At 39.1% G+C, this 144,179-nt stretch overlaps 5 protein-coding genes across 7 annotated transcripts; 2 read left to right on the top strand and 3 right to left on the bottom strand.

Moving 5' to 3' along the window:
* Positions 1-36,556: 36,556 nt before the first annotated feature.
* Positions 36,557-50,803, top strand: rgs17 (regulator of G protein signaling 17). Its single transcript, XM_053333038.1, has 6 exons — positions 36,557-36,610; positions 39,577-39,982; positions 45,140-45,270; positions 49,545-49,616; positions 49,734-49,965; positions 50,315-50,803. The coding sequence occupies exons 2-6, from the start codon at positions 39,980-39,982 to the stop codon at positions 50,501-50,503; spliced, it is 627 nt and encodes a 208-aa protein (XP_053189013.1). The 5' UTR covers positions 36,557-36,610; positions 39,577-39,979; the 3' UTR covers positions 50,504-50,803.
* Positions 50,804-59,807: 9,004 nt separating this feature from the next.
* pcnx2 (pecanex 2) lies at positions 59,808-87,664 on the bottom strand. Of its 2 annotated transcripts, none has more exons than XM_053332786.1 (40): positions 87,512-87,664; positions 85,549-85,751; positions 84,593-84,710; positions 84,474-84,510; positions 82,355-82,881; positions 81,975-82,169; positions 80,705-81,187; positions 80,426-80,603; positions 79,583-79,733; positions 79,299-79,441; positions 78,745-78,823; positions 78,370-78,505; positions 77,971-78,113; positions 77,345-77,498; positions 76,887-76,919; positions 76,173-76,344; positions 75,897-76,007; positions 75,468-75,559; positions 75,001-75,110; positions 74,217-74,325; positions 73,502-73,594; positions 73,209-73,359; positions 72,150-72,291; positions 71,891-72,068; positions 70,990-71,098; positions 70,766-70,895; positions 69,138-69,196; positions 68,709-68,924; positions 68,364-68,617; positions 67,538-67,771; positions 66,851-66,954; positions 66,113-66,257; positions 65,676-65,906; positions 64,540-64,697; positions 64,280-64,396; positions 62,559-62,737; positions 61,202-61,368; positions 61,020-61,094; positions 60,232-60,408; positions 59,808-59,981 (listed from the first exon to the last, which is right to left on the bottom strand). In XM_053332786.1, the coding sequence occupies exons 1-40, from the start codon at positions 87,662-87,664 to the stop codon at positions 59,808-59,810; spliced, it is 6,420 nt and encodes a 2,139-aa protein (XP_053188761.1). The 2 variants fall into 2 exon arrangements, with proteins under 2 accessions (XP_053188761.1, XP_053188762.1); XM_053332787.1 differs by having other exon boundaries at positions 80,705-81,178; positions 81,975-82,163; positions 82,361-82,881.
* Positions 87,665-89,613: 1,949 nt separating this feature from the next.
* On the top strand, positions 89,614-116,919 carry map3k21 (mitogen-activated protein kinase kinase kinase 21). Its single transcript, XM_053332876.1, has 10 exons — positions 89,614-91,313; positions 104,601-104,781; positions 104,895-105,043; positions 108,745-108,920; positions 110,389-110,629; positions 111,054-111,176; positions 113,025-113,175; positions 113,619-113,713; positions 114,062-114,892; positions 114,989-116,919. Exons 1-10 carry the CDS (start codon positions 90,512-90,514, stop codon positions 115,357-115,359), a joined length of 3,120 nt encoding a protein of 1,039 aa, XP_053188851.1. The 5' UTR covers positions 89,614-90,511; the 3' UTR covers positions 115,360-116,919.
* Positions 116,920-119,829: 2,910 nt separating this feature from the next.
* Positions 119,830-124,775, bottom strand: il22ra2 (interleukin 22 receptor, alpha 2). Its single transcript, XM_053333247.1, has 5 exons — positions 124,712-124,775; positions 122,414-122,543; positions 121,729-121,910; positions 121,210-121,349; positions 119,830-119,979 (listed from the first exon to the last, which is right to left on the bottom strand). Exons 1-5 carry the CDS (start codon positions 124,773-124,775, stop codon positions 119,830-119,832), a joined length of 666 nt encoding a protein of 221 aa, XP_053189222.1.
* A 2,533-nt stretch (positions 124,776-127,308) lies between these two features.
* On the bottom strand, positions 127,309-139,370 carry ifngr1l (interferon gamma receptor 1-like). 2 transcript variants are annotated; one of them, XM_053333307.1, is made up of 7 exons: positions 139,119-139,370; positions 132,808-132,937; positions 131,902-132,068; positions 131,631-131,806; positions 131,300-131,480; positions 130,064-130,200; positions 127,309-129,922 (listed from the first exon to the last, which is right to left on the bottom strand). In XM_053333307.1, the coding sequence occupies exons 1-7, from the start codon at positions 139,180-139,182 to the stop codon at positions 129,560-129,562; spliced, it is 1,218 nt and encodes a 405-aa protein (XP_053189282.1). In that variant the 5' UTR covers positions 139,183-139,370; the 3' UTR covers positions 127,309-129,559. The 2 variants fall into 2 exon arrangements, with proteins under 2 accessions (XP_053189282.1, XP_053189283.1); XM_053333308.1 differs by having other exon boundaries at positions 131,327-131,480.
* Between the last annotated feature and the right edge of the window lie 4,809 nt (positions 139,371-144,179).

Genomic DNA, 144,179 nt, shown 5'->3' with positions numbered 1-144,179 from the left:
TTGTCACTTAAGCATACATTTACAGTATGTCATTCAGGGGTATTTGCTGAAATTACTGATGCTGTCTTTGTTACGTCAATATTTTGCATCTTTCCTTTCAGTTTAGCTCAAGGTCATATCCCACAGGATCCTTCCTCTCTCAGAACAAATGGAGACACAAGATTGTAACACAGAAGTGGTGAAATGCAAAGTCTGTGTTTAGACATCAGAATGTAATTTAGAGCTTCCTCTAAATTACACTCTGTAAAATATTATACGGATAAGTGGTCACCTTGAAGTCACTTGTAGTGAGTTATGGTTTTCCTTTTCATTAAGCTGCACATACTGTATGTGTCATTGTGCTGCTCCTCTCTCTATTGGAAGTAATGGGCCTCTTGATGAAGCCTATTTTCTTGATATATGTATATTGAATTTCATCCCGTGGAAATGGCTACAACCTCTAGTGTTATATATATAGTGTTATTAGCAGTAGTGTGAGTGTGTGTGTGGGGGGGGGGGGGGGTCAAAGAGGGAGAGCAGAGAATGTGTTTGTTTAATCAAATCGCACAGCTGCTGTTGTAAATATGAAGGCTCATTGAGCAGTTTCTTTTATTCCACTGCAAAAATATGAACATGAGTGGTGGAGACATTGTTTCCTTTGACATTTACAATAACATGACTACATGGATCAGCAGACAGCAAAATGAAATGTTCCATTTGTTTATATAAAGGACACCACACTTTAACCAACAATTCTGTAAATGTACCAGTGTTAGCCAGCTGCCTTATTTTCAACTGCAGTCCTTTGGTTAGCTGTTAAGATGTTTTGAAACCTATAAATTGATCACATGTAGGCTACAGAATGAAGAAAAGCATGTAAGGCAACAGGAAACAGCAGAACATCAACACAGCAACAACAAACATTATTTCAGAATATCTACTGCAAGCAACACACAACAACAAAACAGCCAAATGTGACCAAATTAGAAACATATTAATATTTTGTCTGTCCAGGTTTGTTTTACACTTCAAGCCAGTAGGAGACAGCAGACCTGTTAGTGAAAAAGTGAACAGATGTAATAGATAAAAACAGAGATTTGAACAAAGTGACACAGCTATTCCTGTGATGTTTTTTGTATGAGGCACATGATGGATGCATACGAGTGTACACACAATTTTATCCCACAAGTGTGTACTTTGTTGCAAAAGAGGCTGTCCAAAGCATTTTTACCAGCAAGTTAGCCTGAAGGTAAACAACATGATGATGGGATCAGAATGATTCATCTTCTGATTCCCCTTGGCAGTGAAATTGCAGGTACTTCATGACCCTGTGTCATTATTACAGGAACATGTCATATTTAAGAAAGGTCTATCTGGTTTTAAAGCTTTACATAAGACAGAGGTGGTCTTTCATATAACTGGTGACAATTTTGACAGTGGCCACGGGGTATTGCTTACTTACAAGATCAGACTTCAAGTTAAGCAGTGAATGAGCATCGTCAGCCCTGCTTTTGGCTAGTGTCCCACATCTGTCACATCTTTCCAATTAATCTTTCTTTCTGCAACAATGAACAACCCAACAATCAATCTTTGGTTCAGTTCTTTTCTAACTGCACATGCTCCCTTGTGCCCACAAAAAAGGAAAAAAGGCAAAATCATCCCATTGCTGCACAACACAACAGGAAAAAGCTTGGTTTAGGATGCAAATGTTATCCTATGTATAAAGAGATGTAAGAGTATAAATATTAAAAATACTTGGATGGACACATCAAGTAATTAAGACCCAACCATGTCTTCTAAGTAGGTGAAAAAATACAAGTACGAAAGCAAAGGTTCACAATGTTTCAAGTCTGTCTGAAAACAAGTCAGCCTAATGAACACTGAAGCAGGTTTTGCTCTCTGTAATCATTCCTACTGTTCATACCGACTCATTAAAAGATCCACAATGTACAGTAAGTGATGAAGGACACATCTGCAGTCCTTGTGTTGAGCAAGAATGTATTTAAAAAGACTATCTGAAGAAAATGTGTGACGTCTGAGTCAGGATGAGTTTGGCACTGAAAAGATGTACTTGCATATCATCCTGAGTGATCTTGCTGTTATGATACTTTCATTGTTTCATTGCAAACTGTCTGTTTCTTGTTCTGCTTTGTTTGAATTTCATGTTGAGTTTTGTGTTATAGGGACAGGCTTTGCAAACTAGCCCAGACTATAAATGTTGTGGTATGTGGCATTAGTTCTCGCTATATACTTGTGCCTATACAAATAAAAATTAAATAAATAAATAAAGCATGACATATTGAATGAAACATTTTTAGTTATGTTCAGGCAATTCAGTTAAAATTGTCCAGTAAAAGAATGTCATACTAACATTTCCAATGAATGTGCAAATGGGAACAGCTGTCAAACCAAATATGTAGTAATTAGTAGTATATACATGTTTTATAGAAGATAAAAAAAAACTAAATGCCTTTTTGGTTTTATGTCTTTAAGATGTATTTAGCCATTGTTCTTAATAAGGAGTGGGGGTTTTTTATACCACAGTTTTTGTTTCTATCCCTGTTTGGAGGGGGTTCACGGTTCAATAAGAACAAACAGTGTCACATCAGAGATTGTTAATCACATCAGTTTGCATGCGGAGGATGTCCCAAATGATTGAGAAAGGTCACACCTGAGAGCCAGCAATAGACAGAGATATGAATGTGAGAGACAGATAGAGCTAGAGGGCAGTAGCTGCCATAGAGAGAGAATCAAGAGGGACTCATCACTGTTACACATTTATACCTCCCTCCATACATCTCTCTGCTTTGCATCATCACTTTCATCTTGTATTATTTAATGTACCACAGCCATGCATATTCATGTCATCACTGTATTGAGTACTCTTGTACTTTTCAGTATTCTCTCTGTCACTTCATACAGTGAAGGCAAAAGGGGTAAAAGGGACGTTGTGTAATATCTCCATTTACAGACAAAAGGCTCTCAAAAAGGCAAATGTGAGTGCACTTCACTCATGGTCCACTGGTAAGAAGACCCAGTCTGCCTCTGCAGATGTAGGACATTGTGTTACACATTCACACTATCTTTTAGATTGGAGTCTGCTTCTCTCTTTTTTGAAACCATCATAAAACTTCTCTCACAAAAAATGGCTGAGGGCAGTCCCCACTTCAAGATAAAGTTTACAAAAATAACTAATATCTAAAATTGGGCTTGTTTGACTGTCTTAGAGCTACAGTGTGTTTAATCAAAATATGAAGAAAAGTCTGAAAATTAAATACTATCATTAAAACAGAACATCATCGTTCATTTTTAAACCTCGTGTACTGTAGTTATTAGATTAAAATGAGAGATGTGAGGTAGTTTGGAAACTTCAATAGTAGAGCTTTATAGATGAATAACATAAGATAGTTATTTCTTCATGACTGTAACAAAGTCCAAACAATCCTGTGATACTGCTGAAGTGTTAATGGGGCAGCATGACAGCACAGTACTTGACTGCACAATAGTTTAATGGATGGAAGAAGACAGACATCCTTTAATTTTATTCAAGAAGCTGATTTTTAATTTCTGAGTCAAATGTTTTTATATGAGTCAACAATATGTAATATGAGTGCCATTAGAAGTTTTAATGGAAAGGTAGTCAGAGTCACTGCTGGAGGTGGAGAATATCATATAGTTGGTCTTTTCTGCATATAAAAGCGGTCTGTGATTAAGGAGTGATAATTGGAAAGCATCAAAGGTAGACTGTCAGGGCCTGTCCTGGAGTGGAAATCGGGGCATCTAAAATTGTATTATCTGCAAAAAAAAGGACATTGAAGTATTTAGAAGAACTATGTTATAATGTAAATAGCAATGGACCAATGATAGCTCCCTGTGGCACTCCATTTCTGATGGCAAAAGGGATTGACTGAGTACAATCAGCAAGAGCAGTCTTCAGAGAGCAAGAGCAGAGTTCAGTATACTATGAATCAAAATGAAAGCAACCATATTGCATGAGCAGGAGGGAAAGATGTGCTTTTTTCAATGAAAACCAAAAGAAAGGCAGCAGATCATTGAATTCAGATGCAAGGACAAAATCAACAACCGACATAATAAAATAAAATAAAAATAAATGCTTATTTTAAAGAGCATTTACCATTTCTGTGAATTTATTACACAAACTTGAAGATAAACGTATCTGTCTTGACTCTGGACTTCATGGCCATTACTAGACACTTTACTTGCAACCAGAAAAGCAATCACTAATATGGGTATTTTCTTTGGTCATGGTCCAACTCATTCAATGATTGCCTTGCACCAACCCATCTGTCACTTTTCTTCACCTTCTTCCTATCATTTGACCCATGTATTCTCATGTCTTCCTGGAGGCCACAAACTGTCAAATCTCACGTCCTCTCAAGCATTCATCATCTCCAATCTGACCTTCATCCCTTTCCATTCTCCACTCATTCTCTCAGTTTCTGTCATTACTTGTTACAGATTTTCATGTTACTTCTACAATGTCAGCCTGTCATCCTCTCGTGGCAATGATTTTGATGAAAAAGCTTGAAATAATACACAATATACAGACACACACACACATTTAGACCTTCATCCAGTGTCTGTATTTTATTTGTCTCCAGACAGATATGCTGTTATTATCATCTGTAATCTCTTTTTTTTAATCTTCAAAATGGAAAATATCTGTGTAACATCAGAGATACTACATGTGGCATCCGTCCGTATTTTGTCTCACATATAACTTGACAGTTCTTACTTTACATATCCTCTCTGAATCTTTACCTTCCCTAACTCACACACCCTCATACACTCTGGACTCCCCATGCATCCTGTAGCTCATCAGTTTCTACAGTTTAATGCCACTTAATGAGTTTTAATTAATAACCTTTAAAAGAGTTTGTGTCTTCCTCCCAGACGTGACGCTCACTGTCCACAGAGCAGGAAGGACACTGTTAATTAATATCAGCTTATAATGAGCTCGTCATTTCATTAGCGTTCATTATATAGCTCAGTCTAATGCTTAGGTTGTCATCAGACATTGGAGGACAATGACCACACATCTCACAGACCCCAGAGGGATAGCAGAGTGGTATGTCTGGACCAAACAGGCTTACACTTGAAAAATGCTTTTTTAAATGGTTTTGGAAATTTGTAAACTTCAATGCGCCTTTTAGCCAAGGTCTGGTCTAGTCAGTTTATTTATGTTCTGTTTATCCAGCAGCTTTCCCAAAGTAATTCTCAGCAAACAATTGTCTTGCAGAACTGAAAAAAATGGTATTAAATACTTTGAAACTGCAAAAACAGTCACTTAAATTCTACAGCTTAAGGAGGCACTAAAGAAAAGAAAAACACAGACAAGAGATAGTAATAATAATAACAATCTTTATTTATAGAGCACTTTTCTAAACCCGAGTTACTTAGTCCTTCACACAAGGCAACAACTTCAAAACAAGCAGATAAAATAATTAATAGATCATAAAATCAAAATAAAACAAATAAAACCAATTATAGTGTCATTATGCAAAAAGGCAGTCAATTAAAAAAATACAAAAACAATCAAAGCTCTCTGAGAAAAGTATGTCTTAAGAAAAGATTACGGAAGAGATAAAAGACCTCACCTTAAGGATCTCAGGCTACATACTGGTGTGTATGTAAAAAGTCAACAGTAAAATCATTTCAACAACATACTGGGAGCCCGTGCAAGGAGGCTAAAACAGGTGCAATATGGTATTTTCATAGATCTTGTTAAATGTCTAGCAGCTGAGTTCTGTACAAATTTGAGCCAATTAATAGATTTTTGGTTGAGGTTGTGCTTCATGATTTTTTGTCGAAGCATGAGTAGATGAAGGCCTGTAAATTGGTGTCATTTTGTGGCAATTTGCCATTGGCCAACTGGCATATCCATCTGGACCAATAAGATAATGCAAGTGAATCGCAGGAAAAAGCAGCCTGGCAGCTGTTTCCGCACACTGAGTAATCAGATTATTATCCACAACAACAATCAGGTGTCTGGTGGTGATTTTTAAATAGGTCGTCATAATGAAGTCTAACCAGAAGGCTTTCAATACCAGCACATGTGACATTTTGTTTCTTGTGTTTTTTACCCAAAGTGTAGCTGACCATATGATGTCATGCTTTTACAGCTGCTTTTGGGGGTTTGATATAAATACTGTAGCTAAGGTGCACAGGTGGTCAAGTGGTTAGAGAGCATGCCATATATGCAGCTGACCCTGGTTCGAATCCCAATCGGGATTGGTCCTTTGCTGCATGTCCCACCCCACCCCCCCACCCCCCGATCTCATGTTTCCTGTTGGTCTAAATAAAGGTGTCTATGAAAACAAAGTCTTAAAAAAAAAAAAAAAAAAAAAAATACTGCAGATAGCCAACCCTATTACTAGACAAGAATCCTGAATCACTCTCAGTAACAAACTTTTTAATTACTAATAAAAAGTTCTTTCTGTAATATCTGCACATGTCAATGACAGTTGGTCTAAGGGAATACTTTGATATTTTGGGTATATCCTATATATAGATAGATAATTGCTCTCTTGCTGAGAGTTAGATGACATTATCAATACCACTGTCATGTCTGTCAGCTAAATATGAAGCTACAGCAAGAAGACTCTTTGTGTCACAATGAGGTTGCCATGCAACCAGCAGAGACTCCAGGAAATCACTGGCCAGGCTATGAAACAGTGCAGCACATAACCTCTTGTAAGGAGATATAACATGTTACATAGTGATCTTTAGAGGTGTTGGTGGGCAGACTTAGTTATCTTTGGTTAGAGCTAGACTGGCTGTTTCCACCTGTTTCTAGCATTTATTGCTAAACTCAGCTAACCATCTCCTGCAGTAGCTTCAAATTTAAGAGAAAGAAATGAGCAAAAAAAGAGAATAAACATATTTCTGAAAATGCTGATCTATGCCTTACAGCATAGATGTATAATAAGTTCCCTCTAATGTAACTTCATGGCAACAGTTTCAACATGACGATGCTCCGGGCATTACTGTAAACGCCCTATTTATTTATATACATATATATAATATAAAATCACATACAGTATGGACGTGATATTTAGATGTCACGGGTGATGGGTTAGGGTTAGGGTTAGGTTATATTCTGAATGAATACAGAGTACAGTACATCAATATTTTATTTGTACTATAATTGCCACTTTAGTTTTTCAAAATCCAAAATAAACTAATCTCCCATCTGAAAAAAAACCTGCATCCATTTTTTCAGACCTTTTCCTGATTTTTTCTTTTCTTTTCTGTTATACATTTACTACCTCTATTCCATCTTTCATGGTCTCTTAATGTCCTCTAGTAAACATTCTTTCTCTGCAACTACAAATTCAATTTACCTCTGAATGTCTCCTTTATTTTACCAAGGTTATAGAATGATAATAAGCTACCCTTCCTCTTTATAAATGTCTCCTCCAAAGCACCAATGTTGATTCATTTGTGTTAAATTAAATCACAATCTCTTTGCTCACAGAAATTTGAAAAGCACCTTTGTTGATCTGAAACACACAACCTTTACCGGTGAATGACTGAGTGGAGGTGATAAGAAGAAATTTATTATCCTGTGTCATACAAAATCATCTTAGATAATGTGGTTAAATGTCTGACCTTGTAATTCTCCTGCATGTCACCCATAAAATGAGAGAATTATGTTAAACGATCCTGTGATTGAAAAAGAGCGATGCCCTCAAACAAAATTTAAAGTTTAATTCAAATGAACAATGTTTCAATCCAAGTCCGATCTTCATTAGGACAAAATGTTTAAAAAATCAATCCCACACCCATATCCACACATACACCCATAGGATGGTAGGCTCTATGGTGGAACATGTTGTTAATTATTCTACCTGCCTTATTAAAAAACGTACAAAAGGACCTTAAAGGAAACATATCATGCACATTTACAGGTCAATTTATATATCTTTGCATGATTTATCATTTTTAAAACTTTTTATTTATCTTATTCTGGCCCTTAATTCTGCCTTGCAGTTGAAAGCTCTGTTTGAAACAGACTGTTTTAGCTCCCATCTCTTTGAGGCAGGACCACCCTCCTGATGAGCCTGCTCTGTTTTAAGACTTTGCTCCAGAGGCGGTAAACCAACAGCTGTGATAATCTTTTTCTTGTTCTTTACCAGAAATGGAACTTTCACAATCACAAATACAAAGATACAATACATATATGAGCCTGAATCTGAACAGAAATATAAGAGTGGATAGAGCACACAACAAGCGTTAAGAAATCTGGTAACAACCTAAGTCACAAAGGCTACCAAGGGAAGGCCATTTGTGGGCATGTGCAAACATCTTGTCATTATGGAGGAAGTAATTAGTTAGAAGTTAGTTTTGCAAACAAAGCATTCGGATCAGACTGAAGCCAACCCAAAATAATCAAAAAGTTGTGCTGCTTAAGCTTTAAACTTTGTTTTGTGGTGTGAAAGTGGCTATCAATACCTCACAGAGTGCTGAGCTGTTGGTCCAATCTGAAAACCATTCAGCATATAGCACTATTCATCACTCAAGGAAACCCCCATCTCTCACCTCTCTTCACACTGATTGAAATCACAGCGGTGGCCAGTGGATTGTCACTGGAAAGAGCGCTGAGTGATGAGTCACTGTATGGGTAGGTTAAATTGACTTTACTGCATTTTCACTACAAGCAGGATATGATATATACTGTCTACTGTTAAATGCATTCTGATGTAACATCTATATTGTTGTAATGTATTTGACCAAGAGGGGTTTACGTCGTCTGAAAAGATTCAATTTGTATTGACTTGTTGTGATACCGTGTTTTCGCTTTTACATGAAGGAACAGGTTAATTAATTTCTGTTGACCTTTCAGTATGTACACATATTTTCACCAGCATGGAGAGTTGCAATCTGGTTGGTCAGTGTACTTCAAACTTAATTTGCAGCTCTCCGGAGAGGTAGTAATGAGAGGCATCTGCTTTTTTCTTTCACTTAACAACCATGTATTGTCACCAATTACACTGGGATAAGTCAGACTGAATTACTCTTGTGAATTTCTTTCTTCTTACTGGAGCAGGCTAGCTTCAGTCGCTACAGTAAGCCGACAGATGTACAGCATTGTGTGTGCTCCATACATATCAATCATTTGGATTAGAAAGACAAATGCCAGACAGTGAAGGCAGAGATAAAACAGCATATGCAAGTTTGAGATGTGAGCGAAGGTTGAATAGATGACAGAGAGAAGCTTCAATTATTCAGCAAACACACAAAATGTGTTTCTGTTTGCATATTTGTACTTGTATTACTCACAATGTGGGGACAAAAATCAATCATGGCAACAATTTGAGAACAAAAAGCCGATCAGATTTAACGTTAGAGGTTAAGGTTACACCCAACTGATTAGACTGATTAGAATTCAGTTAATGTTAAAGTTAGGTGGAGCTACACTGGGGATCGTGAACTTGAAAAGACACGTTGTTTAGTCTGAACTCTACTCTAAGTACTACTCTACTGAAGTCTGAATGTGTGTCAGCATAATGGACCTATGGCTAAGTCCCGCCCTCAAACGCGATGAGCCAATCACAGTGCGTATAGCCATTCCCATACACTCGGACATTCTCTGCCTGCGAGTCCATTGAAATGCATTGCAGAAAGTTTCCGTTTGGTTTTCTGAGGTTTTAAGTTTAAAAATGGTCAAACGGTGTTCATGGGGTACATGCAACTCTGACACAAGGTATCCTGAGAGGCTGGTCGACGGGCTGTATTCTCTATCTTTTATTAAGCCACATCTCAACCGAAAAAAGTGTCTTCTTTGGATAAAGTTGTGCGGAGGCCACAACATCAACTCAACATGAATAAAATTAACAAGGATGTCTACATCTATTCTAAGGTAAGTCAACATCGTATTTGAGGCAACATATTGTTACTTTGCTAGAAAGAAATATAAAGTTATCTTTAACATCCCTTAAGTTAGCCTAACATTAGCTCCTAGCTGCGTTGTTCATCAGGTCACTTTGTTTGCTGGGAGTTCATTGGCCTTTTTTGTTCTAGTTTTTGTACTTTGGTGATTGTACATCAGTGTTAGCTGTTGTCCAAAGGGCTCTAGTTAAACTAACGTTAGCTTCTGGAGCTTAGCTTCATTAACTTATCTGTAGCTGAGATAACAAAGGATGGCAAACGTTATGCTGAATGATTCAATGTAAATACTGTAGCACCAAACTAACGGAGAGACACTCTTGGTAAAGATGGTAAAAAGGCTGTTATATTGTTCTCATATTCTGAGCCAAAAACCTTAACTTCAGTGGCACTTTGATGTTAACAATGTTGTCTGAGATAGTGCAACAAATGCGGTTTATCACGTTTGCACTGGGACCTGTACATTTTGGCTTGTAACTGAACCTTTTAATCGACTTTCTCAACAATAAAATGAATAATATATCCCTCTAATGCGTAGTTTAAACCCTTTTGGTGACTTCTTAATGATATCTGATCTTTCTGTCTCCAAAAATCATCAATGACCTCCTGCTGTGACACCTGAATGTTGATTGTTTGTCCGAGTGATTGGAGGGGGGCGGGGCTTAGCCATAGGTCAATTCTGGGCTTGGGCCGTGAGACAGTGCAGCTTGCTTTTGCCTACTTCTGGGTCCCTTTTTCAGGTCCTTCCTGCTTGGCCTCTCACACCTAATTAGAAGAATCAACCTCACTTTGTTGGGAGTCTATAGGTGCATCTCAATTCCCTTATTCCTCGCTCCTCGCTTTGCCTGACAATCATTCCAGTCAACCATCTTAAAGGCTGTCCTAAAGTTTTTATTTCTGTGGAAACAGAAGAGAGAGTGGAGACAGATTAAAGATTAAACTCATGTTTTCTGAAAATTTGAACTTTCTTCATTTATTAGAATGATTTTTCTTTTCATGATCTGTTATTTGCCCTGTTAACTTTTATTATGGATACAATTAAGGCCAGTGAGAGTCTGTCTGGAAGAAACACATTTTAAACACATTAATATTTTACATCACTTATTATCATTACCATTCAGTCACATGTGAAAATGAGAGTTGGGTTTGACATGAGTTATATAATTTTAATTTACCCTGAAACATGTGGCCAAATAAGTAATTTCCACTGTTCCCAAGTCACCCTGGTCATATTCTGAGTTATTAAATCATTAAATCACAATCAGAATATTAATAAATATGGATGCAAATAATGAATAAATAATATAAACTCATTCTGCCAGTACTAATGGCTCCTGTGCCTCTGAGTAGGACACGGTACACAGTGAAAATAAAGAATGCAGGTTTTTATTCATGTGCAGGTGTTTGTTAAACAGATGCTGCTCTTGAAGTGATAATTGTGCACCTTCATTAATATTTGCTCCGTGGGATGTCTCATTTCTCTAAAAACATTTGCTTGTTTCCTCTTTCCTGGTTACCATGGTTTCCTAGAGTCTCATCTCATACATTGTCATTGCTAGGGACTATGAAAGGATACAAGTAAGCAAAACCTTTCTGCAATTTATGAAAGTCCCAAGGAAACCAAGCAAGGAGAGGGACAGTACCCCTTGTTTCATCTCTCCTGTATCTTTTCCTTGCATTTGTAGTGGGAGGGACTAAGACGCAAGGAAAAAATGCGATTGAGCAAAACGTGCAGTGGATAGCATTTTGTCAAATCTAATGAAACCAAATTGGCAGAAATGATATATAGTTTTCATAGATATGTTTTAAATAGGGTATTATCATCTGAAAATAACACTTGCTGTGTTTTCATTATCTTGGAATGAGCTCTTTCTATCTACATAGGGAATGGGTCCTGTTGCATCGGCATGTTTCTACTGTAGCCTAGAATGGACAAATCAAAGACTGGCTCTAAAGAGGCGTTTTCACCAGTTTCACTCCTCATAGATTCTCCTACACGCTTGGGAGGGGAGGGATTGCAATCTGGAACCTCACTGCAAGATGCCACTAAATTTTACGCACTGGTTCTTTAAGGGAATTGGTTCACCTTTTATAAGCCTTGTGGCTCCCAAGATGTCTCTCTCTCTCTGTCTGTCTCTCTCTCTCTCTCTCTCTCTCTCTCTCTCTCTCTCTCTCTCTCTCTCTCTCTCTCTCTCTCTCTCTCTCTCTCTCTCCCTCTCTCTCTCTCTCTCTCTCTCTCTCTCTCTCTCTCTCTCTCTCTCTCTACCCCCCCCCCTTCCTCCCCGGTTTTGTTTTGTTTGATTGTGTGTTTTATCCTTTGTTATTACGATTTACATTTTTCATAGCATTCAACACCTACACCCAACCACTGATCACTGATTATAAATGTATGTTTGGCTTATTTTTAATTATCTTTAATAGACTAGTTCTTTATTTAATCATTACTATGTAGACCTCCCTCACATGTTATGGCCTGAATGTGCTGGGCATAGCAATGTATATCTTGTTTTATGCAGTAAACTAATTCTCGTTAGAAAAGTGGCATGTTTGAGAGAGCATATGTTTTTGTCTGTGTCAATGTTGACATGTGTCATCTTGTTTTCAGATTGCACTGTATATCTGTAAATGTACAAGTCAGTAATGTTGTTCTTTTACGTCTTGTTTCTAAATTTGAAATGAATGAAAGTTTAAAATCATCTATATCCATAGAGATAAAGTATGTGCATTCAGAGACAGAAACAGAGATTAGATTTAGATTGTACTCTGCTGTTTGCTTCAGTGTGGCCGGTTAAACTACTACTCCTGTGATAGACTTGAAAGCTGATTCCAGCCCCCTCTGATGGTCATTATATGTAAATAGAAAGGAACAAAGGAGGTTAATAAGGCACTGACTCTGTGTTGAACACAGGTGCAGCTGATGATTGTAATTTCAACCTGTGGAGTGCAAATTGATTTCTCAGTGTGAAATCACAAGACATACAGTATGTCACACTTTTAGTGTGTGAAGCAGGGTTTTAAAATATGAAATAAGTGTTTATTGAAGTGTATTTAAGTCCAGTTGCGTCTGTGCCGGTCTTCAAAAGCTGATTAGAGTAAGAGCAGATGCAGGAAGAGGTTGTAATAACAAAGTGGGTGAGTTTCAAACAAGAACTTCTTACTTCAGTGTGATATTTAATAAATGCTTCCTGTGCAGCAAAATACAAATGTAGTCCTGAAATGTGTGAAGCACATAAACAGATATTTCCACATTAAATTCAGAGAACAAAGAGAAAGGCAGACTGGACAGTGTTTTCCCTCTCTCAGAGGATTTATATACTTTTCTTTGTGCACCGTCAAAGCAGCCACTCACATTTAGGTCACACTATTCTGGCTATTCTGAATTAGTGTTTTTTGTGATTACTAGTAAAGAAATAGATTTTTACTTTTAGGCAGCATAACAATCTGTAAACACAACACTGACATACTGTCACCTCATAAATATGGTGAGTGTGCAGCAAATAATTACCTGTCTATACACATCCAGCAAATACAAAGCTTGCATTTATTTGAATCATTTGACACTCCTCCAACTCTTGAGGGAAATATCTGATTTATTCATTCATTGATTTTTTTCCAGACACAGAAGGTTGAAACTGAAGAAAAAAAAGTTACATGCTATAAAACAAAAACAAAAACCTAAAAGGTGCTACAAAGCTCCTGACGGGAGCTGCAGTTTTGCGAAAACTCAGTGGGTTCATCATAATGTGCCAACCTCTTCACATTACATCTGGTCATCTGAGCCACTGTTAATATAAAACTACTCATTAAAGCAGCTTTAAGTGAGGTATCTGAATACTTATTCCACCGGTGGCAGAGGATTAGACTGTTTTGAAACAGTTGCTTCTACTTTCTGGTTTAATCCACAAGTCTACATGTGGTAAATTAGGCTGCAGGAACACACTGTGCATCTGTGCTCCCTGGACCAAAACAGCACTAAATGTAGTTATGACATCAAATCTGATCACATGCATGACACGTTTATCTGCAGACTGTAAACTGTGCAAAATCTTCCACTCATATATTTAGAATAGCACAAATATATTTCAAGTCATTTTAGTAGAGTCATCAGAGACAATAAGATGAATTTAATTGGCTGGCTTGACTCCATTTAGTTTGTCTGGAGTCCCAGAGATATAGTCCTCTCCTCTCATCTGTCACCAAAGACGTATTCTGTTTGAAGAGTTTATGTAATTCAGCAATCTAAGCACTATTGTTCCTGGCTGTGGCTCAATATTCCTTTTTGATGTCTAATCATAATACTGTTTACTTCTCTGTGAAACCTTCCCGAAAATGAGACATACCGACATGGGTCATCTGCTCCAACAACATCCCTTCGAATTCTGTTTGAGTATCCACGGAAACAACACTCTGCAATCTCCTAAGATATTATTTTCCTCTTTTGTCAATATGGGGCAGATTTTTTGACCAGCTGTATGATGAGTGTACATGCATGTCATGGGGTGCATGGCTCTGTGAACAGGTGTCTTGGCATGTTCCCAGACAGTGTTTTTCTCCAACGCTGAAAGGAAGAGCTGCCGACACCTCACCATCTCATTTTGACAGATCTGTCAACATGTCAGTCTGTCCTGTGGCTGATATGAGCTGACACTGAGGAGAGATAGAAAGTCTGATAGGAAGAAAACCTGGTTATATTTCCACCAGGTAGAAAAGTCTATATCCATTTTTTATCGGTCTGTTACTCTTTCTTTTTCTTTTATTCGTTTTTCTCGCTGCAAAGAGACAGACTCATCTTCCAGATGGAAATTTGTGTGAACAGGAAATCAGGACGAATGGGAGTTTCAGTAAGTGGCTGCCAGTAGTTTGGTTGAGTTTTAAATGGTTTGATCTCAGCCTTCACCCCCATCGTTTTTGCTATACCTGGACAATTTGTCAAGAGTATTGAGGGCCTTTAATGGTGAATAAAATGTGAGCTACTCATGAACTGTGTGGGAATTCCCAATGTTCTGTTAATTGAACATGTGATATGTGTAGGTGTTAGATGATCATCTATTCTTTGCGCTATAGCAGAGTCTGTGGTTATATTTCATGGAGAGAAGTCATTTTCAACTTCTCACAGTTCTTTATCTATGTTATTACTCTGTCACTTTCTCGTTCCTTTTTCTTTCAGTTTTTCTTTCTGCATGGAGATAAAACATACAAACTCAGTTGCATCCAGAGGGATTAAACTTAATGCAGAGCGGGAATAAAATGTCACTGACCCAGATTGCTTTTGAGTGACACATCTGTCAGGCACAAGGCTGTTATCAGAGTAAAATGACTTCTTTAAACCTATTCAATACAGAAAAAGAAAGGTTGACTGTGGAAACTGTACATTTAGACTGTCTCCTTAACAGTGTACTTACATGGCTGACATGGGTCTGTGAATCATCTGCTGCCTGAAAGACGTAAATCAAATGAAAGACAATCTCATTCTCACAAATTTCAAAGAGATAGCACACTTTAGGAGACTATAAGTATAAGGTGACAAATGTCCATATTTGGAAGTGGCAGGTTGGATGGGTGGATAGATAGAACTTGCAACTTGAATTTACTGGACTTTGCTGCAGGAGACCGCTTTTCAAGTGATAATTTTAACCCAAACCATCTTTTCGTAATCCTAACAAAGTGGTTTTGTGCATCTAACCAGAGCTTAACCACAGCGTTGTCAAACCATGAGACATCATCATTTTTAACAGTGATTTAAACATGGTGCAGGCACAAAAAATACTTCCAACTAAAAGGCATTAGTTTGAAAGCCGTGCCGAGTGTTACGAAAAAATAAATGAATGGAAAAATGTGTGTCCATGTAAAAAGAATCCTTACAGAAAATGTTGTGGCTATGTCATGAATTGCAATTACTTGGTTATCTCTACAGTCGTTCCATCCCAGGCTAAGCACAGCTCAGCCTTAAAATGCCACCAGCGACAGTAATGGCACTCTGGAGCAACAGTCTGAGCTCCCTGACAACAACACCATGCTGCAGTGGCTTCCCTCCAACTCTGTGGATCTGTCGGCGCCGTATGCGCCATTGATGCCCTCAATGGATCTGTAGCTCAAGCTCTGAGCCAAGGCCGGGCTTTGGGTTATTTCCACCCCTGGCATTGATTAGCAGTGAAACAGTGGCCATAGTGAAGAGTGGTAAAACGTCACTATAATACCAAATATGCACATTTTAAACAAAACTTTCCCAAAAACATGGAGATAGCAATTACAAAAATGAACTAGTTGAAGTCGTCATATCAAATCTTCAATGGAATGATTTTAAAATTAAGGGTTTTTCTTTCATTAATACAGAAATGCTGTTCATGTGCTTACTTCTGGAGTTTTAGTACTGAAATATTATGTACTGGACTCTTGATGCCTAAGAACTTTGGTAAATGGACCTCTGGAGAGGCATTATTATGGATACAACTGCTTTTCTTTACAAGATCACTTTGTTTTTGTTCAATAAAAATATCTTTGGCAATGTTTGGCAAAAAAATAATGATCAAATTATAATTATCAAAATCATACCACAAAGGAGTAATACCACATTACAAAGGCACTTTCTACTTTCAGGGGAGCTTGTTTGCAGTACTTAATATGACGAATGGTTCCTTTCACATGCTCTGTTATTGTTGTTATCATTTATATGGTTGTAGCTGTAGCTTTAGGCTACTGCTGTTATTGAACTCTTTGTTTGAGATCCCCCCATGCAGTCAAAGATATTACCATGAAACTAAAAAACATCAAGTACAGAAAAAAAGATTGCTGCTATATCTTTACACAAATGAACATTACTTAAAAATAAAAAGGTATAAAGATTTGAATCCATCGTATCCCTTTATAACACACTGCACAAGTCATTTCATACTAATACATTTGCTTTCTGAACATACTGTATGATCACAGCTTCTTTAACAGCACAGCATGAAAATAGACTGAATCCAGCAAAACGTTGGACTTCATTAAACACCTTTTCGTTCGTGTGTTGAGTCATTCCTTCTGAATAAAACACTACCTGCTTCTCTTCTGTTCTGGTATTCAGATGTGTGAAACTGTAGAAGGATTGCAATGTCAAATGTGCCTATTCTCATTTAAACTATATTAGTTCCATCTTGACATTTAATGAAATATAAAATGTCATAAATTGAACGTACTCAGGTCAGATTGTGCTTAAGTATAGCACTTGGCCAGCACTTGGCTACCTTTGGCCACAAAGATGCCTGAATTTGCTCAACTTTACCTTCACAAAGTAATTACTTTTATTTTGAGCACATTTTAAGAAATTTGTTTTACATTAGTGACCTTATAGTCAACAAGCAAATTACCCTCATTCATTTTAAGGAGAAACTTAGTAAAACACAGAATAAATGCTCTTACTGTATTTCTACAGACACAAGGGCACACTGACTCCTCATTTGCATATATTGATGAATTTTATGACTGCATCTGTGCAAAGTTTTACGATCGTGGCTTTTTTCCAGCCACCAGTCATATGGAAGGCTCACTAATTCATTTTGTTTAATTCCTCTTCCAATGTTTTGAATCCATTAATGGTGATTGATTGATGATGATGATGAAATATTTGCATTGCTGACACTAAGATCGTGTGTTTATGAGTGTTGTGATGTTTGTCAAAGATATTGCAGTGAATCAAACATATTGTGCTTGTCATAGACTCTGTGTTTTTGGACTTTTGGTTTTTTGGCATTTCTGATTTTTTTTAACTTTCATTTTGTTTTCGTTTGTTGCAGATGGGGGAGGTTGAAGTGTTGTGAATTTGGTGTGTGCTCTACTAAGGTTGTGTGTGGGTCAGTTTACTGGAAACTATTGTCCATTAGGGTTTTGGTTTTCTGTTTTTCCCCTGTTGTCCTTGTTTTGCTCCTTTTTCCTGTTTTGTTCAGTCTTGTTTTGCTTTGCCAGCTACATAAGGGATATATATTTTTTAGAATGAAGAGTTAAAAATAAAAATAATGAAAAAAATAACAGAAAAAGAAGAAAAAAAATTACTACAGATACAGTACCAGTCAAAAGTTTGGACACACTTTCCCATTCAGGTGATTAATGGTGTCCAAACTCTTGACTGGTACTTTATATACATGTAGCATTTATAATGTAGCCCCTTCTCTGTGATCTTTTCATGATTCAGTCCTGCTGTTGCTGCTGCTGTTGCAATCTTCTGCCTGTGTCGGCCGTTCACGATGCCGCATTTGTGGGGAGTGGCAGAGCCTTTTCACTACTGTGGTATTTGCTTCAGATAAGAGGCTGAAGCCAGCAGCTACAGTTGTCAGGGGCACAATCATTTAGTATAAAACAAGCATTACATGGTGTCTGAGGAACGAATGAGGAGAGGAACAAAAAAAATAGGCGAGAGGGTGTTTGAGAATATATAATGAAAGACAGGCTAGAGAGAGAGACGTTTCGGTTAGTACTGAGAGAGTTTTCTTGGCATGTACAACTATACTGAGCCTATATGGACAAACAGCAACCCTTCACACCCCCCCTCCCCTCCCACACACACACACACCAACTGGGTTCCAGGAAAACAGCTTCAAGGAGTCTTTCCTAATCACGTACACAGCCAAACGGAGATGAGGGTAATAAAAACCAAAAGGATGCTGACTCATTTTTATTGATGACTGTATACCCAAACACTCACACTCACACTCACACGCAAAATAATCAGTGCTTCTGTCTTTGCCTGTTCGAGGTGTGTATTCAAAATGTTTTTGCCTGCTCATCCGAAGCAGCTCAGTTGAAGGTGTACAGGACATTTTCATCACTCTTCCTGATGAATCACTTCTGAACACACATTAAACATCCAGCAATAAAGCACCATCGTCGCAAAAACAAATGGCAGCAATAACATGCTGGCAATAATGTGCCTTCATCGAGAAAGGTTTGAGATACTCAGGTCAGATTTTCCACTTTAAAATACTTTAAAGGTAGAGTATAATTAATGGTAAGTGACATTTTCCAAACAGCTACGATCAAACCTTGTTGAATTTAAAAAATGTCTTTATACATTTGCCTAAAATGTAGGTTCACAATTTTTTAAGTGTCTTAAAAGTCTGGATCCCAAACGATTATTGTTTATTATACATGTTTTCATGCTGTAATCAATCTTCCTGTTCATACCGGCAATTAGAAGATCCCTTCCTAATGCACTTACAATGTAGGTGATAGGGGAACAAATCCATAATCCTTCCTCTGTGCAAAAATGTGTATTTGAAGCTAATAAGAAGCTTCAGTCAAACAAATTAGACAATCAAGTTAGTATCTTCACTGTATTTTTAAAGCCCTTAATGCCCTCTTTTCTTTAGATCAAACAGACTTCTTTATTAAAAAGACGAACTTTGGAATATATCAAATTTTGACTATTTGACTAGCTCAGACAGCTGAAGCCTCACATTATCATCAGATAAAATTTGAAATACATTTTTGCTGAAAACAGAAAATAGTCAGTATGAGCAGGAGAAATGTACATATATTCAGTGTTCATATTGGCTGTTGCTTTAAGACAGACTTGAACAATAGTAAACCTATCTTTTAAATAACTTATATCGTACAGGTCTTTTACACCATTCTGACACTTATAATCTGTTGATAATGACTGATGTGCACTCAACAATAAGTCTTTACATTGGCTGAGAGCACTGAACAGGAACTAATGAGGGATAAAGCTACCTGACAGTACTACTGACACGGTTTGGTGATTTCTCCGGTCTTTACTGGAAGACGTACCTGTGTGGTTTTTGCATTTAATTAATCAAGGGTATTCAAACCCCTTTTCTGATCTCATTTCATGTGTATTAAGAGTTATCTTAACAACACTGGAAATACAGAACGCATATTATACTGAACTGAAGATTGGCTTTCCCATCTGTGTAATTCCATAATATGACTACTGAATCATATTAAACACATTAAAATGGTCTCAGGAAGTGTTTCTCACTAAATTAAAGCTCCCCTAGATAAAGGAGATTATGTGAGCAAAAAGTCTTTTCACAGCATGATTGTGCATTTATTGGATTTTACCACTCTACTTTGTCTAAATAATATATACTGTAAATGAGATAATACATCTGAGGGCCAAAGGCAAATCTTAGAGGGTGGCCTGAAATATCACTGGCCAGCCTTGTGGCCACTCCAGATCTGACAGGTTGTTGGTCAAGTGCATTAACACAATATGGAGGGTCAAACGCAGGTCAATCAATGATGACAGCTCATCAGTTTTTCATTTCCAAATACTATAGCAATGGTGGGACTGAGGCTGTGAGAGCTGATCTCTGGTCAGCATATGTGCTGACAACTGTAAGGAAGAAAAGTATAATGGGACTGTTATGCTGACACAATAGAGTACAGTAAGTTGTGGACATTGATTTGGGGTCACACACAATGTGAATAAGAATTTACATGTAGGGCTTAGTGATTAGCAAATATATTTTACAGTCTAGTGTGTGTTAATAGATAGTATTAATGGCCAATTTGACACAGTAAAGCCAATGAAATGTTAATTGTATGTACACCCACCAGAGTAGTATGTTCAGTTTTGTTTAATAGCACTTTAATGTGCCATGTAGGTGTTGTTAGGTTTTTGTTTAGAGTATATAACAGAATGTAGCCAAGCTAAAAATGGAAATGAAAAACCTAATGTGCAGGAACAGAAAACTGAAGAAGACTGAGCAAATATGACTTTATCTGAAGCATGTCAACCGCGACAAAAACCATGAACTGAATCTGAAGATCTGCTCTATTATAGCTCAAATAACTCAAAATGGAGGAATTTGCCAGAAAAACATTTTGTTTAACAGCATTTACTGAGCTGTCACACCCAACCAACTCCACTGTCCTGATTTTAAATATATATATATAAGATAGACAAAAACCATCCCATTAATTTCTTCAGTATTGTGCTTTTAGCCCCGGTAATTCCATTTAAATTCTACTTTTTGTCCCATTAGTTATTTCAAATTGTCTTCTACATCTGCATGTGACATTTACAGAGGCTCTCTGCCGGCGCTCAGGAGAATACAAAGACTTTTTTTTCTTGGAGCACAAGATGTCACCGTATGATATTCATTTATCATTTCATTTACCCCCCCCCCCTTTTCTGCAAATAGATGAATTGCCACTGTGCTAATATGTCCTCCAGAGGTGTGATGGGAACTATGGAAGCAGAGAGCTGTTCTGAGATTTTAGTCTTATCATGCTGCCGGGTACTGGACATGAATTCAAGGTGGGTGCTCTCCTCTTTTTTAAGTCTTAAATTAAGCATATTTTAATAAATATTTAATTAATCTACAAGCAACTATAAATATCAAATACATGCATCAGAAATGTTATTTTGCCTAAAGTCACTTCTGAACCCTGGGAATCTGTACTTCACCCTGCAGTGGTTCTAATGTGGAAAGCACCTGACATTAAAGCTAAAATATGAAACTATTCTTAGAATGTCTTAAAACAAGTACACCTATGTTATATATTTAGCTCCCAGTAAAAACATGCTGGACAATGAACACTGAAAGAATCCTAACCAGGATAAGCCTGCTGTTTGACAAAGAAGACAACAACTATCCCGTGCTACACAATGTCATCAAACTCAATTTTTTGTTATTATTTTGTTTGGGACACCCCTAGCAACAGAAATGACGAATTGTGCATTTAAGCTTTCCTTCTTCATCCAGTTACAAAACAGATCTTCCTTGGACTATAATTCTTCTTCTTTTTCATGCTGCTTTTTTCTCGGTTTTCTCAGTCACAGAACACCAATTGTTTAAAATAATTGCACATTTCTACTATAAAGATGACCTAGTCTTTAGAAATTTATTTTTATTTCTTATTTACAGTGGTGAAAACACGAGCAAATAAATAAAGCATCTGCACCACCTTCTATTGTGCCCTGGAGACATATTTTGTGTTGTCATTTGTTTTGTATGATTCACATTTCTATATTGGCTGTGTGTGCCTTATTGTGCTGTACAGTATGTGCTGTCAAATTGTTTTATTCATTTGCAGCATGCTTTGTGTCATCTGTAGGCTACATCTTGTCAAAGTGGTAAAAATGTCTTCATCATTTGCTTGTGTATTGTCCGTTTGAACGTGTGCTCTTAGCTCGTAATGGACATCTTGTCACAACAGTGAATCAATGCAAAACACAAAATTTTAACTTGAGCAGCGCCCCATTAATTTCACACAATCTTATATTGACAGAAGATAAACACATTCATCTGTCAGCAATTGTTCGCCACAGTAACTCCCCTGTTTGCTGCTGCTCAATTGTTGTTTTTCTGTCTCCGAATTATACAGTAAGGAGGTTATTCTTATGCTGTTGCTTTCATTCCTTTTTTCTTCTGTCAACAGTTTAACACTGAATGAATGGAAAGCACTCACTTTAAATGTACAAGAAGCTCTGCTTAAGTGAAACTGTCAGTGGGGAGTATTGAGAATTCAGCTGACAGTATAGTTTGGTATCACTTTAAGACTAGCCAGTGTTTTAGTGTGTTGTTACAAATGTTTGCGTGAAGGATAATGGATCTAACTTTCTAATGGGTCATACATTTTCCAGTTACAGTCATTTATGTTGTCATTAATAAAGGACGCAAAATCAGTACAAAGTCATCTTCAGTTATTAGTATGTTTTCATGCACATTTATATCCTGGTTTTAATCAGAGGCTACTCTATAGATAGTTAAAGTTGAGGTAGTGTTGCCGCACAAAATCAGCCTATTATAGAGGATGATTATGTTTTGTTTATAAGTTCTCAATGTGTAAGAAACTGGCTGAAAACATATGTTTCTGTTTAAAGAATAAACCTTTTTTGGTTATTTTTCTACTGTGTTTGTGCTTAAGCAGTTATAGTAACAAGATCCTCAAAGCATGCTATCACCCACTACTTTTATAAGTTACCTGATTATAATAACTGCCCTGTTAGTGCAGTTTAGCTAAAGTAGCTAATATTAACCCAAGTATGCAGCACTCAGTGTTCCCAGTAAGCTAATTCGCCAATGCAGCAGCAGTCAGGACCTTCCAAAATAAGGAGTTCGGACTCCTTAGTTCCAAGCAGAAAAGATGGCGCCGACCATAAGCAGCAAATCTGGGTTTCAAATTGCTGCTTCAGAACATCCATCTTTATATAAAGTCTATAGTTCGGACTCTATGTTTTTGTGTGTTTCTCCTCAGGCTGCTACAGTCCACATAAACATCCACAAGCTACTGCTACATAAGCATCATCCAACATCTTATCATCTATTTTATCATCCCTGCACAGATGTCTACAAGCCAACTCTTGAACTTCTGAGTGCTTTTTCAATGCAACAGAGACCCTGTTCACACCTAGCTATTAACTTGCATCTTAAACGATCCAATCACAAGTGGACAGCTCTAAATACGTATTCTCCAGGTGCGTCCCGAGGACCACTTGTGATCAGATCTCATTTCCCCACTCTATATGCAAATAAAAAAGTACATAATTTCCATTTGTAAAGACCAGACGTGCACCTTAAGTGAGCCTGACTAGGTTAGTTTAACCCATTGACAATAAACTTCGGGGCTAACCCCCTTCACTTTAATTAGCAGGTGGTAAGTAAGACTTGACTTGGGTCTTCCATTTAAGCAGAGGGCATCGGTTTAGTAGGTGGTCCTTCAGTGTGGCCCATACTCAGTAAACAGTACTAAAAGAATGTGGCCATATGCAACTCAGACCACCTCTGCTGTCCATTTGTGATCACACTTGGGATCATCCAAAATGAATATTAATTCCAGGTATGAAAAGAGCCACACTGTTTGAGGTGTACAGGTGTTAACTTATTGGGCCTCTGTGGGTTGCTGTACTGAGGGGCCACAGCTGGCTTCTGAGCATGATTTACTTCCTTTGCAGGAGATGTTTCCGACATGAAGCACCTAATTAGTTTGTTAGCATTTAAAGAGGCTGTTACAGTGAATACAGAAGCAGCCATGATGACAGCTATCGACTCCAACTTGACTCGACTCAGACTCCCAGCGGAACGTCAGTCTGTCACACTGCCGACAGCCTCGACGTTAGAGGTTTCTCACGGCTGCCTCTTCCCTCCTTCTCCCTGCTCTGAGTGGGCCGACAGGACTCAGAGGAAGATCATCCCTCTGGTTTTAATTAGGCTTTTTAATTACGGAGAGGAGATGTTTTTCACGGAGACTTGCACTGAGGTAACAGTTGAGTAGAGGCGATAGCAAAGGGAGGGTAAGCACGTCAAACTATTCGAGATCTGCCAAGCTGAATTCCCACTAAAATAACAGATTGTTTTCTTAAAATGAAAAGGCTTGTGAAGCAATTTCCATTTCATATCACTGAAGTCATTATGGGTTTTTCAATATATTCTAAGATTTTTTGAAAAGGGATAGGGTAAAAAAATCGATGTGTAGAAGTGAATTGAGTTGGGGTTGTTATAGTGTGACAGCAGCGTAAATGGGTTATTGTTTTATATAATAATAACTGCAAAGTCTGTAAGAGAAGAAATAGAAAATGCTTTATTGTCATGTTCTGCATGAAAGTTGTCTTATATAAAAGTCCTAGATCATGTTCCATGTACACCTTCTCTGATCATTATGTCTCCATGTATGATTCACACATGTACAAACAATTTGTCATAGGGACAAGTCATAATTTGGAGCGAGGCAGAAGGATGAAGAACATTGTATAATTGGTGGAAGTGAGCAAGGAGGAACTACCATGGTAAGAGAAAACATATTTGGTCAGTAAAGGATTTTTTTTTTTTCTAAAAGAAAAATTACTTGTGGGTTGGAGTAGTATCATGAATAGGAAGGTGAACACCTCTTTAAATGACACAGAAGCATTTTCTGAATACAAGTGTTGTGGCTAAGGTCAAGGTTTGAGATCTGTTGTCATGGTTACAATGACATGTGGTCATGGTTACCAGAGACGACTAGTATCTGTTGTTTTGGGGGCATTTAGGCTGCGTTCACACTGCAAGCCAAAATCAGATTTTTAGCCAGTCTAGATTGGAACCAGATGGTCATAAATCACATGATGTGTCTGAGTCTGAACAGCTCCAAACACTCAGAGGATTTCTCTCTATGTCTCTACGCTGCGTCACTCTATGCGACACCAGATCCGCGCTTATTCGAGTTGTTGTTGCTAGGTGATATCAATGGAGGCAATGGAGGACATTGAAAACATCAGTCTTTGAGGACGAAACCAAATCCTTAATCTTTGGGGAGATGGCTCCGTTCAAGCGAAGCTCAAGGGTTTGTTGTTGCTGTCGATGTCGCAATTATATGACATCACACAATACACACTAGTTGACGCCTCCGCTCCGACGACGTTGCCACAGCAACCTGTCAGATTGGTCTTCAATGTGGCCCAGTCTGAACAGAGCCAAATCCAAATTGGACACTTGCTAAAAACAGTGTGGACAGTCAGGCCTAAAAATCGTATTTGAGAAGGAATCAGATTTGAATCAGATATGCCTGCAGTCTGAATGCAGCCTTAAAGAAATGACAGACTTTATGGTTTTTCTTTAGAGGACCGTCTCAGAGTGAAATGGAGGAGAAATGGGAGCCAGTACATCCAGATGTTGATTGTTAGTTTCAAAGAGAGGTCCCTGTGAAAGCTACTCCGGGGGATGTTGAAAGAGATGGAGGAGCTGGAGGAGGATAGTGTTGAAAAAAAAGGGCAACATATTTTGTAAGACATTAGAGATGATAGAAGACGACAGTGAAGCGTTTGGTTTAGAGAAAGGCAGAAGTGGCAAAGGAACAACAGCAGACGCCAATTGAAAAGAAGCTCAAACACATTGTAAGCTTTAAATGTGCACACTGCCTAGGCTTTGTGTTACTTGTGCATGTTTTCTTTATACCATTCTTTATGCATGATGATTAAAGGAGGAAACCATAATCTAGGAAAACAAGAAACAATGCTGACAGAAAGTCTGGACTGAAGGTATTACAACCACAACAAAAACAACTCTTGGCATGAAAATCGTTAAACAAGCTCTGCTAATTCAACTTCAAACAATTCAAATGAAGCATGAAGTCACACAGCCAAATGCACAGACAGGGTGATGAGTTAGCTACATAATTTTATTGGCAGGGTGCAAAATCCAACTTTGCATCTCTGGATCTTCTTTTATTCTACCTTTTGTTTACGTTAACCTGCCAAAAATCAATTTCCAACACAAGTTATTAAAGTCAGGGGGTTTTGGGTGAGAATGAGAGGAGAGGATATGAAAAGAAGAAATTGGAGAGGAGCATGTGAGACGAAGTGAAAAAGGTAATGTGCAGGAAGAGAGGAGGTAGAGAAGGGAGATGAGACAATTATTAGTTTATCTATGTGTTGGTGAGTGTAGCCATGGATACGAACTCAGGTATGAGTCATGGGTGGGGGAGTGGTGGGTGGGTAGAGGTTGAATGAGACTCAAATTATTATCAAGGGCAACATAAAAACAAGTCAAAGGGAAATTATCGCAGTTAGAGTCACATACACAGGATTCATTTTCAGAATATTCTGGTCTTTTGATTCAGTTGCCAAATTGCTAACTGTGTCTCTAATTAGGTATATAGTTTGTCATGATTAATGTGTTTCAGAAGTCAGAAGTTTAACTGAGTGAATTCCATATTTATAAATAAAGACATTTTCACGAATTTGATCCCAATAGGTAGAACAGCAGCTCCTCTAATTGGACTTCAACCATGCTGAGTGGGTCAGTTCCAGTTCAAAAGCTGCATACTGGATGGATTTTATTCATTTTAGTGAGGAAAGCTAATCAACAGAAACACCCTGGAGTGGGGGAGTCGGGTTTAATACTCTCATTTGAAATGTCCACTGGGAACAAAACAACCAAAATACAATAATGATTGAACACTAAATTTTCTACTTGGGATGCCGGAGATCCCTGATTAAAAAAAACATACCTATTTATCTCTTTATTTATTTTCCCCTCATGTTTTCACTGTAACTCTTGTTTTTACTTTCTGTGATGATGAAATGTGAATAAGTTATGTGAGTTAAATGTATGTAAGGAGTGGGGAGAGTTAGGGGGTGTTGGGTTTATACACACATCTTTTACCTCTGTAGTATAAATAGCTGTCAGTGTAAAAACACACTCCTCTTTTTCATGGTCAATCTATCTCACTCTGATGCACATGCTTCAAACACTTGACATTTGACAGTGACGATCATGATGTCACTTATCGATTGATGAAGACAAATGACCTCAACTGATTTTTTCTCACTATTCATCACAAGGAATGGCTGCAAGTACACCGTGATAAAACATCGTCATTATTATGATGGGTTCTTGGAACAGCACATCTGTATAGTTGACATTTTACATAACAGACCTACAAGAAATGTTACAGAAACAACAGATTAGCAGCAGTTTGAAACAGGCTAGATGCACATTTCCGTTTTAATTATTTGACACAATAATACTGGTCTTTTTCATTTTCATTCACTGAATATCCTTTAAAAAATGTCTGGAAAACAAGACACATGTTTGTTTCCACCAAGATTCAGAATCTGTTTTGCAAAGACATTGCATGCAATTTTGAATTTTTGCTACAAAAATCGTTCACGTCACCTTGGAAAGAACTGTACTACGAACCGTTCAAAATGCTGAATTCAAAAATACCAATCTGTAAAAGCACTGACCTTTCACAGATATTGCACTTGTTGTTCAATTGTATTACAAAAAGCAAAGCAAAGGCTCCAATATGTTTCAAAGCAGAGATGTGTCCTCTAGCCAAAGGAAAGGTAGATGAGGAGGAGATTGAAAACAAAAAAAGGAAGGACAGCAAACATCAAAATGAAAGACAACCAAGCGGGAAGCTTTTTATGCATCTCTGTTACATAAGTGCAATTATACAGTAATTACCCAAATAATGAATTCAACATGAAGAAAGCGTGTGTGCAAATGATGATGAATGGAAATGGACATGGTTATAATGTGCAAGTGTGTGAACATTACAGCAAAAGTGGAAATTCCATCTTCAAAATCACAATCAATACTAACTGTGCACATGGGAAATGTAGTGTCCATTCATTGGTTGGTGAACATGCAGAAATTGAGTTAGCTGAACAATTATAATAACTCAAATATGACACAAATACTCCAAAGAGGATTTTAATTTCCTGCACTGTTGATGTTCTCCTTTAGTGTATCTGGTTTCCTGCAGGAGAATTTATCCCTGAATATGATATATGGTATGATTTATTCAGGCTGGAGAGCAGCAGCCAGAGCACTAAATGAATGGCCTGCTCAGTATTTTACAATGACACAAAACAAAACAAACATAAATAAAAAATCACTATATAAACTAAAGTGAAAATGTTAAACTTAAGGCAGCTTTATATATCTAGAGAAACAAATATGATCACATTTATATTCCAATCTGAACTTGTGACACCCTCCATCTTTAGACCCTTGATTTAAATAATAGAAACTCTACATAAACTTTTAACAGGCACAAAGTGTAATATTAAGTTGAGGAGTTTCAAAGTGTAAGAATGAAGATAAATAAGAAGATAATGTAAGAAGAATTGTTAAGAATCTACTTCATTAAGAATTTATGCAATTTAATAACTACATATAAACCCAAATATAATGATTGGGCATTTACAAACTAAACTAACTTAACACTCTAACTTTGCACCAGCATCTCTGTGAAATGTCTCAAAACTTATCTGCATATTTCCAGAATAGTAAGAAATGAAATAAATATTTGCAGCAATCTTCCAGTCTCACCAAGCTAAGCTAACTGCCTCCTAGCTGTAACAGTGGTATCCATCCTCTAATCAACAAAAAGTATAATAAGCGTATTTCCAAAATTTCCAAACTGTCAAATTATTACTTTAAATCAGAGTGAAGATCTCAAAGTTTTCAGAGATAGAAACCAAGTAACCAGATGATGCACATAAACTAGATTTGTATTCATCTTTCTATGTTCATTTATCTCTACAGATATTAACAAAGCAATATCTGGGTTATTAAAAAATGTTTCATGAAGGCAAATGTGTTGTGTCTGTGTGTTTATTTAAAAAGTTTAAACGTACCCAGATGAGGATGGAAAAACTCATTTCCTTTACAATGGCAAATTTCCCTCTAAATGACCATATCTGCCGTTTTGCATCTGGAAAGTTTAATCAAGAAAACTGAAATGTTTATCTCAAACGATTATCGCTCAAATTTGACAATCAGCCATGGAAAGCCTCATTGACTTGGAAAACTGATGGTGAATATTTTGTGAGTGTCTCTTGGCAGACTCAATGAATGATGAATTTCACACCACTCAGCTTTGAAGCAATGATGATAAATTATTTAATGTAGTTTTAAGTATGTTTGACAGAAAGCCTCAAAAAATAGAGACAGAGAGAGAGGTCCAAACGGAGGTAGAAAATGTAAATGTGTTTGTGTGTGTGTGTGTGTGTGTGTGTGTGTTTACTTATGCATTATCCAAACACTGCAGCCAACAACATTTTGACATTTCACTGATAAATGATGAGAGTTGACAGCTCGAAAACACGGACTCCTCCTTTTTTATTGAAAAACTGAACTTCAGTACTACAAGAATCCTGCTGTTTTGCCGTGAAACTGTATATTAAAAGCTGGAAGAGTTTAATCTTCAAAATGTCAACTTTTCCAATAAAAAATAAACTAAATGTATCATCTAAGAATGACATTACAATTTGCTGGGGAGCATCTATTTTGGAGAATACATGCACCATTAAAGAGTTTACTCAAATGTCAATAAAATGAAACTTGCAAAATGATATTAGGTGTGTCTAGGTTAATGGTTTTGAAATGTCAATGCCTACACAAGTTAGATGCATTTGGTCCCTCTCTCTCTCTCTGCCCATGTCCCCCCTGAAGACAATGGTTACTATAGCTATGCATGGGAACACAGCTCCAAGTTTTGATAGCTTGCTGTGTTACATATCACAACCTCTTTTTGCCAAATGTCTCCAAGAAATTCAGTACATGTCACCCAGTGCAATGTTGTGGCTCATTTACATGGTTTTAATAGTTTTTGGAATGAAGGAATAAGATATATCAGGCTTTGGATACACACATAGGAACAATTCACTGCTGGTTTGACTCTGCACAGGAGAACAATAAGAAAAACCTAGAAAATCCCCAGTCTTATCCTTTAAGACAGCTATCATACTGCAAGCACTTTTCTGTTCTTACACAATATAATAAAAAATACATGTAGCGTTCCTGACAAAGGTTTAAGTGGTTCAAAGTATAAGGCTGGTGTTATTTCCACATTTTTCTTACTGTCAGCAAATCTTATGAAAGACTGAAACCATCAGTTCCTTAGTCTTTCTCTCAGTATACTTCACCTGTCTGTGGCTCTCAGTTCAGAGTTTACTCATTTCTACTGGAGAAGCAAATCTTAAAAAAAAAAAACAGGTCACAAATATAGTGCATTTTAATTTAATTTAATTTTTTTAGTAGCTCAGGAATTTCCTTAAACAGCTCAGCACTGTCGTTTTCAGAAAACTCTTTGTCAGGGAACTATTTTCTGCTGCAGTTTAATACACATTTGGTAAGTGTTTATGTCATCAGGATGGTGTAAGTGAGATTTACCATAGCTGTGAAGGGATGAAGGAATTTATATCAGTGCAACAGTGTGAAAAAAACAATGTGTTTTTAGTTGTTTTTGGACAACAATGCAGATGAATAAGCTTTATCAGGCTTTAGCTACACAGGAAATACTTGTTAGTGAAATGAACTAATGCAAGTAACTTTATATTACGTGATAGTTTTTTAGATGTTTTTTGTAACTGTTTTGACACGTCCCAAAATAAACATATGATAGGGTGGAGTAAAGACTATACATAATATATTCTGATGATGTGCTGCTTTTTCACATACAGTGTCACACAAACATGAAACTTTACAAATAACTTCCAAAAAATGACACATGTAATATAGTGAAATGTTGAACTTGAACTGAATTCCATTAAATACAGTTATAAAATAATGAACTCTCTTAATGTTTTTTTTATTTCACCAACAGGGTTAGAGTTGTAAGATGTGTGTATTGCTTACCTGGCTGCTAGCATTTCATTTCATTGCTGGCTGGAGGGGCACAATATAGTCTGTTTTAATGGCTGTGTTGACCAAGAGCACAAACCTTTAGAGAGATGTGTCCAATGAAATGAGAAACAGTTTGTACATTCAGACAAAGATGCATTTCTAAACAATCAGAACTTGAACTGTAACTTCACAATGGCTGAGGGCCACACTCACAAAGACTCATTTAAAATTCTAATGGTGTGATATTTTCAGTTCCCTGTGCTGTATTATGCCTCAGCACCTCTCAGTTCTCTCTGGGGTAGACTGTGACCTTGTATCTACTGGTTCCCCACTCCTCCATATTTATTTTATCTTATTATAAATCTACTTTGCTCTTTAGAGACTTGAATAGTATGTGGCATCAAATCAAAACAATAAAATGTGATCTCTCCACTTTTGATTATCAGCCTTTCAAATACTTCCCAGTTAATACTACATGTCCTCGGAATGCTTTGCTAATTATATCAATTAGCCATCTGTTCTCCTGTGTAGTGTGGGCGCCAGAGTATTATGCTTCAGTTTTAGCATCAGAACAATATAATAATGGCTTGTGTTTATCTCTGAAACAAGAGAGAAACCCATACTTTATTTCCACTGGGGTGACTTACATCTCAACCAAGGTAAGGTTTTTCTTCTGCTTTCTTCTCCTGCTGCTTCATGTTTTACACATTCTGCTTTTTGTAAAATAATAATCGGTGGAGGAGGACTGGAGGGTGAGTGTGGAGATGATATGTTATCTGATGTTCAAGACTGTCCTTTTTTATCTCTCCCTGACTGCCTCTTTTTAAGACACATGCTGTAAATAAATGTCAGTAGTATAATATGCACATCCTTCATTGTAGCCACTGAACCAAAGAAGTACAGAACAATACAATCAGAGAATAATGCAGAGACATAGATGTGTCTATCCACTCATACATTCTCTTTGTTGGAGGGCTTCTTCATAGCAGCAATACAGGCCATCCCCTCTCACATATTGTAATAATAACCTTCTCTATAATTGGAGCCCTCTGCATAATTAAGACTGCCATTCTTGCTAATAGAAGAGGATACATTGATGTTGAACATAGGAGCATTTCTAGTCATTCTGAGTTAAATAATGCAGTATATACAACCTCTCAATATGAATGCAAAGATGTAGGACTGAAGTCAGATCGTGGGTTCAGATGCTTGGCAGCAGCAGAGTCACACAGGATGTTTTTACCATCTCATTAACATCAACACTGATATTATACCACATCCACGTGACATCATATGTTGTACCTGTAGCCTGCCGTGCTTCTGGACAAATCAGCTTTGACAGTCATGCCTCAGGACAGCAGCATGCAGAGACGGCGGGGGGCAGTAGTGAAATCCTGTGAAAGGGCAATTTCAGAGCTGTCACTTTGTCTCACTGAGATAAGAGCCCCACCAGGTAATGCAAGAATTTTGAGTTAAATCCAGCCTTGAACCACTGTTGCTTTCACCTGCACTGCTTTCTTTGTGTCCATCTCTAAGAAAGCAGAAATTGGTTGGAAACCATCTTTAAGGAGGGCATTAAATGATTTCCCCACTTCCCTTTTGTCAGTTTTCCTGTAAAGTTGACACTCTGACGTGGTGCCTGTAATTCTAACATGTGATTTAAGATGTCAGTTAAAAATGTAGCAGTCAGGCATAAAAAATACATAAAAACATTGTTCTCAAAAGATGAACAATGATGTTGTGGTGTATTAAATATATGAGTGGAACAAATTCCACTATCAGCATCAAGTGGTAGATTCCATGTGCAGATCAGTCTGTGCAAACGTAAATAGTTTAAAGTGCCTCAAAATGTCTACAAATATGGAAAGCTGCCGTTTTTACAGTTCTGCCATGGACTGATGGAGGAATATTAAGCCTTAAACGATCTACTATATTCATGAAAAAAGTATAAACTCCTCCAACTCGTCTGCACAGGCTTCAAATTCATTACTGTGGAGATGGGCTATAGTGACTACTGAATGCATTACTGAACAGGAGCCCTCGAATGTGACAGATTTAAAAAGAGGCAGCTCTTGCATCTTTAACAGCTAGGCTATCTAATTTCTTTTTCATGAGCTTTTTTTCCCAGAGTAATTAAAAAAGTTAAATTCAGAATTTTATTAGACGGTTTAAACTGCTCATACTGGACATACATAAAGTGGTTTTAAAATGTGTGTACATCTGTTAGAAAAGTTATAGGTCTGTGTAATTTAGTCTTTCTTTCACAAATGTGTTTTTCTTCGTGTTCTCTCGGTTGGATGTTTGAGATCAATGTGCGGAATGATTTATGTGCAGCGTTTTCATATTCATCTGCTGAAGGGGGAACTCAAAATCGGAGTTTAAGTTGTGTACTTACAAGCATGATTTGTGACATCACAACAATTTTGGAGCCAATTGTAGTCCATTATTTAACTTACTTACTTACTTAGTGATGTGGATACTTGCTTCATAGTAAAGAAGGAAACATCTTGTGTACAGCAGTCAAACTTTTAAAATAGAATTGTTTTAATAGATGCTGTATGTTTCAATTAGGGAGAAAGAGGAGATGTCATTTTAAGGATTTAAATGAGATTATTGATCTTTTGTGTGTGTGAAAATAACATACTGTATAATCAGACATATATTATTATTCTAAACTGAGTATTCTTACAACATATCTGGAGGGGATCTTTACATTTTTGTTTAAGTGTTTTACAAAAGACAGAATTACACCACTCTTTCTTTGAATTGCTTAGTTTTTATCTAGATTGGTCTCATTTCTCCTTCAGTTTATATCAGACTATTCCTGGAAAAATCTTTGTTTTTTCCTGGAGTGGGCTGAATGACACACACACACACACACACACACACACACACACACACAGTGGTTTCACACACCTGCTGTTGTTCTGAGCTATTGATCTGCACAACTTGTGATGCCCTTGTAAGTGTGCATTCAGCCCTTGTGATTCCCCTGTGAGACAATCACACAGGTACCCTAAGTACGACTTGCAGGCTCCTTCTTTGATGTGAGTCCCTCTCCGTACATCCATCCATCTTTTCACACCACCCCCTCTCTCTATCTCACTGACCCTTGCACACTATGTACAGCAGTCAAATGAATTAAATCCAAAAAAGCCCCAGAGGGCTGTGTGGGCTCGTCTCGATAAGTCACACAAACACAATGACCACAGGGTGAAAGATAACTCGGCAGACATGTCTTGCAGCAGAGATGGTATTGAGTTGTGCAGGTTAGGGTGTAATTGAAGGGATAGCCATCTTCTTTTTTCACTTCTGTTTCTCTTAAACACACACACACACAACGACACACACACACACACATACACACACTACTACTTTATATGACATGCCCGCACGTTCAGTTTTTCCTTAATCCACAGTCCATTGCGTGTGCAGAATATATGAATTCAGATGTTTTTGTCATTTTGTGGTTCACCAATTCAACACACACACACTCTCTCTGACGCTTCCCTCTCTTGTCTCTGCCAGGAATCTCACTGTTGCATGTTTTAAGAGTGTCGATGAAGCAGGGTAGCGCTTTGTCGTACTTGACCTTTTCAAATGCAAATCAGTGCAATCTTCCTCAGTGCATGAAGAAAACAGGAGTTTATCCAGGTCACTTTAGATCCCTATTAATGAGAGAACAGTGTTGAAGAACATGCACACGTTCCTTCTTGGCTTCTCTCTCATGACCTTTACATCATCATGATCCCTCAAGACAGACCCCGGTCTTCACATCTAAATATTGAGTGTTTCAGATGCATAAAGATGGAGAAACTACCACATTCAGATTCAAAAGCTTCAACACATCCCAACCTGTACAGGCTATATGCTATACGGTCAGAACAGTTTTTTGGCTCAAAAACCACAAAATCAGATGATGGCTGTTTTTTATGCACACTGTTCTGTATTTTTGGGGGAACAAAATGTGTTATTTGTCAACTAAACACATCTAATTGTCACTGCAGCAGTCATAATGTGATTGTCATTTTCTTTCACACCATATTAACGAGTAGATTTACACACATTAGGATTTCTCACTGCTGTGTGGATGTGTGTGTGCGTGCATGTTTGCATGTGTGTGTGTCAGTGAGAGAGATGGAGAGAGAAAGAGAGAGAGCAGAGTTTTGGTGCCCCCTTGTGTTAATGAAGGGAAAATATAATTTAAACAGTCATCATTGCTGATGTTCAGTGGAGAAGATTACTGCTTTATGCTCAGGCTGCAGATGCACGTTGACTGTAACAAAAGATAAAAGACTTATTTGATGTGATTTCAATAGAACAGATGAAGCATGACTGCACAGAGAAGTCAGGAAAAGATGCTTCACTTCATCTTGTGTCTATGGCACAGATGAACAAATGACCGAACAAATGAAGTGAAGAAGAGATATTGCACTTGTCTGTTTTAAATCATAAGAGGAATTATTTATCTTTTACATTTCAGAAGTGGTTGGGCAGATGTCAAGTGCTGATTCAAATGTTCCTTTAATTGTCTCAGTTTCTCGTTAGTCTTTTCCTGCAGGTGTGAAACATCCAACAACCATTTACAAGTCTGCCCTCTTGACCTCTGACAAAATGGATGCCAATTTAAAATAGATAATCTGTCTTTGGTGGCTCGTCATTCCACCCTTTAACATTTTTGACTGCATTAAACAGTCTTAAACTGAGTTGCGCTGACCTCAGCTCTCTGAAGGCTCTTTCTTGTGAAACAGTTTTGTTGAAAAATGACCATCCTGTAGTAGCCTACAGCAGAATTAATGAAAAAGGGAGGAGTGGATTGAATTTAAAATGAGATTTACTTAGAAATGTTTATTAAAGCACATATAGCCTATACTATCATAAAGTATAATACAGTCATCAGCTCACTGAATGGGCACACTAAAACAACATAGTCTATAGCAATAGGCTTTGAATTAGGAAACAAGAACATATTGCAGGATTTGACTTGATATGAAGATATGAGGCCATTCTGAAATCTCACTCTGACATAAGTTATCCCCACACTTACAAGACGCTGTAACAAAAATTAAACTTGTGTGACTATTTCTTACAGAAATTGCTCTACACTAACACTACAGGAGGCTGTGGTGTGAGACAGATAGCAGCGTTTTTATTCTTCATGGGTTTATACCCTCAGGATACAGTTCCTCTTGTATGAATAGTTGCCTTCTGAACTTTATGACCAACTGACTGTGATTCTTTGTTTCCCTTCAGACACTTTATTTTAAGATCTGTACTTATACAACATGGATCTGTTCCTTGTAACTGTTAGATATTGAATGAAATTATTGCTTTAATGCTTTTTTTAAAAAATGAATTGGTTGTGTTGTGGAGCGTGCTAGCTGGGATGTAATGTGATCCTGTGTGCATTATAAACTGCATGTGGAGCCTCAGCAGTGCATCTTCTCACCGACTGCAGCCACAGAGCAGTGGTGGCAGCGCGCCTGCGCAGTGCATCCAGGGGCTCGGCGGTGTTCGGTGCTGAAGTGGGGCGGATGGCAGAAAATCAGCGGCGATGGACATTACACCGCAGGATTCCCGTTTACGATGTCGTTAAATAAACATCTGGACATCGCGTTTTCACACCTGTCACCCTAGGACACTGACAACCCGACACAAAGGGGGTAAGATGAGGATTATTCTGCGCTAATGCTGCACACGGGCTGGCTAGCTGATGTTAGCACGTAGCCTCCTCTCGCAGCGAGAGATAGCGGGTCTCGGGCTAAAAGCTAGCAAGAAGAAAGTGGGTGGTGTTTGATTTTCTGAAGAAAAAAAATGTCGGTGCGACAGTCAGCAGCACTGTGCAGCTTTCTCTCTCTCTCTCTCTCTCTCCCTCTCTCTCTCTTGTAATTGCGTTGTCACTCCGTGGTGTCAACTGGGAGGGGAGCTGCTCTGCCCGGGCTGGTCGGACCTGCAGCGAGCTGGGCTCAGATGGATCAGACAGCTGCAGGAGAAACCATGCAAAACACCCTAAACCAGCAGCTAGCCAGCACAGCTAGTGCACATAGGGAGAGAGAGAGTGATAGAGAGAGAGCAGGGTCCGATGAGCCTGCCTGCTGCTTATCTGTGGAGACATGCACAGGCCTTCAGGCAGATGCAACAGATCCACTCACAAACTGTCCTGTCAACTTTCTCACTTTAAACTTCACATTTTTTGCTTTTCCTTTTCCTTATTACCCCCCCGCCCCCCTTCCCTCCTCCTCCTCCACCTCCCCCACCTCCCCACCCACCCTCTGCTGTCACGCACTGTGTAGAGATCATGCAGTGCACAGCTGAGAGAGCACCCATGGGTGTGTTGAGTCAGAGGAGCCCAGGTTATGTTTCTACTACATCCTGGGAGACTTCCTGATTCATCTCATTCAGCTTTTACCATCCATTCAGAGAGACAGCAGCTGTCAGAGCAGCATGTTTGAGATTTATATCACCTGCTTTCAGGGTTTCGAGATTTTATTTGAAGACTTAAAAAAAGCTATAGCAGCAGGATCTAGAAATGCAGATTCAACCAGAGCTGCAACCATTAATCGATTAATCACCAACTATTTTGATAATCAATTCATTTTTGTTCTCCACTGTCAAAATGTTCTTGTTCCAGCTTCTTAAATGTGAATATTTTCTGATTTCTTTCATTTTCTGTGACAGTAAACTGAGTACCTTTAGGTTGTGGACTGCTGGTTGGGACAAAATGAGACATCTTTGGTTGCATAACATTTTTCACAATGTTCTGATATTTTATCGATAAACACAGCTAATCGATCGAGTAAATAACCAACAGATTAATTGATAATGAAAATAATCGTTCGTTGCAGCTTTAGTTAAAATGATCTCTAAAGACATCGAGTGAGGTGTGAACATGGCTCACACGCACATTTCTTTGATAGTAGTTTTAATCTTCATCATTTGCATGATTTAATAGTCTACAGTCTTTTCTAGTTACAGTAATAAATTGTTGACTCCTTTCTTTACTCATTCCACAACATTGCTAACACTTCGCAGTTCTTCGGCTTTTTAAAAAAAACTCTCTGTGGCCAAATCTTGCAAGTGCAACACAAAGGCTTTATCTTTCTTCATAGACCTTTTAATATACAAGGGAAACGTTTGTTTCCAAACCAGTTTGAACTGGCATGAACAGATATTGATGCTCAGGCTCGTCTCTGGCTAAGGGAACGGGTTGTTCACTGGGAGAGTATTGAGACAGTATGTTATGCTGTATGGGAGAGATAGTTGCAACATGTGAACTCTTAGGTTTGCTTTGTACCTTTGTTTCTCTGAACTGACATTACCAAAACGGAAATAGCTTATCAGACTTAAATATGAGATATGTAACAGAAATGTGCTGCAAGCCACTTATAAATAAGAACGTTCATTAAAGGTTGTGTATTACATAGTTTCACATTTTCCTTCAATGCTTTAATTATCTTTATTGAATGTTTCTGTTGTTCAGTGTTTGTTAGTGTCTAGTTTTCATCACAAAGTAACAGCACTCCCTCATAACATGTAGTCTCCAACGTTGACGTCATCATCATTATGAGTACAGTAAGTTGTTCAAACTGTCTTTTCTGAGTGAAAAAACATGTAGCATGAGAGCAAACTAAGAGGCTCTTTAGCCTTAAGGCTGTGAGTCAGTTTCCCTCAGGGACAAAACACAGCAAATGGCAACTTGATTGTGATTGAGTGTTAGACCGTGGCACCGATGATGATGATGGGCCAGATCCATTTGATGATTAGTGTTTAAATGCGATGATGACAGCATCATCAATCATTTACTGCATTTGGCTTATTTCCTCATTTGGTGTATTTCATTGTGTTTTGACCACAGCCCAGCAGCAAACAGTAATTCTGATTGTACCAGAGCCAATACTTGTATTATATATTAATCAATGATAGTTTATCAGAGGTGAATCGATGTCGGCATTCCTAATGGCTGTTAAGAAATAGAAAGCTAATGTAGACTCAGTTCAGGGCTGCAGTTCAGGACATAGTGAAAAATGTCAGTTATGAAAAATTTTGACCAACAGTCCAAAACTCAATGGTATCCAATTTACTTTATCCAATAGAACAGAAAAGCAACAAATCCTCACATTTTGCAGCAAGCAAGACATGATGGAGAAATGACTTTACAGCAATTCATTAGTCATCAAAATGGTTCACAATTAGGTTTTATTTTGTTGATCCGCGGTTTGATTTAGTGATCAAATTTCCCAAAAACAGCACAGCCATTACATAACTTGTCCACCAGAGAGCACTGACAAGTTTGTTCATCAACTGCAAAATGAATATCTTAGTAAATATCTTGCTCACAATTATTTAAAACACACACAAATGTTTGTTTTTGATTTAAAAATGAGTATTGGGTTACATATTGTTGTTTGATTGTACATTAACCTTAGTGATACAGTATGTAATGCACTCTAACATTTGCTAGTGTGTATTTTTCTCATTATGTAAGCAATACACACACACACGCAGACACATACAGACACACACAGTGTCACCAAAGATAAATTACTGCACCTTTATTTTACCTGGTGAATCCAATGACTCTGTTGTGATGTTGACTCTAAAGCCTGTTGTGGTTTGCTTTGTTTTTCAGATGCTGTACTTTCACTGCTCCCTGTACTCTCAAGTCCATAAATGACCCATTCGCTGAGATCCAAGGAAGCCTAGGAGGCGACGGCGAGAGAAGCAAAAGGAGCAAGTTGAAATTAGGAAACAAAGAGAGGAAGTCGTTACATTTCACCTCCGCTTTTCGTGTCCCTTTCTGTACCAGTCGGTCAGGGATGGTGAAACCAGTAACCTCTCTTCCCTGTGATGAAAAGAACCTCCTCGCCTTGCCCTGCATCCTCAGCAAGCCAAACAGCCAGTCCGTTAGACAAACAGACGCTCAGACAGTCCACAAGTCAGTCACTCCGTCAACCAGCCTGCTATCGTCCAGCAACCTATTACCTCACGCCATGACTGCTCTGTCTGACCTGTTTTTAGGAACTCACTAATTCATGGTAAGTTGGACTTCTGTCCAGTATTATTGTGCTGTTTTCTAATTGGATGTTATTGTCAGTATCCAAATATATCTCCAGAATTACCTCTTATGAATCAGAGAGAGGGACTGTAATTATGTCATTATCACTTGATTATTTACTTAATTTCTTTCATGAAATATCAGCCTGTTATAATTTCAAACAGCACAGTTGGGTTTTATTCAACCAACATTGCAAAACAAAAAGATATTTAGTTTACTGTCATATTATCTAACTATCATAAGAAGCTTATCTGCTTCTCCTATATTGACAAGAAGAAATTGGAGAGAGAAAGAGAAAAATGGGGGCGGTTTCCAACCAATTCCACATATGTACACTATATAAAAAATCCTTTTTCTTTCCATTTTTCTTTTAGCTGTCAAATTGTAACATTAACTTACCCCTTGAACAAAGTCTTCACTCTTCACTTTAATTTAGGCTGCGTGTTTGTATTTTATTATTTTACTGCCTGCTGGAAATGGAAATAATTGTCTCATCAATACATATGCTCATTCTCATCCATGAATATATAACGTTGTATTGAAAATCCATATTGGGCCTTAACCTTTAGTATTTTGGTATATGAGAAGCATGTAGCCCAGGAAGAGCTCCGTAGAGAAGTGTTCACATGTATTTTTCTTTTTTGTGTGTGATAAATTAAAGCTGAAATTGATTTATTTCCATCAGTCTACAGACAATATCCAATCACTACAACTTGAAAACATTTATAAAAATCTTTGCAAAAACATTATAAATAAAATATAGAAATTCCTCACTGTATAAACATATTCCAGACATGTTAAGTTTAGCTTGAACATGTCCTGTTCCTCTGATTATCTTTAGCATAGTGTCTACACAGCCTGTGTATTGAAAGCAGAACTTTAGCAGCAGCATCTTCACACTTCTCAGTATCTGTTCAGGATGCGTTCAGGGGCAGTATTGAGTGTCGGTCACCAAGCACAGACACGAAGCATCTTGTTGGCGAAGCAGAGTGGTTTTTTTACCTGCTACACAGACTCTGTGACAGTTTTGCCAAGCATTAATGCAGTTGGATATGCAGGGTTGGAAGTATAGGCTATATTAGCTAGCACTAAATTAATTAACTAGATTTTTAACTACAGGATCATAGATACACATTGAATTGATAGATATATTTTTATGTGTGCTTAAAAAAAACAAACAAGGTTGCATGATTCGTTGCATTGCCTCGTGTATTATGAGGTATTTATTTTAATAGTTTTTAAACAGTTTATAGTAGTTATTGACACAGTTCTACGTCGTTTTTACTTGTTATAGAGGGATGACACGATCCTTCAAGGTAGGGGTGAGCGAAATGGCAAAAATATCATATCACGATTTTTTTTATAATAAAATCACGATCATGATTTATCACGATTCTTTTTTAGACTCTTTTTTAGATTCTGACAATTTAGGCTGAAGAACCTTTCTTAACTGTGGTTATCTCTTAAAGGCTGTGTAAAGTAAGAATAAATATGTGTTCTGACTGAGTTTGACATACCACATAAAAGTGTGTTGTTAACCACCCTGCCAAATTTGAATGATTAAAAAAATCGCCAAATATATGAAATTAGGCTTCAAAGTTGTGTAAAAATCAGCCTCTTTCTCTGCTTCCAAATGCTGTGGGAGTGCCCGCCAAGTTCGCTGTAAACCCGCCCCCTACCAAGTGTCACCTGTCAATCAAAGTCACCACCTCCTACCAGAAACATGGACGCTACGTCTGAGAGCTTTCTGCTGCTAACTCAATTGTAAGTCACTTAGATGTTTCTCATTCAGCAGACCTGAAGAGAGAGAGAGTGAGGCATTCAACAAAAACATGATGCTACTGAAGCTGAATATCACTATTTAACTGTATAATACTATATAACTTGTAATTACTATAAAATATAGTTCAGAGAATAAGTTAACTATATAAAATAGACTCAATGGCTTAACCTGTGCAATCTAATTTAATCCAATACAGCAGCTCTGCTATGAATTCTACATTTATGAAGTTTATACATTTTTTGACAAGAAAGTGAAAATTCTGCTTTATGTTCATTATTGAGTGATTGTGGTGTATTAGGGTGCATTATATTGAATGGTGTTCCTAATTTTGTCCACTCCATTAACCACCACCACTTAGTACAACCTCAGTAAATGTATGAACTCCAAAAAAGCAGAATTTATAGCAGAGCTGTTGTATTGGATTTAATTATACTGTATTGCAAGTGTTCCCACTCACACATGGCAACATCGCCACCACCTTAACTAACACATTTTCTGCAGGAAACCCTGCATAGCTTTGTAGTTGGGCACCGTTCTCATTGGAGCAGTGCAGTATTTCTAACTGATCCGCGGCAAAAATATCTCCAAATATCTCCAGATCTTGTTGTGTGGACTTGTTTGTTGTTGCAGTAACCTAACGTGACTTGGATACGGCTGAAACATTCAGGAAAATAGTCAAATAAGTTTGGTAATCTAGGAGGGATTTTTGAAAAGCCTCACAAGGTATCTTATTAATACATATTTGAATTCCTAACACAACCTACTCTCAAGGTACAGAAATTTGGCACCAGTTGATCTAATATGAATAGGTACTCTGTGGTACTGACGTGATTTGGTCAGTACCCTTAAAAGTACTGAGTGTGGTACCCAACCCTACGTGGCTTCCATGAGTAAAAGACCAGTTTTGTGACTAGAAGCCAAATGGTGGCACGATACAATGCACTGCCATGATATATAATAAATAATACCATCTGACTTTTAGCCCCTGTGTTACTAAGTTACTCTTTAACAGACTCTCAAAAGTAATTACGGCTCGTCCCATAGCTAGCTTACTATGGTAAAGGAAGGAAGGTGCAGCAGTAAAGAGGTAATTAGATGGATACACTAGTGTGTTTTTGCTCATATGACGTCCTATGATCACCTGAATAACTTTCTAAAACAGACAGTCGTCATTCCCGTATTTTCCACTCCTCTCTCTGTATTTGTATTTCCACTGCGTATTTGCATGTCCTGTCAATCTGGCATCATTTAGAACAAAGATGCACGCCGCTGTCGTTTGCATCTAGCAGTCTGTTTTTGCTGCCTTGTCGCCAAATAACTGATGTCCACTCCAGTGGTCAGACGACAACATTTGCATATCAGACAGATCATTTCAGCCTTACCTGCCATGCATCATCACTATTGTAAATTTCGTGTGCACATGCAGAGCAGAGGAAACAAGACAGAGGACAGAAGGCTCCTCTGCTGGCACTCAGTTTGTTATTTTTATTTGCATTTTCAAGTTTTTAATGAGGAGTTTAATTTGAACAATGACTTTACAGGTAAGCGTTCTGTTTCATTAGTTGTACTTTTGATTCCTTAAGTACAAGACGACAGTTAATTGGTACCTTTTCACGCTACATTCCTTGATGAAATTAAACTTATATCATATATAATATATAACATTTTTCTGGAATGAAAACTCTGGATTACCTGTGACAGATTCAAGTGTCACAATTTTGATAGTGAATCGAAAATTGCTTTAAATTAGTGTTTGAGTTCTCCCTTTATTTATATTTTCTCTCCACCCTGCCTATTAGTTCATGTCCGATGCACATCTGAAAGAAGAAAACATTTCAAAGATGACATAGCATTGCTTACTGTTAGCTTGCTGGATTACTTTTCGAGACACCATTGGAAAATCCTCCTACTTCCCTGAAGTCACATTTGTCCTTCCCCATGAGTTGGCTAAACAACGAAAGTGTCGTTGACTGAAAAACTAAAGTCGTCTTTGGCTGGACAAATAATCTATGTACCGCTGGCTGTGAATCGAGTATGCAGGGGCCACCTAAAAAGCATAACGCCTCTTAAACTGGCAGAAGACTACCAGGATTAATGCCTCGACTTTTCCTCTAGCACCACCATCAGGTCACATTTTCAGTTTGTCCAATACTTTGTTTTATAACAAAATACATTACTTGCCCGTTAGGCCCAGCTGTCTTGACTTGACACTGTGAAAGAGAAGTCTGTTAAACCATGGAAACATTCTTCCGTGCGTCACAACCAGCGAAATGACTAGTTTTACTCTCCGAATTTGTGAGTTTGGCTTGAAGAAGAAATGCACGTTTTGGCAGAAATATGATGTAATCAAGTGACGTCTGAGAACAATGCCTTGCTCTAGGGACGAAATCCTGATGATTTCATCTATGGCCCCCTCTTCCTGTGACTCTTTGCAGTTAACATTGTCAACTGACCACCTAAGATCCACCTCTCCCTTATGAGGTTATCCCTTGATCTTGCCTGTATGTCACTCTGTAAGGTCTGAACGCATCTCCCTTCCTGCCGTTTGTTTCTTTGCTGATCACTGCCTTGGTCTTACTGTATAAAATGTCCCCATTTCATTTGCTCTGGGTCAGTCCACTGTCTCAGACCCACTCTGTGTCAGTGTGCTCAGTCATATCCCGGGATATCAATAAACATCCAACACCACAGCAAACTTTGAACATGGACCTGAATGATTTTTCTTCAACAGGCTAAACCAGAATTAGCCAGCTCGGCCAGCTGAAGTCGCTAGTGCGAGAGCTGTGATGTTTAGTCGATTAGTTGATCAACAGAAAATGAATCGCCAACTGATTTTCAATGTTTTCTTCTTGGATCATGACACACTTCTCTGATTTCATGTTCATAATTTTGAACGTATCTGGTTCCTTTAGTCCTCTGTGACAGTAAACGAAATATCTCTGAGTTATGGACTGTTGTTCAGGACAAAACAAAACATTTGAGGTTGCATTTTGGGCTTTGGGAAATGGTGACCAAGATTAAGCAACTAATCAATTAATCAAGAATATAATTGATGGTGAAATGATGAGAATAATAAATAGTTGCAGACCTACATATGTGTTTATCTGCGTAGGTGATGTGTAGACCTCGTTTCTCTGTGAGTGTGCCCACTAAGATGTGGAGTGTCTTAATGCCAGAAAGCCGCGTTCTGTACAAGGATCGGAATCCTCTCTCTCTCTCTCTCCCTCTCCCTCCCTCTCGCCGAAAGTAAAACATAGATACCAAATATGAAAGTGTACTCTCTGTTACATCATAACTCATTTAAAGATTATTTAAAGTCAGTCGTGTTTATTTTTTGTGTGTATTATTGTGAAGCCCCGGAGTGTGAGCGGAGTGGAGATGAGAAAAAGGCAGGCGGCACACATCGAGGCCCCACCCCAGCCCCCTGGACAGCCCCGACCCAACACCTGCTGCCTCTGCTGGTGCGGCTGCTGCAAGTGTCTCTGGTAAGAAAACACTTTGTTTCTGCAGAGTCAGATACAGGTTTTTCTGTTCATAAGTGAGAATTTGACCATAAACAGTCATCATGCAGAGCTTTAAGTTGAAGTTGTTGTGAGCAACAGTTTTATGTCAGTTATTGTTCATTTTGCAGCACACTATTGACACTTCCCACAGCAAGCGCTTACAGGCTGGAGCAGCCATGCTCTATAATGTCATCTGGTGACTTTTTTGAGCAGCCAGCAGCTTTTTGTAATTAACGAAGAGTTGGGACTCAGACTGACTTGAGTTGCTCTGAAGCTGCCTGTATAAATGTAGGATTACTTTAGAGCTGCGACTGACAATTTTTTTTATTAATCGATTAATCTGTCTATTATTTTCTCAATTAATCGTTGGTCTATAAAACATCAGAAAACAATGACAAATGACATTCACAATATCCTAGAGCACAGACTGACATCATCCAATGTCCAAACTAAAACCACTAAATATTTCATTTTCAGTACTGAAAGAATGAGAAAAGCAGGACATTTTATGTTAAATGTTTGGCAAAAGAAACTCTCTTGTCCAGTTTCTTGCAACAGGAAATCTCACTGGGGCAAACAAACAAGCTTGAACCCTGTGTCTTTGCTTCAAGGAGCGCTGCTGGGCTATTTCTTGGGTGGACCAGTGACTTCTTGGATTCTCCGCTGGTTGCCTGGAAACCTCACGGTGACTATTCAGAGATATCAAGAACTCACTGCCCTTCGCTCTCCTTGTAAAACAAATTAGATGCACTAGATGCAACATGTTTATCAGTCTAATATAGAAGATCTCATAGGTTGAGTTTTATAACTTTGGGCTAAGCCAGGCTAGCTGTTTCCCCCCTGCTTCTAGTCTTTATGCTAAGCTAAAAGCTGTGTTATCAATCTTTTTCTCTGAGTAGGTGTTTTTTCCTGAAATGTTGCGCTATTCACAACCGCACTGAGTGAATATTGTAGGACTCATAGCCCTTTTTAAACAAAGTCTTACCATTTTTAGGACAATGCTACTGGACAGTGATGTGAAACTACTTGCCAAACCAGAATTTTCTTGATTGGTAAAAATGAGTCACATGACCAAAACTCGACTGAGTGAGTGTGTTTCACTTCCAAAGCCTCCAAAACAAGCAATAAATGAAGTTAGCAGAAGCAAAGGTCTGGCAGAGCATCGGCAGGAAGATGATGAACATCTGGTAAAAATGTATGACTCTCATTTCAAAATTTTTGCAACCAAATAATAACTTTTAGATGTTAACACAACAAAATGTGTCTTATTGTATAGCTCAGTACTTTAAGACTGCAGGATAGGTCAGAAACTTGCACAAAGACCTATTGCGTTGCATTGCCCCTGAGCAAGGCACCAAAACCAGTGACTGCTGTGCCGCTCCTACAGCTGCCCTGCTTTGGCTGCACTCTTGCCAGGAGAGAGGAGTGAATGAAACATTGTTTTCAGGCAGTGAATGGTGAATGTGCTGCTTCTTTCACACCACTTGATCTGAAGTGGTTGCAGCTTGTGGACTGGGCCGGTAGTGAGTGCTCTGTGACTCGGCAGTGTGTGTTTTTCAACCAAATACCGGTGTCGGATCTCCAGAATGAGTCTCGAAAATTGTCGTCAGCACCCTCTGTGTTTATTTATTTTAGTGTTAAGGCTCAGAGGGGATAGTCTTTTCAACCTTTTCAGCGCAAGTCTGCGTTGCACAACTGAAACCTTTGTATGAGTTACATGTAAACCACATTTTTTTTACTACCCTGCCGAGTCAAGTGGTTTGAGCTCGGTGCGAGTGTGTGAATCACAGGAGATCTCGTCTGCCACTGTGGTGAAGTTATAGAGACTTGAGGGTGTCTGTGTACGAAAGTCTCAATGGGTCAAAGCATACTGTTCACTTATGTTTTTTTTTTTGTAATTCATCCTCTCTTTTCACTGTTTTTTCTCTTCTATCTAACTTCCCCACTCATACCCTCTAACTCCTCCTCACCCGCTATCATACAATACCCTTATCTGGTTGGGGTGCCTTCTATTTCTATCGACACATCACATGCAAAACAGCTGTGAAGAACAGGCTGTATATTTAGCGGTATTGTGAGGGCGCCCGGGGGCTGTGGCTAGCTTACCCCATTACTGCCGCACAATGGGGACTTTGACAAGAGACGGCAAGAGGAAGGAAAGATCCTCCATGGTGGGACAAAAATAGACAGCTCAGTGTGTGTGGCATTGTGGACTCAGCAAGTGTGACTGAGCTACGATAGACAGAGAGGCTACCGTGTGTGTTGAGAGTGTTTACATGAAGGCTTTAGCTGAGGCTTTATTGTTAATCTACTTTGAATATGAGGCAATGTTTGCTGTTGATTATTTTCATCGGTTGAAGCTCATTTTGTCAATTAGTCTGCCAAATATTACCTGGATTAATCAATTCATAGTTTGGTCTGCAAAATGTCAGAAATAGTAGAAAAATGATCACAATTCCAATATTTTGTGAAATCCAAGGTGATATCTTTAAATTTTTATAGCCCATAATCCAGTCCTCTTAATGGAGAAGCTTGATAATGTCTGTAAATGTTGTTTGGTAGATAACTTTAAACAATTAACAAACAAAGTAGAATCATTTTTTGTCATCCAAATATTCAATTAATCAATTAGTTTAGTTTAGTACATACATCGCTGTGGATTGAGGCCTTTTTGTGGCTTGGACCCCGCCTATGATAGGCTGCATATTCAGTGTGATTAACAGTTTAATGCTGTCATTTTAGGTTGTTTCATTGCCACTAACCTGGAGTCTTAAAGATGACATATTATGCATTTTGTGATTTTGTGTTACGTTTACAGGTTATGATGTTGGATATATATATATATATATATTAAACATGGTCAAAGTTCCAAAACCTGAGGTGAATGTATGTAAAAATGCTGCTTGAAAGTTTAAATCTCTGAATGTTCATTTTTGCAAAGTTTCCTCAACTTTCCCGTCCACCTGACTTTCAGATTATTTGTGCGTGTCCCGAAACAGCCGTTCTTTCCTTAGTCTTCGTTACTAAGGTTGTACCACGACTTGTATTTGTCTGCTGGGAGGCAGCTTTTGGAAGTTAACCAATCAAAACAGCCCTTCAGAGGAGGGCCTTAAAGAGACAGTAGCTAAAACGGCGTGTTTCAGACAGAGGCTAAACTGCGGCGCTGCATTCAGGACCAGTGTAAGATAAATAAGGAGCAGTAGAACCCCATTTCAAAAATATAGACCTGGAGATGTGCATGACACGCCCCATTTAAATAGATTTTAAAGTAATCTTTTTTATTGGGCATCTGCTGATGCTGAGTTCTGAACCCATACTGACATCATGTATTACCCTTGTTTATATTGAGTATATTTAGCTGGATATTGGCTACTAAAACTAATCTAATTTACATAAGATACAGATATATTTGACTGCTGAATAAGAATATGGAAACATGGCTTGCACCAGCTTCCAGTGGCATTTCATATATTGTCCTAGTATTTGTGATGATATCTGTGGAAAACAGAGTTAGGTAGGAAGCTTTAGACAGTGTTTGAAAACCCTCACTTTTTCTGTCGCATGTACAAAAGGTGAAGAGCAGTCTTCAAGCTTTAAAGGTGAGGTGCACTGGCTAAATATCACTGGAATATATAAAGTGTTTATTGACACTGACACTCACTGGTGCATGCTGTCAGTGTGGATATAATTCATTTAAACTGCTGGCTGCCATTTATTTGCTCATGATTCACCTGCTCACAATGCTGTGCATTAGAAAGTGATTCCAGGGTTTATACAGATGCAGCCGGATGTTTTCGATAGCTGGTAAATTAATCCGGTTTTAGAATAGCTGATCAACCTATTGAGTGGGGACTGATTGCTGCATGCTTTCTGGGTCCGTATGTGTGTGATGCCTGTATGTATTCTTCAATCTGTTTAAAAATAAGTTTTTCTTGTTCTTTGTGTGCTTAGTAACCTGTGTTAAAAAAGGTGCTGTATAAATAAAGTTTTACTTAGTTACTTGCTAATTAAAAATGGATCCTCACTGGATCTGGTTAATTGGCCGGGGACATCCCTAAAGAGAAATACAGTTGATTGGATGTAGTGTAGACCTTACCAGGAAGGAAAATACTGATTTGCTCAGGGACGGTTAAAAATATCTGTGAAGTACATATATTTATCTGAATTATCGCAGTGTTGTAGAGAAAAGACCTGTCCCTTTAACCTGTCCAGTCTCTTATTTTGATGAGCATCATTATGTCTTGTCTCCAATCCAGGAATGAAGACAGGATGGACAGGAGTGGACAGACCTGCACCAAGATGGACAGTATTGAAGCTGCAGAAGAACAGTAAGTCCAGCCGTCATTCCTTCAGTCTTCCAGCCCTCCAGTGTTATGACCACATGTGCTTCTGTCAGTGACACTCACACACACATATCTTCATGTTTTGTGTGTCTGACTTTGTAGACACCCCAGCCTAGATGAGGTGCTGTCGTGGTCTCGGAGTTTTGAGATGATGCTGCGCTCGTTGGAGGGCCGGGAGGTCTTCCGTGAGTTCCTGCGCTCAGAGTACAGCGAGGACAACCTGCTTTTCTGGTTGGCCTGTGAAGAGCTGAAAAAGGAGACCAATCCCACAGTGGTAGATGAGAAGGCCAGGATCATATACGAAGACTACGTGTCCATATTATCACCCAAAGAGGTACCAGCTACTTTTGTGTTAATTCAGCAGAAGTGAGACGCCATAGAAATGGAACAAAAAAATATCTTCTGTAAAATAAAAACAAAATCTCCTCGAGTTTGATCCAAAAAGGCAGAAATGTATAAAGCCACTTTAACAGAAGTTACAGTGAAGTAATGACATGGTGTACTGAAGTCAAGTCTTAGGCAATCAGTTTTTAAGAACCTAATTTGTGATTTTCCTGATTGTTGCTAGCTTAAAATGTTAATGTGAAATCTGTGTAATGACTTAATAAAGCCACTAGTAGTCCACAAACCACTTAAAAACCACCCCCATGGTTAATAAATTGAGCTCTTTTTCTTTACTCCAGGTGAGTCTGGACTCGCGGGTCAGAGAAGGTATCAACCAGAGCCTGGCAGAGCCCAGCAACCTGATGTACGAGGAGGCCCAGCTCCAGATCTACACCCTGATGCACCGCGATTCCTTCCCTCGTTTCCTCAACTCCACGGTTTACAGAGACCTCCTGGCCAACAGGAGGCGCACCTGCCTCGACACCTAGACCCCTCCACCCTTCCTCATCGCCATCCTACGCCAACAAGACTACTACTTAAAACTTCAAATACTACTATGGTGCCAGAAGTCGGGTTTGGAAAATCTCTCCCTCTTTCTTGATCGAAAAGACTGAATGACATCCGAAATAGCTGGTTGTGTTTTTTATTTATATTTTTTAAGCAATTTATATCCAGTTCTCCACTGGAGCCAGGTCGGCCTTTGCTGGTTGGTTATTGGTCAATTTAAGGCCATTAATGCTGGCCAGTGATTGTTTTTGCTAGCAATTTATGCTGTTCGTTTCGGTTGACTGGCCGACCCACATGTCAGCTATCGGTTGAAACAGCCAAACTGATGGCCAGCTGTTGGTTAACTGTGGACAAGGACTCCTCAGGCGGTGGGAACAGAAGAGAGAAAGAGAGAGAGAGAGAAGAAAGAGAGAGACTGAGAGAGAGAAAGGACAAGCCAACTGTTCCTGTACTGTAATATTTAGACCTCATGCTCTCTACCCTCACATTAATATTCTCTCTTTCATATGTTTTTTTTGTTTTTCTAATTCTGCCCCATTCCTCAGACGTGATGTTTGATTTTATTTCTGTTTAACTTTTCATATCTTTACTGTCCAAACATGACACCGAGTTGATGGTGGGAGTTGGGGCGTCTTTGCCCCATTTAACCAGTAGAAGCACTGGCTCTGCATGTAACTCTCTCTCTCTACAGTAGCTTGACAATGTAAGCCGCGGACTGCAACCGTTTTTGAAAATTGAGATGTATTAAGGCAGGGGACCTGTCTTTCTGTCTGGCTGTCTATGTTCAGTGAAGGGAAAAAGTACACTTCTGCCAATTTTAAGCTTAACGCAGTTGTTTTATTGAGGAGATTTGATGCTTCTGCAACAAAAGGCAGCAGCAGCATCTGCCCTTCCATCCATCTACCTGTCCATCCATCCGTCCGTCCAAGCACTTTCCTTCTTTAGGATTCTTTAACCGGGAGAAGTAAGGGCTAGAATTGTGGTTGGGCAGCTACATATATTATTATTACTCATGAACTTTAAACAAAAAAATCTCTCCACTGAGAAAATCACAATGCCTTTACATGTAAGGAAAGGCAGCACAAGCGCTGCTGGAGTTTTTCTGGAAAGCAACCACAGTTTGTCCAACAATCCCTACCTCCCATCTTTTCCCTCCCCTTCCTCCACCTCCTTCTCCTTCCTCCTCCTCCTCCTCGTCCCTCCCACTCAGACCATCACAGCCTGACAAGCACAGGTGCCCAATGTGGGGGGAAAAACACTGCTGGAAAAAAAATAATGAAAAGAAACCCACACTGACTCCAAATAGTCATCTACATTTTGAAATTCTTGAGCAGAAAAAGATGGTTTACCTTTTAGTGTTTTAAACTGAATGAGCATTAGCTGAAATCTGCTGGGAGAACATAAGAAGATGCAGCAGACACAGGGTTATAGAGCCCTGGGCTTTGTCTTTAAGGCTTTAGCTTTAGACGTCGTAGGTAACGTGACAGTCGCTTGAGTTGGACGTTCAGTATCACGCTGCGGATACGTAAACCGGGTGCCAAACATGATGTCAAAGATGCTGTGAAGAGATATTAGATATGACTTGTCACCAGGCCGAAGAGTCTCTGTGTGTGTCTGTTTCACCAGCAGATGAAGCTGGGAGAGGGTGTGGTAGTCCTTCAGTTAGCTACTGCCCGTTCAAAGACACTCTTTTTTTTTTTTACCAGAGCTAGTGAAGAGGGTTGGTATAATAATGCTAACATGCTACCGCACCGGGCTAGCGGAGATGTTTACGTAGTCATGCTACATGCTGGCCTTTTTAACGAGGCTAACTAGGTTTCAGCATGCTTTAGGCAAGCAAGTTAGCATGCTTGTGCTAGCCATGCTAATTCACCATCCTACTGCCAGCCCTCACACACTCTGGTTGGTTTTTCTAATCTGACTTTGACAGCATGCGATGATAATGTGTGTGTGTGGTACATTTACACACTTAACAGAATATTTTAGAGAAAAAAAAATTACGGGGGTCTTGCCAAATGTCCCATTAACATTTTTAGTATATAAAAAGGACGTTTTGTTTTATGATGATGTGAACATTTGAACATGAACTGTGTTCCTGGCCTGTGGATGTGCAGAAGAAAGTGCATGAGTGCAGTATATAGTTTTTTTCTTTTTTTAATTAACTGGGCCTCCAGGTATATTCATCATGTGACATGATGGATGGCTGACCTCTTGGTTTGGTGTTTAGTCCAGTCTTAAAGTGTCAATGAAACAGTGCCACTCCTCACTGATTAATTGTAGGCATCCGCGTTGCCACCTCCTCTAACTACCTGAAGTTCACTTTGCCAAGTTTGGTTGAGTTTAAATTTACAAGTATACGGTGCATCATGCCTCGCAGACTCAGAAGTGCAATTGGATGTAGTTAGTGAAAATAGTTTGGAGTCTATTGAAGGCGGTCTCCCTCCATGTTAAATTGGTTTTGGGTTGTCAGGTGATTTTATAAATTACTAAACTAGCCACCTTGCATTATTCTCTTGCATTGTTCAATTGTTAGCATTTGCAAGTTTGACTACAGGAACTAACTAAGGAAACAATCGATTTGATTTATCTTTAAAAAAGAAAAAAAGGAATGCGAAACCAAGGAATTATGGGTTTTTGAGTCTTCCTATAGACTCAGTTTCACTTGCATTCGTAAAAATGCAAACCGGATGAAGCTGCCTGTTCAAAACGAGGTATGACTTCACTGCAAAAACTTTCTATACTGAAGTAATGGTCATAAATAATTCAAATAGAAGATCTCTCTAAACCTATAATCACCCAAGAGTTGTGCAGTGTTCCTTACTAAATATATACTATATTTAACCTTTGGCAATACAGTACTCACATGCAGACTACATTAATCTCCATAAGGGCTTGATTGATATTGCTTAGCTGCTTTAATAAAGAGCTGTGCATGCATGCGCCCAGTTGATCAGACGCAGAGGAAAACAGCGTAATTAACAAATTCTGATACTGAAGATTCAATTTTCACACTTACGTTTTGTTTTCAGGAAACATTTCAGAGCATTTTAGATGTTGAACAAGTTTTTTGACTCAGTAGAAAAATGCTTGTCACTCATGAAGCTCTCTTGCAGACAAATCCCTCCTCTGCACAATACAGCTATGTTTCCTTGTCGCTGAGTCTATACAGTAATTAACACAAGAATGTTTCACCAAGAACCAGATAATGAAAAATCATGGTGCAATTAAACCAAGTTTACATTTATAAATTGTGAGATGTGTGTACCTTATTAAATACTCATATTAGTGGGGAGCTAACTGTCCCTAGTGTGAGCAGAGAAGCCAGTCTCTGCTGACGGACAGTCGTGAGTTTAAAAAAAGTGGGAGTGTTTTACAGCGAGGACAGACGCAGTAGAGACCCTGGTTTTCTGCTTACGTCCTTTCCTCTTAATTTATTGTGACTTTTACACAGTGGGAGAAAAAGTACACGGTTGATTATTTTTAATAACTGCATTTCAAATGTGGACTTTACAAGCAATGATGATGATGATGATGATGTGAAGTGATGTAGTGTCATCGCTGAGTTTAGATTTTTTTGTCTTTAAATTTCCATGGGTTTCCAAGCAAGCAGGCTTTTTTTTCCCGAAACGTGGCTGTGGTTTTATTGACGACAAAAAAAAAAAAAAAAAGAGGTTGAGAGCTGAAGTGTCCCTAAGGGATGGAGGAGGTTTGCGAAGCTTTGGCCTTACTGACACGTTTTATTTTTTTTCCTTTATATATATATATAAAAAAGAAAACAACAAACGTCTCTGTAGGCTTTTCACTACCTCTCATGTTGGTTAATTTATTTCACATCTAGTTGTCAATGTACAAGTTGTTTTTAGATCTACTTGAAGCCTAACACTGTAAACAAAAATGTGCACAGAAAAATGACTATGTATATGACCAGAGGGTTTAAAGAGAGCTTGGCCTAGTCGACTTTTTTTTCTTTTTTTTTTTGTATGTATATTTGTTTTTAATTGTGTTGAGCTGAACTAGATTTTGCATCTCTATAAAGAATTCAGGAATCCACTGTCTAAGGGCTAATCCCATTTTTGCCTATGCAAATCTGTTACTGTGGGTGAGTTGGGAAAGGGCGAGCTACCGCACCTTTCACCTGTTTTAGATGGACCATGGTTTACATTGCCCTTTGCTGATATTCTTCAATCTTATTCAGCAAAAATGTACGCTTATTTTTGTTTCTATATAAATATTATATAAAAAAAGTATATATATAACAAGTATACAGAGAAAATAGTATATGCCTTCGTGATGATAAAAAAGAAACCTTGCTGAAAACAAATAAATGTGTTGTTGTCTGACATTATGTGGCTGTGTGCTGGAGTCTTGGTGAGATGAAATAGACGACTGGAATTCAAATGACAATTTAAGCGACTGACAAACCGACTGAGAAGTTGACCGACAAAACTCTCATTACTCAGGCTACAACACTGGTAGCTGACCCTGTGCAGTATTTCCTAACTGAGGGACAAAAAAAAAAAAAAAACTTTATTTCTTTAAAGAGTAACCACATCATGACATTCTGTGATAAAATATTGTTATCCAGCCCCCAGCCTGTGAGCTTCATAAGGTTTTCAGTCCACTGAGGACTTGTCCTTGTCATTTTTCACTGTAATATTTGGTCTTTTTTTTTTCGTTTTATTGTGGTTTGAAGGGCTGAGTTGGAGCAAAACCTGGAAACAAGCAGAGTTCTGAATGGTTTTTCTGCACTTTCCATCCATAGGTCACATTTCTAAAGAAAAAGAAAAAAAAGAAAAAACATTTAAAACTCCACTCCCAATTTACCATCACCTATTTGCTGTTTGCCAGTGGACGATGCACAGCTGTTTTGGATTTGTAAATGAAATGAGTGCAGCATTGTGTCATCAGCAAACAGCAGCAACTTCATTTTCTATCCTTTGACATTTTCTTGTTCTGTTTGTAGCCACATCTCACTCAGACTATCACTGTGTTAATGCAGTAGCGTTGATGTGGAACACATGGGAAGAAGTGTTTTGTTTGTTTTTTTAATACTCCACAGCTGCAGGATGTACAGTAAAAAAAAAAAAAAGAATAAAAAAGTCAATAACGTGTAACTTAAAAGACCATTCACTCAGCTCTAATGAGCCACTTATAGCTTTGTGGTGAGGTTTGATTTATATCTAATAATCTCTCTTTATTTGTACAGACATTTTAATTTGTGAACTGAAATGAGAATAGGAGGGTTGATGTTTGTATAGATTTTTCTCACAATTCCTCACAGTTCATCGTGGCTAAAGACAGACAGGTTTATCGACTGATTCTGGTTTTGAAATTCAACCTGCTTTAGCGTTTTCCCTCAGTCGGATTCGGTGCCTCTTTATGCTTCACAACAGACCTCAAGATCTCTTTTTCTCTGTCACTGTCTGTCTCACTTTCCTTCTCTCGGGCTCTCACTTCCTCTCTCGGTAAAAAATCACACATGCAACACTGTTGAGCTGTTAGAGCAGAGACGGCCCCCGTTTTTACAGCAGAAATCACACTGATGTTTGTTTCTCCTACACGATTACAGACACACTCGTATTGGTCTCTTTCGTACCTCCTCCTGAGGTTTTTGTGCTACTTTTAAGAAAGAGCTTATGTTTGTGCAGGTACCAGTTGAAGTTGGTTTTCAACTTGTTCGACAGTTTTAGGCAATCACCTTTCTCTTTATTGATTTAGATGCCTAAGCCTCTTGGTTTTTGTCACGCCTTTGTAGATAGATCACACTCATTGAAAGATGATCCACAGGTGAAAATAAAAAAAAAAGATTTTACTGTCACTTAGGCGATGAAAAAAGTGACATCTTTTTCTATTCAGCATGCTTTTTGCTAAATAAATGAAATAATTCAGTTATTTGCTATAAACGATACTGTATGAGTATGTATTCAAGTACTGCAGTATGCAGACAATTAAAAATATCAGAAACTCTTTTAAGAGGTTCATCTTTTTCTTCTAGTATGTTTCACTAATATTGACGGTTATGGGTACTTAATTCTTTTTTTTTTTTTTTTTTTGAGTGTCTCATGAATTGCCAGAATGACTAAATGACCCTCTTTGTATTCAAAAAATAAAGACTATAGTTGGTTATTTCCACATGCATGACTCGCAGAGCAAATCTACCAGGACAGTGCTAGTGCTGCTGAGTTTGGTCAGTTGAGCTCAACGTTTCACTGTTTTTCACTCGTTGATTGACAACTCTGGATGATAAATGAGATCCTGATTGTTTTGATTTACAACAAGATGGGGTCAATGTTATTCTTGTGGTCACTGATGGTCAACAAGGCGGTATGATGTGATATAGACTTTTTTTTCTTGCAGAGCTTCATCTTGCCGCACAAAGCAGATGTGACCTCTAGTTTTTAAAATATAGAGATGGGGAAAGCGACCGTTGACCACAGTTGAAACAGAGCGAGCTTTGCTAGATTGTGCAACTTCCTCGAACGTCTCAGAGCACTGTGTCCCCAACCTCCAGGGTCGTGCTGCCCAAGGATCTGATTGCTTTTTGTGATGACTTTGAATTTTATCAAAGGAGACTTAACTGGTCGTCAGTCCTTGATTGGCACTCGCTGTCTAAAGCGCCCTGAGATGCAGGAAACCCTCAACTGTAGCATTCAAAAGACTTTTCTATCTTATTAACGCAACCTCGACAGGGACTCGTCTCATCTGGCCTTGTCTTACAAGGATTTAAATCCGTACTCCAGAACATTTAATCACATTGGTGTTGGTAATTCTCTGCATGATAGTACGATACAGATGGGACAGTAGTTTTTTTCCAAGGACTGTAGAATGAATGCAGATTTTTTGGGGGGTGGGTGGAGGGGGGACTCAGCTGTGTAAGAATGTGGATTCAATGTGATGATTGTGGAGAATTGTTAAAGGTTTAGTTTGACATTTTGGGAAATGCACTTTGTTTGTTTTCTCGCCGACACACCGAAAAGAAGATTGATACCACTCACATTTGACAGGAGTATCAATCTTCTTGTCTAACTCTAAAAGAAATAATCATATTTTCCAAAATGTCAAACAATTCCTTTAAAAAAAAAAAAAAAAGAGGGGAAAGAAATACAAGGTTGAATTTGCCTGACACAGTGGTCAATGCAACTGTTCCAGAAAGTACGACAATACTCTTTGGTGGATAAAATGTGCCAAAATTATAATCTAGTTTTTGTTTCAATGTAAAGGGGTCAGAGGAATTGTTGGAATAATGAACTCACATGTTCTGTTGGACTCGAAATGTTCCTTTTTTTTTTTTGTTATTTGTATTTTCACATTACTGTTGTGGGTTTGTGTCATCTCTCTGAGTCATCTACATATAATCTACTTCATCGACATTTTAACCAACAAACCTGAAGACTTTGTAAAACAGGCACTGAACATTGTGAAGCGTGACTGATGTGGATTACAAGCTGCCATATCAGATCCAACTGAAATTGTAATTGTGTCACACGCATACACACACACACACACACACACACACACAAAAAAAAGTGTTCACTATTTTTAATTTTTTTTGTACTGTTTTAATTTATTTTAACAGGGGGTTTATTTTAGTCATTGTTTTGTTATTTTTTTTTTATCTCAAAAGACACAAAATTGTTGTTCATCAGCCTTTAACTTCATATGAGTTACGGTCACGTTTTAACAGCGTGTACAGTTGTGGTACATTTTTGATCTACGGTTCAGTCTCTGTCTTTGTTTACACGATGACATCTTGCATTAAGAGAAAACTCCAATCTATGGTAACTGCCCTTGAATATCTGTAATTTAAATAGTGCTGCTAGAGAAAGAAATCTAAATGTAACAACTTACAATAAATACTTAATAGATTTTTGCCAGATGTGACTGTGTCTTTCTTTGACCGGAGGTATGAAAGAAAACCAACAGATTGTGTTTGTGGTTCTGTTGAAGGTTGTACAGCAGATGTGCATCCTAATGACTTTGGTGATCCCTTCACTTTTCTACCAGTGCCACCAGCAGGCTACCCAGTTGTGGCAATTTTTGTCAATTGAAAGCTGCTACACACACATTTCTCCTTAGGATGGATGTAATGACTTTTGTTGATTCCTTAACTTTGACTGAGTGCTATATTTTTAATCAAAAACTTAATTAACAAACACACCTGCACATTTAATGGCATTCCCCTCTGCTATGCATTCCAAAGTGCTAAATAGCAAATGTTAGCATGTCAAAGCACTAAAACACCACCACCAGTTGCTTGCATGGCAGTCTTGTCTGCAAATATTTGAAAAAATGGTGTCAAAAAAGTTAGTTGACTGTGGAAGGCGAGTGATGAACTGTCCAAAGCTGACATGGGTTCATAGCCCTCGCCAAGATTGGTAATGTGTCCCCCAACAGAGCCTTCACCTTCCTCATAAAACCTTGAGTTGAAATCAGGATGTAAATTCAGCCTTTGACCTTCACACACATTTTATTGTCCATGTCCTCTTACTTGTAAATAGTAAAACATATTTTTAGTTAGAAACTTCATGCAGTTTGCTAAAGCTTTAACTCTTTGGGTCTGTATAGTTGATTTGGCTATTTCATCATATTCCTCCATTATATGTGTGTTTTTTTTCTGTCAGTTTCAGTCAACCACAGTGAAAAACTGTTTGTCTGTTTGTCTGTTTGCCTTGGGGATAGGAAGAAGAGGTTGGCTGAGGACTTAAAGGTTAGGGATCACACACTGTCCTCCCTTCCAGGAAAGAGGAAACAAACAGGAAACAGTGCTGTTTGTTACACTGTGACAGACAAAACTTTGTAAGGTTGACTTGTTTATCCCTTGAAAAGATACAGAATGAAATCGAAAACCTACCAAACAAGATAATGACGATGTGTGGTGTTTTTGTATAACAGTTTTGCAGTGCTGTAACAAATCCAAAATAGTCTCAGATTTAAAATGATACGACATCGTCAAGCAAACCTTTTAATTGCAGATGACATGTCATGACTAGAGGTAGAAAGAGGCACCCTCATTTAAAAACGTCTTTATTTCATCAACCGGATCCAAGATCGTGTTTTCAGACTTGTTTACATTCAGACAACAGGGTGAGACCACATGCTGAGGACAAGAGAGGAGGCAGGTTCATGTGCATGGGTGCTCCTTCATACAATCCTCTGTATTCGTGTGTGTGTCTGTGTGTGTGTGTGTGTGTATAACTTTTCATACAGTCCTCTCTGTATATGGGCATGAGTATCTGTGTGTGTGTTTGTGTGTGTATATGTGTGCATGTGTGTCCTCTCTCCCTCTCAAACAGTCTTTTGATCCGTTGCCTCCGGAGCTGTTGAGGCAGATGCAGAGTCTTCCTGGGTCTTGTCTAATCCCTGGCTGTAGCCTCGGTCACCTGACTGCGAGCCGTCTTTTACCGTGACGGCGGCGTTGGAATAGGATGCGTCTATACTTTCATATGGCTCTGATGTCCACTAAGAAAGAGAGAGGAAGCAGAGAAAAGGCATCAGAAAAAATATTCTTTTATAGCATGTACTGAACACCAGTTAATTCATAGGGAGATACACTTAATCACATTTTTTATTGTTTGAGGCTGTTTTCCAACAAGCAAAACAATATGAAAACTCATTTCACATGGACCTCAGTCCTCAGTAAAAGGTCATGTTGTAATGAGAGGAAAATAAGCAGTGACTTTCTTTGTCCACCTGTTGATCTGTTTCCTACCTGTGTGGCTCTGCTGCTCGACCTGTGCGAGGGTCCGATGGCGATGTTGACGCTGGATGAGGACTGCGTGTCAGTGGTGTTGCCCCCCTCGGCGGCGGACAGCCCAGAGATGACTAAGCCACTGGAGAAACTACGCTTCCCAAACAGCAGGCTGAGCGTGGACGAGGACGAGGACACCTGGTGAAATGCACCACAGAGCGAGAATATGACACTCTTGCATATAACACAAATACTCAAATGATACAGAAAGACAAACATACTCATGCACAAACAATTATCAGAGACAGCACCCTGTGTCTAATAATAACTTGTAGTCAATACACTGTAATCACATGCTTTGGCCATCAGCTGTGAAATTGTTTCTTGGATGGTTTTTTTATAATAATGAGAAAGCTGAAACCCTGAACCTGAGTTTAAACTGCTGATAATGACATTAATTCGCTTAACATCTGCACAAACAACATGTTATTCAGTTTCTTTATCATTTAACATGACACTATTTTAACATACTGCAGCTGTGACATTGTGTTGGCAACTTTGGCAATTCCTGTGGTTTCTCTTCATCTTAAGCACTATATGTTCCTCTCACAAGTTTTGACAATTTTCTGACTTGTAAGAATCAGGATTGGACCTGATTAAACCTGAGGCTCACTTTTTATTTAGAGATCTTGTGGTAGGTTTGTGGACAGATTGATCACCACTACACTGTTTTTTATCTGTCGTCTGTCATCATTATTGTATTGAAATGTTTTATGTATGAAGTGAATAGGTGTGTAACAAGGTGCTACCTGGCTGGAGCGCTGCTGATGCTGTGCTGCCTGGAGCTGCGAGCTAATCCCACCAGCCCCTGAGAGGCGGGGGACCTGAGGAGAGAGAGAGATCCTCTTATTGCTTTATTGTCTTAGTATAAGAACATTAAAGCAATTACAACTGAGCATACTTAACAGTTCATGTGTACGTGTGTGTTTACCTGGGAGAAAATAGAGGCTATGGAGGTGTTAAAGGACAGTTGACTGTTGGACAGACGCTGGACGAGCCCATGGTTGGAGCCTGATTCCAGAATGGGCCCCGATTGGCTGGTGACGGGGGGACGCTGACTCTGAGGCTGCACTGACCTGCTGCGATACTCCCTCCTGGCTGGAAAAACACATGATCACACATTGTCATAATATGAAATACGAAATAGTCATAGGGACAAAATTGTTTGTTGTATTTTGTACAAGCAAATCATTTAAAAATAAAATAAGTATGTGAAATATTTCAGTTTTATGACTGAAATATGAAAAAGTGATGAAATTAGGTATGAAAAAAAAAAAGTCAACAAATTCCATAAAAAGATTGAAAACTAAGAATGCATCAGTCCTGTCGTCCATCGTTCTGACTTCTCTGTCCTAGCTGTGGCTCTCAGCCTTGAACCCATTGGTTCCTTCTGAAGTCGTAAATATTTAAGAATGAGTCACTTTTCATGGGATTTGTTGACAATGAGAAAAAACACAGAATAACACTGGACTTGTGCCTTTATAAGATGCAATGATGACCAAACTTAGATCTAGATCTATCTTAGAGCCGCTAACATTGGACAACATAAGCCAGTGGGGTCCAGAGACCTCCAGGGAAATAACTTTTCACTATAATTCCATCCATAGGTAACACAAGTGACTGAATGTGTGACTGTCTGGTCATGGTATTTGTACACTTTCTGTAATAAAACATCTAAGACCAAAAATGTTATCAAATGAGGGTCTGTGGTGACAATTTAGGGGTCCATGATGTGAAAAAGTTTGAGAAATACTGACATAAACTACTCGTCATACCAGACAAATGGTAAATGGACTGTACTTATATAGGGTTTTTATAGTTGCTATGACCACTCAGCGCTTTCACATTACGTGTCTCATTCACCCATTCACACTAATTCATACACTGATGGCAGGGGCTACCACGCAGGGTGCCAACCTGCTCATCAGGAGGAAACTAACCATTCATACACATTCATACACCGTTGGCGCAGCAACGGGAACAATTTGGGGTTAAGTATCTTGCCCAAGGACACATTGACATGTGAACTGGAGGATCCGGGAATTCAACCACCAATCTTCCAATTGGTGGATGACCGCTCTACCTCCAGAGCCACAGCCACAAATAGTTTAATATAAAAAGATCCTGTTTAAATGTGTGGCACAAAACTCCTTTGCACAGGTTTATTCTGAGAATAAAGATTGAGTTAGGAAAACAGTTTGAATGAGGTTCATGTTAAGGTTACAGACTTAGAAATAAGTGTAGTCAATAAAGGTTTACCACAAGGATAGTGGGATGTGTGTATGTACCTGCATTGTGGTGTCTGTGGCTGTGTGTCGTCCTGGCTCTGTGCTGGTAGAGGCTCAGGCTGTTGGAGGTGACGGAGGACGGTCGGTTGTGGCTCAGAGACGACGAACCGCCAGCACCGCAGTCCACATCCTCCATGTTCACGCCACTGTTACAGCTGGTCAGGTTGTCCTTACGGACCCTGCCGAACACACACACACACACAGCTTTGATTTATTTATTCATGTCCACATCAGTGCAAAAGACACAAACTGGCATAGGGCCATAAAAAATTTAGCAAGCCTCGACTTTTCCAGCTGGTTAACCACACACACACACTCACACACACATAAATTTACACTCAGAGAGGAGAGAGATATGTTACATAACTGTGCTAGCATATGTGACACACACTAGCGCAGTCTTCCTCTTAAATTAGTTAAATGTGTTCTGGCTGACAAGGCACGGTCCGTCTCTTTGGCTACTTAGTGAAATTAAGACAACGCCTTTAACTCAAGGCCGATGAAACAGGATTAACAATCTAATCTGATCTGAAAGGAAAACCACCGCTCTTAAGAAGCTTAAGAGAGAGCCACATGGTCACTAAGACACACACACACACCATTAGCTGACCTGCAGAGGTTAATGCAGAGCCTATACGATAAGCTATGCATAATATGTAAAGGAGAGATTGAGAAGTAAAAGGGAGGATAAAGGGAGAGACGAGAGGTGAGGGAAGGATGTAGAGCTGGAGGAAGAGAGCGAAGAAGGGGAAGGAAGGAGCGACACTGCTGCAACAGCAGAAAGTCAAAGCTCTTGGCTGCCCTCCCAGTCTGCAAAACCGGCTCTCAATTTCTGTCAAGTGTGCACTCCCGCTGTCCCCACACATGTATTTAAATCTACATTAAATTGGCAGGGAAGTCTCTCACCAGCATCGACTTCTTGCACCGAGTGAATCCACAGAGAAGCACTCACTCAGCAGGCAGTCGGAGCATTACACCTCATCCAGAGTGATTTGTGCCAAATACAGCCACATTAATACTGTATATGGACTTCTGATGTTAACATCATGTCATGTGTCATCACTACTTTTTGCCTCTTAATAAGGACAGCTCCAATTTGGAGGGCTGCAAAATTAGATACTCTAATTTATAGATGTTTGTCTGTTTGTCAAGCCTCTTAAGATTAATGCATGGACATTTGTGATTATATTCATTTACTTTCTTTCTTTCCTGTGTTGCAGAAGTGTTTGCAATAGTTATTAGTTACTGCACCATTCAAATATTTTATCATGAAATGTTAATTTTGTTTTTCGTTTTTACACTGATGCTGAGCAATAATGCTCTGAAACTGGTTCCGCATGTCCTCTGAGGCTGATGATTGTGGGAAGTATGAAGGTTTTTAAGTGTGTGCTCGATTTAGCGGAGTGTCTTCAGAGTATCCAGAGTTTCTTATTTAAAGACCCTCAGGGAATCGTTGCTTGAGGAACTGAACTCATGACCTTAGAGTTAAGGCATCATCTCTGGACCTATCAGACTGAACTAAATAAAAATTGATGTGGGAGTCTCTTTTTCTATCTTTAGCTTGTGAAGAATGCTAATTGAGCAGAGTCACAGGGCGAGTTTTGGTTGAGGTGGAGCCTCCAAAGATGGGCTTTGCCTTTTAAAAGTATTACAGATGGCACTCATAACTGAGGTAGGAGATATTTTAAAATGCAGAAATGTATTTATTATCAAGTGCTGACCGTAGCCATTTAGAGCAGAGCCAGGAACGAATGGAATCCAAGCTTAAAGCCCCTCCTCCAATGCTGCGGAGCGTACGGTGCGTTCCTGCGTACGATGTCGTCAGTGGTGACACATACCTAAAAACAACAGGGAAACAACTCCAGCAGAACTGTACACACTGTATAACAGTATTTCTGTGTGTGTTATTATGGTGAGCTGATTTCCATGAATGCAAACTTTCAAACAAATTCGGTCATAAAACTCTGTGACAGACACATACATGGGGTAACCCAGCGGCTGATCGCAGGACGAATTGACCATGTTCCTCAGGGCTTGCTTTGAGTTCTGGATGCTGCCACGCTCCGGGTTTCGGTTTCGTAAGAACACCAACTCTTGCTGCTGGCCCGCCCACAGACCTCGCACACACTCCTTATTGATCTGCAGAGAGAGACAAAGAGGTGAAGAGATGGGATGAGACAAGACAGATCCGTTTTTTAACAATTCCCTGAATTTCTGGGTCCCTCTTGTATAGTAATTGTATTGGATTTTATTTAGATGTAACTATTCATGATTGTAGCTTTTCAGTTTGCAAGCAGTTTGTTGACATTTCTGTCATTCTTTTAGGTGAGTGGGAGGTATCCATGGCTTTCACTGACTTGTAATTATAACTAGAAGCTTCTTACTATGGTTTGAACAATTTGACGTGATGACAGCATTTCGTTTTACACTTGGGCCAAGCACGGTGACCTCCTGAAGTCTTATCATCACTGTGACGTTACCAGGCAACCAGCGGACACTCCAGGAAGTCACCACAGCCAGACACGAAAATAGTTCAGCACATAAAAAAGCATGCAGGTGTTTTCAGCACACGATGCAATGTGTTAATTAGAGGTGCTGGTTAGCAGGATGCAGAAACTTTTCTTTTATTATCATCTTTTGTTGTTGAACTTTTAAAACTTTTTGCTGAGAGTTAGCCGGAAGTTTGAGCACTTAGGAGTCGTACCCGCTGAGTCAAATATATTGATCAAGAACCCTTTTAGTGTAATTTTTGCAAGCATGCACTTCTCTGCCTCCATTCATTCAATTCCTGCAGAAGAGCATACTGTATACTGTTAGATACTGCAGATACTGTTCAGACCTGCAGTACTATGTTTTATTACATCAGCCCAGATTGTCCAACACAAGGACACGCTGCAAAACCTTGTCCAGATGGGTATAGGCAGGAGGTTTTCATGCCATATGCACACAAAGTTGACTAGTCAGACCTTACAGGCAGTCAGGGACACATCTCACATTACTCATTCCCTTTCCAAACCTACATTTTCTGCCTCTGTGATATCTAAGCAGTCTGTAAATTGAAATACCCTTCACACATACGAAGCTTATTTCTATTTCCAACACCCTCCGCCCTTTTACCTTGATGACCTTGAAGCTGAGGTGGCGTTTGTACAGCATGATGATCTTATACTCGTCCGTGCCGTCATCGATCATGTGTCTTAGCGTGAGCAGCGTGTCGCGGCTGGATAGCACCGCCTTACGCCAAGCTGGGTCACTCTCGTGGCAAATGACCAGGCTGCTGCGGTAGTTTGTGATGGCTTCATACAAGATAGATGCCTCCTCGGTCTCCTCCAGACATGTGAAGTGATCCTTAAGGAGCACAGGGGAAAGAGGCATGATGGAGCACTTCAGGTTTTAATCAAATTTATAGAAAAAAAGGACTACTGCAGGGATGATAAATGACCATCATGAGGACCTAATTTGACCTAATTAAATGAGGCACAAATGTTTACAATACAAAAGAAACAGTGATAATCTACAGATGCACAAGCAGAGCAGAGGGCACTTAACTGTACCTGGTGCAGTTTGAGGCTCATTCTGACTGCAGGAGCAACAACCTTCTGCAGGAGATCCAGATCAGTAAAAACCCACTCATCTTTCGTGGCGATGCGGAAGTCGCCTTTAAACAGGGTGTTGAAACCGTACAGGAATGACTCCAGACTTTGGAGGTAAATGGTGGGGGTTTGTGGGGAAACAGAGGAAGGGTAAAACAGATAGAGAGAAAGAGAGTAGGATTATGGAAGTGTGAAGTAGAGTTTAAAATATAAACCAAACAAAAAAACAGTCATTTGAGAGCAGTCACAGAAACCTGTCCCAACAATTGTGGATGGTTGAAGATTTAGAAGCTGATGCCCTCTTGTGGTGAATGTGTCTAACTGCAGATAAATATCTGCTGCTGCTGTCTATTAACTGATTTCAATCCTGTTTTTACTTGACATATTTTTACGAGCTTTGCAGGAAATCTGTACAATTATGTCATTTATTAATTTAATGTCCTTTCTGATGCAAACCTGAGTGCATAAAAACACACTTTATTCTAGTTAATACTGTGTTTTTAGATTCATTAACTGTGATTATTATTTAGTTAGAGTTACTTTTTCTGCTTTTTGTCTTTTACTTCTGATGTTTTAATCAATTATGTTATAATCTCTATAACATTCAAACAACTTAATAAGTGATTACAGGTAATTCACAAATCTATTCTATCTGTATTGAGCTATCTTTGGTGTGACATTTGTGTGGCTCAGGTTTACCTGTTGGACATGTTGTGTGATGCCGTGCCGAGGGATCTCCTCCCCAGGACCGAGAGAGCATAACACAGAGTCACCAGAGGAGCGTCTTCATCGCTTTCCACAGGCTGGACACAAACACAAACACAAACTTACTATAGGACTGACATAAAGATAAAGTTGAACATTGAGGACAGACTCTACTATAGGCCATTTCTTGTTATCATATTTAGTTTTCTTATCATGACCAAAGGATTACAGAAGTTGTGTGACTTCCAACTGTAATTGGAGCTTTTTTTCTTCCTATAATACAACTTTTGTTTTCCATTTCCAAGAATTAATTGTTTTTTTAATTATTTTTAAAAATGTATTCATTATTGGAGTGCTTTTCTTCCACTAACTCCTGCTTCTTAAATGTGAATTGATTCAATGTTATTTGTTAGTTTTCTTAGTCTTCTATGACAGTAAACTAGATATGTTAGGTTCTGAAGTTTTGAGCAACAAGAAATTTGAATGTGTGAGCTTCAGGTCAGAGAAATTTTGAAGGGGCTTTTTCACAATTTTCTGACAGTTTAAAGATTAAACGATTGATAAATTAAGTGAGGAAGTGACTGGCAGATTAATCAATTAGAAAAAACATAATTATTCTTAGTTGCAGGCATAATACACAGCAATATAATACTGTGATCCATAACACGGTTTGTGACATACTGTCTCCATCTTGCCAGCACAGTACTGGATCCATTCCAGGTAGACGTTGCAGAAGCTGGCACGTGTCACCCCCTGCAGGCAGTGCACGTAGTCCTCATCAATCTTCACACTAAAAACCTGAGGATCACGCTCAATGTGGTGCCACTTGGTGTAGGACTGCAGCGCCTCCTGGACAGCTGCATCCTTCAGCCACGTGGACAGTTTGGGAGATTGGACCAGATAGTAGATAATACTCTGAGAGAAGAGAGGAAAGATGGAGAGATGGAGGGCAGAAAGGTAAGAATGAAGGAGGATGGTGGAGAGTGAAGGTGATACGATTAGACAAAAGCAAGATATTCAACATGGGGAATGTGAAAGAGAAAGAAATGTGCATTTGTACAGATTGTGGAAGCTGCTGAACACATCTGGAATCACTATTGGCAGGCTTCCATTTGTTATAATGATTAATGCATTGGGTATTGGTCTATCTGCCGATTAAACTGTTTAACCTTTTGGCAGGGAAACCTTTAAAGGCCTGTTGAGAATAGTGGAATATTCAATTTTCAGTCTGCCACTGGAGAGAGAGACTGAATATGTCAAAACGTGATGCATTATTAAAGCTGCACTGAGCTTCTTTCAATACCCGTGACTCTAAATTACAGCAAGAGAGGAAAACATAGGCTTAAATACACAGAAATCAAAAAATATCAGAATGTCAGCCTTAGTAATAATGGTAATATCCTGACATGTATCTAAATCATCTGAAGAATGTGGAAGGAGTTGTGTAAAGCATCAGAACACAAACACACTCATCTCCTGTGTGTTTCACATTGGAGTTGAAGCGTACCTTCAGGTAGTAGGTGATGAGCAGCTTTCGAAGGTCGTAGACTTGCAGCATGGTAGCGGCATTGTTCTCACTGATGCTGTAACCCTCCAACAGGTACTTGGTGGCCATCACCTCCCAGGCCAGCCAGCGCAGGTTGAAGGCCGCGTTGCACGACAACATGTGGGGCAAGTGGCCCGGCTCACAGCAGCAGCATGCGTCGTCCTCCTCCACACCCTCCGTGATGGCCTCCACCTCTCGCTGCTGGCAGTACGTTCCTGTGATGGAGAGAGATGGACGTTAATTCAGAGAGACGGATAGAAAAAAAAGGCGGGATGGAAAAGGCGGAGAGGGATGGTCGAACTGTACCTCTGAACTCAAGACCTCTCAGCTGGAAGGTGACCAACCCGTTGCCGATCTCGATGAGGTGGACAAGGGCATTGAGGTAGTCTGAAGCCAGGATGAAACAGTCTCCGGCACTGTAGTTGCCCCATCGGCCCAACATAAGGTCCCCACAAAGTGAATGCTGCAGCGAGCGTGTCAGGTACTCATAGAAGATGGAGTTTAAGTTATTATCATCACACCCTGAGAAAGAGGGACAGGCAGAAAGAGTAAAGTTAGATGAAAAAGATGCTTAGATTAAGTTTAGCTGCTTCTTTTCCTCACTAATTCTTAGTTAACTTTTTCACATTTTCATAGCATTGAACTCTGTTGAAAAGTTATTTGAAAATATATATTGCAGAGGTCCTGAGACTGGAGGTAATCAAAAAATCCTGAAATGAATGTAATAGTAGTCACCCGTCTCCTTATCCACTTGAGACACCAGTCTGCTGTTGGAGTTGTCGATACGCTTTGTGCTACAGAGGATGAGAGGAAAAAATATTAAAGAAAATTCAGCCCCCAAAAGATTGACGAGACATGGTAATCAAAAGACATCTTTCATACTGTGTTGTGTTATACAAAGTGCTGTCGTGTAAAGTTGAGTTAATAAAACTTTGTATCTGATGAAACAACAAGCTTACACATCAGATTTAAGTCAAACAAAAACCCTGACAACCAGAAAATGTATTGCAGTGAAATTGTTTCCAAGAATTTCTCATAATATCTGAACTCTGCCTTATTTGATTCAGTCTGAGAAACAAAACAGCTTACAGTATTTGCAAATGTACAAAACAGCAATTGGAGACATTTGAAACTATATACTTTAAGATGCTGTTATCCATAGCTTGTCTCATCTAGTATCTAAAGCATCATGATGTGACCCCAGGAGAGATGATGCTGTCAATACTATTAATTTCATGAGTTTAATCTCATCATACTGACAGCACAGTCTAAATATAATCACAGTCTACATCACAACAAAGCTACAGGAGTATTTTTGGAGTGCTTTCAGCAAGCTGAAGTACAAACAGTCACTCGCATCAATAAGTAAGAGGCAACACAGGGGTTGGATTGTGTAAGTGTGAGTGAGAGAGAGAGAGAGAGAGAGAGAGAGAGAGAGAGAGAGAGAGAGAGAGAGAGAGAGAGAGAGAGAGCAGGATGGTGTCTGTCTGCTAATCTGCCAAGCTTGACTCAAAAGGATGAGACTGATTCTGCCCTAAGTAAATAAGTAAACTGTTAGATGTGACAAAATGCACACTCAATCCATTAGTTATGAGAAAGACGTCCACATATTAAAGAGGAATTGTCTTCACTCATCATCATTCATATTCAGACAGCAAGAACAAGTATGTGTCACATGGACACAGTGAACAGCACTTCTCATGTTAAATATTAAGTTGGATGACAAATATTAACTTTAAATTTCATTCTTGAAATATCTTTGTTTCATAAACACTAAGGAGGCAACAGCAAAATAAAAGAAGTAAGGGATATTCTATATTTTGGTTTTTGTCAACAAAATCTCATGAAAAGCCTGTTACTCTCAAGACATAAATCTTTAAAAATGGTTCACAAGTATATAGTGTCATGTATTGAATTATTTCTATAAACAGCCTGGCACTGTGGTGTTTAGCAAACCTTACTCAAACATGAGTAAACTGTACATTTGGGAACTATTTTCAGCCACGGATTAATACACATTTGGTGCACTTGTTGGTATTTAAAATCAGCAAGACGGCCATATGTGGGATTGAGTCAAAGTGAACTACAATGATGGTGCAACAGTGGCTCATTGATGAGTTCTTAATGGTTTTTGGACAATAATGGAGGGAGTAAGCTACTGTATATCAGGCTTTGGCTACACATGTAGTAATTGTTAGTAGGCTAAGTTAATTGTTGATTTTGGTCTTCTCATGTGATTTGTTGACAATATACTTCTTTAACTGCTTTTCAAGATTTCCTCACATCTGGCCTGATAACGCAAGCAAACAATCTTCAGTGAAGACTCCAGGCTGTCTATAAAACTCACTGCATCAGGCTCTTACTTGTAGTTTCGTTCCCAAAACTTGATGGGCCGTGGATAGGAGGAAATGAAGATGGCGCTGCCCAGGAAGGGAGCCAATGGGGTGTAGAAGATGGTGGTGAGCAGAGTCTGGAGCAGGAGCATGGCTGAGTCTGGATACACACACGCCAGTCAAGAAAAAAGCAAAGCAGGTACTGATGCACTCTCTCACGCACATACAAATACAGGTCTTGAGAGAAAGGATACGAGGCACTGCAAACGGCTGAGCAAAGGCATGGAAAGCACTGCCCCAGGCGATCTGCCAGGGAGCGATGTAGACCAGGATGAAATGGAGCTTTAACAACAGCTCACGCATCTGGAGAGAAACAGAAACAGCACACAGTCAGTCCCAAATAATCAGAGGGCAACAAAACAATAGATGTTTTAAAGACAATAGATGTTTTAAATTTGTGTTAAGAATCTGTTTTTCTAAACTGGAATAACCTCACAGAATATAATTAAGTGATATCTATCACATTCCTTTGCAGTCACTGCAAATGGAAATGAATGCAGTACAATGTTTGTATGTCTCACTTAAAAACAAAACAAAACCCAATGCAGTTTAAAATTTCACACCATTAGAAGTGTCAACATTGGACAAAGAGAATATATGTTTCTGTTGATCCTGTTTGTTTTTATTACTGACTCTTCTTTAAAGTGCCCCTCCTCAGTGGTTTGATGATGCAGACAGATGTTCCGACTTCTGATTTTAAGTGTATCGAACGAACAGGTAAGGCTACAAAAAGATGGATCCTACAATTCCCACAATGAAGGTCAGGGATGAATTGAGATGTCAAGAGTCAAAAAGAAGTTTCAAACCATCAACACAAGCAGACATGATACAGTATGTGTCTGTTTACTGGAGTGTGTTTATCTGACTATTGACATTTTCATTCCTACTTGTGTGTTTCTTTCATTGTCTGTGTACTGTGTGCGTTTCCATTTTTTCTGTACCTGTTGGTCTCTGTGTTTCTGTATCTTAAAGATAATCCCTCTGTCAGGATGCACACCAATATTTTCTCCCACATACAGCACATTAGTTTACACACACACACACACACACACACACACACACACACACTCTCCTATATATCATCTGTTTTCTCACCTTGTGGAAGACAATGGACATGATGAAGAAATCCAGGAGAAAACTCTCAGAGGCGTGCGGACAGTCGAAGTGGAAAAAGATGAGCGTGAAAAGCAGGGTGAGGAACTGGAAGCTGGGGTCGCAGAAAGACGAACGCAGAAGTTTCAGCCCGGCAACTGTCGTCAGGAGAACATCGCAGCTGGAGGAGGGACAAACAAAGTGAGTTAAGACAACAGATGACACGCACAGATGGACAGGCTAGCTTTCTGTGTCCACTCACTGGATTCCCAGCTTCTTGCGGTGACTGAGGGCGAAACCGTCGTTAGTGAGTGCGCTCAGTATGATGGCGGGGTACACCACGTACTTCTCAAAGCACAGGAGCCCCACGTACAGTCGCTCGAACCACATCAGTACAGCATCCTCTTTAAGACAAGCAAGGAGAACAGGATAAGAGTTTTTTTACAGCAAGGAAAGATGGAGTTCAGGTGTTTAAGAAGCTTGCTTTGTGTTTACTTTGGCTCTGGAGGTGATGTTTTTGGCCTTGTGTGTTTGTATGTTTGTCTGTTAATTAACAATTTATTTCAAAAACTTTTAAGAGATTTCAGTGAGATTTGGTGGGCTGACCTTAATCCAGTATCCAAAATTTAAAATTTTGGCATAGCTTTTTTTTCAACACTCATACAAACGTTCAAAGAACATTAACCAAATGTGTGCATAAACTATTAACATGAGCACAAAAGAAGTCATTTATTTATCTCTAGCCTTGTAAGCAGAGTGGCTCTGTGCATGGCTAAGTCAGTCCACCACTTTGATCCAGACTAAAATATCTCCAAAACCATTCGAAGGATAAACATGGAATCTAATACAGACATTAAGGTTAATGAGGTAAGACGTATTCCTCTCTTTACCTTTCAGAACATTTTTGTTTCTCGATGAAATATTTTGACAACTAATTGATGGATTGTTGTAAATGTTGCTGCAAAAATTCAGGGTCGAGGATAAATTCAGATTACTGATTAACTCTTGAATGCATTGCACAATTGCAACCAAATTTAGATGACACGTACACACATCTACACTGAGCAAGCCTGCACATTTTGATGGCATTTCATCACAGGGGGGCACAATAGCACCATTCATTTAAAAAGCCACATCTCAGCAAACTAATATTCACAAGTCACAGCTTCCACCTGACTATCAGCATTGTTGTGGATCTGAACCCAGATGCAGATTACACGTTTTTTTTAACCAAAAAAAGCACACACATGATGCTGTTGATCCAGGGGTCTGCATGCATCATTAACAACAATTCTAGGTTTTGTACAGCAGGCATGCTGACCTCTGGGCTCAAACTGGTGGTACTCCTTGGTTTTGAGGACCGGATGGGAGATCCACAGCCATGGGTGATGTTTCCTTAGCTGGGGGATCAGGTAGTGGGTGACAAACCCCACTGTCACCGCCAGTGCATACAGCACGATGGTCACAAAGGGCTGGAAACAAGTCGATATATAATGAAAGAAACATGAAAAAGAGAATAATTTAAATATATGAGATATATAGTTAATCAGCAGACATTAACATTAAAAAAATAAAAATAAGGCAAAGTGACAGGGAAGCAATTAAGAATCTCACCTTGAGAGACAGGAACACAGTACTGGCAGTGATGGCAAAGGTTAAGATGTAGGCGACAGAGCACACAACCACATCCGAGAGCAGAATCTCCTTCTGCAGAGCACAAGAGGGAAAGAGAGCTGCAAACATTAATAATCCACACTGAATGAAAATTAATTCCTTTGTCAGACTCATTTAGGTGTGTGATTATTTCTTTCTAATTATACTGAGCCTTCAGTTTTTGGAGATCAAAGCAGAAGCAGCTTGAGAACAGTTAAGAGCGTCACAATCCCCATTAATACTGTAAAAGGCGGCTGGAGGCTTGTTTCCTCTTATGCATAATTCCCCGTAATCACAGACAATGATCAACAGCAAACTCTGTTTTATAATCCAGCTTGCAACATTGACTTTAAGACACACAGCACATAAGAAATCCAGGACTTACTGTTGGTGTAATGTTAATGAGTATTGATTTTTAAGTGATAATTAGCCTGAGCTGACATGAGCTAATATGGCTCTGGGCTGCTGCAATTCAAAACCATAAAAACTGTTCAATGAATGCTCAGAGGAATATAAATTATCCCTGTGTTTGTGTGTTTGTTTATGCAAAAATAAATGATCCAAATAGCTGAAAATAACCTGAACCATTACCCTTCCACTAATTACATTATTGATAAAACAAAGCAGTATTAACTTGGGTTCATCAGTTTATTTCTACATATTAATTCTTGGTTACCATAGAGTTCTGCAGTTTCTCCGGCAACGGGTCTTTGATCTCTGTGTCTTCCTCTTCCTCTTCCTCAGTCTCCACCAAAGCAGGCATTACCTTCGACTTGATCAGAGATCTGTAAATAAAGTTGTCACATGTATAAATTAAGACATTAGGAATGTGAGTTGTTTAGAATAACTGATTTTTTGTTTGAACCCCTAAAACAGCTGAAAAAAACTTTTAATAAATAAATTTAGGTTTTCACATGTTAAGTATTTACTTGGATGACTTGATTTATCCAACTAATTCACATACTTCTTATAGTTTGGCTTCTTATTTTACATTACTGGATAAGCGGTAGAAGACGATGACGATGACTACAAATGTCCATATTTGGAGGTGGCAGGTTGGTGGATGTATAGATAGATAAGAGGCAAAAAATGCTGCATGAGACACATCCTCGTTCCAACTGCAAGTTGGGGGATTTTTTGTCATCGTGTTGATGTTTCCAAAACGACGAAAGTTGTCTACCTCTAAGGAAATTACATTAGTAACTTTATCATTTATGAAATCATTTTAACATAAACCATGATATTTCCCTGACCATGTATAACCGAAATGTTGTGACTCTTTTTTTCTTGCCACTGTGCTTCCTCATGTGGGAATGTTGGGTCTCTTTAAAATTATTTTATTATTATATATACCAGTCAAAAGTTTGGACTAACCCTTTCTCATTCTCATTTGAATGGGAAAGTGTGTCCAAACTTTTGACTGGTACTGTTTATACAGTATATACAATGATGATACTTACAGCAGTACAGAGGGGTCACTGCTCTGTCGGCTGAGGTGGTAGGAGAAGACCACCAAAAGGCCACAGAAACCAGAGAATAAGGCCGGGGTGTGCTGCTCATCCCACGGTTCCTGTGAATCATACCATCATGCACTTTTTACAGCTGCTACTTTTAGTTCTTCACAGTTTAAAAGCTTCAACAGTTCTTCCCCCAGCATCCTCCTTGTAGTGAGTTTTTTAAGGGATGACTAGTAACACTTAGTGTTTCACTGCAGCTCTGCTTTGTTCCATTAGCAAAGCTCTCTGGCTGCAGGCTATTTATAACTGTACTCCATGTTTTCTTCTAATCCTACAGCCAGGAGGATGACCGAGAACACAGATTCAGAGCAAAACTCAGCGGAGAGTAGAGGACTGTATTCACATCCCCTATGTTCTCGTTCAATCCTGCAAGCTCTGTTTTGTTTGGTTTCAACAGGATATGAGAGTACCTTGAGAGCTCCGAAGCAGAAACCGTACAGCAGAGACAGAGCGATAAGACTGCGTAGGATGCTGTAGATTGCAGAGATGAGACTGGTAGCAGCTGAGACACACAAAATAGAGTGAAGATGAAAATACATGTAGTAGTACTAAACAATAATGAACAAAGATTAGCTTTTATCTTAGTTGTATTGTATGTTAGTGTGTGGTTGTTCAATACCTAAACATATGCACCCTTTTTCATACATAAATGCAGTGATTCTTTAATTATCTTTTTAAACTATGTATTATACAGATTTTACACATATCGATCAAATTAGAGCCCAAAATCCACAGATGCATCCTTAAATAACAGTTTACAGTAGACAGACAATTTAAATGTATATTTATCACAAATCTGAATTCATGATTCACAAAAATTAGAAAAAAGATTTACTAACCTGTCCCACCAAAAAAGTGCATGTCAATCTGCTCCAGCACATAGATGGTGAATGTGTTGATTTGCGGGAAAAGGCCCACCAGGAAGATGATGGGGAAGCAATGCGTAAAACCTGTTTTATGCATAAATATGTATAAAGAATCCTTTAGCAAGAAAGTAAGTAATAAACAGGCATAAAATTGAGCTCACTTAGATTTGTTAGAAAGTCAGACAACATGTGTATCTGTGCTTATGTGTATTTTTGAGCATGTGTCTCTCCTGGTACATTTCTCCCTACCCACTAGCAGGTCTCGCAAGAAGCCCAGTAAGTCATGGCAGACGATGGTGACCCCGTACATGGTGGAGACGGGCAGGTCCTTCCTCCTAAGCAGCTGTTCCAGAAACCAGATTAGAGCACAGAAGATACAGAAGTAGGCCGCTCGGCTGTAGGCTACCAGCTGGTTGTGACCCTGGAGACGCACACACATATGAACACACATAGGTTAGGATGTTAGATAAAGCAGTTGAGCTCAATCCTGCTTTAACACAGCTATTTAATTACCAGCTACAGCATGATTATATCAATATGAGATGACAATGACTATTAGGAAATCACTGCTATAAAGTTGGGTTATTTAAAGTTGAATGTCCATACGTTTTGCATTTTGATGTGTTTTCATAGCAACATGGCACAGTAAGAAGAGCTCCAAAAAGGTCAAGGCTTATGTACTGTAGCCACATTGCTGGTGCAACAGTCAAACATTTTTAAATCATTAATATGTAAAGAGCAACTGTATTGAACAATGTAAAAAGAGAAAACATGCTATCAAATGAAGAGGAGCAGCAGTCACAAGTACAATCAAATCCACTTTGTATGGTAAGCTTGAGATATCTGATCCTCTGATAATATATCATTTCCATGCAAACTGGTAAGACTTATTTGCTTCAAAGTTTTGATTTGTCTTTGCAACAATTCACCAGTGGTTCAGTAACAAAGCATTATTTAACTCACATGTGTTGGTGAAGCTGCATCTGGTTGAACACTCTGGAAAACGAAACCACACATGCCAACACTGAATTACCATATTTGCACATAAATGTGAAAACTTGTTTTTTTAAACAGAAGTGAAAGTGAGTGGGAGCAAATAGGAACTGAGTCTGGGGTCATGTTTTATTTTTAATATATACCAGGTAACCATGGCACACATTAAGATTCACATCATTTATTTTTAATTCCTCAAATACTATTCATGTAGGTTTGTGGTAGCAGTAGTAGTAAATAATCCATCCATTCCTAAGTCCATCAAAGAAGACATTTTGAACAGAAAAAAATATATTTTCCTTAGTTAATATTAAACTTCAATTTCAGAAAATAATAGCTCAAAGCCACAGTTTGCAGACTTGAGTTATAGTTTACAGGGGGAGTGGTTAGTATCCTGTCTTCCTGCATTAGATATAGTATCTTCTTACCTTCAATAAAGAGTACTGACAGCTGGCAATGACCAGGCAGAACTGGAAGACCCAGAAGTCTTTGAAGCAGCCGTCGTTGAGAAGCACAAAACCAAGGAAGGAAACCAGGAAGGCCATGAAGACGGCGACTAGATTCTCCAGAACCTCTTGGTTTCTACACAAACACAACACACAGTCAGCCAAAAACATATACAGTATATGCAAGTGCACTCAATTATATACAGACAAGTAGTGCCCAGTTGATTAATTCAATCAGAAAAACGTGACTGAAACTGATCCCCAAAATATGCTCAACAGTGTTTTTAGATGGCACTCCTGTACTCCAAGCAGACAATCATTTTCCAGTCAGTGTCAGCAGAAAAGATAATGCACTAAATAACAACACAGACATGGCACAATGTAAAATGTAAAAAGTTAAGAAAAATTACTTATGTATATATCTTTAAAATTCAGATTTTGTCCAAATGATGAAACAGTTTTACATTAATTTCAGATAAATATTAAAGTAGCGTACTTATGAATCTGCAAGCTGGAGGATGTGAATGATGAGTTTCCAGATGTGGGAGTTTGATATTATCTGTCCAACTGAGACTGAAGCATGTGATTCATATATATATATACTGTACCTGTCCAATAGGGCAAGCAGGGTGAGTCGGTCATATAAAATGTTGATCCACTTCCCAGGAAACAGTTTGAGTTTGTAATAAATCTTCCTGGTTGGTTTCTCCTGGGTGGAAGTCTCTGATGATTCATCCAAAGAGTCCTCTTCCTGCCCCACACACACACACACACACACACAAATCATTTACACGAACATGAATTCAACTGCATTACATACAGGAAACAAGGAGTATATCTACACAATTTCCTATGAAGTATAATTCGAAACACAGTCAGAATCATTGAAGGTTACACAATGTGCAACACAAGTAGTCGAGTCTACTTGAGATGAAAGCATGGTTTAGAAATTCATGGATGCAACTGCAATGAAAAAGAAAAGAGAAACAGTAAAAGTAGATGGACACCTGGAAGATCTCAGGGTGCGTCCTCCGTGGCCGTAGTCTGTGCGCAGGGATGATGCGTCGCTGAAAAGGACAGTCAGCGTGACCGCCCACCAGGCCGTCCTGACACTCCGAGTTGGAAGAAGTTGAAAGCAGGTCACTGAAGACACAGGCACAAAACAGGCTGATGTTAACACACAGAATAGGCCTGATTACATGCAAGCTTCAAAACATGGAAGGAGTGGGAAAAGGTAAGGTGGTATTGTTGAAAGCACTGGAGGAGATCAAGCAGGTAGAAAGCATGGGTAAAGGAAGAACATGAGATGAAAAATGGCAGGAATAGAAATTCATAAAAATTATGGGCAAAAAGAGAGTGAAATAAATAGCTGACAGTGGTACCACATGTTGCCAGTGATGAGCTCAGCTCCTAGCGGCAGGTTGAGGGCTCTCTCTGCATACAGCTTTCGAGGCCTGTCTCCTGGTAAGACAAACACAAAACTAGTCAGAAAATATATATTTCAGACATCCATTTGATCAGCAGTAAAATATTTTATGTGGGATTTGAAGTGATTTGTAAATGAACCATCACAGCAATACAGACAGAAATCAGAGAATGACACAACTGACCAGCTTCACATTTTGGAGGCAGTCCAGAAAGATGCTATTTAATCCACCAGATTTTTGATCTGTTTCAAAAGCAAAGCCATCAGCTGCTGGCAGAGCTTCCCACACATACTGTATGTTTGTGCAAAAGATCAAAACATGATCTGACCATCACAGCACAAATAGATCCCCAAACCAATGAAGAGGATCATACTGACTGAATGCATTAACATCACCTCATTGTTGACTATGTGTGACTTATCTCAGCTTGTCTCCGGGACATTTCCAGGAACTACTTGCAAGATTATGTAAATACTAACTGTTGATATGGTTCAAGGGTAGCTGCTTACTGTGTACAGTATGAAAGGTATAGGCCTCTTCTTTGTTGGTAGCTTCTGGTCTGCAGATGACCTGCAGCATGGAGCTCTCTGATTGAGAGGTTTGAGAGGGTAGAGAATCATAATCCGGATCCTTTTCTCTGTCTGTCTGAGGGCTGGATGCAGAAAACACAATCAACTGGAGATCCTGGATACTTGAGTCTGTAAGTGTGTATAAGAGCTACTGTAAGTGTGGGTCTGTATCTGAGTGGATTCAGCTGTGTCGATAAAGCATATGAGTGTATAGGCACCTGTACCTGTCAGGGGAAACTATCGGGATGTGTGTAGGTAGTATGGCCTGTAGAGTGTCAGTAGCCAGACTGGTGGGTGGTTTAGGTCTCTCTAGCTTGTTGTCTGAGTTGGGCGATGTTGTCGCCTCATCTGGTCTGGAAGTTGCTGTTTGATTCTCTGTAAACAGGGCAAATTAATTTTGGAAAGATCAAATTAACAGAAACAGGAATTTTTTCATGAAATTAAATATAAAGCCCAACCTGATGGTAACATAACGTTGGGAGGAATTTGATTTTAACATTGAAAAGTGGACCTGATATAATGAAACTTTGCTCTGTGCCACTAAAAGTTGAGGATTGAATGATGGGTGGATGTCATGATGTTTCTGGTTGAAATGGGTGGGTTCAAGCCAATGTAAGTACACATCATATATTGTTTTACATGAAGTAAGCATGAATGAAAACATGATATGAATGAATACAGAGACATTTTTTGTATTTTTTGTTATATTGTTACATAGCACCATATGAATGGTATGTCATTTAAAGGGCTTAAAAGGGCATTTTTTTCATATTACTTATTTTATCAACTGAATTAAAAGACTACAAGCCCATTAGCTGCCCCTACAGCCTGTGCTGAGTGACTGACTGTCCAACATTAGCATCCTCAGAGACTAGAGAGGTTAAACATGACATTGAAATGAATATAATAACATGTTAAGATTAGGTGTACCTACAGTATAGCAGTAATACTGTAGGTATAATATGACAACAGTAGGAATGCAATTGCAGCTCATAAGTCAGAGCTGACACTCCTGAATGCACTTATGTCTAAACAGTGGAGAAACCAACCCTTTAGCTGGCCTTCACTCTCCTCTGAAGTCCCTGCTTCCTCTTTGGTCTCTGGACCCTCCTCTTCCTGTGTGATGGCCCCTCCCCCTCTGGTGCTGAGGGATCCCAATAAGGAAACAAACTCCAAGAAGTTGGATTCATTGGGAATCTGGCCCTCCTTCGCCTCAAGATCTGACTTGGAACTGGTCATGGTGGTCTATCAGAGAGACAAATATTTGTATGTATGTACAGACAGATTCATGGAGGTTACCAGATCAGAGACACAGAAATAGAAGCAGTGCTAAAGTGCCAACATACTGTGTTATGAGAACGATCTGAAAGCAGCACAGCATCTTTCCCACTGTCCATGCTTAGCCCACGGATGTGAGTCCTTCCCCCGGGCCCGTAGCGGCCCAAAGCTGGCGGCAGGCGTAAGAAACCTTGTGGATCCACATTGGAATCCAGAGGGTCCGTATCATCAGGTTGGGAGTTGACGTCGATGCCAGATGAGCTGTTGTCATTGGTCAGCTGTGGGCTTGGTGTGCTGTCATTTGTCAGCTGCAGTCCAAGATGTTCCTGATCCGGATCCGGACACTCCAATGTGGTTGACTCAGGACTGATTGTTTCTCTACATAAGTGAAACTCTTCACTTTGGCTTGCTGTCTGTTGCTGTTTCAGGGTGGGATCATCCTCTGAGCCTGCTGCTCCTTCACCATCTTCCACTTCCTGCTTCTCCTCCTCCGGGGAGTCAAAGGTGATGACGGGGATCTTGATGTGACATTCTCCTGCATCCTTCTGGGCCTGATGAGACACACACAGACATGTTACACAGACTGTAGTCTTTACACATAACAAAGCCTTGTTTACGAAACAGTCTTCCCACCAGCAGTAGTCGTAAAGACATGAACTGGTGCTAACTTCTCCTGCATCTCCCTTTAGATTTGAACACTACAGTGTGGTCACAGTGAAATACTGTCTCTGGGTTTCTGCACACACACTTGAAGACTTGAAAGTGAATTTCCGTGGATTGTTAAGTGCTGACTTATGTTACCACTTATCAAGTCTGTCCTTGATGCACACTAGAGTATTTGGCATTTGTGTTTTCCATGGCAAAAAAGAGGACCGATTTCCCACCTCATTTTCATTCAGCAGCAGATCCCAAACATTTATTTTACTGCAGGAGTTTCATTCCAATAGTGATACATATAATTAACAATTGCTTGATGCTGCATAGATAATTGGGGTAAAATCAGGGTCAAGAATAATACAATCCAATGTACAGTAGTCTTTACACATTGCATTAATAAAACAGCAAATGCACAGGATAATTAAACCCATAATAAAACTACAGATCACATTTTAAGCAATTAGCCTTCCTTGAAAATATTGTAATTTCACCTTTTTACAAACTCTGTGGATCCAAACACTGTTCAAAAATAAATATTTTTTATTTTATTTTTTACAACTATAAATTGTCCGGGAATCACAAAGTTTCCAAAGATAGCAAACATGTCTAAGCAAAATTTATATTAAAATATATATATGATTTAATAAAGCTACTTAATGGTTTATGGACTAAAACTGTTACCTGTGCGTTCTCCAGAAGGCTCTGCTTGACGCTCTCCTCCAACTGAGCTGCAGTCTGAGGGTCGCAGCTCATGGTGATGATGATCTTCACTGTGTCGCTGTCGTCCAGGCGAGCAGACACAGGCGTTGGGCCAGAGTTGTCTACGAGAACCACTTCAATCTCATCAGAACAATATGTCTCCTCCAGTAGCTCAGCCTGACAGACAACAAGAGACAGACAGAGGGAAGAACTATTTCCATGATGTACAAAATAATCATAATGCAATGATGTATTTTTAATAATATAACCTCTTTTCAAGCATGAGCAACATGTATGTAAAAGTCACATTACGTTGCATTCAAACCTTGCACACATAACTACTGATACAGTATATGACCTACCTGTACAGCAGGTCCTGGGATATTGATGAGTTCATCTTGGTGGTCCTGGGGAGTCTCCAATGAGTTGTTGTTGGCATCTGAGGGCTCTTTTTGCCCCTCATTCTCCTCTTCGCTCTCATCTTCACTTCCCTTGGAGGGAGGGAGACCTTCATCAGCTGTATCCCTGTCTGTATTCTCTTTATCATTACTTTTTTCAACTTTTTCTACCCTGTCCTGCTGAGAGTCTTTCTCTAATGTTCTTTCCTGTTCTGATTGCTCTCTGTCCGTCCCTGTCAAAGAGATCTGAACGTCCATTCCCTCTTTCACAGCTCCAGTGTCAATTATTTCCACGTCCATTTTCCCCGTCCCACTAGCAGATCCAGGCCGCATCTCTTCTCTCTCAGCGCGAGATGGGGGCCTCTGCTGGGCCTGCAGCAGGGGGGCGGACTGGTCGGGATTGGGGCTGGAGAGGTCATCTGGAGAAGGTTCTGGGCTTGGGTGTAGTCCTCCCTCCACAGGCTTCTCCTCTGCAGCACACTCACCCTGCCCTGGAATCAAAAAAGTTACATTGTAAATTTGAAGTGTAACAATAATAAACCCACTCAAATCCTAGCTTTATCTCTTTTAAATAAATTCAAACTCCTGCCAACATGCCATGGAAATGTTGTCTCATATTTGGTTGGATTGGCATCATCAGCTATTATCTGTGTGGCAGTGCTGCCACTCAAACAAAATCCTAAATCAGGCCTTATCTGAGTTTACCACTGACAGATAAATAGCTTCCAACTGCAATAAAATGAACTCCAGAAGATACAAGCATTTTGATAAAATTGTGCAACCATTGGATGCAATGCACCACAGTGTTTATCGCCCCTTTTTTTGGATCAGCTGACTTTGCTCTGACTAATCTGGAGTGCATTAGGTCATAAATTTACGGGAAACAGTCAGCTGGTCTTATTGGCTGGCTAACTGGCCCGCTGCTAGTTCTGTGCTTGTCTGAGCATATTCACAACAATGATGTGTTAGCAGAAAAGGAAGTTTCCACTCTACATTGTCTAAGGAGTCATCCAGTACATTACGGAAGAGGAACAGAGAACATGTTTCCCCAAAGCACACATATGAAGCCTTAATAGGTACAACAACAGTGATTTGCTGATAATGTTCTGGGGTTAAATATTGCACTGCTGAGTCTTAATGCTGTCTTTAAAATTCATCAAAATGTTTGTGTAAACACATGAAAATACCATGAACACCAAACCAAATTCCCTTTGGCCCTTCTTTTTTTTTTTTTTATCTCTGAAGTCATTAGATCTCAGTCAATCATTCAGCCAATCCAGCACCAGCCAATCATCCTCCGCTCATTTTAATCAATATGAACCCCATTTGTCTGAAGGACCTACTGAATATGTTATATTTAGAGAAGAATTTCAGTACTTTAAAAATGCCTTAATCTGGTTTTACAAATGTAGCAACCCCTAAATAAATACCCTTGCTGCTTGAAATTGGAAGGCAATCTATATCTATGATGATAAACTAGGAAATTAGGTGGATGAGGCAGTCAGAGCGGGATTATCAAGGCTCTTTTTTGCTCACCTTTTCTCACTGTTTAAATTGTTGTTTTAAATTACTGTTCCTATGTATAATCTCATTGTGATTGAATGCCATTGGCTACACGTCCTTCGGCTACTCAATTGAGCTACAACAAAATTATTGTTAGCTGTACATTTGAAGCACTATTTGAACAACAACTTCCCCTGGGAAAAGATATCAAATGGATCAATTCTAGACTGATTTTCAACTTTCACTCCTCTATTTTTGATCTTATCATGCACCCTCATTAGTAATATGCCATGCTGACTTCTGACGCACAGGTTTTTTGAAAGAATTTAGCAACTCTCATGATGGCCTGCTTTCCCCAAAACATGCAGATGGATGACATATAAAAAGAAAATGGATGAGCATCAGCAGGTGTTCAGTTGTGCTTTAGCATATGACTCACATCATTTTCGCAATCTAACCATTCAGTGACCCTTCCTGCCCTCTATAGAAGCATTTTTTAAGTTTATCCACTCATTTTTTTTTTCCTTTAATATGTCACCCATCTGTATCTTATTCAAAATTAAAGAGAGAACAGCATTACCTTCCACAGTCTTCACCTCATCTGATTTTGAACACTCCTGTAAGCAAAAACATGTACTAAAAATTAGGCCATAATATGACAGTCTGAATTGTATGTTTATGTTGGCAGGTGTCACTCACCACCCCAATCAGTCCTGAGTCGGTTTCAGTCTGTTTCACTGTCACCTGGATCACCGGACTGGGACGCTTTCGAGCCAACATCGTCATGGCAACACTGTCAGGAACTGTGCTGCTCTTCCTATTTAGACAAAGACGAGAAACAGGGGGGGAAAGTAAGTGATGAAGTGAGAGAAGCAGAGACATATGGGTGGGGAATCTGTCAAAATTCATATATCAATACGTCACTTTTAGAGGAAATCATCCGACCTCCATTCCCAGCCTCTCGTGTTTTGAATGCTAAAATATCCTGATTAATTGAGATGAGGAAGTGGTAAAAATACAATTTTTTTTGTCAAAGCTGGCTGTTTCATCTCTCCACACACACACTTCAAAGACTGTAACAAAATCAAAAAAGAAATGCACACATGCAGTGAACAGGAAGCAGTGGATTTTCTTTTATTAGTCCCTTTGCAGATCAAGTGTGTCAGAGCGAAGTGGCCGCCTGAAGATCACTGACCTCCCCTCATTAGCTCGCTCATTCACCAAAGCTGTACTGAGTCTTTGAAATGAAGTGGAAAGAATTTGTATCCCACTCTGAGACACTTGATCACGAAACCAATCCCATCTCAAAGAAAGAGAGGAGGACAGTGGGAAGAAATAGACACATACAGAAAGAGAATGGATGTAAAACATGGTAAACCACTCAGTCATACTTGCTAATAGTGACATTCTAAAAGGAGATCTCAGGCCTAAATGTACAATTTCATGTTAATAATTAAATTATAGTCTTTAGAGATTTAGCCCTCTGGCCTAGATTTCCTAACCTGGCAGATGAGCAGAATCACTGGTTTGTTGAGTATATATAATTTCACCCTGCACACATCCATTAAAATGTGAGCCCACATTTCTCAGCTACTCCAGATTGATCCCACTGACTGTGACTTTAGGAGATGTGACATGTGACTGTAGAGGTTTACCTGATGCCAGCGGGCAAGCAGGAATCCGAGGCGTTACTTTTCTTCTCCGGAGCCTTGCTGAGGTCAGAGAGGCTGCTGCGGACCACCGCCTCGCCCTCGTCGAACATCAGGTGCAGCCGGTAGTTGGCCAGCTTGATGAGGATGAAGAACGCAGTGATGGAGGTGCAGTAGATGCTCAAAGCCATGGTGGTAGGGGGCAGGGCCTGTGGAGAGTAGAGAAGAGGAGAAGTTATTCATCATATTGAATCAACATCTCATCTCCATTTGATGCTATAAGAGCAGTGTTTAATTGTATGCTTCATAAACTATAGCAGCCTGTTCCTGATGAAAAAGTACCAATTATTTCTTCTCATCTTATTGTATGTATGTAAAATACTGCAAAAGGGTAATGCTAATTCAGTCACATCGTTCTCACAGTATATTACAGGCTTGTAGAACCAAAAGATTTAATTTCATTAACTGATAAATGAATGGAGATTATTGATCACAAAGGGAGAAATGGCCCATAGCGAAGAACAGAAAGATTAAAGACAAAGTATCTGCATCATGCTGGTACATGAGTCATACCGGTCTACAGCCAATTCTTGCTGGGTTGGATGCTATTAATGTCTGCAAGTACAACTTTTAAGCCGAAATCTGTCATCCTCCTGCAACTGTTCTTATATGGTTGCTTGTCCCTCAACTTTCTATTGTCATTTGCTTAGCTCTGTGTGTTGTGTGTGACCTTCAGTTAAAATGCTAATAAACTTGAAATTTGAAACATGTCTGCATCTCTCCCAGCAAGAGCTTATGCTGTTGTTTTTTTTTTGCTGGGGAAGCAGTGGGTGTTTTCAAACAGACTGTGAAACACTGTCTGGAACAACACTTTTTGTTAAGCTTCAGCAGGAAAAATACTTAAACAGCTCAATTTGCCTTACTAACTCTCATTTATATGTGGCTATATGTGAACACTGGATCGGTGGATAGCTTTTCACATTGCTTAACCTTAAAGTTGTACAGCAGCACATTACAGATGAGTGACGGTTTCTGGTTATAAAAAGAGGATGTTTACTGGTTTGCCTACACACTAGTCCTGATTTATTGTATCCGAAACAGACTGAGGGGAAGAGATGTTGGATGCAATCATCTCACATAATCTTAATCTGCAAAAAAAATAATATCTAATCTGGATAAATTTAGATGATGTACCCAATGTTCAGACACAGTACTGAAGTTATTTCTATTCACACTTCGCATGATCTGCTCACATCCAATAGGCAGTTACGCTTTCAGTGCATGGCTGCTGCTCACATCATACCATCTATTCATTTCAGGAAGTGGATGAGACTCGTGAGTACACTGTGTCTTATCAGCCATGCTTCATCACAGCTGAGGTCAAGGCATTTGACCTATGTGGCGACTCTTTTCTCTTTGTTCATGCTACCATCCTGCTGTATAAAGGGTTAGGGTTGTTTTACAGAGTGAAAGCACAAAGGTCACTGAGTAGGTGCCTTGAAAGAAGGGGTTTTAATTTGACTGTATGATGATCAAGAATGCCTGAATCATCTTGAAACTGTACAGGCTGTATCTCAGATGGGTTGGGTACTGTTTAGATATTATTACTGAGAGTAATGCAGCCTGTGTTGGACCTCAAAGGCCATCACATGACAATTTTTGGATCCACAGTTTCATGCTTCCTGGCTCTCCCACTGCCATATCAAGGAGCAGCCATGCGTTCAGTCACTGCATGCAGGGGAAAATACTGCGACAGTGCCTTTTCCTCTAGCTGAGTATTTCCCTCAGTGGCAACCAGACAATGCATGATGTTAGATTATTGCAGAGCCACGTTTATCCGTGAGAGGATAAAAGGGCGCATGGGAAAAAAAACAAACCCAAAACGTTACCTAGGTATCGTCGTGAGCACATCACACCCCCTTCGCGGCCTTAATTGAACGTCATATTCCGATCCCAAATTAAAACTCACCAGATGGAGAGACAGGGGCAACATCAGGAGAAATATCCACAGATAGAGGTGGCAGGAGTTGTTGAATTTGTTCTGGTCCGGGTCGTGGTACCAGCCCCCGGTCAGAGATGCCCAAACCCCCTGACGCAGGGTCTGCACAACCTGTGAGCCCATCTCCCCTTCTCTCTCCTCCTCTCCGCTCAGGTTGGACGGACGGATGATGCTGCTGATGCTGCTGCTGCTAGGCTACAATGAAATGATCTCCTTTAACGCATGCTACTGTCGCTACGCCTCCATGTTGGGGCGATATAGCATGTCTTCTGCGCCTTCTCTTTCATGCCTCGTCGCTCGTCCTCGGTGTGGTCCTCTCGTCAGCCTTCTCCCATCCCAATGTCGATTCGTCCATTGCTGCTGCTGCTTCTGCCGCGGTCCTCATCTTGTCCTGTTCTCCTTCCTCCTTCTCCCTCTCCTCAATTTCTAGCTGCCTGTACAGATGCGCAGCTCTGACCGCCTCCCCTCCCTTCTCCTTCCCACTCCCCCCTCTCTACCTCCCTCCCTCTCCATCATTTCCATTATGTTTCCCACCTTCAGTTTATCAAACGCAGCCAAGCGGTTTGCAGGCACAATCAATCATGGCATACAGTAGGGCTAGTTTATAGTATGTATATTATATGACCAGATATGTATAGTATAGTTTATGTATGTTTATGTAGCCTAGGTAAGAGAGCTGCAATTATAAATCCATTAATCTATTAGTCGATTGACAGAAATTGACAACTATTTTGATAATTGATTAATCGTTTTGAGTAATTTTTAAGAAAAAAGTACAAAATTGATCTTGTTTTCAGCCTCTTAAATGTGAATATTATGCTTATCCATTAATCTAGGACAGTACACTGGATATCTTTAAGTTATGGGCTGTTGGTAGGCACAAAACAAGACATTTGAGGTTGCACAAGTGACCAGTGATCAACATTTTTCAGCATTTTCTTACATTTCATAGAGCAAACGGCTTATTAACTACTCAATAAAATAAACTACAGATTAATCCATAATGAAAATAATTGTTAGTTGCAGCTCTGGAAGGCTACATGTATAATAGGCAATGTATGTACAGTATGTGCAAGTGCATACTTGGATGTACAGTAGGCTATATTATATTTATTTGTAAGTAAGGTTAAATCAGAATCAGGTTTATTGCCAAACAGGTTTGCAGTACAAGGAATTTGCCTTAGTGCTGTAATGCATAACAGTTAAAAACATACACAAAATTAAATAATCCTAAATTCTGTAAAGGTACTATAGCATTTAGGAGTAAGGTGATCTGTTACAGGTTTACATTTTTATGACATTGTCATGTATTACCTATTATTATTAGTAGTTTAGTAGTAGCCTAGTCTAGTACTGGCAGTAGTAGTAGTAGTATCATTATATAGTACTAGAATTACAATAGGTATTATTGGTAGTAAACCAATAAAGCTGATTATATCTGAAGTAGCAGTAGTAGTACTAGGTAGTAGTAGTAGTAGCCTAGGTAAAAGTAGAAAGGTAGCTAGTAGTACAGTAGTAGTAGTAGTAGATAGTACTAGTAGCCTATAATAGTAGATGGTAGTAATAGGCTAGTAGTAGTAGTAGTAGTAGTAGATAGGAGTAATAGTAATAGTAATGGTAGTAGCAGTAGTAGCAATAGTAGATAGTAGTAGTAATAGGCTAGTCGATAATAGTAATGGTAGTAGTAGTAGGTAGTAGTCGTAGCTAGTAGTTGATGTAGCCTAGTAAGCCTATTTATTTTATAACAGAAGTATTAAATTTGGACACTTTCTACAAAATATGTTATTTGTCGCTCACATGGCAGGTGTAGGGATAGAGTATGAAAAAGTGTGTGTGCGTGTGTGTGTGTGCGCGCGCGCGCGCGCGTCATAATATGCTCCATAATGTCCCTGAAGGCGCGCGCTCTCCTCTCACATTCCTCCGGTGGCTCCTCCCCCCTCCCTCCTGCTACGAGGGTCACGTGTGCCAGCATCCACCAATCAGAGGGCCCCACCGCCGGCAGCTCCAGCAGCTCCAGCCACCCTCCCTCCGCGCAGCAGCCACACAGTCCGACTCCGTCTGGCGACAACCGTGATGGTGGGAGGGGGGGTTATTTTGATTAAAGTGGACGGATTCCCTTCAGCTATTTCTCCCCCCGTATTGTCGCGTTGAAGTCAAGGATGTTTAAAGCGATTTTAAGTGTTTAACCGACGGCTGTTCCTCACACACACCCCTCCACCGGGAGAGAGAAACTTTGGGAATAACCTTTTTTTTTTTTAAAGCTGAGATGAGAAACTTTTCCAACCTCCGTGCTGTTATGCTAAGCTAACAATTACAATTTCAGTTTTAAAAAAAAGTTCACAAACAAGCAAGCCAATTCAAGATTGTCGGGAGACCGTGACTAGATTAGCAGGCGGCTTTGGAGGAGAAACGTGTCCGTCGGAGCCTCTCTTTCCTCGGTCGGAGCGGACGCTGCAGGTGCACCTCTTGCGGCACCTGCAAAAGAACTCACTCGGTAACCAGAGCTAACTTTAGCCTGTCCGCGTTAGCATGGAGCAGAAGTAGATGGCTATGTTTTTTGGGGGGGGGAGTACATTTTCTATCATAGCTGCTTTTATTTGAGGTTTACACTGTTATGATAATTTTGCCATCGATGTTGATTGATAGTCAGCCGTCATCCCAAAAAAAAAGTGGTGACATTAACTCGGCTAACTTTGCTAGCTAGATATTGACCCTCACACTTTCACCGGAGTGGCGACGTGGATAACAGGGTTGTGGACGCTCACCCCCCCTCCCTCCACAGGACTTTGGACACGGTTTGACCCTGGTGTGGGCTGCAAAAAGGAAGGGAATCCCCCCCACCCCACCCCCCTTCAGCTAGTCTTGTGGCTGTGACAGCATGAGGATTTTGAAAACTTTTTTGCAGTTTTAAAGTTTTTAATTTTGCTCTGTACGCTCTGCAGCCTATGGTGCCGCTACGGCCACCGAGAAATGGATGTCTCGCAGGCCGCTTTCCCAAACGGTGAAGGGCGGCCGGGCGGTGGTGATGGTGGTGGGACCGGGGAGCATGCCTGGACAGATACCCCCACGGTGCGGGCTTGGGCTCACTCCGCCCCGCTGTGCTCGACTCGGTCCCTGTGGACGGCCGCCTATGACTACGAGGCCAGCGGCGAGGACGAGCTCAGCCTGCGCCGCGGAGACGTGGTGGAGGTCCTCTCTAAGGACGCTGCCATCTCCGGGGACGAGGGATGGTGGACGGGTAAAATCAACCATCGGGTCGGTATTTTCCCCTCCAACTATGTCACCTATCAACCGGCTATTTACCGAATACCTGCTACCAGTGGGTCTGTGGGGGTACGAGAGCGAGTCCCGAGCTCGCCTGTCCAGATCCCCTTCAGTGAGCTGGTCCTGGAGGAGATCATAGGCGTGGGTGGGTTTGGTAAAGTTTACCGGGGCACATGGAAAGATCGAGAGGTGGCTGTGAAGGCGGCTAGGCAAGACCCAGATGAGGACATAGCAGCCGCCGCCGGCAGTGTTAAACAAGAAGCCAAACTTTTCTCCATGCTGCAGCACCCCAACATTATTAAACTACAAGGAGTGTGTTTGGAGGAGCCCAACCTGTGCCTGGTTATGGAGTATGCCCGAGGCGGGACCCTGAACCGGGCGTTGACCGGAAGGCGCATCCCTCCGCACATCCTGGTCAACTGGGCTGTGCAGATTGCACGCGGGATGCACTACCTACACGAGGAGGCCGTGGTACCCATCATCCACCGGGACCTGAAGTCTAGCAACAGTAAGCAAAAGATTTAAGTGTGTCTTGGTGTGTATGTGCTTAAGAAAAACATGATAAAACTAGAGAGAAAGATCCACTAACTTTATGAGAGTGCCATCCACCTGTTGCACGTTTTTCACATCCCCCTTTTTATTTGTGGTTATATTGTTTCCCAATTGAGGTTACAAACGTCATTTTAAGTCATATGCACCCCAGATAGCCTTGCGATCCTCGTCACATGTCACACAGTGATGGTTTAATAGTGTCTTCTTGATAAGGGGCATTAGGAAATATTGACCCCATGCTTCTAGGTTAATAGGAAAATTCAACAGCTTAAAAAAAACCTCCCAACATCAGGATCAGGGTACAACACTGCCCCTTTTTACTCAGGATGGATTCAAGGAGGTGTAAAATGTCTATGGATGTATGAAGTGGTGGGGGATGCCCTCCAGAGGATGTGAAATCAAGTCAGTTTGCTCAGCTGGGCTGCCCCCTCTGCCCTCAACCCCCTCCTCCTCATCTCACTCTCTCCCTCCCTCATCCTTAAACACACACACACACACACACCTCCCCAGCCCTCTCCACCCCAGGCTGAAATGCTGTTCAAATAAAGTCAGTGATTTACCCAACACACACATAACCGGACACACTCAGTCACCTTCACAGACAGACCATGTGCTTGACCAACCAGAGCTGATACCGGAGGTCACAGGGTAAAAGAAAACAATCTGCATAATTTCATAATTCCTGCAGTCATTGATGTTTTTTTGAGATAAACTCAGTTTATTGAGTTTCTTGGTAAGTTATCTGGGTCACTTAGCTTGAACTTGATTTAATACAGTAGGGCAACAACTGCAGTATTGTCCTAAATGCGGTGGTAAGTCACAACCAGTCAGCAAACCTTTAGTTCCCCCAGGCAAAAAAATAGTCCTGAGTCATATATCTACTGACACAGGTTATCCACTTGAACTCAGACATGCTGGTACGTGCGTAACACGAATCCAAACACAGTAGTTCTTTTTTCTGTTAATCAGAGGCAACTCTTATCAACAACACCAAGCCATGTGGGTACGAAGACTGAAGTCTGGTTCATCTCCGTTTAGCTGTGAAAGTGAAATGTGTTGAATGTAGAGATGAAAAACATGTGAAATGTACTCAGAACAGTTCCTCCATGATCAAGCAGGTTAAGATAATCCTGATTAGGGGATTTTTGAAATATACAGATTTCAGATATAAAGCGTCCTGTGTAGATAAATCTGTGCATGCAGCTCAAACACACACTTGTGCTCGGTTATCGTCACATTTATATGCAGCAAATATGACATGTATCCATTGTTATAGCTTCAGATGGGATAGTGCAAGCCTAATTATAGAGTCCACTAAACGTATATTGTGGTAAATCTGGAAAAACTGCATCCAGCCTAGGGCTGGGCGTTATGGACAGAATCAAACATCAGTGTTTCCCATTAATTATATAGAAACTGGCAGCCCACCATCGTCTAATTTGGGTCACAGTTTCATAATGAGCCAAACATCTCTGTACTAAAGCCCAAAATAGTTTAGAGCATATTTTTAAAATGTTTTTTAATAGATATAAGCTCTTAATTTTGCTCTCAAAGTGCACCGGAATGATGCATTTGATTTAAAAAATGTGCCCCCAGACTCTCCTAGAGGGTCACACTGAGGTCCAACAACCATAGTCTCTCAAAATTCTGTGAGAAAAACTGTAATAATTATGATATTTTTGACAAAATACCTCTATCGACCATCGGTGCTTTCACAAAATATTTACGAATGAGATTTTTGATAAATAATCATCAGTAATGTGGATATAATGACTAAGTTGATAAAGGCAGATCTGTTAAGCTCAGAAAATTACATTTTTACTGTAATGCAGCTTTTAAAAGCAGGAATAGACACTTCATATCACAATAGTACAATATTTAAAATCTAAGAAGATATCTATAAAATATCACTTCATTGCCCAGTCTTAATTACAGTAATTTATAATATATTTATAATAAAGTATATCCATTGGAGTAGAAAATGGTTTTGCATTTGATTATTTAAATAAAGCTTTTTCCTAATGCACATGATGCCCCCTTCCCGCCCCCCTCGCTGCTGCTGCCAGTGTAGAGAAGACCAACCCCTACTATAAGTGGTCTTATTTAAAGGTGGAGATTTGTGTTAATTACAGGGCAGATGGAGAGAAAGGATTTAACTGCTGTTTAGACTGTTTCAGCTAATCGGATGTTTGGTGAACATACACAAACTCACCCCACACCCCTCCTACCCCCTCCACTCCAATTCTAAACAGGCCTATTGCTTCTAATACAAATCAATGTGTTTGTGCTGCCACTTCACCGTGACTCAGAGACGTCATTAGAGGAGGAAATGACAACATATTCACACATGTAGTTATGGGAAGCCTTTGTGTATATACGTCAACTGTAAGCTAAAGGAGGACATGTTAAAATAAAAGTGAAATAACACTCAGAATGATGTTGATTTCTACCATTTGACAGCGTTTACAGGTGGTTGATCACCTCAGGGTCAGAAGTCTGAACATCTGCAGTCAGTATACAGTCTTATCTAAGCAGAGAGTGAAAGAAGCTGTATTTGTTTGCTTTGAACCAGGCCAGTGAGTTCACAAAAGACTCTTCTCCCTACACACAAACACACAAACGGCACCCTGCGGTGTGTTGGGTTGTTTTCCCAGTGAGGGGAAAAAAAAACTAGAATAATGCAGCTTAGAGAAGTACCGTAGTTGCATCTGCTGTTTGTGAGCCCGATGTCTGTTTACGTTGTGTCGGTCTAAAAGGATTTTCTTCATGGGGGGTAAAATAAAAGTTGAAACATTGCAATAAGTAGACTTTTAATAACAATCTGTCATTTTTTTTAATAATGAATGAGAAAAATATTTATTAGTGTGGTTTTATCTCCTTTTGTGTTTCCAGTATTTTTCCTCTCAAGGTAAACCAGGATATAGACAGGTGCATATGATATATGGGTCAATGATGCAACCCAGTGTCATTTGGTGTAACTAGTATTTTTTCATAAAGATCTGATTATTTACAGGGAAATAAATGTGAACTAAAATGTGGAATAAATATAATCCACTTTTGCGACACAACAGTTTTTTTTTTTTTTTTTTTTTTTTACAAATTTTACATAATTCGTCAAAACTTATTTAGAAAAAAATTGTGTTTTTAGGATATGTCTTGCTCAATATTGACAAATGCTTAAAAACTTAAATGTAGAAATACTTTTCTTTTTCATTTGATGTAAATGAAGGAATTACTTTGCACTTAAATACACAGTAGATGGATGAAATATTTCATTTTTATCATTCTTTTGTGGTTACACCATTTGACATTTTCAGGAGCACTCAGTTTTACTTTAGGTAGAAAAATGTCGGCAATGTTTCAAATGACATAAAACCAATCAAAATACAAACTGTACATATTAACAAACCTCATCCTGCTTTTCAAACTATTTTTAAAGATATTTTTGACGTGCTCATGTTGCCAACCCTCGTCACTGACCCATATACACCGAGCCGGGGAAAAAACAAAACACACCTACACATGTCTCAACCTTCACTCAATTAGTCAGGGTGTCATTTATCAACTGGCCGTGTATACATGCTCCACGTAGACAAACATACAGCTATTTGATCAATGATTAGCCTGTAAAGTAATATGTTGGAAGTCAGCAAAGATTTGTCCAATCTCTTTTGTGTTTTTCAACCTAATCTGTAAAATCCCGGCCTGCAGCGAGGAATGTTGCTAATGAGGGATAAAAGCTTAACATACGTTTGCACAATGGACTGGTCAAGCAGCGGTTGCTAGGCTACTGCAGCCAGAAGAATGGCGAGGACTCGGAGGGTCTCAAAGCCCTCGTTTTGTTTTGTCCCGTTCATATTTAATCTCCCAGAGAGCAGCGGTACTCTTTTATTGCCACAAACTGAGGGGGTTTCCCCTTCTTACTTCGTTATTTTTCTCCTTCCTTACCATCCCTCTCTTGATCCTTTTATTCTCTCTCTCTCTCTCTCTCTCTCTCTCTCTCTCTCTCTCTCTCTCTCTCTCTCTCTCTCTCTCTCTCTCTCTCTCTCTCTCTCTCTCTCTCTCTCTCTCTCTCTCTCTCTCTCTCTCTCTCTCTCTCTCACTCTCTCACTCTCTCTCTCTCCTTATTATTTTTTGGCACATTTTTTAAACTTTGAAGGATAATGCTGGAGTTACTTTTTTCTTCTTTCTTTTTTCTTTATTTAGTATTAAGCTACAAAGTTTCTGAAAAGACAAAAACGAACAAAGAATTTATTCAACTTTAAAAGTATTGTTTGTGTATTGTTTGTGTAGCTGCAGCCAGATAGCGCGTCTGTCTGTGAAACTACTAAATAAATAAATAAATTACAATTATGTGTAGTTTGTTCTAAAGTAATCATGTGAATTACACCCTTTTTGTTTATAGTAATGAAGGAATGTGCCACCTAAAAACAAAACTTTTTTTTTTTTTTGATGAATGAATTAATGTGTAGCTTTATGCCATGGGAGTACAAGTTATATTAGGCTTTTTTATGCAGTCAATAGTTGTTTGAAGTATTTTTAGTTTTGGTTTTGGTATCTGTAGAAGTTTGTTGATGTAAATTCAGTGATTTTTTTCTTTTTTAAATCTCACATCCTTCTTTACTCGACACTCCTCCTATTCATCACTCTCTTTCTCATTGACCTGATTTTCATCCACATCTGATCTCAACTTTCTCACTCGAACTAGGACTGATAGTGTTCATAGAGCAAAGCAGATAAGGGCAAGAAATCACAGTGAAACTTGGCCCCAAGACAAGCATGCACACCTTTGGATTTTCACGTCTTCAGCATGAGCGATAGTATGCGAGGAATGTGCGCTTCAAAATGCTGGTGAAACTGATGGAGCTCCGTTTTTGGACAGCATGTGCAACAGCATTCTCCCATCAATCTGAAGCTATTGTTAGACTTCATCACGCTGCCCGTGTGATCCCCTCCTACCCCCCCACCCCTCTCCCCACATGTCCATCACTCTGTAGCTCTACAAATGCCTGAAAAATTTAAAGATCCCCCAAAACTTCTGGACACATGTCTCCTACTTTAATTTATTATGTTATATTTTATTTTATTTTGGGGTTTTCAGTGAGCGCAGAGAAACATTTCCACTTTAAAAAATGATGAATGTAAAAACAGCTTTCTCAAACTCTGCACAGTGAAACTCAAACATTCAACTGTAGGAATAAAAGAGATTTAAAAAAAATATACCTTTTTTTGTTTGGGGGAGGGGCAAGAAGACTCAGAAGGCAAATGAGGACAGATAATATTTGTTGAAAACAGAGTTTAGGAAGATAACATCTATCCATCACTCAGTGAAACCCCTGTTTTGACAGAGGAGTCGTAGAAACTAGGGCAGTGTGCTACTACATGTGCAGATGACGAATGCAAATGTTACATCTGTGTGTTTTGTGCAGCATGCTGTGAGCAGAAGTTAAATATGAAATGGATGTTTGTAGTAATAAATCATGATCTTTCTCTTTTTTTTGCCTTTATTCAGCAGTTGAAGGTGCAGAGAGACAACAGAGTTATATGCAGCCAGCTTTAAACTGCAGCTCTTGTAGTTAATGTGGTTTGAGTCTGTGTCACCGGACACACTTTGATTTGAAGCAACTTGTCTCACTAAATGAGTTTTCTGTCCTGATACCAACTCTAATAACCTACATTTAGAGAACTGACCCATATTGAGCATCGACTCCACTCCAGTGCTACTAGTTTGCACACACTTTTTCATTTTACTTTGTGGCTCTTCCTACTGAGGGTGTAAAGTTTACCTTCTTCCCCTTCCCTTTGAGTTACTTCTGTGGGAACATTGAAAATCATACCTATTTTTTTGTTACTAACTCATTAAGAACTCATCACAGGAGAGAAAACAATTTGATTTAATGTATCTAAAAACAATCTTTTTAGGAAAAATCCTCATTTTCGGTTGTCTTGCTCGACTTCGGGACTACATGGACTCTAAAGGGGGGAGAAAGTCACCAAAGCTTGACTAGGTGTTGCAGGGCAACTTTTCTCCAGCTTCCCACAATTACCCCTGGTGACACACAGACAGTTACTGCCTGTCTTTTCTCTGACGAGAGAATGGGCAGAGGGGAGAGAGGAGGAGTGGAGATGCTTTCACTGTGTTTTTTATGACCTCTCCCTGACTGCACCTATTGTTGCGGGGCAGGGTGAAAAGGAAAAGGGCCCACAGCTGAGAAGAGCTGCCTTCCAAATCCACCAATCACCTCCACGGCTTTCCCAAGCACATTGATGGACACTAATACTGAGCTGTACACCTTTTTAAACATTTGTTGTGTTTTAATCATCATACTTATGGGTAAATTCAGGCTTAAACAGACACAAACTCGGAGAGGACGGACAAAGAGCAAGTGGCCCGGAGAGACGTGACCATGATAGATGGATTTAGCCGACCATTAGCCCTGATCCTTTTCCCATCAACCAGAATGCCTGGGGCCACTCTCGTTTCAGCCAGGAGAGACAGACAAGCCGGGGAATGTTTAGCTGCCTTGTTTCTGCTTACTACAGGAAGCCCACTTGCTCTCATGCTTAGTCTGTTGGCACAGTTAGGAAAATACTGCCGTGTCAAGTTAGGAGGCTACAGGCCAAATTTTTATAGCAACCATGTTGCATCAGAGCTTTGTTATGCCACAAAAAAAGAAGCCTCTGAATTATGCTTTATTTAGAAAGTCAATAATGTTTCTTGTATTGTTTTAAGTCAGATTGTTGATATTTAAGCAGCCTTTGAAACATTATTTCATATGGTTTTGTTGCTACAGAGACAAAGACAACAACAGTTTTTGTTGGTTGCAGATTAATTACGGTTATATCACTGACTATCACACCAGGTTCAGACTGGACGCGGAAGCGCCACGAAGCACCGCGCTCGGAGATTCTGGCGCCTGTGTGTGTTCATCTCGTTCTCTGATTAGACACAGACACACATCGCATTCGTCAAACAGGGTGATTAATGATTGAAAAATGGTTTTATTTTGAAATTGCTTTGTTTTGAAAATCGGATTCTCTCATTGTTGCTTTGTTTGACTTCCTGCTCGGCTTGACACCATCGGCTGCGGCGCGCGGAGAAAATAGACCAGCCGCCAAAATGATTGCTGCACGGCGCGTGCCGGCAGCAGGGCAGAGCGCCGCAGTGCTTTCTATGTGAACGACACCATTAGTTAACATGGGCACCGAAACGAATATAGCTCCGCTCCTCAGCACTTCGCAGCTAATCGCGGCGCTTCCGCGTCCGTACTGAATCTGGCCTGACTCTTTTTTGATCAAGGTAACATGTCTAAAACACTGAAGGTATGCAGGTAAATTGTCTTTAATGACCTTTTTACACTTGATGTGTTTATTACATGTATTCATCTGATGTGGTTAGTTTTGGTTTCACTTTACAATTATGCAGGTGCAATAAATAACTTTACACGACATACCTGCATCCTATTGGTTGGTTTATAGACAGACATGTGTCTGATGCATGATGTTGTAACTTAAGTGTTGATTAAATTCAACCTTTTATAACCAGAAAAAATGAATGTATAGATTAATTTAGTTGACACTCTGATAAAGTTATTATGGCATTACTTTATCTCTGGTGGCATTACTCTCACGTCCTTTCAAAGTACTTGGAAAATGTCTGCATTTTTTCAGTTAACCTTTTATAATGTCGACGGATTACATTTCAGTTCAAAACTGCTATAGTGGCTTGTTTTTCCTTTTTCTGGTTCTGATGATAGCCTGCTAGAACTTCCTGTAATTGGTCCGAAAGTCCAAACCATTCAAAAAAAAAATTCACACTAGGAATAAACCGGACCATGGTTCAGTTTGATCCAAACTGAGATCACCTATTGGTTTGTTTGGTCTGGACTGTGGTCTAAGGGAGGGTTCACACCTGTGACCTTGAGATAGGTGTTAAAGTCCTATTATACAGTGAAAGTACTGTGTACATAGGAATTCTAACTCTTCCAAATGAAATCACAGTTTAAGACTAATGAGTACATAATGTTGCTGAAAACTTGAAACTGGCTTATTATTTTCCTTTAACGCTTATTTGTGGACTTTCAGCTACTGTAGAGTAATGGGAAATAAAACTTGAGGTATTTTTAGTTTATAGATGAGAGAAGAAACAGTTGTTTGCCTTTTAAAAAAGTATTTTTTTCTTTTTAGCTTGAGGGGGATAAAGCAAAGGGAAGAAGCGTGGGACCTGCTTTGAAGGCAGCAGCTCTGCTTCTGATCTTTCCACTGTTCCACCATGAAAGATGGGTCTGCCTGGAGAACTGCTGTTGGAAAGGGGAATTAAATGGGGGTTGGACTGAGGGTGGGGTCTGCCTTGGAGGCATATCCATCTCCAGTTGCGGTTCACTGTTGTCCGCTTCAAAACATTTTTCTTTTCAAAAGAGTAAGAAAATATAGACTGAGGAAAAGCAGCAGAAGCATAGAAAGCAGCGTTTAGTTTAAGTTATCACCTTTTTTTTTTTTACGATACGTTTATAGAGCAGTGATTTTATTGTTTAAATATTTACTATCACAGCAGGTTTTATACATCACCTGTTGCTTATAAAAGTGGCTACACACAGAGGTGCTTATCAGTGTAAACAGTAGTTCACACCGTAGTGTTATTGATCGAGAATCATCCCAGTCTTTGAGAGCATCATCCCGCTTTATTTCCATTAGTATCAACGTCAGATAGTTGTGTTTGTGCCTCCATATTAATGATAAACCAGAGGAATAGAACAGAAAGGCTGTTTGTCGATAGAAATGACCCCCAGTATGCAGCCACGTTCATGGATGTGAGTTTATTATTTACTGTAACTGTTTTCACTGAGATGGAACAGTGTCTAGAAATACTTAAACCAATGAGAGATGCACTATTTAAGCATTCATTTTTGCAAGTGTAGACATGGATGCAGTGAACATCTTAATTCAATTAAGCTACATATTCACTTTAACACACACACAGAAATTGTTCCTATGGGTGAGTCTAACATACAAGATAAAGAAAAATAACTTGATATGGAGCTTCTTGTTGAAAACCTGCCAAAAAAGATTAACCTTTCCCAAATAAGAAACCTTTAGAAATGAGAAGAGGGTGAAGAGGTCATGGGAGGTGGACTTCAAAGGATGGCTGGTTGTCTGAAGCTGAACTACTGGTCAGTAAAATAGAGACCAGGATGAGTCCTCTGCTAATCTCATAATTAGTCAAATAAGAAGAGTCAAATTGTATGATATAGTGAGGAGCATGGTGTTTATGTAAGGTCTTATGTAAGAAGATGGCAAGCATCTCATGATGTGTAAGATTTGTCATTAAATGCCAAGAATTGTCAGTGTGATATTAAATTTAAGGTAAGGTCAGGTAAACTTTATTGATCCACCAAGGGGGAAATTCAAAATTGATACAACAGTAGCCTTGTAATAGTGAAGTGATTAAAATATATATATATATATATACTATATACAATCTCTACTGAATTGTACTGTCTTATTTGACAGTCTACAATCTACCCACTAGACACAGATGCTGATGTAACTACAATGCTACTTCAAGGTACTGAAAAACAACAGACATTTTGAAGCTCTGGACCTTCACTTGAGGACGTTTTCAGAAATTGGCCCTCAGAGATTTTTATTTATACCCCTGTTTTATGTGCTCAATATTAAGTTTGAGTACAGAGCCAAAACCGAAAAAGTGTCATGATGTGTAACTCCTATTCAATCACATGACATAGACTCACCAGTTAAACATCAATGACTATGTAGTATATTTAAGTTATTAGCTTTGCGGCTAACATAACCCAGTAACCAAACAAAATGTCAGTCTGGGGTTTAACGATTTTGTAGCATAACGTCAGCGGGGAGTCATGTAAACAGGAGCGAGGTCTTCTATCAGAAATTTCTAGAGGGCTGACACTGAAGTATCATGGCGCTACAAAGAAACTATTTGGCATGATATTCTATATGCCAATCAACACGGACGGGTTTATCCCAAAACCACTTTTCTCCTAGGTTGTGTAACTAAGCCATCGTAAGTCATTATAGGCGCACCGAGCCTGCTGGGAGGAATCTAAGGAATCACTGAGAGCGGACATGACAACAGGAAGTAGGAGTATATCACTAGTCTGGAGAAACCTGTTTGTAATGGAATTCCTATTGTTGCAGCCGGGGTAGAGGATCCCCTCAGTGCCCGCGGCTAGTAATGGCACCAATATCCCTGTTATTAGTGGAGACCCGTCAGAGTCTCACTGTGGTTAAAAGTAGTGCTTGAAATCACCTCAGACACATTGGAAATACCAGTGGGTGAAAATCTTAATTCATGAGTTTAAAAAAAAAAAAAAATACCCCAAATCAGATGATTTAAAAAAAAAAAGAAGAAAAGTTTATAAGTAAGAATGTGTTAACTGTGGTGATAATAAAGTGTTAGGGTTAGGGTTATTGTATTGTATATGTGAATGTCCTTTGATTGGTGCATTGCTATGTTTTTTGACAAACATGAATTGTGTTCATGTATACAGTGATTTCAAAATGAAGCCCCCATTTTAGGGTCATTAATGTTTCCTGACTTCATGGATGATGACAGAGAGACTCGTCAATATACAATATGATGGTGTTAATTGTGTACAGTAGTTCTGCTTGTCTTGCTTCTTGTGGCTGCAACTAAAGATTATTTTCATTATTGATTAATCTTCCATTTTTTCTTGATTAATCAGTTCATTTTTGTATAAAATGCCCAGTTCCTAATTAGATGTTATCAAATTGCTAGTTTTGTCTAACCATCTAAACACCCATAAAATATTGATTTTGTTTTCACATAAAGCAAAAAAACCAAAGAGTAAGTCATCACAGTTTTGAAACTTAAACCAGCAAATGTGTGATCTGACTGACTTTCACAATTGTTTTTGTTTTTTTATGCCATTAGATTATTCAATTGATCAACTGGTCTTTTTAGCTCAAGTTGCCTGTCACTGTTATGGCATGATTTTTAAAACCTTCTATACCAACATAGATACATTTTTTATTGGTCTAAAATAGTGTGAGTTTGAACAATCTTAATTTAAAAGTATGTGTAGCTTAATATTACTTACTTATACTTGATATTTTGAAAAGATCACTGGTATGGGATCTGAACTAGAAAAGTAACTGAATGTGTACAACTTATTGGAGTGGGTGAATACTAAATCAATGATATCATTGATTTTAAAACACCAGGCAAAAAGTAAAGTGTTTGTGTTTGTTTCAGTTTAGTTCATACACAGATGTTTTTTGTTTTATGCGTCTGACTCAAGGTCTCTAAGCCCATTCCCAACCCTGCTATCAGTTTTCAAGTCAACAGCTATCCTCCTTTCCACCCCTCCTGCGTGTAGCAGCAGATTTGCTTCAATCTTGACACATTGTGTTATCTAGTACTGGTCCCAGTGTGAGCTCAAATATAGTTAATCATTAGTTTTCTTACTGTGGTTAAACCATGCAAATTCTGCCTCAGATTGTTATGAAAGAAAAATCCGCCTATAAAATAACTGCATATCTGTGCACGGCTATGATTGAGAATTTTCTGTGTTATGTGTTTGTGTGTTTTAGCACGTTTTTAGTCCGGTGCGACTGTGGAGGAGTAAGTCCAAGGTCAGTGAGTGCAGTACAGCACACGCATCTGTTTTAAAGTTGTTTAAAAAATAGCTTTTAAACTGATTAACATACAACTTTATCAGGTTTACATTGTGATACAGTAGGTGAAGAAACTCGGATGCTTTGATTTGGTTTCCACTGTGTATCTTTTATCATTAAGTAGTTTTTGTTCCCATGGGAATATTAACAGAAGTGTCAACAATACACTCAGGTGCTTTATTCTGATCCTTGTTTGCCTTAAATTGTGAACTCTTACACTCAAGTGCCCCCGTCGAACCACCCAAAGGGATGTTTAATTACCTAAAGATTTAGTTTCTGTGTTGGAGCTGACGTCCAGTAGAATCAACACAGCTGATTGGACACATTTAACCCTCACATACTGTTCTTATTCTGACTCATAATTAGTATCCACACCATTTGCAGAAATATAAAAATGTGTATCAGCTTCACAAGAATGAAAAAAGATGCATTTTATTTCAATGTTAGTGTACTGTGGGACACATGAGGAAAAGTCCCACTAGAAGAAATGTGTATATGGTGTCTTTATGTGAGGAGACATGTTTGCGCCACTGCACTGTATGTTGTCACACGTTTCCCTTCATTACATTTGCTTTTTATTTTTTCTATTTATGACATTTTAGTAGTGCATTTTCTTCCTATTAAGACTGTTTTAACTCAAATTTTCTTTTTTGTTGTCCCTTTTCCCTCTAGCTTTGAAATTAAGAAGTAGTTATAATTTTAATAGTTCATTTTGTTGTATTCAGACTGTAAATAGAGTTGGATTATTAACTGTGCCTAACTCAATTTAAACTGATCTACAGTTATAGAAACAAACAGGATTCAGACACAATAGTTTGAATGCTACTACACTGTTAAAACCTCCACAGTTCTCCAAGACTCAACAAGTTCAAATGAGTTCAGTACACACATTTTTTGGCAGTGACAGGAGAGAGCTTTATAAGGTTTGAAGTTAATTCTTGCACGGCTGTGTTGTTTTGGATTTATTTGTAGATCCCAGAGCCCGAACAGGACAAATTCAGCACATTATACCATATTATTTAGTAGTTATCAAGTGTGGACTGTTTTTTTTTTTTTTTTTTTTTTGTGGACTGTTTCACACGTCAGCAGATTGTGTCTTTGCTGTAGCAGGAGGACTCTGAGGCCAGGTGTAGTGTTACAGGCAGGTTTGGAGGCTTCCCACTGTCTTTAATGTGTTAAACACTTTTAGAACCTGAGGACATTTGCTTTGTGGCGCTGTCAACCTTCTGTTTCTACAGTAATAAATGACCTGCATACCGCTGTTGGCCCTGTTGAATATCAACTATCTCCTCACCTGCACGGTTGTCTTTTTCTGTTACCCCCCTCATTGTGTCTCCCTTCCTCTTTCACTCCTCTTTTTTTCTCCTTTACCCCTCATGTCTGAAACTGTCATCCCAGTCCTGTCTTTCCACTTTTCTCTCAATCACTCATCACTTCATGCTTCTTCCATCTCCCTCTAACTCATCACACTTTGCATCACATATCTTCGTTTTTCTTTCTTTTCCGGTCTTCTCCGTGACCCCACTGTAATTAATCCCCCCTCCCTCCCCCCTTCCTCTCTTTTCAGTTTTATTACTTGAAACAATCGAGAATGACGATATCGGGAGGAAGACCTTGAAGATCACAGATTTCGGCTTGGCCCGGGAGTGGCACAAAACCACAAAAATGTCAGCTGCAGGCACGTACTCCTGGATGGCGCCCGAGGTCATCAAGTCATCTCTCTTCTCCAAAGGCAGTGACGTTTGGAGGTGTGATGAATAACACAAAACAAACAGACATAAGAATAAAATAAAATCTCATCTTTCTAACATCATTCTTCATTATTTTAAAATGTCCTTTCTCTATGTGTGTGTTCCTGCAGCTATGGTGTCTTGCTGTGGGAGCTGTTAACAGGCGAGGTGCCGTACCGTGGGATAGACGGCCTGGCTGTTGCTTACGGTGTGGCAGTCAATAAATTAACTCTACCGATCCCTTCCACCTGTCCCGAACCCTTCGCCAAGCTCATGGAAGGTAAATGAACATTTTTATAGTTGGATTTAACATTTAAGCTAAATTTATTACACAAGTTAAAGATTGTTCCTCTGAGATCATTTCTGAGTTTGAATAGAGACAAAGTGCAACGCATCATACTTTGTTAATCACGCCCACCAGAGAGAAAACAACCAATGACTGAAATACAAAAAAAAGCCCGTAGTTAGCTAAAAACACACAACAGAGGATTATTTTAGCACTAATGACAAAATCAGAGAGTCCATACAGTGTCTGATATTTATAATGAAGATGGCCGATCTTTTCAAGACTTAATTTGCCAAGCACTTCATTTTTCTTTTACTTACAGTTACATACTGTAATGCACACTTATGGTAAACCATGGAATGAACCTTTTAATGCAGTTTTTAAACTGTATAAATGTTAAAAGTGGTTTTGTCTCTTGTCTGTACAAAAGGAAAGTCAAATAGACCCATCGGCAATGTCACTGGAACTTTGATTTAAAAGAATTTAACTCAAGTATAAATTGGCAGAGAGTGTTGAGCAAAGTGTCTTTAACATCTTGTAATCATCATCAATTAATTCATCATGAATTAAAATTTTTATTGATCTCCTGTGAAATGCTACCAAATTCAGATGATCCAAAAGTCCTCTCTGCTCTTATGTCCCAAGAGAGCAATGGGCACGTATTTGCATATGATATGGGTTCGAGTTAGGGCATAATTTTTTTGGGTCATTTATACTTTCTGACATAATTGAGATGAACACAGGGCTTTCCATAAGTGCCGGCTGCCGGCCATATGGCCGACTACACAATTAGGTCCAGTCGGCTACTTAAATGACTATTATTTTTATGGCCTATAAGCTATAAATATTATTTTTCGATTTTGATAAAATCAAATGTTTCTCTAACAGACTGACAATAATGTCAAACTGAACCGCACTCATTAAAGTTGTGAGTCGCTCTGCTTGTACTGATAATAACCACAAATTACTCTGATCAACGCAGACTTCATTGCTCACGAGTGAGAGAAACTCATCCGCGGCTCCGACATGCGGTGTGTGTGTGTGTGCACGCGTGCGCTCAGCAGAGTCAGTGTGTCGGGGCCCTCGAAGACGCCTGAAGCAGAGCTTCTTTTGTCACTATAAAAATGGTACATCGACCGGTAGCCCCAAAAGATGTCCTACCAGTAATCCAGTCTTTACTTCAAGCATTCAATTAGCACGGCCTGCGACACGTGCTGGCATCAAAAGACACTGTTAGTGGTACAAATGAAACCAAACAGTCTCATAAGAGTGTATTTTCATTGTTACAAAGGGACAAATGTTGGCTGAGTGTTTAATTGTGTAGCCACCACTGCAGACTGCTGGTGTTGTTAATTCATAGCATACTCTAATAAGAGAGTTACAAGCCCAGAGCGCCTCATGATGCAATACTATTATTATTATTTATTATTTATTATTTTCAGTGCGTCTGGGATACACCCTAACCCACTAATGAATAAAAGAAGATGCAATATGTTGTTGTAGTAATAATAATAATAATAATGATATAGATATGATAATAATTTTTTAGATATTGATGATAATAATAATAATAATAGTGCAAATGTCTGAGAAATTAATATAGCCTGACTATTATGCAGGCACACTAAGGCTAATAATAATAATATGAACGGCTTTGGAGTAATGTTCTCCTGCTTGAATGAAGGAACATGAATGTTCATGTTCATTGTTTATTCCTGACTATATCTATGGAGAAAGGAAAGATGCCACCTAAAAGAAAATGATCTACAAATCAGCAGACTCAATGGATCTGTTTATGAGCTCCTAACATTAGAAGCCTCATTTCAGCAGCACCACACAGCAGCTTTTAGGCATTCTGCTGTTTGCTAGAAGACAGAAGTGACAAGAAGGCACTTTCATGTAGTACGAAGTTAGTGACGAGTGATTCATTTACCTTTCAGGATGGGTGGAACTTAATTGCCCAATGTCTCTGTGGTGTTTGTTTATGGTAGCAGTGAGTTTAATGTAGTGTTTTTATCCAGAGGGACTTACAGCTTATTCACTTTCTATTTTGTCACTTTGTTGTTGGCTTCATCCAATCACAATTTAGCCTCCTTGACATGTTAGTTCAAGAATTTGTTGATAAGCTTGTTTTTGGATACCATCATCATTATCATATGAGGGTTCCCACGGTCATGAAAAAGTTATGAATTTAGAAAAACTGTTTTACAGTCCTAGAAGTGGTTTGGAATTAGGTCAACTAGTGCAGTGCCTGTGTGCAGACATCCCAACCTGCAAACGCCTACACACACTCACACGTGCTGCATTGATAGTCACACTTCTTTTACCGATATATTTATCTATATCTTTTACATTTCTTATCCAAACAACGTCAAACTTGGCACTGCACTTACTCATGCCCGTAGTAAGACACCTGTCACGTTTGAAATCAATCGTATGAACGGTTCAAGAGATATGAGAATAACAGACACACAGACAGACGGACGGACGTCCTTGTCATTTATAGATAGATGGTTTAGAAAAGTTTTGAATTAGGAATGGCCCGATCTGACATCAAAGATAACAGATATAAGACAGGCTGCATGAGCTTGGACCTCCCACTTTTACCATGATTCATTTGATATGAATATACTAATGATTAATTTCTATATTTAGCTTTTTAATATCTTCTTATTTGTGATCTGGGGCCCAACGCTTCCTCTGGATGTAACTGCAAAATGCACCCATCATTTAGTGAGATCAAAGTGTCAAAACATCTGTTAAAAGGCACCAGAATACATGAAATTACATCTACTCTGTTAAAGGACCCACAGACACCCCTCTGATTTGACTATCCACATTTCAAATGCTTCCGTGCTGTACATGTATGATGTGCAACAATAGCCTCAACAAAGCTCTCCAACTGAAACAGTTGGGCCTGACCGTCCAGATTTGAGATGGCGGTAAAAACCCGCTATGTGGGCCTACCTTTGTTAAACTACTTAAATGAAGTCATGGATATGGGCTAAAATATGATGGAATAGTTATGGAAAAGTTAAGAAAATTCAATGGTAAAAATGTGTGGGAACCCTGTCATATACACACTGTGACTTAGGGCTGGACAATTAATCGAAATATAATCGAAACCGACATTTAAAAACTTTAATCTACTTAATTTTGCTAATATCAATTAATCGTGGTGTTAACTGTTGCCATGACAGTAAAGGTTGCATATGTTTAAAGAATTTGAAAACTTGTCTCCAGTGATCATTTTAACCCAAACCATGATCTTTCATAGTTCTAATCAAGTGGGTTTTGTGCCTAAACTAGACATTAACCACAGCGTCACACCTTAAAACATCATTATTTTCACTCCCTAAAGATACTGTGCGAAAATATCACAAAATATGGTGTGAGAGCAGTGTAAAATACAAAACAAAAGAAATACATAATTGTTCATCAAGGGTGGAGATAATCGTATTTGAGGTTAAAAGTTAATTTAATCGTGTTTTTGATTTTTGCCATAATCTCCCAGCCCTACTGTGACTTCATAGTAATAGCATTCAGGTAATAATGTGTGTTTTTAAATGTTTGTTTTGGACAGGCACTTGTTTTCAGTGGATAAACACCAAACCTTCTAAATCTATGTGATAGTTTTGTAATCTTCCACTGCGACTGCATTTATTAATCTATAATGCTATAATATGTTCATCCAGAGTGCTGGGACCAAGACCCCCACATTCGTCCCTCCTTCTCCTGCATCCTGGAGCAGCTGTCGGCCATCGAGGAGGCGGTGATGGCCACCATGCCCCAGGACTCCTTCCACAGCATGCAGGACGACTGGCGTGTGGAGATCCAGGAGATGTTTGATGAGCTCAGGACCAAAGAGAAGGTAGAGCAGACCCACAGATACAGATCATTACACTCTGCACACTGTCTTAAGGCTGACATGTGATAATATATACAGTGTGTGTACAACACTTCTTAATGATATCATTTGGTTTAAGCATGACATTTCCATTGAAACAGCTTTTACAGACTAAAAAGTTTAATTGGTTACTTTCATTGGACAGGCTAATCGCGTGTTTAACAAAACGATTCATTACTGCCGAGGTGCTTTACTGTACTTCCCCTTGTTAAGACCTTAATCTGCTTCCTGTATAAGTCTCCTGTCACTGGCTTAAAGTGGGGGGTTAATTAATGTTTGGAGAAACAGCAGGATCAGCACACAGAGCTGGGTCAACAAATGGTGAACTGAATGACACCGATACTGAAAACTCTACAAGTGTTTAGATATTTAATTTGTACCTTTTATATTTATACAATCTATTCAGTTTGTATTATATATTTATGTATTATATCTGGTTCTAGGCTATTAATATTGCTAAATCATCTTTTTAAGATTCATCGTTGTGCTCTATAACTTCCCAATCATCTAAATGTGTCACTTAAACACTCTGTACCACCTAGCCATGTGACAGCTGTAGCTACAATTTTCCCATCGCAGTTTCTTAAGATTACTTGTCGAATTAGCCACTACATCAGCAGATTTCCTGTAAACATCTCACAGTAATCTGTGTCTAGGTGGGTGGCTGAAGGGGCTTGACTGTAAAGCTGCTTTATGGAAGTCATCCAGTAAGGATTATTATTACTCAGCTGAGAGCAATTAAAGAGAAAAAAAGAAGGGAAGGGAGAAAGAGTAAGCCATGGGAGGAGACAAGACTGTTTAGCTGTGTAACGCTGCCTGAAACAGCAGGCAGTAATCTGTTGAAGCCAACTTGTTGGAGAAGAGGGAGAAGAAGCTAATGCGCTACAAACACTCCTGCTTTCTTTCTAGATGTCTGTCTGCAAGAGCTTTTCTGTTGTTAATAAGGGAATTCTACAGTGTTTTCTTACCTGTCTACCTTTCTGCAGGAGAGTAGTGTCTGAACTCTGATCTGTTACGTGACTACTGTATGTGCAGACATTAGGAGAAAAACTGCAACTATGACTAATAGCATGAAATCTTCAACAAAAACTGCCATGAATTTCATTTATACACCATTCCTGAGAGAGGGACTGCATGAATGATTATGTGAAAAAGAAACTTTCTAGATCCTACAGGCTCTTTTCATCTAAACAATACCAATACTATCCTATAATTGTCTGTTGCTGTCATGATGCTGCCTGTCTGTCAGCTGTAACCTGAAACGAGCTTTACTAGAGCAGAAAATCAAACAAGATAATCATACAAAATAGTTACAGACATGACAAACTGATTCACATCATCCTCCAGCAAATATCTGTCTGTCAGTGTGTCAGCGCTCCCAACAGAAACATCTGTCTGACCACATACGTGTGTTAATTTCTGCTTCCTCCAGGAGCTACGTTCCAGGGAAGAGGAGCTGACGCGGGCCGCCCTCCAGCAGAAGTCTCAGGAGGAGCTGTTGAAGCGGCGGGAGCAGCAGCTGGCAGAGCGGGAGATCAATGTGCTGGAGAGAGAGCTCAACATCCTCATTTTTCAGCTCAACAAAGATAAACCTAACGTGAAGAAGAGGAAAGGCAAATTTAAACGTTCCCGCCTCAAACTCAAGGATGGAAACCGCATCAGCTTGCCCTCAGGTGACCAAACAGACTAATCAGATGTAGTTACTTGGCTTTATATTTAAATTGGTGGTCAAAAGAGTGAGATTGTGTCTGTGTCCAACCTCAAGATGGAAATTATTGTGGTCCTGATGTGGTTCTAAACATTACTGAGATGCTTGAGTAACGGTAGCCAGCAGGTACAACCCGGGGCAGTGAGTAAACCTCACTACCCGACAACTTAAGAGATGTGCAGAAGTCATAAGATTGAGTCCAGTGCAGAACAGTACTTGACTACACCACACAGATTACACTCATTTAGATGATTCTGTTACCTTTCATACTCCATGGTTAAAAACTGATTCTAAAATTATCATAAACACATGTTGATCTATAATCATTAACTCTAAATGCTCTGAGACTGTAATAATGGTTTTGTGTGTGTCCATGTTACATTTTACAGACTTTCAGCATAAGATCACCGTGCAGGCGTCGCCCTCCATGGACAAGAGGCGGAGCCTTCATAGCACCAGCTCCTCTCCTCCCAGCAGTCCCACACTCATCCCCCGACTACGAGCATTTCAGCGTAAGACTTTTATGTTTTCTTATTCAAATTTCGCTTAATGAGAGGTGTGACTGTCTCATCCACCTCTGCCTTACAGTTCTTGTGGCTCTGTGAGTTCCTGTGAGTCAGGTGTATTTTTTGGCCTTGATTGAGTCAGATCTACAAAGGAGCTGACGCAGGCCAGTACTCTGGAAAAAATCACACCAGCTCACTGGGAATTTGGGAAAATAGGAACAGTGTCATTCACAGTGACAAAGGTCATGTGAACAATAGCTGCAGAGTCACAAGCAGTCATCCAGTTGTTTGAGCAGTTTGACTTAGCCACGGACCAACGCCTCTGCAATAACTGGAACAAATTCCTCTCGAGCGTTTATGATAGGTTGTGACATTCAGACGGAGGACACAGATGTTTGTTCAGATTAGCTGTATTTGATGATAAGCCTGCCGGAGGATCATTGATATGGATCACAGTTCTGCAAAATAGCCCAAGAAAATTCAGAGCAGCCTTAAAATCAGAAGAAGAGGTGCAAAGACGTAATCAGCAGGATCCAGATAAAAACAAACAGTTTTAGGCTAATGTTAGCTTTCTTAATGTCATCAGATTTGCTGGTGAATGGTTGAGCTCCTGTGTCACAAAATTATTTCAATAAATCCATGCATTTTTGAATAATGGTTTATGAACTAGAGCTTAACGTTTTGTACAGGTACGTGACATTATATACTCAGGGTCTCATTATGCATGTCAATATAGATGATGATATGAATCCATCCTGAAAAAAGCTCATTTACACACTAATTATTATTTCAGAAATATTGTAATTGGTGCAAGGTTTTAAACAGCCAAATGTTCACAAACTACACAACGGTTCATGTTACCTATTCATCATGTTTGGTAGATGTAACTTGTATGTTTCCCTCCTCAGTGATGTCCAATATGCAGAGGAACAGTTTGTATATTTACCAACAGGACGTTGATCTGACCAGCGAGCTCACATCCTACTCTGGGCTCACGAGGAAAGGCAAGCTAAAGCTGCTAGTTACTGACATGCAGCGCTGGTGTGGGCCTGATTCTTGCCGTGGACTAACAGCACTGAGTGCTGCATGTGACGTTTGGCTAACTTTGACGATTGAAAGGGTTCATTGCCTAACAGCTTCCTGTCAGCGGGGATTGTGTGTGCAGATTTACAAAGTTATCCTGATGTGTGGATTAAAACAAACAAGACTTTGGTGTTTGCTGCTGGTTTCAGTTGTTTCACACGGTGTCAACTTAACCTGAAAGTCTAACAAGCGAGGGACGATGATGTTTATGCCACAGACTGGGGCCTGTTTGCTGTTTTAATTCAAACATGACTTTGTTTTTCATATTGGTTAATGACTTTGTGGCTGGTGGCCCTTGTCTGTTGCTTTTGATGTATTGGTGGATTGTAGCCAGTCTCTCACACTTCTTAACAATTTCACAGAGTCTAATTTACACATATAAGAAGCTTTTATAACATCAGCTTTTCGGGTTTTGTTTTCTCCTTTTGAAAAAATGTGTTGAAATCTTTTCTAGAATGAAAAGGATCCATTTTTTCTCTCTACCATCTGGAGTCTAAACTCAATGATTGAAGAAATTCAAAGGGTAGAAGGTTCCCTTAAGATCCCTCAACTTTTAGCAGAGATGTGGCTATTAAGATTTTTCCTGCTGCTCTTTAACTACAACATTAAAATAATAATCGACCACTAGCGTAAGATTATTACTGGGGTTTTATGGCTGTAGTGATACCTTTTAATGATCCTAATACGCCTACATGTTCTCCCCTATGACGGCAACTTGCTGTGGTTGTTTGTTTATGTCTGTGGTAACTATTGTGGTCGCTGTGTTTACAGTTACTAAAGATGAGAGCAACCGTACATGGGGCCGCAGCACCCCCTTCAGGCCAGAGGAGTTTGATGATGTGAAAAAGGGAATCAAGAAGAAAGGAAGAACCTGGGGCCCCAGTTCAGTGCAGAGTAAAGAAAGGCCAACTGCTGCTGAGAGGTGAGAGGGAACACACACACTCACACACACACACATACATACACACACACAGAAAAAAGCAGGCCAACATTTGGGTACTGCTCCTAAACTGCAGAACCATAAACTCTTATGTCAGTGATGTTTGTTTTTTTTTTTTAGTTGGACTCATCTTTGTATTCTATACAGTAATACGTTCTGGGTTGAAATACACCACAGTAAATATTCAACACTTTCTACTTTCTAAGTGAAAATATTTTCAATTATTATTCACTGAATGTAGTTATTTTCTATCTTAATTGGTACCTGCATTCCTCTTAGACATACTTTCCTATTTCCTTCAATGAGAGAGTGTATTCAAACATTTCAGCCCTTTCAGATTGGTGCCTGTTTAAATAGAGACTTCTTAACATGCACACACTCAGACAGTATATGTGATGTTTTCTGATCTGGTTTCATTTGTACAGAGTGCGTCCTCTCTCGGACGGCAGTAACCCCTGGTCCACCAGTCTGGTGAAGTCTCAGAAGTCAGTCCCCCTCGCTGCCCTGTTTGCTGAACAAGGTGAGCAGAGAATCCATTGTTATTCTGTGCTTTTCAATTTGCAAAGTACATATTTATACAATACTCGGGTATTATTGCACACTGCGTTTCTGTCATCACTTTTTGTTGGCGTGTAGTCGAAAGTAGTTAATAAGTGTTTCCTTGCTGAACAGGTTTTAAAATGTGTAAGTGAGTGTAATGTCCTTAATTTGCCTTTCAGTCTTGTTAAACAAATACAATGACACATTGTCGTCAGGTGACAGGTGCTCTTACATAACCGGCGATGTTTGTATGGTGTAGAGGAAAGTTACTTTGGTAAATATTGAGTTATTTGTTTATAATGTATCATTTCTGGCTCTGTGTTTCCAGCGGGGGCCTGTAAAGATGAGGCATTCTCCCAGGAATGCCCGGACAGTAGCTCCAAACCAAAGCAGCTCAAGTTCCCCAACCAGGTGTACATCGATCTACCTCTGTGGAGGGACGAGCAGCAGCCTCAGAGCCCGGCAGGGCATTGTGGGCCGGGAGATTCTGGGGTCGGGGCAGCAGGTCAGGGTGGCTCAGCAGATAGCACAGAGGACCCCTACACCACCACATCCACCTCATCCACCTCCACCACCCCACAGCTCACTCCCACCAACAGCCTTAAGCGGGCATCCGCTCGCCGAAGGACCGACTCCGTGCTGTACGGTTGCGGCTCGTTGTTGGCTTCAGTCGTGCTCGGCTATGACATCAGGGAGGCGCTCAAAATCTCAGCCCCCGCTGAAGACTGTGAGCCCCAGCGAGAAGAGAAAGAGAAGAAGAAGAAAGAGGGCCTGTTTCAGCGGGCAACCAGATTCCGCCGCAGCACCTCACCGCCAAGCGGTCGCCCACGCAAAGACGAGGCATTGACAAACCACATCTCCCCCCAACCCGTCAATCTCATCTCCATGTCAGCCATTATGGAATGTAACTCCACCAAGTGTCTCTTGCAGTCTGAGGCCGAGGTGTCACAGTCCAGCCCGGGGAAGGTTGAGCTTGTGGTTGTCAATCATCACACAGAGCCATCAAGGCCTGGCCCAGTAGCCTCCACAGAAAGCCAGAGTAGCAGGACTGCAGCTAAAACACAGACCGCAGTACAAACCCAAAGCCAGCCGCCAGAGCAGAGCAACCATATTCCAGGAACACGTCTACGCAGAAAGAAATATACCACCAACCACAATAGTGAGTAACACAAAAGTGGGCAACGGGAAGCAGCATTTGTATACGGTTTAGAATATATTAACACTCATCACTCAAATCCATCTCCTCTGTTTCCAGCCAACGGCCCACCCACTCTGCCTCCTCCAGCCACACAGAAGAAGCAGGAGAAAGAGAAGGACGGAGTGCCAGAGAAGCCCTCCGGTGGGGACGCCTTCTCCAGACCACGGCCAGTGTCGTTCCGGGCCAAACCCCACGCCTGGGCACTGCTGCGAGGACGCAATAAGAGCTACTCCTTGGGCCACTACTCCGGAGAGAAGGCAGCACAGAACCTAAACATGGTGCTGTCCTCAGAGGTGGGGGTAGGCTGCTCCCTGCTGGACATGGACACAGAGGGCCAGAAACGAGACTGCACCGTGCCACTCTGCCGCATTCAGAGTTCCCCGGGACGGGCGTCCGTCTTTGAGCTGGAGAAGGAGTTCCTCTCTTAGGAGCGTTGAGAAGTGATCCTGCTGTGGTCGTAGCTCATCCCATAATACAATCTAGAGTGTTCCAGAACATACAGACAGAATTTTTTGGCCTAGAACTCCTGGAGGGTCTAGAACCAGGCTGCCTTTTTCATTTTTTTAAAAGGTTCTATAACATACACCACTGCTTGTCTTAGTTCTAGAACATAGTGATGTCAGTGTTCTAGAACCTAACCAAGACTGAGACTTCTAGATGGCATCTGTGTCACGGGGGTTCTAGAATGCGCATCTCAGTTTTGGAGGTCCTCCACACTGCCTTGTCTCATTCTAGAATGAGAGGTTGTCTCCCCCGTGGTTCCGAAAACTGAACAGAATATTCCACTGATACTTCGGTGCTCCGCTGCCGCCTTCGATCGCTCATCTCCCCCCCCCCACTGTCACCCTCTTCTTCTCTCGTTTTTTGTCGGTGCAGCTCAACGTTGACCGCTGCTGCAGCTTTCGCAACACAATACCCTCACCTTTTTATTTATATATATATTTTTATAGGTAATTTAATATTAAGAGACTTGACCTTACCTTAGCAACCAGCAGGACATACATTCCATGTCAGTTTCAAAGTCGTGCGATCACGCGTTTTAGATTTTTGGACTTGAGAATCATGCATGCATGTACCCTTAAAATGTTGAACAAAAAAAAAAGAATTATGCCTTGTTTGTAAATATTTCTTTTCCATTTTCAGCCTAATGCTGGCAGTTGTTTTGTATTGCGTATATGCTGTTTTATGACCGTTGTAAAAGTCAGCAATGCTGCAGTACACTCTGTGTTCTAGGGACAGGTTACATACTGAATCGTAGCAGGGATGCAAACATGTTTCCTCCCAGAATGCCCTGAAAATTTTAGAGCCGCAGGTAGAAAAACACTGGAAGGTCCTACAAAGCAGACATGGAATCTTTTCACTTAAAAGTTGGATACATGTTTTAATGACTGTTGCTAATGTGGATTTTTCTAAAAGTATCTATAGAAAAGTTTTCAATTAATATTTTCTCTCAGCACACTGCAGCAGAGCGGAAAAACACTTCAGCCATGAATGTTCATGTCAGGAAAACCTGCCTCAGGTTAATGAATTTATAATCTAATCCCCTGATGACCGGCTGGAATTGTAATGACACAGCATAATTTCAAATTTTAGTCATGAAGGATTACTACGCAGCCCAGGAGTGGCCACACAGGAGAATATTTATTTAGACACCGTTTGAGTGCAGCAGTGATGATATATCCAGAAAGTACTTAAAACAGCAGTCATTTCCTCATTTTATTTCATTTATGTGCTTTTTTTAGTATTATCTTTCATAATTTATGCAGACATATTTTTAATACTCAAGTTGGCCCACTTGCTTTTTTATGGGTATTGTTTTATTTCTATTTGTACACTACGTTTCAATTTAACATCAAGGTCCGGAGACATTTGTAGACAGAAGATGAAGAAACATAACCTGACGCACCAAATGGTTTGTTACACGAAACCAACTGAGAAGCAGCATTTGGAAACTGTTTGGAAATGAGCAGGCACTAGTCAAAAAATACTTTGTAGGTGATTAGATTAACTATCTGTCTATCACGTGATATTAGGAATCCAGCTTCCTACTACCCAGCTCAACTGCTCCCTCAGGATTAACAAAGGGCTCATTAATCAGATTTGTCGTCCAGGTTTTTCTCCAGACCGCTGTGAACTTGTCAGTATGGATGTCAGACTATGCAGCATTAGGCGTGTACACGTGTTACCATGCTGTACCTCGTTCTCTGGTCACTCCTGGGCTCGCTCTATAAAACTTGAAACAAAATAGTTTAACCTCTACTCCCGTTTCTCCCACATCACGTCTTACTTCAGTCTGTTTTTAAGAAGTTCAGTTGAAAACGTGTCCTGTTTCTGAAAGACATAACAAGGGCCCATCTAAGAAATGAATTTCCAAATGGTGTAAATATAATTGTGATTCCTGATGTGTATATCACTGTGGCATCTTATGATGATTTAAAATGTGAAGTATCCCATTTTTTTTATTTTTTTTTCACTGACTACTTTTAAACCATTTCCAACACTGTAATGGCCTTAATAATAACCCAGATGTTAAATTTGCAGTTTACAAGCCAAGATTCTGCTGGATTTATCAATCTGTCATGAATTTAAAGGTATCTGTAAGTACCATAATGCACTGGTGCTGTATATTCTCCTCTTAAGTTTTGGATTTTCAGTCAAAAGTTTGTCTTTCGGAGGAATTTGCTACACAGTTTATCGACTAATGGTTCAGAAAAAAGGTTTAAAAGCCCAAATAAACAAACATTCCTCTGCTTTTGACAAACTGCAGCAGTAATATTTGTGCATCCGGTCGTCTGGCTACGGGACCAAATTCAACACGATCCAGCACTAAGGCCTCTTCAGGACCAAAACCACTAAACTAAACATGACCAGCTGCTAGTGTGGAGATTTGTTGTTTTTTTTTTTTTTTGTTTGTTTTTTTACAAAGAAGAGTACGAAAACTTGAGAAACGACCTCAGACGTGCAGTGCAGCTAGTTTGCTGAAAGACCTGTCACCTGCTCAAAATGACAAGACTTCCTGTTTTAAAATGCAACACTTCCTTTAAAACACTGAACACTTCCGCCACGCTGAATGTGACATTTTGCTTTGAGTACATCGGTGTCAGTGAGTGCTTTTCGTTATCAGTACAGTATTGGTTATTTCATGCCTGATTGATCAAGAGTATCAAGTTTATCAATATTTTGAATAAAGTCTAAATCAAGACTAACTTTGCCTTCTTGTTGTTTGTTTCTAGGTCATCATCATCACTCACACTGTCCTGCTTGTATTTGTATTACTCCGCAGCTGAAAATAGGCCCCAACAAATACACTGTTTACTGCTGTTTGTGTAGCGTTTGCTTCTTTTATTAAAACTATATTACATCTTCAGTAAGAAACAACGACTTCAGACATGGAGAAACTGTTATTCTTGTGTGTTTTTATCAATTTGAACAAATGGTCACACTAACCAGACTACAAACTGGTGTAACTCATACACTCTGATCAATATTTATTCACAGAGATTAAAGCAAGAACAGATTTATGAGCCTGAAAAGTTGTCCCTGAGGATATATGTACAATTATATGAATTTAAAACTGTGAGTGTTGAGTTATGTAAAGAACACTATCATGCGTGCGTGTGACAGAAAACATCACTTAGGTCTCACACTAATTAGAATCTTTAAGACTGAATAATGACTAGTAACTTAATATAACATTTAATAGAGAGATCTTTTTTAATAATATCACAGTTTCAACATAATTATTCCACTCAAAATATTGTTACTCAATTAGTTCATTGCTAATTGATTCATAATTATCAAATTGAATTAAATCTGCGCAAATGAGGTTCTGCAAAAAATGACTTTACTTCACAAGAAACAAAATGTTAGGATAAAAAATAAAACAAAGTAACGCGCTAGAGAAAAAGCTGAACTAAATATTAGCTGTTAGTTAGTTACTGTTTCAGTATGTATTGTTTATTGATGTCACATCATTTTGGGAACCTGTTGATGCCATTTAGCCTCTACTGTCAGTTCTCAGTGTAACAAATAACACAACTTATTTAAAAGTGAGGTCAGGAATGCAGATTACATTCATATTACTGGCTCTACTTCACTGTGTGCATAGTGTGTCTAAAGTTAAAGAAAACAACAAAACCAACAAAGCTCAATAAAAATAAAAAATAGTTTCACTCTTTCTTGAGTGAAACAAAGCAGCTACAGTGGAATCACTCAAGTCAAATGTTTTTTGTTCACCTACACAAGTCAAACATTTCAGCCCCTTAATGTTTTGAACAATGATATGCATCATGTATTTTGGCACGGACGTTTGTGGCTGCAGCCGCCGAGGTAGCGATGGATAATTAAAGCAAATCTTCTCATCCAGTCATCCACTGAATCATGTAGGTAGAGTTTGTCTAAAGGAGAGAGAGAGAGAGAGAGAGAGAGAGAGAAGATGAATGAACTGTCCAGAATGAAATGATCACCATTCTGCACATCCATCACAGATCTAAAAATAGTGAGCAGGGTGGGGCAAACAGGTAATTATAGCCTTTGTGGAGAAACTCTTGTGTTTAGATTTCTCCTCCAGGAGTTTCATTTTCCCTCCCTCTTTCTGTCTCACTGCCTCGAGCCTTATTGTTATATGACAGCTGATACTTGACTTCTCATTTTCTGTTACAGCAGAGGTTTCCAGTCACTCGCTGTCCAACATGAAACAGACACTTGTTACACACGTTCTCAGGAATTTTTTACTACTTCTGCATTCAATGTGCACTGTAGCGCTCTTCATTTGTTCCTCAGCTAACTCTAACAATGTATGGAAATAATGAGAGAGATGAGTTTCTGTGCAGAACCTCTCGGCACTAGCAGGTGTAGAAATGATGTAGATTTGAGTGTGTGTATTCATACCTGTGTGATCAGAGTGTGGTGACACATTTCTTAGAGTTGCGAGCGCTGCTTTTGGCCTGCAGTGGGATCAGGATTTGGGCTTGCAGGCAGTACTTCTCCTTGTGCTTCAGCTTGTTCAGAATCAGCTTGTTGGGGCTGGACTCGATGTCATACACCACCTGAAGAAGGAAAGGCAGGATTTTAAGGAATACTGAAATCATGAGATCAAATCCTCCTGAGCACTGAAATGAAGGTCTAAACAAAATCCTTTTTACAAAGCCTGTGATTAACTGATTAACTGTGGTGGAAAAGTGAATCTCTTAGTAGTAAAATAGTAATAATAATAATAGTAGTAAAATTGAAGTCTGTTGAACTTGTGTAAATTCCCTGAGGAGATAACAGTGAGGCTGCACAGCACTGATCTGTACAGCTGGTCACTGGAAACAACCCTTATATACCGTAACAGAAAAATGGAGCTTTAAAGATCCGAGAATAAAAAATCAGTTTCTTTCTTTGTGTTTCCCTTGTTCTTCTTTTTTGTTGTTCTTGTTTTTGTTCTTGTTGTTGTTTTGGTTCTTCTTCTTGTTCTTCCTCTTCTGCCTCCTTTTCTTCTTCCTCTTCTGTTTCATAATCGTAGTTAAAAGGTAATTTGTCTCCACTGATGTGCTCATTATGACTTCACAGGAAAAATCTGTCACTGTGACGGCAATTCTTCAAGTGCTGAAACAGCCGATGGTCGATCAACAGGAAATTGTCAACCATTTTGATAATCGATTAATGATGATTGATTAATGATTTAAGAAAAAAAGCTATTGACAGATAAATGAATGATAAAACGAATCATTGGTGGCATCCCTAAAACATTTTTTTACAGGTTTTCTGATGAGAACTATGTCATTTGGCACTAACTGCAGGGGAAACTGGGTTGTTGTTGAAAAAGCAGCTCAGTTGAAACCCAAATTAATATGAACTCATTATTCATTTATAATCAGAATGCAATTCTTTACACGTTGAATTTAATTTTGACAAATGTTACATTTTTGCATGTTCAGCTCACTTGCTGTATGATGACTAAAACAGAAATTATTTGGATTTAATTATTTGCAAGTGCACCAATTGAAGCTCGTCTCTATTAGATTCATAGATTCAAAGATTATAAAAAACTGATAATGGGAATGATTAAAATTCAAAGATGGAAATATGAAACATGTATTATAAGTATTAAAAAAAGTGTTAACTAGCCTGCTGTGTGTACATTTCAGTACATAAAAATGTAAAATGTACATATGTTAGAATTAAAATTGCACACTATACAATAAAGTGTAAATTATCTTGGGAATTATTATTAGGTTATTAACTCATTAAATAGTTGTTATGAGATAGATGCAGGTCAGGAGTGATTCTTGTACCTCCTCTCCACCGGTGTGCTTGAGGTAGATCTTGTAGTGCAGATTTCTGTGCATTTTCCGGACGAGCGGCCGGGGCTTCACACGGACCACAATGCCTTGCTGTGTGACGTTCAGCTTCAGCATGGGCGGGCTGAGTTTGGCTGCAGAGATGATCGATGAGTTTAATATATTTGCACAATAGTGGAGCACAAAATGATGTGACAGAGGGATCAAAGTTCAGATACAGTTTGTAACTTGTTTTACCCTATAAGAAGGAAGTGGAACTTTATGGTGTGTACGGCAGAGAGTGAGCAAACAGTGTTGTATTCTGTAAGAATTCTGTACTTCAGATGCAGTTTTAACAAGCTACATTTTAAATCGATCTTTAAACCAGAAATCTTGTCTTTTGTTTTTACTGTTATGTCTCCTTGAGTCAAATATTTGAGTGTTTTTCTTCTAAATAAAGAACTAGTTTTAATAGTGTGTGTTCAGGTTGTGCAGAAGAGGATGCAGACAAGGAGGAAGTGTGGAAATACTAACTCTGCCAGCGGGGGCTGAATCTGGGCGAGAGGGCCCAGGCTGATTTGCTGGAGGGCAGGGAGGAGGCTTGCACTCTGGCATAGTACCACTCTCTGGGGTCAGAGGTCACCTTGCTGAGATCACACTGGTGCTTGTGGATCCCCTGGCAGCTGTCTACATCCAGCCACTGAGGCTCACCGTAACTGAGAATGAGACACAGCATAGTTTAATCTTAAATCAAGTGTATTATATTTGTACAGTCCAATATCACAAATCATGAATGTGCTTTGAGGGGATCTGCAGTCTGTACAGCAATGTAACATCCTCTATATTTAGCAGGAAGTTCAACCGTCTCTTTGAATAAGACATGATTTAACACAGGAGAGATTATTCCTTCCTTTGAAGAAATAATTGCCAAAAGTAAAAGAAAATATCACTTCACTGGCTGATTTGCTCCATCTGTTACTCAAAAAGATTTAAGGACTCAATAATACTCTTAATAACTGATTAAGATTTTTTTCTTCAGCAGTAACAAGAGAAACTTTTAAGTGTCTCTAAATGCTTGTTGAATGCAGATCCTCATGTGTGTAAGTGTGAGGGTGTGTGTGTGTGTGTGTGTGTGTGTGTGTGTGTGTGTGTGTGTGTGTGTGTGTGTGTGTGTGTGTGTGTGTGTGTGTGTGTGTGTGTGTGTGTGTTTATGTCTCACATCTTCCACTGGACATAGTACTGCAGTGAGGTAGTAGTACTGGTATTGGTGGGTGGAGTCCAGCGCAGAGTGTTTTTATAGTCCACAGAGTCAAACCTCACCTGGGTGGGAGGAGTGAGCATCGCTGGAACTGAAGAGGTAATTGATTACTTGTTGATTTGTGACCATAACTTTTATGTATAAAATAAAACGAGACAGTACAAATAAACAGCAAAATAACATCTAAAACACATCTAACCATTTAAGAATCATTTTAACCTGCTTAAAAGACAGGTTTATCATTTTTCAAGTCTGTCTTAAAACAGTCAGGAGCCCAAATGAACACTGAAACATGTTTTTCTTACTGCAGTCATTCCTCCTGTTCATATTGACCATTAGCAGATCCGTCTATAATGTACTTACAATCTAAATGATGAGAGCAAAAATCCACCTTCCTCCTTATTCTGTGCAAAAATGTGTTTAATAGTTTATCTGAGGCTAATATGAAGCTTCAATTATCCAAATGAGTTAAATTAAGTAGTTATCTTTCAAATTTACAAAGTCCCTCTTTTTGTTACAATACTTCCACCACAGCTCAGCAGGAAACACAAAGAAGGATTTTGATGCTAAAAAGACTGTAAATGTGGCAAATATCTACTTTATTTGACTAACTCAGATTGCTGAAGCCTCATATAAGCTTCAGATAAACTTTTAAATGCATTCTAGCACAAAAAACTGTGGGCAAACTGTGCATATTGTCCCTCCATCACTTACATTGAAAGCATACTGTATTTGAAGGGGATCTTTTAGGAATGGGCACCTGGCTGATGTTGTAAGACTTGAAAAATTGTGAACCCATCCTTTAACAGTAAGTAGTCTTACAGGAGGGTACATGCCACCCAATCAACAGCATCATCACAACACAACAGCACCATCTACATGTAATAAAAATAATATGGATTTTATTGCACTGGTCACAGTAATGATGCAGGCCTCTGTATTCATATTCACAAATTCAGGGTTAATTTAGAAAGAAAACATTTCCTCAGTCTATGAGTGACTCTGAAAGAATCTGTAGAAATGATATTCATTATTATCAAATTATTATATTGTAATGCATGAACTTGTCTTTAAAGCTAAGTTATAACATTTAAACTACAGTGACAGTTTCAGTTTGTTTGGGTGTGTTTTATTTTACCTCTGAGATTCCAGCAGATGTTGGCAGTGAATGGTGACACAGAAAGAATAAATATCATTTTCCTTACAAAGGTTTTTTTCGCAATAACTGGTGCAGTTAAAATCAGACATTTCTTAGAAAGACTTAGTCAAGCTGCATCAGTGTGTCAATATTCCTGAAACGGATGTTACTCACTCACTTTACTCTAATCTTGTTTCCTGAACACAATCATCATGTCATGTATGTGCCTGAACTGTGTACAAGTTAATGTTTTACTGGAGAATTATAATTATTGATATTTGGCACATTTTTAATTACTTCTTAGAATAAACGGTAACACTTTACTTTAAATCGCCCTATCTATCATTTACAAGCAGGAAGCAGAAGAGTTTATAGTTTATAACACACTATAACACAGAGGTTAACACATAAAAGTGTTATTAATAGATTAGTCAACTCCTGCGGGGGCTGGTGTAAGAACAGATAATGAGGATAATAAAACACAAACACACAGTTGTAATAGTATAAAATGACTTCATCGGTGAAGTTACAATTACTGGCAAATACTATACATTTATAAACACTTACATATGACCTTCTAAACTTATAAATACATTATAGTGTGATATAAACCATTTATCTAATGCTAAATGGAGGGTCTTAGTGTTACTGAATCATTTAGAGACAAATAAGTTACTGTTTGTTGCAAAACCTCTTACAATATCCAACACAATAACTTCATTTACTGCTTAATAGTCTTATTCTGTTGCTTTTCATGTTGTCCCATTGCTTTCTGTTATAGTTTATCCTCGGTGTAACACATCATGACATAATGTCTCAGTAAATAACAAGGTGTTTAATTAAGGCAGGTGTTTATAAGGGTCAATAAATTTAAAGTTACACTTGTTGCTTTTCTTACAGTGTCTATAAATATCAGAATTTCCTCTCAGTTCAGATTTGATGTCAAAAAATGTAATATAGTCTTTTTCCAGACATTACTGAAGTAACTGAGAGGAAGTTTAGGGATTAAGGGAGACACTAGCCAGAATAAAATAAGCCTAACTTTCAAATCAAATGAGTCAATCAATAACAACACTAATCCCCAGGTGATAAGACATCAACAGACACAGATCAGAGGTTACCTTGAGATGTGATGCAGATGCGCAGGTTCCCCAGCAGCACAGCTCCGAGCAGCAGACGGGTCATTGTGATGATGCTGTTGGTAGATGACAGAAAGGCCAACACACACACACACACACACACACACAAGACAAGCCACACTGGACTGATGCTGGCAGCAGCAAGGCCACCTTTAACATAGATAACTTCCTCTTTTACGGCTGACACATGATGACACAGCAGGCTTACGTTACTTGACTTTTTTTTTTTCCTTTACATTTTTGTGCAATTCACACGTCATGTTTCTGAACACTGACAGGTACTTTTAGCAATGTTTCTACTTTATATGTACACGACATGCAAAATCATCGCTATTAATAGTGATAACACATGCATGCACTCTATGTCCTATACACCTGATCATTCACTGACTGGACAGTACATCTCTGTTTTATCTGGTGGGGGGGGGGGGGGGGGGGGGGGGGTTAAAAAGTCTCAGAGCTAAAGAAGTGTTTGTTTCTGCTCAACTTGTGCTTGAATCTTCACACATGACACAAATAACACAAATTGAGAGACAAGTAATGGGATTCATTGTTCAAAACAGGTTATTAAACTTAATCTCTCATTAACCAATTTACTTTCAACAAAATAAACCACGTTAAATTATTTTAAAATAACATTATCTAGAACACCATCTCTATTTTCTCTTTTAACGCATGCTTTTCAAGTTTCTGTGTTGCGTAAAAGAAAATTTCCTCAGTGATAAAAATCAGTTCATGTGTTTCTGTGAAGATTCATTTTGACTAAACAGACCTAGTTTTGATCATTTGAATAATGTATTGCACCTGCTTCAGATTCCTACGCTGTCGTGTTTCTGACTGGAACCAGTGATAAATATCTGCTTAGAACATTTTACTGGAAACATAACTGTGTTACATAATGAAAGGTCCTTCTCAGCAGCGCATAGGTTTGTTAGTGTGTGGGTGGAAGATAAAGAGAGAGGAGGAGTGATATCATCTTTTCTCACACTTCATGTTTCCACCGTGTGTTATTAATTATGTTGTCACAATTTAATGGGTTTATTCATGTTTACAGTACTGAGATTACATTGTCAATGTGGTATGTCCTCTTTATTTGTTTCTACTCCATCTGTCCATCACATTAACTCAGTGTGCATTAGCAAACCTTTACATTCTTGTCCTACAGGCCTGAGTCACTTAATGGGCTCCCAAAGAACTGTACCACGCTCTGCTATCTGTGTGTTTCCATGCACACTAGTATCCCACTTTTTAAGTCTTATCATCTGTTTGCAGTGTTATCTTGATTTCTCCCCATCTAAGCCAAAATGTTCTGTATCAGGAATGTTTGGAGAACTGGATCAGGTGTTCGCATGCAACAGTCTACTGGTTTTTATTGAAGTACTCCAGGTATCCATGTTCCCCAAAACTGGGATAAGGCCTCGTCCAGGTTTCTGAAACCAGGATAAAGTGTTTACATGTAAAAAACATAACCAGGGTACTCCAAAAACCAGATTATAACCAAAATACTGGTGTGCATGTAAACATACTTATTGATTCCCAACCAGGGCTATTTATACTTACTGAAGAACAAGCTCAAAAATTAAAAAAAATAACTTTATGCACATGTTGAGTCAACACCTGAACACTAGGAGCGTAGTGTGTAAAAGAAATATCACACAAGTATAGAAGAGTGCAGAGTAGAGCCTTAAGTAATGAATAAATAGTTGAAATAGCTAGCTAGCTAAAACTGCATAAATGGTCAAAACGGCAGAAAGTAGTAGATCAATAACTGGAGCACAGGCTCAGGACTTTATTTTCTACTATTTATTGCAACAGACACTTTACACATGAGACCATATATTGAGACCACCTATTGCCATTTGTTACATGTGCTGCACAAAAAAAGTTATAATTTCATTGTCTGGAAAATGACATTAAAGCATTTTGAACCTTCAACCAATCAAACATGGTTTGATCGAAATAGTACCACAATGATGGTGGTGTGAATGCAAATTTGGACAGACTGACCTAAATTTTAACAGTTCAATCAGCTTTTAATCAGGTCAACACATTTTGAACGAGAGGAGATGTTGATCATTTTGAGAGGATACATTACAGCAGCTCCAGATTACCAGAACTCGACTACCTGCAAACCAGGTAGCAAGAACATGCGAGGACACACACCCAATAGTGAAGTCTGTTATCAGCGGTTCCTGGAAACAGAAAAAGGTCCCCGCACTCGCCCACACACACCTCAAAGAGGAAGGAAACATAAATAACAGACATAATGCAAACACACACTCGCACACACAAAGGAGGTCCCCGTTGTTACTTGAATAGTTTCAGAGGAAGGAACAACAGTGATTGCTCAAATGTCATGAAACATCATGACATGTGCGCTTCTTCCTTTACACAGTAACACTATGTGCCACAATCTGACTCTCATTTAAATGTAATTTACTACCTTAACTACACTGAAATACCAACTTCCCTTCCTTAATGGGTTTCATTTGACATCCAGAAATGTGGTAAACATCAACATAACATCTGGGTCATAGCGTGTTCAGTTTACCTTCAATCCCATGACATCCCTTCTTGTTTTCACATCATTGATTGAAACAGGGTATTAACTGAATTTTATTGAAACTGTTACATACAATACAAATCAAAACAGTAATAAAGCACACATGCACAGATGGATGTTGAGACAAGACAAATAACAGCTTTAGCAGTAACAAAACTAAACAAAAAAAGTGGTTACCTGCTTTTACAAACATTAACTAAATAACATTTTCACACATTGAAAACTGAGCACAGCAACAGTCAACTGGTAATTGGTAAATTGAAATTCACCTGTTTAAGCATTTTAATCAGCGTCAAGTGCATTTACATGTAGTTATCATTCTGCAATGTCCGAACACAGCACAACTGTAAAGACACCGACAGTGGCAAATGATACCTTGGGATCACTTTCAAGATGATTTCATGAACAATAGAAACACTTACACATCTACAGTTTACGCTCATCATATAAAACAACTCTTGACTATTCGCTCGTGACTTGTAAAGCACTTTTTTCACATTTCCTGAGAACATCCTCGAAGTCTAGTTTTATCATTTCGTTTCCATCCTCCGACCACTTATGTAACAATGCAGATGAGGGAAGTGTGGGTGGAGGGAAGCAGCTCTCTCTGATGTAACAGTACATCAAAGGATAAAGGGTTTCACTGAAACTTTATAAGGTGCAGGTGACATCTAATGAATGTTAAAGATACACTGTGTAAATATTATAACTGGTTATTATTTGGTTATACAATGCATTAAGAGAGAAGCAGTCCCTTTTTTAAACAGTTTTTGTAGCCATATAAAAGCAAAAACACCTGCATTTTATAACCTTAACACAGGCATGTCCAACCTATTCCATGAAGGCCTGTGTGCCTGCAGGTTTTTGTTCCAACTGATTAAGAGCATGCAATTCAACCAATCAACTGTCTGAAGCCTGAGAAAAAACTTGCTGTGAAATGGTCCTTCACGGAATAGTTTGGAGTAAAGTAAAATTGATCAGACACCTGCAACTTATTCAAAATTCAGCTGTAAGAGTTTTGAGCAAAACCAAAAGAACGGCCTGAATAAACTGAGTTATGTTGCTTTAACCATTTAACTGTGCAGCATCTTGACTCAACCTCTGTATAAAACCTGCTTCATAAATAAAACTGCCTTGTCTTTGAGTCCTTTTGAGAATTCTCTTGCTTTTCAAGAGCCTCATCTATTCTCCACCACTGGGGTATTATCCAGTGAACTCGCTGGGTATTTTCACTAACCTCCCTTTTACTCCTCTATCACTTCATCATTAATGTCTTGTCTACAACTCTCCTTCAGGGGAGGATGCAATTTACATGTTTTAAATCACCATTAATGCATTTCATTGATTGGGTTAATGGCATAGATCTTGTAAATACAAGGTTAGTATACAGTAAAGCATTTTCTCTTCATGAAGGCACAGTCAAAAAGTTACTTTTCATCACTAACATTGATCACGCTTTTCCGGTCGTTATGACCACTCAAAGCGTTCACACACATTCATACACTGATGGCAGGGCTAGGGTAATCTGCTCTAGGGTAACCTGCTCATCAGGAGGAAACTAATCATTTATACACCGCTGACACAGCAACAGGAGCAATTTGGCATTAAGTACAGTATCTTGCCCAAGGACACATCTACATGTGGACTGAAGGAGCCGGGAATCGGAACACCAATCTTCCAATTGGTGGACAACCATTAGGTAGTATAAAGAAAGGGGCATTTCATAAGTGCAATATTTTCTTTCTTCTTCTAGTTGGTGTGTTTATTTTGCCATGTAGGGGTGGGGACAGTCTAGTCTTTGAATTTTAAAAATGCAAAAAACTAAAAACTAAAAATGCAACCAAAAAAAAAAAAAAAGTCAATTTATCCAAAAGAATAAACTTAAATGTAAACCACTTTGACCTATACTTTGAAGAAGAAAGAGAAGTGCAACAGTCAAAACAATATGTCTGGCATTCATGCAATGAATTGTTCATTTTCTATACAACAATTACCCCATAGTGGAAATCAACTTGGCAATAACACTGAAGTAAAAAACAAACAAACTATAAGCACATGTACATGTACTAAATGCATTCTGCATCTGCCACCTGAATACAATAAAAGGTAACATCAAGTCAAACTAAACTACTTGAAACATGTAACTAGGACCAGTTAGTAGTTCGTGCAGTTTTAATTTCAGATGATGGCAGAGACTGTGGGATCTATCATCATTGTATCCCCTGCGTCCAAACATTCAATGTGCCATAGCACTCAAGTGTTTTTTTTTAGCCACGGTAGCCCTCTGCCTGTTCACCTGGTGCCAACTCAACAACAATTTGACGTCTTTCATAACTCGAGTGGTCTTCAAAGTAGGTTTCAGTCTCTGAGTCACCTTCATCCAAGTTGGTCCCTTGCATATAGTCATCCTTCTGCTGCCTTACCTCATCACCCACTCCTTCATCTGTCTCGGTCGACACACCGATGCGCATTCGTACATCATATTCATCCTTGGGAGTGTCAGCAGGTGTTGATTCATCCACTTCTTTTTCTGGCAGTAGAGCTGTGGGTGAGGAAGGCTCCACTTGTGGCACAAGGATTTTTTCTTTTTTTATTCCCATAGTCCACTGGCCCGTCTGCCTAAATGGAGACTTTAAGACACAAAGAGAAACTGTTAGTTGTAGGTTAGTGCCGAAATTGAGGAACCTGTTCTTTGAGTGGATATAAACTCAAAGTAAATACTCTCTATTCAAATGAGGCTCATCAACAAATTTGTTGTAGAGTTAACAAACCATAGGAGGGAAGGTGGTAGAAGATGGCAGAGAAGTTGATGATTTGGTCTTTCGTAGGTACACCATGTAGACGATGACCGCTAATGCAGCGAAAGATGCCAGGCCTATCCCGACATACATGATGGTGCTATCTGGAACTAAGAGATATAAAAATGTATAAGTAAATACATTTACAGAGCCATACTGTACACACACACACAGTTCTCCATCACACATCCACAAGTGCAACTGATTGATTCATTTGTCTCAACTTTTCTGATGTAAAACTGCATTAGCTTTTTTGGGGGGATTTTTCACCAACATTTTTTGCAACATACTGAGATGAATATGAAGTCATGAACGATTTAATTATGAGATGATGTTTTTTAACAATTAGTTCATACTGTACCATATGTGGTCTGTATGGTAAAGCACATCTGTTCTTTTCCTGAAACTTAAACTTAAGTTTTAAGTTAAAATAAATAAAAATTATACGACAGAAAAAACAGCAGAGACGCCACAAAAATAAAAGAAAATCATTTGAACCCAGAGCCTTCTCCACTGTTGCTCCCACCCTCTGGAATTCGCTCCTCAAATCCATCAGAGACTGTACAGATCCCCATACCTTCAAATCACTCTTAAAAACACACATTTTTAAACTGGCTTTTAACCTGTAAACTGTTTTTTATCCTCTTTCTATTTTATGTCTTTTTAACCATCTACATTGTATGCTCTTTTCATTTCATGTCATTTTAACCTTCTATATTGTTTGTTCTTTTCAGTTTATGTTTTTGCTTGTAAGCGTCTTTGAGCACCTGTAAAAGCACGTTATAAATAAAATGTATTATTATTATTATTATTAAAAATGTAAATGTGTAAAGATCATTTGGATGAGGAGGAGTGGCATTTTACACAACTGAATGCCTCCATTTACATGATGGGCATTGAATTAAGTACTCTGTTGGTATCAGTATCTGGTATGAGCATTAGTGTAATCATTTTTTTAACAATACACAGCCCCTATGAGTAGCAGCACTTCATATCTGAGTTCACCTTAAATAACTACGTCTTTGGTGTTGGGTGAGCTGTTGTATCTCTCAGGTTATATAATCATGTTTTGGAATTAGTCCTTTGGTTGCAAAGAGCGTGACTTTTCTGACTGATAACATAACATGCCGCCATTGAGTGAGCAGCATCACTGTTAACTGTTTAATGACAATCTTGACTGGAAAAAATAAAAACAACGTTAAATTTTACCCAAAGGGAATTGGGTAGATGCTGTACTTGGCAAGGTGCAGTACTCTCCGGGGGCTTCGACGTTTATCTTCTCCAGCACTCCCGTCATCTTTACACAGTGCGTCTCCTGCGTAGCATTCACTTGAAGCTTCGTCTCACACACGCTCTTCTCACAGCTGCAGTCATGGGGTCCGGCATGTAACTGCTAGGGGTTATAATGTAATAAATAAATAAATAAATAAATAAATAAATAAGGAAACTGACACAAGTCTACAGCTCATTTTGACTGCATTCACTGGTTTATCAATGTCACAAAAAAAACGTACAAGGTGTAAATGTGAAACTGTCTGACCTGGTTGATGATGACCACCTTGCATTCAAATAAGGGCAAATTTTTTCCTGCTTTATGCCTTTTCACCTTCTTAGGCTTCAAGTTTTCTTCGTAAAGCAGCCAGGGATGAGTGAAACTGATCAGGATTAGACCTTCTGATTCAGTGGTGACATTTACTGGTGGGAAGTCCAAAGAACCTGGAAACCAATATGAATGTGGATTTATTGTTTGGACAGCACAGTTAATTGCCTTAAAATTGACTCCAGATACAATTGACATCATTATTACTCACATTTCTGTGTTGCTGGACTGTCCTTGAAATAGCTAAAAACAATTTCATTGGCAATGGATTTCTTCTGCTCAAGCACAGCAGTTACTTCAAGATAGTAGGTGTTACTTGGACTGGACAGAAATGATACATCGGTTTGTAGAGTTGGCGGGACCACCGTCACGTTAGGACTGGGGAAACAGGTAATAAAAGAGATTCTTTGTCAAGAGAAGATAACGGACAAATAACCCTGTTCATGTTAGAACTTCACTCAGCTTGGGAGACAAACATTTACACATTTCTTTCTCAAATCATATGAGAATGTCTGCGTTACAAATTGGGGCTCATGAAGTTTAAGAAAAATGAAGATAAATGTATGTGAGGATGAGCTTTGATAGTACAGCATATTTAATACACAATAACCATGTCTTCAGTAGCTTTAAAGAGATCTAAAAAGTTTTAAGTCCGCTTACTGAACACCAAAAAGGTTGAACTTGAGCTTAAATCACATACAAACATGTTAATTAGACACTGTAAAATTCTAGTAAGCTCTTATAAGGACATCTTTAATTTAAGTGCCAATATTTAACTATTTAAACCCTCATCAATTATGTGTGTCCATTTATCTTTCTGTTTTTTGAGAAGCAAATCACTTCGCTGATTTGTCCACCTTCTGAAACTGACATACTTTCTTGAGTGTGTGATGTTGGCCATTAATTATCAATAAAAAAAGATTAGTGTGTATTTTCTGAGGGCAATAACTGTGTGTTGGACAGAACCAAGACCTGTTCAAAGAAGCTAATGTATTAGTTAGTTAGTTATGTGGATAACAATCATATGAGGGTTAATGTTACTTTATACAGTTCAAATTATTTAAAGCAGGCAAACACACATATCTGGCTGGTAATGAATGAAAAGAAAAACACTCACGGGTAAGTCCCTCCATCCGTTGAGCCAATGTCGACCCTGAATCTCAGTCCTGGAGGAGGTTTTTCGTAAGTCCAGGTCAGGATGTTCTTAAAATTCCGGCAGTTGAGGGTCAGGTTGGTTGGCGGTGGCACTGTGGAGGCAGAGACACATATATCACATATTTTAAAGCATTATAAAGCAATTATAATTTTGTCTTCAACCACCAGAGAAAAAACTGTGAAAAATAATAACATGTTTGTGTTGTTAATACTTCACTCAAATCAAAGATGTTAAAGCCACAGTCTGACACTAACAAGGTCAATGAGGAGAAACTTCCCCTGCGTACAAAACAGCTTTCATCAACATTGAGGTCATTTCCAGGCTCTCAGATAAACTCAGACAGGGAAGAAGAAGAGTTTTGACAATTTATTTAGTGGCACATACTTCCCACTAGAGGGCACTGTATGAAAACTACATACACTACATTTTTTCCCCTCATGCAAACAAAGTCACCTACAGATAACTGTTGGTTCAAGAGCATAATGCCAGGAAATGGTTTGGCTCCAAAGTGCAGGTAGATGCACTCCTTTGTAATAATGTGATCTACTTTATTTGATGTTTTCTGGCATTGACTTAAAGATAAAAACTTCTTTTTTTTTTTTTTAAATGCCTCCTAACAGCCTCTTGTGGACACACTGCAACTGATCCTCACTTCAGAGCTCACAGTTTAATTTGAGCAGTTTTATAAAGTAAACTAAATTATTTTAATGCCACATTTGATCAGCACCTTGGCACACTAGTTCTTTATCAGTGTGTATCTGCACAAGCCTGACATTATACATCTGTTACAGTAAGCAGCCACCTACAGCGATATACATGTCATTGTTTTCACACTGTAAACACACACCCTCTGTTAATATTTGGAGCCATAGTAGAAAGTTTAAAAGGCTGCTTCAGTTCAGACTGGATGTGTTTTTATTTTTATCTGAGATGACAGTTGACCTTTAAGTTTCAGGAAAAGAAAGGCAGACGCAAAAGTTAAACAAAAAACTTGAGTAGTGATTTGATTTTTGATTTTTTTTTTGGTGTGACGATGGCTTTCTGTCAGGTGTGGCACTTAATAATACAGCAGGAGATAAAAGTTTGGATGAAGCTGTTTGGATGAGTCACTGAACACAAGAGCTACAAATATTAGTCGATTAATTGATTCAATTCATCCCCAACTATTATGATAATCAATTAAATCCACATTTTCTGATTCCAGCTTGTAAAACGTGAATATTTCCTGGTTTCTTTAGTCCTCTATGAGAGTAAAATGAATATCTCTGGGTTAAGGACTGTTTGTTGGAATGAAGCAAGACATTTGAAGACACAATTTTTTGCCATTTTCTAACATTTAATGGACCCAACTAGGGCTGGCACGATTAATTGAACTTTTAATCTCAATTACGATTAATGAACGATTATCTCTACCCTTGATGAACAATTATGCATTTTCACTGTTTCTTTTTTGTATTTTAAACTCCTCTCACATGATATTTTTTGATATTTTCACACAAGATATGCAACCTTTACTGTCATGGCAACAGTGAACACCACGATGAATTGAAAAGATTAAGATTAAGATTAAGTCTGTTAGAGTTTCTAAATGTCGGTTTCGATTATTTTGTCGATTCATTGCCCAGCCCTTAACCCAACTATCGATTCATCAATAAAATAATCAACAAATGAATCAATAATGAAAGTAACTGTTAGCTGATGCCCGACTGAACACACCTTTACAGTAATTTGTGAGTCACCTCTGTTATCGTACAGCAGAGTACATTTCAGTTTCATTTCCTCTGTGAACAAACGAGCGCCCACACATGTAGCGAAGATCAAAAAAAAAAAATTAAGGTGTGAAAAAGTGAAAGCAAAATCACAAACAGCAGCATATAGACTGTAAAGGAGGTGATAACCGCAACAGTTGAAGTTGGTTGCTGACGGCTCTCACCACAAGCAGAACCAGTCACACACACGCTTAACCACACATTTCATTTCAACACTTTACATTTTCTACAAAAGCGAAAAGTACAAAACAAGAAATTATTTATTTATTTTAATAGATGTTACCTATTAAATCCGTTTTTTGAAACAATTTTAAAATAATGCGGGAAAAACTTGACTAATTGTTTTACAGCACAGATGTTTGCACTACTGTAAAATCAGAGTAAAAAGTGTTTAACATTATGTCAAAGGCTCCTTCCACTAAACAAATATTTCTTTTCTTTTTTTTTCAGTTGGATGTTTGAGCCTCACTGTCTGAAACGATGTACACGTGCAGCTTGTTTTCACGTGCGTCTGTTGAAAGTGGAAGTTTGAAGTTTTAATCTCACTATGAATCTGATTTTATGTGGACATTCAAGCATTATTCGTTACGTTCCCGACTAGATATCTAAGTTGACGGTTTTTCACAGCGAGTGTTTCCAATCTCCTTTTCTGGCTTTATGTTAAATTTGTCACCTCTGAGAAAAAGGTCATGCCTGCAGCTGAAGTCAAGTGGGTATTGTTTACTAACTAAACACTCCGTATGTTTATCCATTTATATGTGAGTGAAGCAGATTTTAAGTGTCACTTTATGTAAGCAGGGAACTAAAACCTACAGCAGCAGAAAAAGCGGACAAATTTGTGCCTACAAAGCAAAGTCGTCTTTGACAAACAGGAAGAGAAAGCAGATGTAATCAGACTTAAAAGGAGGTTGCTGGTAATGTGCAGAACATTTTCAAGATTAGATGAAACAGATGCAGTACAAGACCAGGTTTTGCACTTAAAAGTGTTTTCAACAATAAAAACTATTAATCGTTTTCCTTTATCAATTAACTTCATAGAAATTGAAAAACGTAAATCAATATTTGGTAGTTTGGCAGCTTTAAAAACAGCAGCAGTTCTCCTCGATACTTGTGCACACAGCGTTTTTTCTAATGTACTCAGCGGGTCAGTTGTTCCTGCACCTCGAAGAAGTTACCACAGTTCTTCTTCATCGGCGCATTTCAGCTGCTTCCGACTCTTCATGTAATCTCAGACTGACTTCATAATGATAAGATTAGAGCTCCCTGGGGCAGCCAAGCCATCTATAGCAGGACATAGTGCAGCTTAGTCAGGATGAGAATTCACATTAACCACATTAACTGAGTGGACACAAGACACAAGAAGCACAAAGCACAAAATATAAAGTCCATACTTCAGTATTTTCCTTTTTTTCTTGCAACACCACAGATGAAAACATATGTCTAGGGACCATGGACACATGGTCTGAAGCCTACAGACAGTTCCTTCTACATTGAAGTAAACCTACTCAAATTAAAAGCTGAGACTTGGGAGACATTTTAATGTAGAATTGTATTTAAAACAGCTGTCTAAATACTTGGCAATGTACAAAGCTAATCACATCAGAAAAGTTCAAGTCACAACAAACATTTATCAAATTGTTCACCACACAGAACAGAAAGCTACAAAGCCTACATGAGTATCCTATCACGACCCGACTTTATCAGAAGTTCCTATGAACACAAAGCTTGCTGACTGGAGGCGGGTTGATGTGATGTGAATGAGTAAACTGATAACTGCTTAGTGTTATATTTGTACAGCGGACGACCACAGGTGTGCGACACAAGACACTTTACAGGGTTTTAAAAGAGGTCAACTCAAAGGCGAGCTGAGTTAACACGCTCGGAAAGTCCCGGTGTGACTAACACAAGCTGTGTATTGTTTATGGTGACTCACGGCGGCTGGGGGAATCCTAAATAATATAAACAACGTGCTACTTCATCTTTTTGTTTTTTTACATCTAATTGTCAATACATGTCACTGTGTTCTGTGTTAACACATTCAAATTGTGTGAAAGCCACAGTGGCAAGTTGAAACCCATACAGCATGCTATCTTTTACCAGAGGGGCCTCAGATTTGCCCGCAATACCCCTCTGTATCCTGTAATATATACACAGGATGCAGGGCACACCACCCACCACAATACACATCACTGTGTTTCTAACAGATAAGATGTTAGCCAGATATTTTCTAAGAAATATAAAAATAACCGTGTAGCCACACTAATTAGATTCAAATCTAACTGAGCATTTTGTGCCCAGATATATAAAGACAGGTAACATGCTTTTACTGGTCTACTTTAGTTATGGCTCATTAAATCCTTGTCTGACTTGTTTGTTAATGTCAAATCAAACATATTTTAGGAGGTCTGTCATAATACTTGCAATAAGACCTTTAGAGAACTCTTTATAGAGGCAGTTCATTAGCTGTTTGTTGTTGAATTTAAAACAGATCTACATTTGAATAGGTCAATTTTCACATCCTCTTTTTTTTTTCATTTTACTGAACTTTTGCTGGGCGATTTCTAGAAATGATACAATTCATTATTTGTTTTGTTTTTACACAATTTGTGAAATGTCATAATACGCACAAAAACTTCCGCAAAAAACTTAAAAGGTTATTTTGCTTTGATTCGGGGTGTCTGTGGCTCAGGAGCTAGAGCGGGTCATTCACTAATCAGAAGATCAGTCATTCAAACCCCGGCCCCCTTTAGTCTGCATGATGACGTACACTTGGGAACGATAATGAACCTAAAATTGCCATCAAAGGCTGTGCTATGAGTTAGTGTGTGTAAATGAGTATTAGATAAGATGTCCTGATAAGCAGGTCCTTGTATGGCAACCAGTGTATGAATACATGTGTGAATGGGTGAATGTTGATGTGCAGTGTGTGTAAAGCGCTTTTATTGGTTGGAAGACTAGAAAGGCAGTATATAAATGCAGTTCATATATTACTGAGTTTGCAATAAAGCTCCTTTTCTCAAGACCAGCTGGAAACTTGACTAATTCAGAAATGAGTTCCTCTGGCCGTGCCCCATCTTCTTCCTCTGTTGAGTTTTATGGTAGTTAACACCCTAATTGTTGCACTGTCCCATCTACTCCAGTGTTGCCTTGGCATGTGCGAGGGGGAGTATGGTGGACATGTTCCTGCATGAGGCTGCATGTGAATAATAAAAATCACTTTCAGACAGAGCAGGTCTAGACTTATTCTTTAATTTACAGAAAACCAGCAATTCCCCACAAGCAAGCACTTTGGGACAGTGGCAAGGAAAAACTCCCCTTTCATGGGAAGAAACATCATGCAGGCAATAATAATAATAATAGAAACATGACTTGTGGCAGTTGTTACCAGGGATGTTTGAAAGGGGCTTAATATCTAGAGCTCTGAAGTACATCATTGTAGGTGCATTTAAGGACAAGGTGTGTAAATAACCGCAGCCTGCAGAGGATTGCTCAAATGACCACATATGTTTATCCTCTCTTTCCATCCATGCATTAGAGTTATGGCTATAATTACAGGCCTGTATACACCATCAGATCAGAGAACATGGTTTCATTCTTACTTACACTGCAGGTACTTCTTCATTATGTAGGGATTAATGCCTAACAATGTAAATGCATAACGGGCCTGCTTACGCACTTTCTAAAGAAGAAAGATTACAACACCTAAGGGAGCTTGGGTAATAATGAAAACTACAAAGAGGAAATACAGAAAACAAATAAGGAACAGGCGAATTATTTTCTCAATTTGAGACCTTCACCAGTGGTTCGGTTTACGTGTCTCTCTCACTTTTTGTTTTTCATTTGCAAAACTGATTTATAAACACAATCACACGACAACTAGCAACAAATTTATGATTACGTGGTGGGTTTTTAGAGTACTCTGGGGTCATTTATTTACGTATTTAAGTAATGAACCAAACATCTCCTTTCCTATCATAGTGAAAATCATATAGCTACAGTCAGTAGATCAGACTCTGTTGTATTGTTATACTTTATTATGGAAGAAAACGGACCCCCAGTATGCGCTGTGCTAGTGCTGCTTTGTAGTATTGTAACGCAAACACACAAAACGGTATTTAAACCCGGGAATGTGTTCACAGACAAATCCGTAAGCCTACTAATACTTCTCTGACAACTTGATAAATTACCGGAGGAAAAACGTTAAAAACCTACTCCACACCAGAGCTAGTGTTAACTAGCCGATAGCATTGGACTTGTGTTTCAGCAGGCCAAGCAGACCCTCCTCCTCCTCCTCCTCCTTACTTCACCGCTTCATACTAAACTGACACAAAGGCTATAAAAACAACCAGCCATTCACACTGAACTGGCGTTTCGTATATTTTATTACCTGTTGCTATTATTATTCACACGGCGATTTAAATGGGCGTGGACACAGGCTACTGTAACGATGTGTAGCGCAGATTGATTTAACATAGCCTTTTAATTCTGACTTATATTACTCACCCTGCGCCGCCGTGAGGTGTAGGCCTATCCAAAACAAAACATTGATGTGACAAAGACAATCCATATTTCATCCCTCGGTAAGCCCTCGGTGTTGTTCTCAGACTGCGGCGTGGCGAAGGAAGACGCTGTACTTCTTTGGCTTTTTTTTTTTTTTTTTGCCTGACTGGGAAGTCGCTGGAGACGCAATGCCGCAACACTTCCGCAAATGTATTCCCATCGGAAATTCACACTTTTTAATACTTGCACTTTGTATTTTTCATTTGAGATACATAAAGCTGTAAATGTACGCCACATAGGCTATTGATATAAAGAGACAAATGTATAAGACGTGTTAGATTTGTAGTTAAAGAAAAGAAAGTCCCTAAAATGACATTATTTGGTCAATTTGTACTCTTAAATTAGTTCATACTTAAAATAAAGAAGTTACTCATATATGTATGAATATATATGAATTGTGAGCGTGAAAGAATAAAAACATTATCGATTAATAGCCTAACTAATATTTTTACACAGGTCACAGGTGCTAAATATAAGTGTCATGTTACATACAGGTCGTTTTTCTAACATTAGCTAATGATGAAACATGCTCTGACAAAAACAAGTCAAGCGTCTATTTATTTTAAAGCCATTTTCCCGTAATACTCATATGTCCGACAGCACTTGAAGGCAGCATCCGTTGAATTGGCACACGTTTCAGTCACGTTAGAGGGGAAACTACCAGTCTTTCCCAAACCTCCTTCCTGACAGGGGCTTGACCAATTCTTTGTGATAGTTAATAATGAACACAATAACGTGATTTGAATATTGAATCATAGGAAGAATGCACACAGGTTACTAAATAACACTTTCACATACACCTCAGAATATGATTAAAGATACAATACACTGCAATATACTGTGTTATGAGCATTTGTGTAGGGGAGAACAGGGTTGATAGTCACACTTTTTTACTTTCCTTTGAATTCCTCATAAAACGTATACTGAACAAATTCCCGTCCATAAAGTGTCAGGTAGGAATAAAGTGGTCTTATTCTCCTTAAGCTGACTCTGTTCAGAAGATATGGACCATATGTCTTGTACAGCTCCATCGTGGGGTTGGTTGTCCGTGTGTTATTTTAATGGGGAAAAATAAAAAATGTAGGCAATCTTAGAAATAAATTTTAAATGTTTAGTTTCACAGAAATCCAGCCTAACACATCTACTGCACCAAGAGAACATAAACAGGAAAAATTATTCTCTGTTACTGCATTTTTTTAACTGTGTATAACAATATTGTGCAATTTAACCTCTGATTGCTCTGAGCTTAACATCTGGTGGAGTCTGGCCCCTCTTTTGTCTTCCTAATTTATTTTGCTCTCTAAAAAGAAAGAAAGGACTAGCTATATCACACCATGTATGTATGCCAACATGTGACAACCAACCCTGAAGACAATATGACAAGCATCCCCAACTGGGATTTATTGCTACCAGCAAAGCTAACAACCACATGTTGTAGTGTAAGAAAAAAATAACTATCGCTCTCTCTTTATACTTTTTAATGTTAATGATTGTTTTATTATAAACTAGTTATGTGTAAAAGCCTAGAAGAGAAACACTGAAGAGCTGGGTATTTATATGTCCACATGAAACACACTAAACATACTCTCATCTCAATGTTAAGTGGTTTACTCCAGAAATGACCTTGGAAATAACATCCAAATTATGAAGCTTTCAGTACCAACACTTTTTTTTAACAGCACCCTCTAGGGACCAGGATCTAATGAGTATGATAACCAACCCCGTTCTCCTCTACTTGTAATTTCTGTCAGACAACCTTCTCCCCAGAAAATAATAGGGGTGACATAATATAAAGGACACAAAATACTTTCAGTGGGCCCCCCTTCAGCAGAGAATAACAATGTATTTATCATATTCTTTTACTACTTATCCTCTAGTGCAGGGGGTGTCAAACATATGGCTCACCAAGGGGTCCAATCTGGCCTACTTGATAACTTTGCAACAAAGTAATCTCAGTTTTTCAATAAAATACGGTGCAGTCAAGGCTTCTTATCTGCCTGCGGACATTCAACTTGAGATATTGGACACATTTTTATCAGCATGTTTGGGACTACTTGTCTTTGTGAGGAAGCTTTTTTTTCTGTGATGAGCATCAGAAAAAACTAAACTGCACTTCAGGCTCACACACAAGCACCGAGAGTGACAGTTTGAAACTGAAAGCTGATGTGCTTCTGAAAGGCGAAGAGGTTCCAGGTTTCAGTAGCAAGTTAAACTGTGAGTAGCCTAAATCATGTAAAATGTTGTGTAAGAGGATTTTCCACCTTAACCAGAATACAGTCCTCTGAAAGAACAATGAATACATATTGTGGTCATATTTAAAACAGTGCTAACCACTGCCCTCCTTCTTCATACCTGTAATGCTAATCTGCTTTTTAGAAGTGCATATTAATCCAAGATATATGGTTGTGAACACATTTGAAATGAAGAATGCATCTAGCTACAGTCCATCTAGAAAATACAGTCTATATACATTATTGATAGTATATAGTAATATTTAATCCATACACTCATAGTATTAGTATCAAGGTTACAGCTTTGACTGTACTGACCCAAACAGTCTAAAAGGTTGTGACTGAGCAAATTAGTGAGTATGACTGTATCAAAGTCAACTGAATGGAATAATGTCAGCTACAGCTACAAATACTTTTAAGGGTGCTTTATCTTCCTAATTGTCAACCTACAAAAATAATAGCATTCAAGTCTACCATAATGGCCAGTTTACTCCATTTTAAGGGCATCTTATAGGGCAAAGTATCTTGTGTTCTATCTATTATTCCCAAGTGGCACTTTTCCCACTTTTCTTTCACTGGCAGGGCACCAGTACAAGATCTCAAACTCTCATCAGCAACTCACAGGACATTGCATTACATCTTGTAGGGGTACTTTATAGGCCACTACCACACTTTCTTTCAATGAAATGAGACTCACATATAGAGGTCCTTTATAGGGCCCTTCATCCTGATTTACCCATAACTAAGACAGCAAATACAGATTTCTTCTCTATTGGGACACCTTAGAAGACACTTTTGCAGTAATTCTTTTGTCCTCAAGAGCACCAAATGAGTCCACCAGTGAACTCATGTGCAATCTAATGCAATCCAATGCACCTCCCACTGTCCACTACGACCTCAGTTATAAACATAAAGTAGAATTCTCACCTTTCTGAAAAAGTCAACAAAAACTGAAAATGTATAAGTTTCATAAAAGTTTAACATGTGGCAGAGTTGGTTGTATTAGATTACACAGTAGTAAAGTAACTAATAAAGTGCTCGGTAAGTATATGTTTTTATGTTTACAGTTTACAGTATTTAAGGTTGAACTCAGATTGCTCTTGATATGAATTATAGCTTCCTCTGAAGGATACTTCCCCCATCCTGACGTCAGCTGGATGTGTGATTTTTCCTCCCCATCCCAGCCTCAAACTCACGCACTCACATATCCGCTCTTCAGAAGCCTGAGGTGAGTTATACACCAGCGTATGGGGAAACTTCCTGCATGTAATTAGCACTGATGAGTACTTGTCTACTTTTAACAGCTATTAGTGTATGCTTGTATCCTGCAGTTAACGTCTGTCATCTGTAAAAGGAATGGGGAAACCAACCCTGGTGTACAATCTCAAATTGCATATAGCTTGTACATTCCTGTGTCTGTGTTATGTAATAGAAACATTCTCGCAATCTTGCTAAGATAGAAAACTTTAACGTGTAAATGTTGAAATGCTAGATTCAGCCCTTTTACTTGAATGTTGATGTCATTTGTTATCTGACTGTAAACCACAAGGGATTCTGTCAACTCTGACCCACAACAACAGATTCTGTAGAATAATAGTTCAGGTGTGAGTCACTTCACTTTCGAGACAGTGAATCATAGATAACTAGGATTGGTCAGACACTCATTCACATTTATCTCAGCGACTGTAGCCAAGTGCACATAAATAATTTTCCTGTCTTGAAGGACACAGACTCATATTGCTGCTTTTGACACAAGCAGGGGTGGAGTGTACATTTTTGGGGCTTGTGGAAAAAGCAAACTCTGGCACTCTGAATCCTAAAACTCAGCTCTTTTGTCCGACATCTTCTCTGTGTAGCTGGGATTGATCTGGAGAAAGAATGATACTTGTATGTTGTCATTTTGTGCGTGTGTTTTAATGGTGGTTGACATCCTCTTTTGCTTTCTCCATCTGTTGGTATTACATCGCACACCATCATTTTCACAGCTGGTGGTGAAGCTATACAGTTTATCTCAACAGAAACCACCTGAAAAGATAAGAAGCAGTTAGGACAAGAGTCAACAAATCTGTTATTATAAACACCTCGTAAAACCATCTTGGATTCCTTTCGGTTTTTCTTGGCTTCATTTGTTTCATTTCTGACGCCTTTATAACATCTGCTGCAGTGTCAAGAAAAATATTCTTTAAGGTTGGGAGTTATTAAGTGTTCTGGGAGACATCTTTAGCAAAAACAGAGATGTTTTTGAATTAATAGTTAAGGGGAAGTAACTGGGTGTGGTTTTTATTAAATGTTACTCAAACAGGAGTTTATAATGTATTTGTAGGGGACTATTTTCAGCTGCAGGTTTTTAAGTACAGCCCCAGGATTAACTCAAAGGTTTTAACATATATATGTTATATTAGGCTTCAGCTAAACAGACTAAACCTGTTAGTGTGTTCAAGTAGTTGTTAGTTTTAGTATTATCAAGGGAAATATTGATTCTTTATCATACTTTAAAGGCTGGGTTCACACTTTTCTATCTTAAAACAACAGTCAAGTGCTCAAATGAACATTAAAATGTGTTTTTCTTGCTATACTTATTCCTCCTGTTCATACTGACCATTAGAGGATACCTTCACAATGTAAGTGATGGGGGTAGTAATAAGTACTTAGTAATAAGTCAAATGAAGCAGATATCTTTCAAAGTTACAGTCCCTCATTTTGTTACCATACTTCAACCACAGCTCAGCAAAGAAACACAAAGAGGGATTTTGATGCTAAAAAGACTGTAAAT

This window comes from Scomber japonicus, chromosome 14, assembly GCF_027409825.1.
Source record: "Scomber japonicus isolate fScoJap1 chromosome 14, fScoJap1.pri, whole genome shotgun sequence".
Classification (NCBI taxonomy): domain Eukaryota; kingdom Metazoa; phylum Chordata; class Actinopteri; order Scombriformes; family Scombridae; genus Scomber; species Scomber japonicus.
Note: the sequence above shows the minus strand (reverse complement) of the source record. Positions and strands in the feature narration are given on the sequence as shown.

Excerpts from the sequence above, each read along its gene's own strand:
- map3k21 (XM_053332876.1), top strand. The coding sequence starts at position 90,512 with ATGGATGTCTCGCAGGCCGCTTTCCCAAACGGTGAAGGGCGGCCGGGC. Across the intron at positions 105,044-108,744 it reads CTTCGCCAAGCTCATGGAAG|AGTGCTGGGACCAAGACCCC; the intron begins GTAAATGAACAT and ends ATGTTCATCCAG. Across the intron at positions 111,177-113,024 it reads CCGACTACGAGCATTTCAGC|TTACTAAAGATGAGAGCAAC; the intron begins GTAAGACTTTTA and ends CTGTGTTTACAG.
- pcnx2 (XM_053332786.1), bottom strand. The coding sequence starts at position 87,664 with ATGGGCTCACAGGTTGTGCAGACCCTGCGTCAGGGGGTTTGGGCATCT. Across the intron at positions 82,170-82,354 it reads TCCCAGGACCTGCTGTACAG|GCTGAGCTACTGGAGGAGAC; the intron begins GTAGGTCATATA and ends GTTGTCTGTCAG. Across the intron at positions 65,907-66,112 it reads TGAGCCTCAAACTGCACCAG|GATCACTTCACATGTCTGGA; the intron begins GTACAGTTAAGT and ends GTGCTCCTTAAG.
- rgs17 (XM_053333038.1), top strand. Across the intron at positions 45,271-49,544 it reads GGCTGCTGCAAGTGTCTCTG|GAATGAAGACAGGATGGACA; the intron begins GTAAGAAAACAC and ends TCTCCAATCCAG. Across the intron at positions 49,966-50,314 it reads CCATATTATCACCCAAAGAG|GTGAGTCTGGACTCGCGGGT; the intron begins GTACCAGCTACT and ends TCTTTACTCCAG.
- il22ra2 (XM_053333247.1), bottom strand. The coding sequence starts at position 124,775 with ATGACCCGTCTGCTGCTCGGAGCTGTGCTGCTGGGGAACCTGCGCATC. Across the intron at positions 121,350-121,728 it reads ATTCAGCCCCCGCTGGCAGA|CCAAACTCAGCCCGCCCATG; the intron begins GTTAGTATTTCC and ends TCATCTCTGCAG. Across the intron at positions 119,980-121,209 it reads AGCACACCGGTGGAGAGGAG|GTGGTGTATGACATCGAGTC; the intron begins GTACAAGAATCA and ends TTCCTTCTTCAG.
- ifngr1l (XM_053333307.1), bottom strand. The coding sequence starts at position 139,182 with ATGGATTGTCTTTGTCACATCAATGTTTTGTTTTGGATAGGCCTACAC. Across the intron at positions 131,807-131,901 it reads CAGTCCAGCAACACAGAAAT|GTTCTTTGGACTTCCCACCA; the intron begins GTGAGTAATAAT and ends ATTGGTTTCCAG. Across the intron at positions 130,201-131,299 it reads ATCTACCCAATTCCCTTTGG|TTCCAGATAGCACCATCATG; the intron begins GTAAAATTTAAC and ends TATATCTCTTAG.